Source organism: Chiloscyllium plagiosum, unplaced genomic scaffold, assembly GCF_037043375.1.
Source record: "Chiloscyllium plagiosum isolate Xiang-an unplaced genomic scaffold, Cpla_swu_hap1 HiC_scaffold_2, whole genome shotgun sequence".
Classification (NCBI taxonomy): Eukaryota; Metazoa; Chordata; class Chondrichthyes; order Orectolobiformes; family Hemiscylliidae; genus Chiloscyllium; species Chiloscyllium plagiosum.
The window spans coordinates 1693265-1837443 of NW_028270140.1; the positions used below are offsets into that span (position 1 = coordinate 1693265).

The window sequence follows — 144179 nt, forward strand, 5'->3', positions numbered from 1 at the left end:
GTTGTGGCCCTTTTGAATAGTGTCCTGATGCAGCTTCGTTTGTGTGTGTTGGGGTGGTTGCTTTCATAGTTTAGGACTTGGTCTGTGTGTGTGGCTTTCCTGTATACCTTTGTGGTGAATTCTCCGTTAGGTGTTCTCTGTACCATCACGAACATGAGTTCGACTGGGACAACACTACTATCATAGGGCAAGCCAGACAGAGAACAGCCAGGGAATTCCTAGAGGCATGGCATTCATCCACAAACTCCATCAACAAACACATCGACCTGGACCCAATATACCAACCACTACAGCGGACAGCTGAAACTGACAACCGGAAGCGACAGGGACAGACCACGATAAACACCGGAGGAAACATCAAAGAAGCGCTTCGCAGGAGGCTCCCAAGCACTGATGATGTCGCCTAGCCAGGGGATGAAATGTTTGCAACAAAAACTTCCAGCTCGGCGAACAGAACCACAACAATGAAGAAGGCATTTGGTACACTTTCCTTTACTGGTCAGAGCATTGAGTATAGAGTTGGGAAATCATATTGCATCTGTACAGGACATTGGTTAGGCCACTGTTGGAATACTGCATGCAATTCTGGTCTCCTTCCTATCGGAAGGATGTGAAACCTTAAAAGGGTTCAGAAAAGATTTACAAGGATGTTGCCAGGGTTGGAGAATTTGAGCTACAGGGAGAGGCTGAACAGGCTGGGACTGTGTTTTCCTGGGATGTCAGAGGCTGAGAGGTGACCCTATAGTGGTTTATAAAATCAGGAGGGGCATGGATAGGGTAAATAGACAAGGTATTTTCCCTGGGGTGGGGGGAGTCCAGAACAAGAGGGCACAGGTTTAGCGTGAGAGAGGAAAGATTTGAAAGTCACCTAAAGGGCAACTATTTCCACAAAGAGGGTGGTGAGTGTATGGAATGAGCTGCCAGAGGAATTGGTGTAGACTGGTACAATTATAATATTTAAAAGGCATCTGGATGGGTACACGAATAGGAAGGATTTAGAGAGATGTAGGCCAAGTGCTAGCAAATGAGACTGGATTACGTTAGGATAACTGGCTGACATGGACGAGTTGGACCGAAGGGTCTGTTTCTGTGCTGTATATCGCTGTTTCTATATGGATAGATTAGGTGAATGTTTTTATGTGGATAATTGTGAAGATATCCATTTTGGTTGGTGGATTAGAAGTCCTTATAATCTAAATGTAAAGAAATGTCAAGAGTGCATTGGTGCAGAGATATCTGGATGCTCTCATACAGAATCACAGTATCCAGGTGTAACAGGTAATAAGACAGACAAATAGAATTTTGGTGTTTATTGCTAAAGGAATAGAGTATAATGTAGGAAAAACTAGGTAAAACCCCAGGGCACACCAGTTTCGTCATTTCCCCTTCCCCCACCTCACCCCAGTTCCAAACTTCCAGCTCAGCACCGTCCCCATGACTTGTCCTACCTGCCTACCTTCCTTTCCACCTATCCACTCCACCCACCCTCCCCCGACCTATCACCTTCATCCCCTCTCCCACTCACCTATTGTACCCTATGCTACTTTCTCCCCACACCCACCCTCCTCTCACTTATCTCTCCACCCTTCAGGCACTCTGCCTGTATTCCTGATGAAGGGCTTTCACCCGAAACGTCGATTTTCCTGCTCCTCGGATGCTGCCTGAACTGCTGTGCTTTTCCAGTACCACTCTGATCTATAAAGTCAGAAAGTGTTGCTGCAACTGTACAAAACGTGTAAAAGTTGATCTTAGAGACTGAGCAGTTGAAGCCATAACTCTGGAGTTTAGGAGAATGAGATTCCATTGAGGTTTACAAGATGCTGAAGGGGATTGACGAAAGTAAATGTGAGAGGATGTTTCCTCTTGTGGGAGGATCCAGATCACTTTTAGAACAGGCAACAGATCGAAAACAGACGGGAGGAGAAATTATTTCTCTCAAAGGGATGTAAATCTGTGGAATTCAGTATCCCAGTGTGGTTGATGCAGGGACACAAAGTTTAGGAAGGGACCATAGATTTTAAATTAGTAATTGTTTTAAAGGCTGTGGAAAACAGGCAGGAAAGTGAAGTTGAGGCTGAGGTGAGGTCAGCCATGTTCATATTAGATTTCAGAGCAGGCTCAAGGGACTGAATGACTTCCTCCTGCTCAGAGTTCTTAAGTTCAAGACTCACCTGTTCCAGAGGCATCTTGTAACATCTCAACACAATGATAAAAATCTACCAGAAGCTTGCGACATGATGGGAGAGCCCCTAACTCTGAACTCAGAGTCCCAGTTTCAGGTCCTGCATGCTCCAGCAGTGTGTTATAACACTTCTGAACAGGTTCATTAGAAAATATTTCTTAACGAGGAGAGCAAAACTCCTGCAGAGTGGGGCTTGTGTGTTGGTTATCTAATGACCTTTTGAGCACAGGCAAACCGCTGCACGAGTGAGTAACCAAAGGCCTTCCAATATCCTACTCACTGCAGAATGAGCCGAGTGGAGGTATGGTCAGGCAGAAGCTGCAGACATGAGATAGTTGTGTCTTAAAAACTTAGCAAGGCTAGTCATAAGGGACCACAAAAAATCTGCAACAAGAGGTTGAGTCATTGGATTAGTTATACCATAACTTAAATAACATATAAAGGGTGCTACAAAACACCACTTGCTCTTTTGCAATAGCATATTGCAGCCAGTTGAAGGATTACCATGGCATGAAGGATAGAGATGCCCTTATTATAGGGCATTGCATGAAACCCATTAAGACTACATGGCATAATGTTTGGTTGGATTATCTTGAATATGCAACTGTAATGATAGGTGGGGCTTTTTGGCTGAAAATGGGCAGCTGCAGATCTAGAGTTAAATGAAGCCTAAAGTTTCCTACACCTGAAGAACTCCAGAAGATAAGGGATTTCTGACAGAGTTTTGCTCAATTGGAAATTTGCACAAAAGGATGGCAGCTAAAAGCACACCAAGTGACTCCAGCGGTTCAGTTCAGGGATATCCAGATAGTATAAGCTGAGCACAGATGGAGATGGTGCAGTAATCAGAGGACTGAGTGAAGCGTTGATAATGCCAGTGAGAGAGGGAAAAGGGTGGGATGTTGAGTGAGAAGATAGTTGGAGGAAGTTTAAAAAAAAATTCTGGGCTAAAAAGCAGCCCATACCAGAAACCAACAGCAGTTGAACATTAGTGATTGAAAACTATTCTGAACGATTTGCATTGTTTCTCATCACTACACTTTGATTTAACTGTAATGGCAGAGCAAAGTCAAGGAGTGAGTGACCTACTGCTGTTTCTTATTCACATTTTATGACAAGGTTGGGTTGAAACATAGAAATACTCAGGTCTGTTTGAAGGACTGCAATTATGAACAGTCCCAGTTTGGGCATTACTTATATCGATATGCTCCACAATGTGAGGAGAGACAGGATGGAACACAAGATCAAGACGAAAAGAGAAATTGCCAGCATTGGGGAATACAAGTTTGGAATTGGATAGGCTTTCAATAATAATCTTAATTTATTTTTTTCCAATTTGCTTTACTAACTGAATTCAATAGTAATTTATACTAGAGTCCTAGACTTTAGACCAATATTCACTGCAAATGTAACTTCCCTCAAATCATATCAAAAAATGTAACTTGTCGTATAAAATGTAGACAGATTATACATTTCAAAGCAGTTTAATTCAATGCAATGATTTATAAAAGTGATTTCATAGAACATGTATTTGCATTTACAAAGTGCACAAGTAGTCAAAACCAAGAGAATTTACTCCCAGGATTCAATTATTTTTTTACTCAAATAAATAGGCAGCTGATAACACTTCCAGAAATGCTGCTCCATAGTATCTGTAGCAATTAAAACCTGCAACCATGACAGACAGCAAAATGCAACACAGGAAGATCACACTGGTACCCAAACTATTTTAAGCACTTAAGCCGGATGGTGCTTATGGGATGCCAAATCTGAATGTGCTTCCGATTCTTTGGAATGACTCCTTTGCCAGACAATATAACTGCACAACTGTGTTGCTCCTGTTTGCTTAGACTTTGGACAGGAGCCCAGATTCTGGTGCACTTGCTTTGATGAGGTTTTGAATTTCCTTGAAATGAGGATGATCCTTGTCAGCAACCAGTTGGAGGAGAATGGCTTCACTGGTGGTAATTATAATCCCGGTCCGGGCTAGACGCTATGAAAATAAAAAAATTCTAATACAGTTCAGGGCTGACAAATAAGAAAGAAACAAATTTCACTATTCCTCTCCCCATCCTAACTGTTTTTCACTCCTTTTCTGAAGATGTTAACTTTTGTTGGGGTAGTTTTACAGATCTCAGCTACACTCCACCAAATCATATGTGACGTTTTGATTTATTTCTGAACATAGACTATGCACCCTGAGAGCCTTAAAACCACATCTCAATTATGCCAACGCACCAGTGGCACCGAACAAAAACTATTGTTTTCACCTTCTGTCCTGTTCAAGAGCTTCAAGACCAACTTGAACAGTCAAGACACTGCTCACGCTGCAAACAGATGGCCCAGCACAGATTGTGGGCCAGATTTGGAATTTTCCAGGCCTGGCTGACCATATAACATTCTTTCAATAAAGCACCAGTTTTCAATCTTCCAGGAATTAAATTTCCACCTGTTTGCCAATAGCAACTTAATGTTATCGAATGTCTATAACACCAATGATGTTAAGAGTACTTGAGGTTACTTTGGTTTCTAATGAGTCTAAATTTATAATCAATATTACTTTTCATTTTTGAAGTTTAAAAAGAATGTGGTACAGAAGATTTTCTTATTAAATCATTAATTAATCTAGCCCTGTTGTTAACTCCCATGTTATGACAAAATAGCTTTCATCTCTTTAAAAGAATTTGCATATCAGGGCAACATTAGAGTACTTTGTATTTGGGCAATTATATAGCAAATACATTTTAACATGGATAAAATGTGCAATACATTTACTGAGGGCAATAGAAATATTACCTACAAAAAAAAACCCCACTGAAAACAGTACAGCATCAAGAGACAGAGGAGTAAAATTATTAGAGGCACCATTACAGGTCAGAAAAATCAGTCTAAATGCCAACTAGATATTCAGATTTATTTCTAGTGCTACAGAATTCAAAATAGTCCAATATGTCAAATGCTTTGAGGAAGATCCTGGACAGTTCTCATTTGTAGGTACTACAGTGTGTTCTGGTCTCAACACTTTCATTTTCATACTACAATGAAGAAAACCCCAAAACGGGGCTGCACGGTGGCACAGTGGTTAGCACTGCTGCCTCACAGCGCCGGAGACCCGGGTTCAATTCCCGCCTCAGGCGACTGACTGTGTGGAGTTTGCACATTCTCCCCGTGTCTGCGTGGGTTTCCTCCGGGTGCTCCGGTTTCCTCCCACAGTCCAAAGATGTGCAGGTCAGGTGAATTGGCCATGCTAAATTGCCCGTAGTGTTAGGTTAAAGGGGTAAATGTAGGGGCATGGGTGGGTTGCGCTTCGGTGGGTCGGTGTGGACTTGTTGGGCCGAAGGGCCTGTTTCCACGCTGTAATGTAATCTAATCTAAAAAAAATCTAAAAAAAAAGTTAAAGACAGCTTCAGAAAAGAGGTTAGGGATAAATGCTGAACACGTTCGACACTTACTTTAGAAAGGCTTAACCTTAATCTTAAATCCATGAGTCCAACAGGACTGAAGTCAAGGAAATATTACAACTTGAGGAAGAATCGAAAACTGGAGATCATGGGTATAAGTTAGTTACAATAAAGTTAAATGGGGAAGCAAAGAGAAACTTCTTTACTCAGACAGACGTCAAAATGTGGAACTTACTATGTCAGATAGATGAGGGAAACAGATGCATTCAAAAACAAACTGCACAAGTATAAAGTTGGTAGGAATTACTGAACGGTTGTGATGAAGAAATGCAATGTGAAGAGAATTGTGTAGCATATAAATGTCAAATTCTCTTGAGCCAAAATGTTCCATTTTTGAATTCTTTTTGTTTTCTCATGAGATGTAGCTATCACTGGCTGGGCCAACATTTATTACCTATCCCTAGTTGCCCTTGTGGTAGTGGTGGTGAGCTGCCTTCTGGAACCACTGCAGAGCAGTACAGGACAAGAACTGGCCCTTCAGCCCACCATGTCTGTGCTGACCATCATGCTATTCTAATCTCATCAGCCCACATATGGTCCATATCGCTCTATTCCCTGCCTGTTCATGTGTTTATCCAAATGCCTCTTAAACTTTGCTATTGTATCTACTTCTATTATCACCCTTGGCAGCAAATTTCAGACACTTACCATCCCATGTGTAAAAAAAAACTTACCTTGTACATCTCCTTTAAACGTTCCCCCACCCCATCCACCCATTCACCTTAAACCTATGCACCCCTTAGTATTTGACATTTCCACCCAGGAAAAAGACTTTTGACTATCCATCCTATCCATGCCTCTCAATTTTGTGTTTTTCTACCAGGTTGCCCTCCAGCCTCCGACACTCCAGCAAAAACAGTAGCAGTTTGTCCACCCTCTCCTTATAGCTAACTCACTCCAATCCAGGCAACATCTGGTAAATATTTGTTATACACTCTTCAAAGCCTCTACATCCTTCCTATAGTGTTGTGAGCAGAACTGCACAATACACCAAATGTGGCCTAACTAAAATTTTACACAGCTGCACCATGGCTTGCCAACTTTCCTACCCAATCCCCTGACCGATGAAGGCAGGCCTGCCATTGGCCTTTATCACCACCTTATCCACTTGCGTTGCCACTTTTAGGAGCTAAAGACTTGGACGCCAAGATCCCTGTGTATATCAATGCTCCAAAGGATCCCATTATTTACTGTATACTTTCCTCTTGCATTTCACCTCTCAAAATGCATCACTTTACATAATTCCTTATCTTCACCCAAACAGATTGTTCACCATGATCTCCTGAACCAAAGTCATTCCTAACTATTACAGCAAATCGAACCATGATTAGGAGAACCACATTCTGCTTTATCTAGCTCCCTATTAGTCTTGATGGTCATATATCCCTCACTACTTGGTGCTCAATCATTGTCAATCTGCAGCCACTTCTCAATAATGATTATCAGATAACTTCCATTCACTTCAATGTGTGCCACTAATAATTTACTTTAAATGCTGTGCACAATTAGACAGTCTTTAGTTTGCTCTGTACAATCATATCTTTGTATCAACACCTTTCTTGATGTTGGTATTTTTAGGTGTTTTTGTTACATTTTTCTAAGCCTGACAACCGTCCCCCCGCACCCGTGCGCGTAATTATTTAATTCAAAGCTGGCTTTACTTCCCTAATTATACAACCCATGAGGACAGCAGGCCCTGCACAGTTCTGATGTATACCATCCCAATGGTACAGAATTCTATGGTCTAGCTTTCTAGAGTAGAATAATATTTGTGCACAAGAGGTCGTTAGAGACACAGATAATCTATTTTGGGACTTTCAACAACAACAGAAAGTATTAGAGGGATACAGCAAAATGAAAGTAATTCAAACCTACAGTTTTGCATTTTCAGGATAATTTGCTAAAAATGCCTAAGTTGGTTCCCCTCATTCTGTGAGATGTGTGCGCGCTGACTGGTCGGGAAATAGATGCTGATCGCTATATGTATTTTCACAGGGAATGTGCCAGTTCATCAAGAATGCCAGTTAACAAGTTAATTAAAAGCAAACAAACATTCTTCCAAATTTGTGATTTGGTGTTGGACTGTGGTGTACAAAGTTAAAAATCACACAACACCAGGTTATAGCCCAACAGCTTTTCTCAGCAGAGAGCGGTGCGAGCTGGGCGGAAGTGAGGTTGGAGCGCAGAGCTGGTCGGGAAGGTAAGTGATTGATATTTGAGTGGGTGTGTTCACAGGTAAGCTACTCAGTGTTCTTGCTTGAGACGAAGTGTAGAGTAATGGCAAGCCAGGCAGTGGAATGTTCCTCCTGCAGGATGTTTGAGGTAGGGGTGACCACCGATACTCCTGCCGACTTCATCTGCAGGAAATGCAGTCAGATTCTGCTCCTCACAGAACGAGTTAGGGAACTGGAACTGGAGTTGGATGAACTGAGGATTATTCGAGAGGCTGAGAAGGTGGTAGATAGAAGCTACAGGAACATAGTTACGCCGGAGAACAGAGGTAGCTGGGTAACAGTTAGAGGTGGGAAGGGGAGGAAGCAGGCAGTGCAGGGATCCCCTGTAGTCATTCCCCTAAACAATAGGTATACCGCTTTGGATACTGGTGGGGGGGGACAGCCTAGCAGGGGTAAGCTGCAGTGACCGGGTCTGTGGCATGAGGTCTGGCTCTGAGACTCAGAAGGGAAAGGGGGAGAGAAGAAGAGCGCTAGTTATAGGAGACTCTCTAGTTAGAGGGACGGACAGGCGGTTCTGTGGACATGGGCGAGACTCTCGGATGGTTTGTTGCCAGGGTCCGAGACATCTCGGACCGTGTCTTCAGAATCCTTAAGGGGGAGGATGTGCAGCCAGAAGTCGTGGTGCACGTTGGCACCAACGACATAGGCAGGAAGAGAGGTGGGGAGGTCATTCAAGAGCTCAGAGGGTTAGGCTGGAAGCTGAAAGCTAGGACAGACAGAGTCGTCATCTCTGGGTTGTTGCCGGTGCCATGTGACAGTGAGGCAAGGAATAGGGAGAGAGTGCAGTTGAACACGTGGCTGCAAGGATGGTGTAGGAGGGAGGGCTTCAGGTATTTGGACAATTGGACTGCATTCTGGGGAAGGTGGGACCTGTACAAGCAGGACGGGTTGCACCTGAACCAGAAGGGCACCAATATCCTGGGGGGTAGGTTTGCTAGCACTCTTCGGGGGGGGTTTAAACTAATTTGGCAGGGGGATGGGATCCGGACTTGTAGTCCAGCAAGTACGCTAGCTGTTTTTCAGGATGTCCAAGTGTGTGGGGAGGCTGTGAAGAAGGTAGCACTGACAGGGAATACTTGCGGACACAGAGATGGGTTCAAGTGCGTATACTTCAACGCAAAGAGTATCAGAAATAAGGTCGGTGAACTTAAGGCGTGGATAGGTACCTGGGACTACGATGTTGTGGCCATCACGGAAACGTGGATAGAAGAGGGACAGGAATGGTTGTTGGAGGTTCCTGGCTACAGATGTTTCAGTAAGATTAGGGAGGGTGGTAAAAAAGGAGGGGGGGGGGTGGCGTTGCTAATTAGAAATGGTATAACGGCTGCAGAAAGGCAGTTCGAGGGGGATCTGCCTTTGGAGGTAGTATGGGCTGAAGTCAGGAATAGGAAAGGAGCAGTCACCTTGTTGGGTTTTTACTATAGACCCCCCAATAGCAACAGAGATGTGGAGAAACAGATTGGGAAACAGGTTTTGGAAAGGTGCAGAAGCCACAGGGTAGTAGTCATGGGCGATTTCAACTTCCCAAATATTGATTGGAAGCTCTTTAGATCAAGTAGATTGGACGGGGCGGTGTTTGTGCAGTGTGTCCAGGAAGCTTTTCTAACACAGTATGTAGATTGTCCAACCAGAGGGGAGGCCATTTTGGATTTGGTACTCGGTAACGAACCGGAACAAGTGATGGGCTTGTTAGTGGGTGAACATTTTGGTGATGGTGACCACAATTCTGTGACTTTCACCTTGGTTATGGAGAGAGATAGGTGCGTGCAACAGGGTAGGTTTTACAATTGGGGGGGGAAGGGTAATTACGATGCTGTAAGACAGGATCTGAGGAGCATAAGTTGGGAGCATCGGATGTCAGGGAAGGATGTCATGGAAATGTGGAACTTTTTCAAGGAACAGATACGACGTGTCCTTGATATGTATGTACCGGTCAGGCAGGAAAGAAATGGTCGTGTGAGGGAACCTTGGTTGACGAGGGAGGTTGAATGTATTGTAAAGAGGAAGAAGGAGGCTTACATAAGGTTGAGGAAACAGGGTTCAGACAGAGCAGTGGAGGGATACAGGATAGCCAGAAGGAACCTGAAGAAAGGGATTAGGAGAGCCAAGAGAGGGCATGAAAAATCTCTGGCGGATAGGATCAAGGATAACCCAAAGGCATTTTATGCGTATGTGAGAAACATGAGAATGACGAGAACGAAGATAGGTCCAATCAAGGACAGTAGTGGGAGACTGTGTATTGAGTCGGAAGAGATAGGAGAGGTCTTGAATGAGTACTTTTCTTCAGTATTTACGAATGAGAGGAACCGTATTGTTGAAGAGGAGTGTGAGAAACGGACTGGTAAGCTAGAGGAGATACATGTTAGGAAGGAAGATGTGTTGGACATTTTGAACAACTTGAGGATAGACAAGTCCCCCTGGCCTGATGGGATATATCCTAGGATTATGTGGGAAGCAAGAGAGGAAATTGCAGTACTGTTGGCAATGATCTTTTCATCTTCACTGTCAACGGGGGTAGTATCAGGGGACTGGAGAGTGGCGAATGTTGTGCCCCTGTTCAAAAAAGGGAATAAGGATAACCCTGGGAATTACAGGCCAGTTAGTCTTACTTCGGTGGTAGGTAAAGTAATGGAAAGGGTACTGAGGGATAGGATTTATGAGTATCTGGAAAGGCACTGCTTGATTAGGGACAGCCAGCATGGATTTGTGAAGGGTAGGTCTTGCCTTACAAGTCTGATTAAATTCTTTGAGGAGGTGACCAAGCATGTGGATGAGGGTAGAGCAGTGGATGTAGTATACATGGATTTTAGTAAGGCATTTGATAAGGTTCCCCATGGTCGGCTTATGCGGAAAGTCAGGAGGCATGGGATAGAGGGAAATTTGGCCAATTGGATAGAAAACTGGCTAACCGGTCGAAGTCAGAGAGTGGTGGTAGATGGTAAATATTCAGCCTGGAGCCCAGTTACAAGTGGAGTTCCGCAGGGATCAGTTCTGGGTCCTCTGCTGTTCGTAATTTTTATTAATGACTTGGATGAGGGAGTCGAAGGGTGGGTCAGTAAATTTGCAGATGATACGAAGATTTGGTGGAGTTGTGGATAGTGAGGAGGGCTCTTGTCGGCTGCAAAGGGACTTGGATATGATGCAGAGCTGGGCTGAGGAGTGGCAGATGGAGTTCAACCCTGCCAAGTGTGAGGTTGTCCATTTTGGAAAGACAAATAAGAATGCGGAATACAGGGTTAACGGTGGGGTTCTTAGTGAGGTGGAGGAACAGAGGGATCTTGGGGTCTATGTTCATAGGTCTTTGAAAGTTGCCACTCAGGTGGATAGAGCTTGTAAGAAGGCCTATGGTGTATTAGTGTTCATTAGCTGAGGGATTGAATTCAAGAGTCGTGAAGTGATGTTGCAACTGTACAGGACTTTGGTTAGGCCACATTTGGAGTACTGTGTGCAGTTCTGGTCGTCTCACTTTAGGAAAGATGTGGAAGCTTTGGAGAGGGTACAGAGAAGATTTACCAGGATGTTGCCTGGAATGGAGAATAGGTCGTACGGGGATAGGTTGAGAGTGCTAGGCCTTTTCTCATTGGAACGGCGAAGGATGAGGGGTGACTTGATAGAGGTTTAGAAGATGATCAGAGGAATAGATAGAGTAGACAGTCAGAAACTTTTTCCCCGGGTACAACAGAGTGTTACAAGGGGACATAAATTTAAGGTGAAGGGTGGAAGGTATAGGGGAGATGTCAGGGGTGAGTTCTTTACCCAGAGAGTGGTGGGGGCATGGAATGCGCTGCCTGTGGGAGTGGTAGAGTCAGAATCATTGGTGACCTTTAAGCGGCAATTGGATAGGTACATGGATGGGTAATTAAGCTAGGACAAATGTTCGGTACAACATCGTGGGCGGAAGGGCCTGTTCTGTGCTGTTTTGTTCTATGTTCTAACAGGTTTATTTGGAAGCACTAGCTTTCGGAGCGCTGCCTTAGAGCACAACCACCTGATGAAGGAACATCGCTCCAAAAGCTAGTGCTTCCAAATAAACCTGTTGGACTATAACCTGGTGTTGTGTGATTTTTAGCTCCATACTTTTGGTATTTCTTGTGAATTGTCGAGTGTAAGTATGAAAAACTTCAAGAAAATGTATCTTTTAACGTTCAAAATCTGTTAAGAACATCTTCTTAAAACGACATGTTTTAAATATTCTTTTAAAAATCCTACCTCTAAAGCAAACATCCTGTCCATCATACTCCTTGAAGAAGTTGCATCAGCGACAATATGGACTTCAAGGCCTCTTCCAATCAGATCCAGTGCAGTCTGCTGTATGCAAACATGAGTCTATTTGGGGTTCAGGGAGTTTAAAGAAAGGAAATTAGCAATAATTTTAAACCTCTGTTAATGTAAATTATAGAAAAAACTACGGATTAGATGGCCATTGGTAGGAACAGTTAACCATCACATATATATTTCTTTTTGTATTTAAAGTCAAACAAATCTGGCATGATTTTCAGCATTTAATGTTTTTAATTTATTTTTGATTGCAAAAACCAACTTCTGAAACAGTCTTCATCTTTGGGTGCTGTAGTCATTATCTGAAGTAAATACAGGGCAGAACAGAGTGGAAGCACTATTCAAATCTAACTGAGTCGGCAGTTTCCTAGATATTCTCCTGCAGGCTCTAATAGTAACAGGAACACACCAAGAGGCTTAGCAGGTTTATCTGCACAATGATGGAAGGTTTGTGAAGGCTGCAAAATCCTCTACCATTGAATTCTCCAATGCTGGCCTGTTTGGCGGACTCTTATCATTATAGCTTGGAGATGGAGGGGTTAGGTTCACATGCAGACTGTGGGAGGCAGTATTTGACGAGATGAAGTTAACAAAGGTGGTAGACAAGAGACTAGCAAGGAAAGCACTGAAATAATGAGTAAATAGTTGAATATATTTTTTCCCTTCAAATACAAGGATAACTGAGCTGGATGAAGGGCAGTTGTTGGAAGAGGACAGGTTGGCTAAATGTATCAGATTTCATGGATGAGAGGGAAAATTGATCGAATCACAGAATAATGTAATTTGCAACTTTGACTAGGTCTGTTAGAAATCTTGCAACATGACAAAACAATTAGATAATAGGTGAACAAGGTATTGGTCTAGTGGCATCATTGCTTAGCTATTAATCCAGAAACTCAGAAGCCCTTCCTGAAGAAGGGCTTATGCCCGAAACATCAATTCTCCTGTTCCTTGGATGCTGCCTGACCTGCTGCGCTTTTCCAGCAACACATTTTCAGTTCTGATGCATTGGGTACCCAAGTTCTAAAACGAGTTAATCATTTGTCTTGGTACAAAGAAAATACATTGAAAATAAAGGAGTAAATTGAACGTACACAAAATAGACATCCACATACCTCAACTCCAAACAACACAACACTTTGAACTCCTGGCATTTCATTCAGAGCATCTTCCACGACTGGTACAACCATTGAAAATTTTGTTTTCGGTACAACCATCTTGGCTGTTGTCACATCAATTTCTGTGACGGTACTCCCGAGTCCTTTTGGATATTGCTCAGTGACAATAACAGGAATTCCCAAAACGTGAGCACCCTGAACCTAGAGGTATGTTCAAAATAATATTTTAAAAATGAAGTCGGGAACACAATGTTTCTCTGAACAGTTTAGTAATAAAGTTATATATCACATATTGACAAATTTGACACAGCTTTTCACGAGATGATGGGGGTGGGACACAGGCAGATGAGGGTAGTGCCGAGCAAGTTGGAGATTAGAACTTTCAGAAAACATTTGATACGGTGCCATAGGGCAGGCTGGGTGGCAAGTTAGAAACGTTTGAGATCAAAGCGTCCTTGCCACATGGATTGGAAGTTGGCTAAAAGATAGGAAGCAAAGAGTAGGAATAGACCGACATTTCTCAGAGTGGAGACAAGTTGAAAGTGGTGTTCCCCAGGGATCAGTAGTGAGACCCTTGCTTTTTCTGATTTATATAAATGAGTTGGAAATAGGGGTTAAGGGCAAAATCTAAATCGGCAGATGGTACTAAGCTAGAGAGAAGCATGAACTGTGAAGATGATGCTAAGCGATTTCAGGAGGACATTGGCCAAATGCGCAGATACCTGGCAAATGAAATGCAATGCAGAAAAATGTGAAGTAATGCATTTTGCTAGAAGATTCACAAAGAGACAATACAAGCTCAACGGTACAACTTCGATGGGAGTACAGGAGCACAGGGACCTTGAGGTTCTCTGAAGGTGGCTGGGCAAGTTGAAACAGTTGTTAAGGCAGCTTACAGGATCCTTGGGCTCATAAGTAGAAGAGTATAAAAGCTACACCTCGACAAATCATTGGTCAGACCACATTTGGAGTATTTTATTCAGTTCTGGGCATCTTTTTAAGGACAAGTCCTGGAGAGAGAGCTCAAAGATGATTTACTAGAATGATCCCAGGAATGAGGGATTTTCGATACAAGGAAAGATTAGAGAAATTAGGCTTATTCTCCTTGGAGCAGAGAAGATTCAGAGGTAACCTTGAGGTGTTCAAAATTATAAACAATTTTGACAGGGTAAAGCAGGAAATTCTGCTTGCACTGGTTAGTGTGTCAGTAATTAGGGGGTCACAATTTCAAGATTGCCAGCGAGAGAGTTAAGAGTGAGATGAGGAGAAACTTCTTTAGTCAGAGAGGTGTTAGGATTTGGAATGTGCTGCCTGGGAGTGTTGTGGAGGCAGATTCCAGGTAGGTTTCAAAACAGAGCTAGATACATATTTGAAAGTGATAAACCTAGAGGGTTACAGAGGTAGGGTTAGAGAATAGGATTAGCTGGGTAGCTCTTTCGGGAGCTGGTACAGATATGATGGCCTCCTTTTGTACTGTAAATTTATTACCGAAGACACCTAAATCCTCAAAATATATACCAGTCAGCTTCATGGCAAATACAGACTCCGTATAGACGTCTATAGAACATAGAACATAGAAGAATACAGCGCAGTAGAGGCCCTTCGACCCTCGATGTTGCGCCAATCCAAGTCCACCTAACCTACACTATAGATGAAGCAGAAAGCAAAGGAACAATTAAGCACTGATTTTAAACTTATATTCATATATGCCAAGACCACAGCATTGAAGATTGTACTATTTGTAAGTTATAAATGACAAAATATGCCACAATTTATTATATTAGCCAGGTTTCGGGATAGCAATGTCACTGAAACTGTCAGTATCTAAATATTGCCCCTCTAAAGCAAACAGAACAATTGAGAATAACTGAAAGGAGTTTCTATGTTCCTCCATAATATGCACTACATTCCAGATTGCAAACAGCTAAAATTCACTTAAGTGATGAGGGTTTAATTTGTCTAGCAAAACAACTAGAGTGAAAAGACTTTGTTACATGACGTTTAACTGTTTCAGATTGCACACTAATTTTGTTGGTGGTCATGTGTCAAAGTAGCATCCCACCTTTGACCCAGCAGCTTTGATTTGAGGTCAGGACTTCTTGCCAAGGAAGGTGTACGTGTAATATGGCCTAGCGAGTTAAGCTAGATTAGAGTGGTGTCTGTCTGGCAGCATCCAAGGAGCAGGAAAATCAACACTTCGGGCAAAAACCCTTCATCAGGACTGAAGGCAGGATGCCTGCAGGGTGGAGAGATAAATGAGAGGAGGGTGGGGCTGCGGAGAAGGTAGCAAAGAGTACATTAGGTGGATGGGGGTGGGGATGGAGGTGATGGGCCAGAGAGGAGGGTGGGGGAGGGTAGCAAAGAGTACAATGGGTGGATGGGGGTGGAGATGAAGGCGATAGGTCAGAGGGGAGGGTGGAGTGGATAGGTGGAAAGGGAGGTTGGCAGGTAGGACAGGTCATGAGGATGATGCTGAGCTGGAAGGTTGGAACTGGGGTAAGGTGGGGGAGGGGAAATGAGGAAACTGGTGAAGTCCACATTGATGCCCTGGGGTTGAAGCCTTCCGAGATAGAAGATGAGGCGTTATTCCTCCAGGTGTCAGGTGGTGAGGGACCTGCATGTCCTTGACAGAGTGGGAGGGGGAGTTGCAATGTTGGGCCACAGGGCGGTGGGGTTGATTGGTGCGGGTGTCCCAGAGATGTTCCCTAAAGCGCTCTGCTAGGAGGCGCCCAGTCTCCCCAATGTAGAGGAGACCACATCGGGAGCAACGGATACAATAAATGATATGGGTGGATGTGCAGGTAAAACTTTGATGGATGTGGAAGGATCCTTTACGGCCTTGGATGGAGGTGAGGGAGGAGGTGTGGGCGCAGGTTTTGCAATTTCTGCGGTGGCAGGGGAAGGTGCCAGGATGGGAAGGTGGGTAGTTGGGGGGCATGGGCCTGACCAGGTAGTCACAGAGGGAACGGTCTTTGTGGAAAGCGGAAAGGGATGGGGAGGGAAATATATCCCTGCTGGTGGGGTCCGTTTGGAGGTGACGGATACGTCAGCAGATGATGTGGTTTATGCGAAAGTTGGTGGGGTGGAAGGTGAGGACCCGAGGGGTTCTGTCCTTGTTACGGTTGGAGGAGTGGGATGTAGACGAGATTTGTTGGAGGGCATCTTCAACCACATGGGAAGGGAAATTACGGTCTCTAAAGAAGGAGGCCATCTGGTGTGTTCTGTGGTGGAACTGGGCCTCCTGGGAGCAGATACGGCAGAGGCGAAAGAATGGGGAATACGTGAAAGCATTTTTGCAGAAGGTAGGGTGAGAAGAGGTGTAAACCAGGTAGCTAGTTAAGTGTCAGCCTGAAGACCATTTTCAATAGGTGGCAGAAACAGTACTCGTCTGATCAGCTACCAATAGAAGGCAATATCAAACCACTCCAGTAATTTACCCATAATCATAGAATAATCCAATGGAAGTCCATGACCCATTCCTCAAAATGGAGGATATAAAGACAGACTAATTTTATAATTACTGTCAAGAAATATTTTTTGGAATACTCATGATTTATAAGTTTTGTAATACTTTCTTGCTTTAGAGCTCTATGATGTTAGTTATGAAGCCAATAACCCTGTATGCTTATTAAATATCCTTCATATCAAAGCTAATAGAGAACTGTGAAATGGCAGTGTAACAATAGTTAACAGAGCAGCCCTTTGAAGACACAAGTGGAGTTAAGGAAAATGGAGAGAAATGGGTGGTTTTATAGTACAATGGATAGAAACCTTGCTTCTGAACAAGAAGCTCAAGGTTCCTGAGCCACTTCAGGACCTGACATCATGGAAGGTGCATTAATGATGCCGCAAAACCGGTTGATTGCCAACCTACAAATCTCTCCAACATTAACATGGCAGTAAGAGCAGGATGGAAATTCCTGATCCGACATAACTGACACAGTGTAGTATCCCTTAAGCAATAACTGGCTTCAGGCTAGTGGCCCGTTTCAGGAAAAACAAAGCTACAGAAGACAGACACAAGGGCTTACTTTGTCTGTCTAATTTCTAGTCACAGGAAGTCTACATCTACAGAAGCAGCCTAAAAATAAACTATAAATGTTCATACTGGGCTAGAAACATCTCTGGATTTGCATGTTGTATGAGCAAGATCACAAATCAGTAAAATGTTGGTATAACAGTCAAGATCAGGTGTGATACAATAACACAAGTGGGACATTTTATTCTGATGTACGTGCTAATCTGCAACTTCCTGAGACACTTCAATTTCTTCGAAAGATCATACCAGAACCTCAACAGAGTAAGAGGGCAGAGGAGAGAGTAGTGGCCATCACTAAGGAGGTGGTGCTAGGAAGTCAAAAGGTCTGAAGGTGCATAAATCACATTAACCTGATGGACGACACCACAGGAATAAGAAGGAGATCGTTTAAGAGATTGTGGAGGCATTGGAGATCATCTTTCAGGACACTAGAGTAAGGAGGGTCCCAGAGGACTGAAAAATGGCTAATGTAACACCCAATTTAAGAAGGAAGGGAGGCAGAAGACAGGAAACCCTGCTCGGTTAGCCTAACCTCTTCCATTGGTAAGACTTTAGGGTCCATTCTTAAGGATGAAGTTTGTGGAGTACTTGGAAGTTCATGGTAAAATAGGACTGAGTTAGCACGCTTTGTTAAGTGGTCGTCATAATTGAGATATCTGTTTGAATTCTTTGAGGAGGTAACAAGCAAGTTAGACAAAGAAAAGCCAGCAGATGTGATCTTTTTGGATTCTAGAAGGCCTTTGACAAGGTGCTTCATAGGAGGCTGCTAAATAAGAGTTCATGGTGTTAGGGGCAAGATATTACCATGGATCGAGAATTGGCTGACTGGCAGAAGGTGAAGTGGGGGAATAAAGGAGTCAGTGTCGAGAGCATAACTACCACATTACGCGTTAATGATCTGGACAAAGGAACTGAGGGCATTGCTGCTAAGTGTGCAATGGCACAAAGATAGTTGAATGCACAGGTATTGTTGAGGAAACCTGGAGACTGCAGAAGGACTTGGACAGGCTAGGAGAGTAGGCAAAGAAGTGGCAGATTGAACACAATGTGGGAAAATGTGAAGTTATGCACTTTGGTCAGATAAAGAGAGACTATTTTCTAAATAAAGAAAGGCTTTGGAAATCTGAAACACAAAAGTTCTCAGAAGTCCTAGTTCAGGATTCTCTTAAGATTAATATGCCGGTTCAGTTGGCAGTTTGGAAGTTAAATGCAATGTTCACTTTCATTTCAAAAGGGCCAGAACACAAGAGCAGAGATGTACTGTTGAGGCTGTATAAAGTTCTGGTCAGACTGCACTTAGAATACTGTGAGCAGTTTTGGGCTCCATATCTAAGGAAGGGTGTGCTGGTGTTAAAAGGGGTCCAGAAGACATTTAACAAAAATTATTTTGGGGATGAAGGGCTTGTCACACGAGGAGCAGTTGCGGATTCTTGGTCTGAACGTGATGGAGTTTCGAAGGTTGAGGAGGGAATACGGAGAGGTCTGGATGTAGTGGGCAGAAGATTTTTCAGTAGTAGGAGACAAAAAAAAAGATCACAGCATCAGCATGAAGGACAACCCCTTAGAACTGAGAAGAATAGGACTCACATGGTGGTGAATCTGTGAAACTCATTACTACCGAAAGCTGTAAGGGCCAAGCCCAGAGTGTCTTTAGGTAAGATAGGTTCTTGATCATTAACAGCATCAAGGGCTACAGAACAAAGGCACAAGAATGGGATTGAGAAAAATATCAATTAGGATTGAATGATGGAGCAGACTCAATGGGCTGAATGACCTAATTCTGCACCTTTATCTTATTATGCTAAACCAGCAGTGATTCAGCCTTCACAGATCTCTATCTGATAATCCTGCTGGGAAAATCTAGCTTAGTACAGCAGAACTGCACCAGCCGTAACCTTAAACATTTTAGGCCAACTCAATTTAAAAAAAAAGCCTTTTCCATTCCTGCTCTCAGTAAAAGTACAGACATAGCAACACCTACGTTTAAATTAATATGTTCACCAAATAAACTCCATCATAAGATTTCTTTAATATATTAATCAAAGGAAAGAAATAAATGGTGAAAGGCTGTCCAAAACTGTGTGTTTGTCATAAAGGACATAAAAATCCTTGGCACATTTGCAAATTTATAAAATAAACTTCAAAAGATATAATTCTGATAAAATTTAAGTAGTTTTTTTTCCATACAGTGCTAAAAAGATTCATTAAGACAATATTAAAGACATCAGAATAACAGGAAATAACGAACCTGCGCTGATATAGCACCATTTATGGCCTCAGGGCTTGCAAACTAGGTACCTTGATCATTAAAAGATCTATAACCAGTACAGGAAATAGATCATCAAAAGTTAAAAAAAAAATGCTGGTCTTTAAAATTTTAACGGCTGGAAAATAAGGAGTTAGAATTTATACTTGAGTTATACAAAGCCATTGATAGATCACACATGGCATATTGATGAGTAGTTCTAGGCAACACTCCTTAACAAGGACATATCATTCCTGGAGGACGACGGTGTACATTTAAACAGTCTGATGGCTGGACTCCAAGAGTTAAAAGTTTCAAGAAAAGATTACACAAGCTTGAGTTGTGAATTTAGGGAATTTAGAAGCTGAAGGGATGACTTGACTGAAGTATAAAATATTAAAGGGAAATATGTTGAGTAAAAAATATTAAAAATGGGAACAGCTTGGCGTAACAAGGATAAATTGCAAGAGACTCATTGTAGAGTTTACATCAGGGACAGACTCCAAAAGATTAGTGAAAACATTTCAACACATTAAATATTAGAAGCCTAGAACTCACTTTCGGTGCTCGACTAACAGCACAAATTAACAAAGGGTAATTAACGGTTGTACATAAAACTTCCAAAAAAGTCATTTAATAAAGTGCATCATAACAGTGAAATTGAAAAACACAGAATAAAAGGGACAGTGGTATCATGTTTACATAGTTCTTTGAATGACAGGAAACTCAGCAGTGAGAAGTTGTTCTCGGAATGAAGGAGGTACGTTGTGGGCTTCATGGGGTTTGACCATTGATTCCTTGGACTATATTAATGACCAAGACTTGGAATTGGTGTCATTTACACAAATATTTTAGATGATATATTCCTTAGAAGTATTGTGAAATAGAAGTTGGATTGCAATATGCTTCAAGGACACAAGACAGGCAATAGAATGGGCAACAAATATCAAAAGAAATTTAATGAATGTGACATGATATATTTTGGAGGAAGCATGAGGATAGTCATTATGTGCACAAATTGGAAGAGGTAATCAGACAAGTTGAGAAAGCAATTGAGGTACATGGGATTCTGGGCTTTACAAATAATGATTTAAGTGTACAAAAGAAAATAATTTGAAGTAATCTATATAGAACAGGGTTGACCTGAATTGGAATATAGAGTCCAACTACACTTCAGGAAGGATGAGAAGCTATTGCAAAAGCTACAGGAAAGATTTACAAGGGTAGATCCAGGGATGAGAGACTTCACAGACCACAAAAGAATAGAAGGCTGGGGCTGCTCTCCATGGAGGAAGGTTGACAGGAGATTTGATAGAGATGTTCAAAATCACAAAAGATTAATACAGAGTTAGACAGGAAGAAATTGTATGTGATAGCATAAATTGTGATTGTTATAGAACTAAATATGGGGAGAAGGGAACAGCTTTTTATAGAAAGTTGTTACATATTGAAATGCAATAGCTGAGAATGGTGTACACAAATTCACTTGTGGCTTTCAAACAGAGGACTGTATAATTATTGGAAGACAAAAGCAACTACAAAGCCCCAGGGAAAAGGCAGGGGAGTGGATCTAACTGAGCTGTACTTGCAGAGAGCCAGCTTGGGCATGGTCAGGTGGCTCTCTTCCCTTGTTGGAGCAATCTACGAACTTTAAACATCTAAGACTGATAGGGTCTTTGGTTATCAAACTCTCATTAATATTACAAATCAAGCAATCTCTGTGAATAATGCAATAGGTTTGAAGAACTAAACAGTCCACCCCTACTCCAATGTTCCCACCCCTTCCACAGTTGATAAAACTTCTTTTGAATTGTGATTGCTGTTGTAGGATGGACGCTAGCCAATTAGCCCACAGATAAGTAATCAGGAAAACCTTGAACAAAAATCTGCTCTCAATCACCAAAAATTAAGAAAATAAAAATAATTTAAACCTATTTAAACAAGGTTTAACTTTTAAAGAGGACAGGATATTACATTGATGGAGAGATCATGAATAAGATTCTGAACAAAAGATACATAAATTTTATGTAACAATGTAGCAATGCTGGGTCACATTTCAGAATGAGTAAAAACTTGAGAAAACTCACCAGCCTTTGGCCTACACTTATGATATCTCCAAAATACTTGATTGCAGGCCTGAACCTTTCCTGCATATCACAACAGAAAAAGACAGTACTGGAAGCCACTAGGTTTCCAAGCGAAGTCATCTGGTTAAAATAAAGACAAAAACGTATCATGTCACAATTGGTCATTTCACTACTTCTTGCCTTCAAAGTAACAGATATTAGACATACAATAGGTTGGGTGATGGAAATACCATTTATAATAGTCATTATCAGCCAACACTATACATAATCATTCAACTATTAGCTCAGGATAGTGAACATGCGCCATGTCGCAGATATCTCATGCCCCATATATTTAAAGGGTTACTGCTCATCATCAGAAGCATTTTGCTTGCAACTTACAGAACCAACATATGGCTTTTCCAGATCAGCATTTACAGCTTTACCCCTCAGATATACAATCTAACAGTAATGGGATCAGTTAATTGCAAAAAGCACTCCTGTTCCATGATATCATTAATTAGTTTCTTAAACTTTCTTTGATATAGCCACAAAATCTGAAAACAATAAAAGCAAAATACTGCAGATGATGGAAATTTGAAACAAACAGAATGCTGTAGAAACCCAGCAGGTCTGGCACTACCTGAGGAGAAAGGGAGTAAGGGAGAGAGGGAGGGGGACAGGAAGGGGGAGAATAAGCTCGAGAGCGAGACAGAGTTGACATTTTGAATCAGGTTTGACTCTTCTACAGAACTGGCTCCCAGTTAAATTGGTTTTTCTTTCCATAGATGAGGCATGAAATCAACTTTTCCTACATTTTTAAGAAAAATATGCAGCTTGCTTTAGTGATGGAGTTCAATACAAAAAGACTTTCAGTATTTTCTCTGGTCTATTTCTCAGGGTATTATCAAAAAACAATCAGTGACAATCACATTGTAAAAAGTAGTATTCCTATTGATCACTAATATGAAAATTTTCTATTTTGATTTTGTAAAATTGAAATGATGAATTTTTAGAATGCTGTTTGGTGAAGTACACAAAACAAACAACAGACCTTACGTCTGGATGACTAGGCTGGAAAGCACTGTGGTAAAGAATTATATTGATTTACATACCAACAGGTCAAATATTTTGATCCATTGCTTCTTCACTTAACACTGGGTACAAATTCAACAGTAAGTTTAAACATTAGGGAACTAGTTCTGACTACTCATGATTATTATTCTATAAACAAGTAAAGCTAATGATGCTCCAACAGAAAAGTGACTAAATAATAGGCATGTTCGATAACAGATTTCGTCTGCATTGGTGCAACATTGTGTTCCAGCACGCGATGTTTTACTTTTAACTAATGTATGACAGCAAATACTGGCTACAGGAAGGCATGGACAACTACTGAACTGCAGTGGTTCAAAAAAGCACTCACCACCACATTCTCAACAACTCAGGACGGCAATAAATACTGGTCCAGCCAGCAACACTCACATACCACAAGTGAATAAAAAAAAGGACAAAAAAAAATGAAAGGTGAGGAAGCAACAATAGTTATTCAAAGCATGTGATGCGATGCAACATAGATGTTTTAACTCATTAGCAATATAGAAAGATTACACATTTTACCCACAAGAAGCAAACAATTCTTGTAAACATGAAAAATTACAAGATTATTAATTTGCTGAGGGAGAAAACCAGTACAGTCTCAGTATTACATATCTTTTTGCAAGATTCGAGTTTCAAAGATTAAGAGCACCATAATAATTAACAAAATGTTTAATTATAAATAATGTCCTTATGACATACTGCTTATGTTTGTAATCAGGATTTCCTTAAGCCAAATTATGTAAGGTTTTCATGCACCTGCATGCAGTGTAATATAAATGCTGCAGTTGCTGAAAGAGTCCAAAGTTAATTATCAGTCATTAATTCAAGTCCCCACAGACGACCACCCAATGTCTTATTCTCTGGAGCTAGAAGAGATCACCAAAGACAATAAAGCATGCTTGCAGATCTCGTGCTGCATTCTCTAAACACTGACAGTCTTTACATCTGTGACAGGACTTTCCATTGAAGCCAGACTGAAATATGCCATGCAACTACACCAAATATGACAAAGCAAGAAGACTAACTAGAATAGACCTGCCAGTCATTCACTGCATCATCACCTGAGAACAAGACAAGGACAGCAGGGAGATGCAACATATTATTTTAATGACACTGTGCTACATGATATCACCCAGAACAGTGGAACAACATGCTTAAACACAATTGAAGGAGAACTATTTTTATACTCCTTACTGGGATACACACATCCCTACCAAGGGCACTATCTTGTTACCGATTTCCATTTTTTTCAGAAAGATTTGCTGAGCCACCTTTTCGAAACACTGCAATTAATCGGAAGCAGGCACTCCACAAAGTGATGTCGAGGAGTTCCTGCTTTATAATGCAGAGATGGTGAAGGGACAATGATAATAGTTTCAGGTGAGGATGGTGTATGACTAGGAAGGCAATTTACAGCAGTTAGTGATCCCATGCATCTGCTGGCCTTGCACTTCAAGGTGGCAGAGATCATAGAATTGGAAGAAGGTGTTGCTGAAGGAGGCTTGGCCAGTTGTTGAAATGCATCTTGTAAATGGTACACTGCTGAAACTGTGTGCCAATGGTTGAGGGACAGAATGTGATACTAATCAAGTGGTGTGCTTTGTCCTGGACGCTGCCAACATTCTTGAGCGTTTTCGAAGCTATATTCATTTAGGTAAGTGGAGAGTATCCTATTACTCGCCAACTTCTGCTCTGTCGATAGTGGGCAGGCTTTGGGCAGTCAGAAAGTGAGTTATTGCTGTGGAATTCCTAGCCTCTGACATGCTCCTGTAGTTACAGTATTTATTTTGCTGGTCCAATTACATTTCTGGTCAATGGTAGCCCAAAAAAGACATTTAATGATAGGGCTTTCAGTATTGGTAATTTCTTTGAATGTCAATAGGAGATGGTTAGATAATAAATTGTCTTGCACTTGTGTGGTGTGAATGTTACTTGCCACTTATCAGTCCAAGTCTGAATGCTGTCCAGGTCTTGTTGCATTAATGATGGCTCAGTTGCTAGCTTTCTGATCACACTGGTTACAACTCAGCAACTCTCTTCCTTGCAGCTTCAAATATGCTGCAGCGTTCCCTTGACTATCCCAAAGTCAGCTTACAAGGATTCTGTAGTGTGCAATTGGGTCATTGTTGGTTAATGTTCAACATCAGTCGATGATCCTCTGAAATGATGAGATTTCCTAAAGCCCTTGAGCTAATGAATTGCAAATTCTGTAAATGAAAAACAGTAGAACAAAGATATTTAAGAAGGTTAAATAGACATGAATAAGTCGTATCTTTATTGTAGAACATAGAACAATACAACGCAGAACAGGCCTTTCAGCCCTCAATGTTGCACTGATCTGTGAACTATTCTCAGCTCGTCCCCCTACACTATCCCAAAATCATCCACGTGCTTATCTAAGGATTGTTTAAATCTCCCTAATGTGGTTGAGTTGACTACATTAGCAGGTAAGGCATTCCACGCCCTTACCACTCTCTGCGTAAAGAACCTGCCTCTGACATCTGTCTTAAATCTATCACCCCTCAATTTGCAGTGTGCCCCCTCGTACATGCTGACGTCATCATCTTAGAAAAAAAGACTTTCACTGTCTACCCTACCTAACCCTATGTATGTGACCATACATATTTGATATTTTTACTTCACAAAATAAGGTACTAATATATAGTTTTGAATCACAACAGATGGTTATTTACCCATGAAATTTTATACTGCGGTTTGACTGAACAATTATATTTTAGAAATCACTTCTTTGAAAAGTGTCTTCCTTGTTTCTTCATCAACTTCTCTATTCATCCTTCACATATTGGTTGAAAATCTGCAGTACATCCTTTCTTCACCTTCTGTGATGCAATGACTGCACATTATAGAATCTGCCATATGTGACTGCAACTTTATCCTTATTCCGGTCATCTCTTAATACATCGACATGGGAGGAAACTGTTCTAATTACTGAACAAGATGTATGATGATGTTGTCACTTTGATACATATCTTGACAACAAAGCCCAGTTCACATTTGCAAGGCTTAGTGTAGATATAAAGGCTAGACCAATAAAAAAGGTACAAAATTGTTTCTAAACACGAGTAAATCTAGATGCTGAAATCAGACAATGGCCTCAAATTTCTATATCCAAGTTATATTTAAAAATTAAGTTTAATGAAGCAGGATGCCAAATGTAAAATTTTAAACAAGCAAATATATCAACACTCTTTGTTAGGTTCTTTTTCCGAGGTTTCACACATGAGATGCAATTTGCACAAACCAACTTCTGCAAACAGTTAAAGTTTATTAAAGCTTGTACAAGCTAGGTGACCCCTTTTGACCCTCTTTGCAGCATGTGAAGTCGAGTCAAAGAGGCCCTGAACAAAGAAAACACATTCCCTTCATACAGGTCAGTGTTAATGCTCACAGATACTCCAGCCACTCCTCCATAACCATGTTATCCTATATACAACGCTAGGATGAGGTCATCCTTGGAGATAAAGTAAGTGTAAATGCCCTAAACCTGGGGAACTGTTATACAGACAATTTCCTGACTCTGTGATTCTCCAAGACAGTGTAGATGTGACATGCCCTAACTTCAGGGCAGCACTGCAAATGAGTTCTGGCTCCGATACTTCCTCAGACAATGTAGGTGTGACAGGCTTCAGCATCAGGGGATGATCGCGCAAACAAACCTGACTGGCTGGGGGATGGCTATGAAAGTGTTTCTGAATGGAAGGGACTGAATGAGAATTAAATTTGACAATAGTAGGAGATTAATAGTAAATGACTGTCTAAACGGCATGCGAGTCGTCCGCAGTCCTGCATGAATGTTGTCCCCACCCACTTGCAGAATGTTCAGCTTCTGGAGTAAGACAGTACAGTTTAACCCTTTAATATTACATTAATGTCTAAAGAGATGGTGCAATTTAATCTTTTAATATTACTTCTTTAGCAGTGGAAACCTGTGAGTTAATTTTGCAACTGGAGTGGGAATTTCTTAAAGCACTATGCTCAACCGATGAAATAGAACTTGGTTGGAAGGCACGAGCTACAGTCTGCCCAGACTATAGACAAAAGCCCCAGGAGAATGAACACTATCTGGAATAAAATCTATTGTAGATTTTATCTGGTGTATTGTTCACAATAAGACTATACTATTAATAAAACCAAAGTCAACAGATGAAAACAACTTATTTAACAATGCAATCATAAAATAGATATTTTTAGCAAATTTTGAACAATGGTTTAGCAATCAAATGAATTAATGCCAGTAATCTTAAAATAAATATTTCATTCGTTTGAACACAGCAAATCTTGTATTTGCACCACTATATGGCAGTTCTCCTATAACTTTGTAGTTGTGTTCCAGCAAAACCTCACTAACAGAAATAATGGGGCCGATGGGACAAGTGGGATTTGAGGCGGACCAGCAAAAAATATTAATCACGATCGCTCAAAAATCATCAAAAGCCTAAATGAAGGTTTAAATCATAGTTATAAAACAAAAAGTAAATTTAACACATTACACTGAAAAAAATATTGTTAATGGAGGGACAGAAGGTCATCATCACCACCACTTTCAGGTGCAGTTGTGGTTTCAGAAGTGGATGGCTGTGGCTGATTGTCTTCTGACTGTTTCTTGGGGGTTGGTTTAGATTGTGATATGCAGGTACAAGAACAAATTAGGAAGGCATGTGTAAGAATAATGCAGTCCTGCAGGAATTATATATCTCTTGTCTCAGAGGGAGAGCAATGAACATTCATTAGCTTGTTTAGATTAGATTGCCTACAGTGTGGAAACAAGCCCTTCACCCCAACAAGTCCACACCGACCCTCCGAAGAGTAACCCACCAGACCCATTTCTCTCTGACTAATGCACCTAACACTATGGGGAACTTAGCATGGCCAATTCACCTAGCCTGCACATCTTTGGACTGTGGGAGGGAGCCAGGGCACCCGGAGGAAACCCACGCAGACACGGGGAGAATGTGCAAACTCCACACAGACACTGTGAGGCAGCAGTGCTAACCACTGAGCCACCGTGCTGCCCCATTTTTGAGATGAAGCTGCTCGGTGTATGGTACTGGACCTCTCGCTCTCACCTCAGCGGATATCGGCACAAACATGCAAAACAATCACCGCTGGAATTGCACTATTGAGAACAGAGGTAAGCGTTCTCTGAGTCTACACCAATGTTACTGCCAAAACACACTTTATACAAGTACCACTTGTACAGAAGTAGCATTAAGTTTGAAACCAAGTAAATTTAAACTGATCAGTTAGAACTAGCTGTGCAAATGATTGGAGACCTTGTTCTTTTTCGACCTCAAAAACAATTGAGTGATAATTAGCAGATCTATTAGATAGTGAAGATGCTTTGGAATAAATAAGTCTTTGAATCTAACACAAAAAAGTCAAAATATTTTAACGACATTAGTTCTCCCAATCTGTAAGTATTTTTTACTTGGCAATACCTTCAGCAGTCAGGTTAGAGTTCTACAGAGACACGGGAAAATATAACCCTCCCTGGGGTCTGAGAGACATCTGTCACCGTTTTGGAAGAGGAATAGGTGTGGGGCCGGCGTTCAGGGGTCGGGGGTGAGGGGTCGGGGGTGAGGGGCCGAGGCTCGGGGCCTGGGGTCGGGGGCGTTGGGGTTGAGGGTCCGGGGGGGTCGGGGCCTGGGACCTGGGGTCGGGGCCTGGGGCCTGGGGCCGGGGGTCCGGGTCCGCCTCCGGCTCCCACACTCACCGGGACCTGCAGAGACACGAGCCGCAGTTTGCACCGCTCGGTGACCACGAAGCCCTTGGGCAGGTCGATGTACTCCCCCCATTCGGGTGACTCCAGTTGGATGACGAACTTGCGGTGCACTCCGATCAGGCCGCCGTAAAGACTCAGGAATTTCTGGATAAGTACCTCATGGCCCGAGCCGGCCGGCACCGAGCTCGCTCGGGAGAAACTCGAGAAACAGAACAACACGGGAACCGCGCACTCCGCCATCTTACCGCCGCGTCACTGACCCTGGCCCCGCCCCCTGGCCCCACACTGTCCCCGCCCCCTGGCCCCACACTGTCCCCGCCCCCTGGCCCACACTGGACCCACACTGGCCCCGCCCCCTGACACACACTGGCCCCGCCCCATGGCACCACACTGGCCCCGCCCCCTGACACACACTGGCCCCGCCCCATGACACCACACTAGACCCACACTGTCCCCGCCCCCTGACCCACACTGTCCCCGCCCCCTGACCCTCACTGTCCCCGCCTCCGGCCCCACACTGTCCCCGCCCCCTCCACACTGTCCCCGCCCCCTGACCCACACTGTCCCCGCCCCCTGACCCTCACTGTCCCCGCCTCCGGCCCCACACTGTCCCCGCCCCCTCCACACTGTCCCCGCCCCCTGACCCACACTGTCCCCGCCCCCTCCATACTGTCCCCGCCCCCTCCACACTGTCCCCGCCCCTGGCCCTACACTGTCCCCGCCCCTTGACCCCACTGTCCCCGCCCCCACACTGTCCCCGCCCCTTCCATACAAACCCCGCCCCCTGACCCCACTCTGACCCGCGGTCCCCGCCCCCTCCACACAAACCCCACCCCCCGGCCTCACTCTGACCCGCGGTCCCCGCCCCCTCCACACAAACCCCACCCCCGGCCTCACTCTGACCCGTGGTCCCCGCCCCCTCCACACAAACCCCACCCCCGGCCTCACTCTGACCCGTGGTCCCAGACCTCACCCCTGACCCGCCCTCCAGCCAGACCCCGCCCCCTCACTGATCCCGCCCCCCGAGGCTCCCTGCTTCAGCAGTCACCCCACCCCCGTGCACCACCCCTCCTGCCCACTCCCCTGTCCCCCATCCCAACCCCATCTCCCCCACCCCCATCCCCCCATCCCCCCACCCCATCTCCCCCATCCCAACCCCATCTCCCCTAACCCCCATCCCAACCCCATCTCCCCTAACCCCCATCCTCCCATCCCCCCACCCCATCTCCCCCACCCCCATCCCAACCCCATCTCCCCTAACCCCCATCCTCCCATCCCCCCACCCCATCTCCCCTAACCCCCATCCTCCCATCCCCCCACCCCATCTCCCCCACCCCCATCCCAACCCCATCTCCCCTAACCCCCATCCCAACCCCATCTCCCCTAACCCCCATCTCCCCCACCCCCATCCCCCCATCCCCCCACCCCATCTCCCCCATCCCAACCCCATCTCCCCTAACCCCACCCCATCTCCCCTAACCCCCATCCTCCCATCCCCCCACCCCATCTCCCCCACCCCATCTCCCCCACCCCCATCCCAACCCCATCTCCCCTAACCCCCATCCTCCCATCCCCCCACCCCATCTCCCCTAACCCCCATCCTCCCATCCCCCCACCCCATCTCCCCCACCCCCATCCCAACCCCATCTCCCCTAACCCCCATCCTCCCATCCCCCCACCCCATCTCCCCCACCCCATCTCCCCCACCCCCATCTCCCCTAACCCCCATCCTCCCATCCCCCCACCCCATCTCCCCTAACCCCCATCCTCCCATCCCCCCACCCCATCTCCCCCACCCCCATCCCAACCCCATCTCCCCTAACCCCCATCCTCCCATCCCCCCACCCCATCTCCCCCATCCCCATCTCCATCTCCCCCACCCCCATCTCCCCCACCCCCATCGCAACCCCATCTCCCCTAACCCCCATCCTCCCACCCCCATCTCCCCATCCTCCCATCCCCCCACCCCCATCTCCCCCAACCCCCATCTCCCCCAACCCCCATCCTCCCATCCCCCCACCCCCATCCCCCCACCCCATCTCCCCCACCTCCATCTACCCAACCCCCATCCTCCCATCCCCCCACCCCATCTCCCCCAACCCCCATCCTCCCATCCCCCCACCCCATCTCCCCCAACCCCCATCCTCCCATCCCCCCACCCCATCTCCCCCACCCCCATCTCCCCCACCCCCATCTCCCCTAACCCCACCCCATCTCCCCTAACCCCCATCCCCCCACCCCATCTCCCCCACCCCCATCTCCCCTAACCCCCATCCTCCCATCCCCCCACCCCATCTCCCCCATCCCCATCTCCCCCAACCCCCATCCTCCCATCCCTAGCCCTCTCCCCATCTCCCCCATCCCCAACTCCCCCAACCCCCATCCTCCCATCCCTAGCCCTCTCCCCATTGTCCATGCCCAATCCCCAGCCAACTGAAACCCATCCTCTGAGTTATTACGGCAACATTACCTTTTGTGTGCTTCCTGTAATCAGGAGCATTGAATACTGATTGAGATTTTTGAAGAAGTAACAAAGAGGATTGATGAGGGCAGAGCAGTAGATGTGATCTATGTGGACTTCAGTAAGGCGTTCGACAAGATTCCCTATGGGAGACTGATTAGCAAGGTTAGATCTCATGGAATACAGGGAGAACTAGCCATTTGGATACAGAACTGGCTCAAAGGTAGAAGACAGAGGGTGGTGGTGGAGGGTTGTTTTTCAGACTGGAGGCCTGTGACCAGTGGAGTGCCACAAGGATCGGTGCTGGGTCCTCTACTTTTCGTCATTTATTTAAGTGATTTGGATGCGAGCATAAGAGGTACAGTTAGTAAGTTTGCAGATGACACCAAAATTGGAGGGGTATTGGACAGCAAAGAGGGTTACCTCAGATTACAACAGGATCTTGACCAGATGGGCCAATGGGCTGAGAAGTGGCAGATGGAGTTTAATTCAGATAAATGCGAGGTGCTGCATTTTGGGAAAGCACACTATGGGCAATTTAGCAGATTAAATGACAGGCTTTGGTATCACTCTACAGTTTTTCAGTTTATACTTCTACCTGTTTCTGCCAACCATAAATATAGGTACAAATACCAAATATCATTATAGTCAATATTTCTAATACATGATGCTATTGACATGGAATATTACTTGCCATGCCAATTGATAGTAAATATTATGACCAGTACCTATTATAACATTTCACTGAGGAGCACAAACCATAGATCAGGGCATTTTTCAGAATCTGAGCCCTTCAGTTTTTGAGTCTATTTGACACCTTCAAAATACACTTTATGTGTTGGAAGTAGAGGGAGCATTGTAAAAAAATGCATAATAATCAGTCAGAATGTAAAGGCACCTTGTTGAACCATCAGACATCAATGACTATTTAATGGTAGTCAGCTTGACATTGATGAATTGCCTGCTGTCCTAATAGACAGGACACTGCCCTGGGACGCCACACTCCTGGTGAGTGTGAGTGTGTGTGTGTGAGAGAGAGAGAGGGCAGGGATAGGGGTCAAGGAAGTTTAACTGCTGAAGCCACCACCCTGCCACTGCCTCCCAATCCCTGACCCACTTTCTTCACAATCTCAAACCTGAAAGGCCTCCTACTCATCATTGGATCTCCTGATGTTTTGGCCTGCAGTGGTGATCTCTAGATTCTGGAAGCTGCTAGCCTCCTGTCAAACAGCAGGTTCTGGCACTCCAAGACTTCAAAATGGCAGACTATGATTCAGCAATAAGCTGATTAGAGCTTGATCCAGTGAGCTTTCTTGTTGGGAAAGGAGAGACAGTGAGAGAGGGAGAGAGAGGGTCCATTCCACACTCTCAAAATTTGGTGACAAAATAGAAATCATGGCCAGTTATAAAATAAGTGTAAAAGATTAGAACTGAGGAAAAGCAAAACATATTTATATAGTATTTTAAAACCAGTGACGTATTTTTTAGAACTGTGATTGGCACAGTAATGTAGAGAATGTCATAACCAATATGTACTCAGTGAACACCCACAAACAGCAAGGTGATAATCACCACATAATCTGTTTAGTGGCATTGATAGAGTGATTAATATTGACCAGAATACCAACATTAAAAGCCTGCACATCTTCAAACTAATACCATTGGATTTTTGTTTACACCTACCCAATGGGCAGATGGGATCTTTGTTGGACACCTCCGTGAGTGCAGCATTCTGTCAATTGGAGAGTGAAGTGTCAGCTCAGATATTCATTCTTAAGTCCTGGAGAGAACCTCATGGCTCAGAGGTGAGAGCGCTACCAAGTGAGCAAGGCTGAAACCTTGAGCAGATGAAACTTTTGTAAATAGCGTTGTGATGTTGTGGAGATGGTGGCCAAAATTAGTGTTTGGACCAAGTGATATATTAATAGCTAACAGTAATAATTAATCATTAATATATTATTATCTAACAGTGGGTTGACAGGTTTGAGGGACTGAATAGTCTATATGTTTTTTGAGATAGATAGAGGGTGTATAGAAAGAGAATAGGCACATGAAATTAGGATAACTGCTTATGTTGAGATGAATACCATGTTTCCATGTTGCAATTCCATTTAATTCTCTTGATAGCAATTGCTCAAACTCACATCCTGCACTCGAAGACAAAAGAGATCAGTGCAACAAAAGAATTCCACTGTAAGTATGCAATAGTTGGCCAAACTAAAACTTAAAATGGAAACATATCGTTCAGAAATAATACGACATGAAATTAGAGGGAGCTCTGTTTCTGAAATTGACTTCCAAATAGACACTGCTATTGTAAACGGAATGCATTCCATATAGTTTGTAAAACATGATGTAGTTGATAAAATACTGATTGCAAATACTTTAGATTCATATTTGTTCAGTTTGAAAACCTCCATAAGCTTGCTATTCAGACATTAAACTACTTTTTAAGAAAGTGTCATATTACTATCATAACTATTCAGAGGTTTATTAGTAAAAGAGCAGATATTAATTGCATCCTAATGTGCCATCAATTATGCAATTCTCACAATAACTAATTGGTTTCTGCAGCACTTGGGAGTTTTTAATTGTTCACATTGACAAATGATCTCTGCTCCACCCCCAGTGTCTATTTCCAGCACGACTGATCGGGCTGGTCGGGTCCGAAATGACATACCTCTGAGACTGGGTCTGCAGCAGCTGCTGAGGAAACCAACAAGAGGGAATAACAAACCTGACCTGACCTCATCCTCATGCGGGACAGCATGCCAGGAGCAACACCAGGTATGCATGAAAACAAGATGTCACTTGGTGCCACTGGGCATCAGTTGGCTCAATTGGCTGGACATTTTGTTTGTGATGCAGACTGATGCCAACAGTGTGGGTTTGATTCCTGAACTGGCTGAGGTCACCATGAATGTCCCTACCTCTCAAACTCTCCCCATCGCCTGAGGATTGGGACCCTCTGGTTAAACCATCACCAGCCATGTCTCTCTGTGATAATACAATTGTTCTCTGGGACTATAGCAGGAATATTTATGTGCTAAACAGCACAAGCAGCAAGTAATAAACAGAGCTAAGAGAGCCCACAACCAATGGATCAGATTGAAACTCTGCTATCCTGTTACATCCAATCGGGAATGGTGGTGGACAATTAAACAACTCACTGGAGGAAAAGGCATGTTAACAGTTTAGAAAATAAAGTTACATATAAATTGTGTTTTTATATATAATGTTTTGTTACAGAGATACAAATTAAAATTATTTACAAGGCAAGTTAAAGAATATTCTCTGTAGATAATATATCTTCAGATAAAATGTTAAAAATCACACAACACCAGGTTATAGTCCAACAGCTTTAATTGGAAGTACACTAGCTTTCGGAGCGACGCTCCTTCATCAGGTGATAGTGAAGCCCTCCACTACCACCTGATGAAGGAGCTGTGCTCCGAAAGCTAGTGTACTTCCAATTAAACCTGTTGGACTATAACCTGGTGTTGTGTGATTTTTAACATTGTACACCCCAGTCCAACACCGGCATCTCCAAATTCAGATAGAATATGTTAATAAAACATAACTGCTGTTAATGCCATAAAACTACTTGCTGAGGAAGTGGTCATGAAGAATTCCCATGGATATACAATAAGATTCTGAAATAAAAGCAAAATAACACAGATGACTGGAAAACTGAAATAAAAACAGAAAATGCTGGAAATACTCAGGAACATCGATGAAGAGAGGGTCTCATTTCAATTTTTCTTTCACTCCAGAGGGCAGTGAGCAAATTTCAGAAAGACAAGGTTTGGCACAACAGTAAACATGAAAGGAACTAGAAACAGAGATGTTTAAGGTCACAGTGACTTTGGTGGCTCAGGCGAAGGCAAGTTTGGCATAAAACCTGTGGCGACAAGGTCACCATCTGATTTGAGAATTGCAGTGTCCTGGGGTCCTGGGTCTGGAATCTCTCTGGGTAGCTCTCTGTCTTTGGCAGTAGATTCTATGCTAACAGCCTGCCCTCTACAACTTTCCCATCTCTCAAACCTTTTTCATACCTTTCTCCTGTCAGGAGTTTTATCTATCTTGTGGAGAGTGTTGCACCTCAGCACCCAGTATCTGACAGTCTTGACCCTGTTGTTAGCTGTAGCCTTCCTTCTGGGCCGATGGATGCCCAATTGTTTTTGATGGCCTCATACCCTGCTCTTTGCCCCGATGATGCCGAGGGTTACCATGTTGTTATGAAGATTAAGTTGTTCTAGCTTAGAGTTCTCTACAAAATGAATATGACCATATAAAGGGCACAAATGATTAGTTACAGGCTTGCATTAAAATTACAACTGTTCTTCTAAAAAAGATCATTGTGCATCCTGCTGTAGGAAATTAAAAATCAAATGTGCCTAATGAAAAGGGTAGAGACAAAACAAACATAGCAAGCCAGGTAACATCAGGAGGTGGAGAAGTCAACCTTTCCAGTGTAACCCTTCTTCAGGTCCTGAAGGGTTACACCCAAAATACTGACTTCTCCACCTGCTGGTGCTGCCTGGCTGGCTGTGTTCTTCCAGCCTCCTGCCTGTCTATAATGTAAAGGGTAGGCATTCCAAGTTTTGAAATTTAAATTTCTATAAAAGACAAGAAATTAGAGTGCAACCATTTTTATAATGCTATGTTGTTCAGTAAAAAATACAATTACAGGCTTTTTAACAGTTTAGGAAATCAAGTTACTTATAAAATGTGTTTGTATATATCAATAATGTTTTGTTACAGAGATACAAATTAAAATTATTTACAAGGCAAGTTAAAATATATTCTCTGCAGATAATACATCTTCAGATAAAATGTATTAATAAAACACAGCTGCTGTTAACAGTTATACTATAAAACTATTTGCTGAGAAAGTGGTCATACAGAATTCCCATGGATATATAATAAATGCCCAAATTACAAAACATGGCTCATAATTTTATCTTGAATGACAAAATCTGGTCATAGATTTGCTCTGTCATTAAAATGTAAGATTTCTCAAAAGTATCCAGGAAATACAGTGGCTCAGTTATGATCATGGGATTAAATGCTTCTTCTACCAATTTCATTTTTTTTCTCTTGAAGGTTCCAGTCATCTCCATGAATTCCTAAGTTATAATAAGACAAATAGAAAATTGATTTTAGTTTAAGTATTTTTGGAGGAAAGTTTCAACATTTACTTTCCATTAGAAAATGTTTTGAACTGTTAATGCATAAATCTTGCAGTCTTCTTTATCATAGCCATCAAAATTGTGGCCTGTGATTCCATATGTACCTGGGACATGCTGCAATAATAGGAATGAGATCATGTGACATCTCAGTTTAAAAATATAATTGCAAACATTCAACATTGTTCATGCCAGAACATCTTTAATTTGCGCGTCTAATTTTCCTCATTCCTAACAAATATCTACAAAAACTTACCATACAAATCATTATTGATGCAATTCATTAACTGCTTCTTTACACACTTTACAAATTCATGTTTATTTCTTTTTGCATATTTTCACAATCCTCATTTCTAAAGCAAAGTGGAAGGAGTTTATGGATCCTTTGGTCTCAGAGCTTGAAATATTTTAATTAACTGTGTCTATCCTCTATCCCTGGGTTTCTGCACTTCTTTCCTTTACTCTCGCCTCAGGTCACACATCTTTATCTGTGTCTGCCCACCTTGATCCTACTGCATCAGACACCATGGTCAACCAGTCCATAACCTCCATGAGTTAGATTTAGCTTCCTGCCACTCCTATTGAATGTAGTCACATAGTGGTCACGGTGCTGCATTAGTCCCTGTAGATGTTGATTTGAGCAATTTATATTATGGCTAGTTATGAAACTAGATTAAACTTAACTGCTACTTTGTATGCCAGTACGATGAATTGGCCCTGAAATTTTGTTCCAAATGATTCTAATAGTTTTCCAGGAAGGACCTTCTGCACTCTCCAGCTCAGTCCTACCCCATATGAAGTCTCCGTTTATGTGGTGGTCTTTTAATGCCTTCTGAAGAGAGATGGCATTAGAATCAGTTAACAAAGAGAAATGTCTCAAATCAGGGGAAACATCTCAAGAAAAATAATTTAATAACATTAGGTTTCCCAGCAGTGGGTCAAGCTTCCATCCTTGGTCCTAACTATTCCTTGTGTGGACCGTGCTCCTCATTATATTGTGCATAACCATGGCATTTACTTTCACAAACATGCAATTAATACTCAGTTCTCCGTCCTTACCAGCACCTTCCAATCCATGGTAGGGTTAAATTGCTAGTCCAACTTCAACTCAAAGGTGAGCCTAAGCTTTCTCCAACTGAACAACAGCAAGACAAAAGCTACTCTGCCTGTCTGTCTTACTGTTTAATGTCTATTATGCATTGGAGTTGGCCATTCTCTGATTTGGTCCATTATTATCAGATGTTAGTGGAATTGAATCTAACACCAATGTTGAAGTAGATGCACACTCAGTAACATCTATGTAAGTAATAGAGTGATTTGGGGTGTAATCTTAGAATGGAGAAAGTGAGGACTGCAGATGCTGGAGATCAGAGCTGAAAATGTGTTGCTGGAAAAGCGCAGCAGGTCAGGCAGCATCCAAGGAACAGGAGAATCGACGTTTCGGGCATAAGCCCGAAGATTCCTGAAGAAGGGCTTATGCCCGAAACGTCGATTCTCCTGCTCCTTGGATGCTGCCTGACCTGCTGCGCTTTTCCAGCAACACATTTTCAGCTGTAATCTTAGAATGCCTTGAATCTAAAGAGAATTGGCATGTGTTTCTCAAACCCCTTCTTGATCCTTCTGAAGATGAACATAGTGAGAATGAAGCTAGCCTTGAATTGTGAAATTGCTTTATTTCAAAGTTATTGAGTTAACAATCATGGTTGGGCATACTTAATTAAATAATTATAACTTTACATTGTATAATAATGACAAGCATGTAAATGATCATGTACCATGTGTGTGGTGGTCTTGCTTATTTCCTAAATATCTTCCTGCATTCTCTTTTCTGCATCTGCACAGTGCACTGTAAATTTTGTGTTTTAAAAACGCAACTAATTATGTTGGTTCTTGCTTTTGTTGCTATTCTTCACAAATACTTAATACTTTGATCCTCCCTAAACTGTCTTTGCTATGCATCTTTATTGGAAAAACATATTTTTGAATTGAAGATAATAGATAACCTGTGCTATTTAACTTTGACAAAGTATATAATATTCATGTTTACTAAATCTAGCTATCTATTTAATGAGAATCCCATATGAAGTGTTAAACTGATTCAGGAATTTTTACGTACTGACCTGGATTCTCAGGAAGCGTGGGTAAGCATAACTTGGCAGATGTTTCACAACGTGATTGTATATTTTTTTCCCTTTGAACTCTTGACCTGGTTTCAGGATAATAGCTGCCATCCCTATCCTGCCTTCATACCCTGCAGTGGATATATGAAAATGAATAATTAAACTTTCTCCAAATTTAGACATTTTTGAAAAATATACTTCAGCGTTTTTCACATGTATACAGTAGGTATAGGACACAAAGCAAGCTGATTTGATCAAATGTAATTTACAATAAATTTAAATTTATTATCTACAAGATAATTCTCATTCATAAAAAAGAAAACAATCATATTCTTCAAAACCCTTGGGTAACATCCACCAGAATTCCATAAACATGTTAACTAACAAGAACCAGAAACAGGATAAATGGTCAATTTCAGGTTGACAAGGATTAACGCTGGGGCTTTACCTATCTGCAAACTATACTCATGACCTGGGTGAGGGACTGTAGCCAGATTTACCTGTTGGTAATGTTAGGGGAGATAGTGGAGTCAAAGCCGCAATCAGGTCATGAATGTTCTTATCTATTAGCAGAAATTGCTGGAGAAACTCAGCAGATCTGAAGGATGGTCACTGGACTCAATACTTCAACTCTGTTTCTCTCTTCATGGATGATGCCAGACCTGCTGAGTTAATCTAACAATTTCTGTTTCAATTTCAATGTTTTGTTTCAGATTTCCAGCATCCACAGTTTGTTGTTTTATATTATCAAATGCAGAGCAGACTAAAGGGTGTCTACTCCTGTTCCTATTTCTTATGCTATGTACTTGCCTGAAGTATTGATTTCCTGAATTGACCTACCTACTCATACATGTTCAGAAGTTCCATTGGGTCACCTAAACAGTATTAGAAGCCTCTTAATAGTTTCAGCTCAGTGCAGTCTTTACTCTACAAGCCTGGAGGATTTCACAAATCTATTAAGATTACTTTTGTCCCTTGATGATGTCTGTGGCATTATGGTCAAACATTTGAAGATATTGATGAGCTAATTTCAGCATCACAACTATAAGCAGACAAAGAACAAAAAATAATACAGCACAGAAAGAGGCCCTTCGGCCCATCAAGACTGCGCTAACACATGACCCCTTTCTAAACTAAAAACCTTTTGTCTCTACACTGACTGTATCTCTCTATTTCCTGCCTACTCATGTATCTGTCAAGATGCTTCTTAAATGTTGTTATTGTATTCACCTCTACCACCTCCTCTGGCAAAGTATTTCAGGCACTTACCACCATCTATGTAAAAAGGTTGCCTTTCATATCTCCCTTAAACTTTCTCCCTTTTACCTTACACCTATGTTGTCTAACTATAGACAATACTGCTCTGGGAAGACAGGACTCTAACTGTCCTTTCTATCAATACCGCTCGCAATGTTTTAGACTTCTATTGGGTCTCCCTAATCCTTCAACGCTCAAGTGAAAACCAACAAAGTTCAACCAATCTCTCCTCATAACTAATACCCTCCAAACCAGGCAACATCCTGTACCCTCTCCAAGGCCTCCGCGTCCTTCTGGCAGTGTGGCGACCAGAACTGTATACCATATTCCAAACATGGCCTAGCTAAACTTCCATACTGCTGCAACATGACTTGCTAGTTTTTATACTCGATATCCTGACTGATGAATGCATGTGCCTTCTTGATTACCTCACCCACTTGTGTTTCCACTTTCCACAGGAACCGTGGACCTGTACACTCAATCCCTCTGTATGTTGATGAATTTAAGGGTTCGGCCATATACTTCCTTCCTGCATTAGGCCTTCCAAAATGCATCACCTCACATTTTTCTAGATTGAACTCTATCTGCCGTTTCTCAGTCCAAGTCTCCAGCCTATCTATGTTCTGCTGTATCCTCTGGCAAACCTCCTCACTATTTGCAGCTTCTCCAGTCATTGTGTCATCTACCAATTTACTAATCAGGCCACCTAAGTTATCCTCATATGATTTATATATATTACAAATAACAGGCATCCCAGCACTGATCCTACAGAACATCACTGGCCACAGATCTCCAGTCAGAAAAGCACCCTTACTTTGCTACTTTCTGTCTTCTATGGCCGAGCCAGTTCTGTATCCATCTTACCAACTCACCATGGATCCTGTGTGACTTCACTTTTTGTATCAGCCTGACGTGAGGGACCTTGTCAAAGACCTTGCTAAAATCCATGTAGACAATGTCAACCGTCCTACCCTCATCAATCAGTTTTGTCACTTTCTCTGAAAGCTCATTTAAGTTTGTGAAACATGACCTTCCCTATACAAAGCTATGATGTCTATCATTAGTAAGTCTATATTTTTTTCAAATATGAGTAATTCCTCTTCCTAAGAATCTTCACCAATAATTCTCTATCCCTGACGTAAGGCTCACCAGCCTTTAATTTCCCAGATTATTCCAGTTATCCTTCTTAAACAAAGGAAAAAAACAACATTGGCTATTCACCAGTCCTCTAGGACCTTTCCTATGGCTAAAGAGGATTTAAAGATTTTATACAGGACGTCAGCAATTTCCCACCTGCATCCCTTAGCATTCTGGGATAGATCCCATTAGATCCTGGAGGTTTGTCTACCTTAATGCTTTTTAAAACATCCAACACCACCTCCCCTTTTTTATATTGACATGTTCTCAAATATCAACATGTCTCTCTCAAGACTCACAATCCACCATGTCTTGCTCCTTTGTGAATACCAATGCAAAGTATTTGTTAAAAACCTCACCTACTTCCTCTGGCTCCATGTATAAATTTCCTCGTTTGTCCTTGAGTGGACCTACCCTTTCTCTAGCTAACCTCTTGCTCCTTATATATATATATGTATATAGAACACCTTGAGATATTCTGTAATCCGGTTTGCCAAAGACATTTCATGACCCCTTTTAGCCGCTCTTATTCCCTGTTGGAATTCTTTGAGGCCTGGTGAAAATGGAGAGGAAGAGAAGCAGAGAAACAAAAACAATACACACAGATGGACCAAAGGTTACTGCAACCCAATATCACAGTTTTAGGAAAGATTGAACTCCAAAAACAAAGTCAAATATTAAAAATAATTTAATGGTAAAGGCAATAGTAGGGGGAAAAACAGAACAATACAATATTGAGAATTATGAGAGAAAATCAGAAAAGTAGTTTGAAATAATAAGCTGCAGGTCAAAGTTTCTCCAATTTCCAGTTTCTCCAGTTCTGAGGAGGGGTCACTTGACCCGAAACCTTAACTCTGATTTTTTTCCACATATGCTACCAAACATGCTGAGCTTTTCCAGCAACTTCTGTTTTTGTCTCCAATTCCCCTCTCATCTACTTCTCAACTCGACCTGCTGTTTTCTCAGGGCCTCTGTGCTTGTAGTGTCAAACTTAATGTGGGCAGCTGAAGGAAGTCCCCAAATGAAATTTAATCCTTTGTAAAGTTCCTGGAAACTTCACTGGGGTTCTGTGCTTTCAGAACCCAGAAAAAAACTTTTCTTCTGCTGTGTAACATTGAATTCCCCCTTTCAGATTCTGTTTTTCATCCTCTCATGTTTCTTTCATCCAGTGTATACTTGAGAAATACAACACAATTAGCTGATGTATAAATGAGACCGGAATGCCATTACTAATGTAGCTGAAAATGTGTTGCTGGAAAAGCGCAGCAGGTCAGGCAGCATCCAGGGAACAGGAGAATCGACGTTTCGGGCATAAGCCCTTCTTCAGGAATGAGGAAAGTTTCCTCATTCCTGAAGAAGGGCTTATGCCCGAAATGTCGATTCTCCTGTTCCCTGGATGCTGCCTGACCTGCTGCGCTTTTCCAGCAACACATTTTCAGCTCTGATCTCCAGCATCTGATCTCCAGCATCTCCAGCATCTGATCTCCAGACCTCACTTTCTCCCCATTACTAATGTAAGACTAACATTTTACTTAAAAGTCTGAAATGAATGCAAGACTTTTGACATAACCAGTCTTCACCTTGGACAGCTACTCCATACACATTGGCTTCTTCGACAACGTCCAACATTCCGATAATTTCAGCCACCTCTGTGGTTGCAACATTTTCCCCTTTCCATCTAGAAACAACAGCATTCGGATCAATGGTTATATCACCAATGGGAAAGACTGAGTACACTAAAACAGAAATATCATGGCTGATTTTCTTTTCTGTTTGAAGCACTGAGCATTTATTTAATGTAGCTATATTTCCCTGAATGGTAACACATTATTATTCTTTAAATACACAAATCTTTGATGAAGTAAAATGATTTGTGAAGAAAGTGTTTAAGCTTGTTTCTGCTTTATGTAATGAAAATAGTTCGAACCTATTTTCTAATCTGTTCATAGGTGAATTTGAATCTGACATTGCATGCTGCTAACCATTAAAAGATAATGCATGATTAGTTTTGATCTTCATAAAGTGTCAAATATCAATTCTATTTGAAGTGCAATTAATAAGCTTCATCTCAACAAGGTCCAAACCCGATAAGAACAGAAACTAAAGTAAAATCACAAATTCAATCTAAATCAACAACCTGAAGATTTCAAAAGAAAATTAGAAACTTCTGCTTGGCTACAAATGTTGAACTTAGGTGAATCACATTTTTCATCCTCAGTGGAGTAAAAGATCGAAAACAGATAAATATTTGATTTGTTTACCTAAAGGTATCTCCAATCCGATCGCGGAAGTAAATGTAGCCATCCTTGCTCTCAGACATGAGGTCCCCCGTGTTGAAATACAGATCCCCCTTTTTAAATACATCTTCCAACAGCTTCTGTTGTGAAAACTTCTTGTTTCCAGCATAACCACTGAATGGGTTCCATTTAGTCACTGGAGAAATGAGGAGTCCAGTCTCACCTAACGTAGCAGGAAAATAGATTGATCACATTAGTTTGCAATAATATGGCCAAAATATGACTAAAGTGAGAAATGTAGTGCCAGCAGCGCATTCAATCTAAACTCTTCCTGTCTTTAGTAGCCACGCACTAAATAAGAAAGGAAGAACTTGCATTTGTATAGAACCTTTATCAATGTCAAGATGCTCCAAGTCCTTTGCATCCAATAAAATCTTTTTTGTTGTAATTGCTGTTGTAATATAAAAAATACACAGCAGTCAATCGCTACACAGCAATGGTCCACAAAAGGAAATAGAAAAGACAGCCCATTCATATGAAATTTAAAAATAAACTCACAAGCCTCTGAGTTTAACTTTTCCATTACCAAGCATAATAATGGGAATTTACAATCTGCAAGGATTCCACCTCTACCTTTAAGATTATATGAGATCCTGTAGCCATAAGGATAATGACTTTGCATTTGATAAAACAACATATAAGGTAAATAATTCTCATGAACAAACCTGCGTTGTGGAATAGTATAGTATAGAAACTGAGCACAGACTTAGTGAAGTTATTCCATGTTGTTTACAAAGTGCAGGTTACCTCTACGGGTAAATAATTCAGAGTCTGGCCAGTGATCTGCAAGTGGGAGTTTAAATTCCAGTGAACAAGACAGTGGGGGAGTTTAAATTCAATTATTTAAATAAATCTGGAACAAAAAAAGCTGGTATCAATTATGATTTCAATAAACTTCAATATCAGATTGTCTCGAGATTGTCTGGTTTGGTCAGGTCCTTCAGGTCAAGGGAAGGAATTGTGGGCTTGCCTTAGCCATTCTACCCTATTCAGATCCATCAGAGATAGCAGCACAGTCTGAAGGACTTTGGGAATTTTTAACATTCTCCACCCTGGATCCCATAAAGTGTCATGGAATCCAGTGGAACATGGGCAAAGAAACCTTGCAAGATGACTGTCAGTACACTCCCTCATGAATTATACTCCTCCACATCGAACATAAGCTGCCCAAGACAGAGAATGTACTGTGGGTAGGGACTTACACGTCCATCACTAAGAATGGCTGAGTGGCATCATTATAGATTGAGCTGGCTGAGTCTGGACAAAGCTCAATGCTTAGCACTGATGAGCAAACTAGCGAAAGGGAAATAAAACCAGAAGGAACTGCAGATGCTGCAAATAAAAGACCAAAATAGAAATTGCTGAAAAAGCTCAGCAGGTCTGGCAGCATCTGTGGAGAGAAATCAGAGTTATCGTTTTGGATTGAGTGATCCTTCCTCCTGAACTGAGGTTCTGAGGAAGGGTCACTGGACCTGAAACATTAACTCTGATTTCTGTACACAGCTGCTGCCAGACCTGCTGAGCTTTTTCAGCAATTTCTAATTTTGCCTAGCGAGAGGGAAAAACCTACTTGTCCTTATGTCAATTAATGTAGCTGTAAGAAATGTGTCTGTTCAGAACAGTGTTGGTAGGGGTGACCACTGTACAGTCCTCGACAGGTTAAAGGCCCATTTTGGACTGAGAACACTCCTCATTCTGTCCTATTGTTCTATCACTGAGTTAAAAGGGACAGATTCTGAACCAATCTAATTGCTTGAAACTGGATATCCGCAACGTGCTGCAGGTCATCAACTATTGCTGAAATGCTTCCACCACTTCCTCCAGATAGACCCAAATCCTGCCACGTTAATTAATGAGTGGTGGTGGACAATTAACAAGCAGATGAGTAAGTAAAACAAAATATAGCAAATGCTGGTGGGTGGCACAGTGGCACAGTGGTTAGCACTGCTGCCTCACAGCGCCAGAGACCCGGGTTCAGTTCCCGCCTCAGGCGGCTGACTGTGCGGAGTTCGCACATTCTCCCTGTGTCTGTGTGGGTTTCCTCCGGGTGCTCCGGTTTCCTCCCACAATCCAAAAAATATGCAGGTTAGGTGAATTGGCCATGCTAAGTTGCCCGTAGTGTTAGGTGAAGGGGTAAATGTAGGGGAATGGGTTGCGCTTCGGCGGGTCGGTGCAGCCTTGTTAGGCCGAAGGGCCTGTTTCCACACTATAAGTAATCTAATCTAATCTGAAATTAGAACAGAAAGTGCGAGAGAAACTGAGCAGATCTGGCAACAACTGAGGAGAGAGAAACAGAATTCATGTTTTGGATCCAATGATGCATCTTTGGAACTGGAGCAGAGAAATTCTGGCAGCTGATATCTCAACAAGTGCTCAATGAAAGCAACAGGAGCAGACTCTGTGAACACCCCCATCCTCAACAATGGCAAAGCTTAACAGAAACATGAAAGACAAGGCTGATGCAACCAGCCAGAAATCTAAGTAGGTGATTAGTTTCAACCTCATGAAGTCCGCAACACCGCAGTATCGAGTGTACCAATTCGCTTCACTCCACCTGGGTAACACTGACTACACCAGACACAGCGAAAGGCCCTGCCAATGTTCACTACAAAGTTTGCCAAGAACTCATACTTCAGGCTAGCCAAGTTTCTGGTCAAATATAGCTACAATAATGGCATTTACCTAGACTGCAGCTGAACATAATTCTTCTGCTGTTGCTGATGGCCCACAGTGTCTCGTGTATGTCCGGTTTTGAAATGAGATTTGTTCAAAGTCTAGTTCATGTAGCACACTGATTCTGCACACAACACAATGCAGGGTATCCTTAAAGTGAAGACAGAACATTGTCTGCATAAGGAATGTGATCTCCTAACAATGCTCATTCCTACCAATACAGGCTTGGACAGCTTCATCTATGACAGGGTTCCACATCAAGTAGATGATTCTCTCTTGTTGGTTCCCTTACCATTTGCTGCAGAGCCAGTCTAGTAGCTGCTCTTTGTGACTTTTATGAATGACTTGGATGAGGAAGTGGAAGGGTGGGTTAGTAAGTTTGCCAATGACATGAAAGTTGATGGAGTTGTGGATAGTGTGGAGTTCTGTTGTAGTATGCTACAGGACATTTACAGGAAGCCAAGCTGGCCTGAAAAATGGCAGCTGAAGTTCAACCTGGAAAAGTGTGAAGTGATTCATTTTGGAAGGTTGAATTTGAATGCAGATTACAGGGTTAAAGGCAGGATTCTTGGCAGTGTGAAGGAACAGAGGGATCCATAGAGACATCAAAGTTGCCACCCAAGTTGATAAGGTTGTTCAGAAGGCGTACGGTGTGTTGGCTTTTATTAGCAAGGGTATTGAGTTTAAGAGCTGCAAGGTTATGCTGCAGCTCTATAGAGCCCTGGTTAGACCACATTTGGAATATTGTGTTCAGTTCTGGTTGCCTCATTATAGGAAGGATGTGGAAGCTTTAGAGAGGGTGCAGAGGAGATTTACCAGGATGCTGCGTGTATTGGAAGGCATGTCTTATGAAGAAAGGTTGAGGGAGCTGCGGCTTTTCTCACTGGAGAGAAGAAGGATGAGAGGTGACTTGATCAAGGTGTACAAGATAATGAGAAGCACAGTTGGAGTGGATAGCTAGACTCCTTTTCCCAGGGTGGAAATGGCTATCACATTGGGGCATGGCAGATGCAGTTTAATGTGGATAAAGGTGTGATTATCCACTTAGGTGGCAAGAACAGAAAGGCAGATTACTATCTAAATGGAGTCAAGTTAGGTAAAGGGGAAGTACAATGAGATCTAGGTGCTCTTGTACATCAATGAAAGCAAGCATGCAGTGAAGAAAGCTAATGGCATGCTGGCCTTCATAACAAGAGAAATTGAGTATAGGAGCAAAGAGGTCCTTCTGCATCTGTACAGGGCCCTGGTGATTAGATTCCCTACAGTGTGGAAACAGGCCCTTCGGCCCAACAAGTCCACACCGACCATCCAAAGAGCAACCCCAGACCCATTCCCCTACATTTACCCCTGACTAATGCACCTAACACTACGGGCATTTTAGGATGGCCAATTCACCTCACCTGCACATCTTTGGGCTGTGGGAGGAAACCGGAGCACCTAGAGGAAACCCACACAGACACGGGGAGAATGGGCAAACTCCACACAGACAGCTGCCCAAGGTGGGAATTGAACCGGGGTCCCTGTGCAGTGAGGCAGCAGTGCTAACCACTGAGCCATCGTACTGCCCTGAGTATTGTGTGCAGTTTTGGTCTCTAAATTTGAGGAAGGACATTCTGGCTATTGAGGGAGTGCAGTGTAGGTTCATGAGGTCAATTCCCGGAATGACGGGACTATCATTTGGTGAAAGATTGGAGCGACTGGGATTGTATACCCTTGAGTTTAGAATGATGAGAACGGATCTGACTGAGATGTATAAGATTATTAAAGGATTGAACACTCTGGAGGCAGGAAACATGTTTCCGCTGATGGGTGAATCCAGAACCAGAGGACACAGTTTAAAAATAAAGGGTTAGGCCATTTAGAATAGAGTTGAGGAGAAACTTCTTCACCCAGAGAGTGGTGGATATATAGAATGCTCTGCCCCAGAAGGCTGTGGAGGCCAAGTCTCTGGATACTTTCAAGAAGGAGATGGATAGAGCTCTTAAAGATAGTGGAATCAAGGTTATGGGGATAAGGCAGGAACAGGATACTGATTGAGGATGATCAGCCATGATCATAATGAATGGTGGTGCTGGCTCGAAGGGCCAAACTGTCTATTGTCTTTAATTTTAAGGTGATTGGAAGAAAGTTTGGGGGATGTCAGAGGTAGGTTCTTTACACAGAGAGTGGTGGTGCATGAAATGCACTGCCAGCAGTGATAGTAGAGTCAAATACATTAGGGACATTTAAGCGATTCTTAGAAAGGCACATGGATAATAGTAAAATGAAGGATATGTGGGTTAGTTTGATTTTAGAGTAGGATATAAGGTCGGCACAAATTGAGGGCCGAAGGGCCTGTACTGTGCTGCACTGTTCTATGTTCTATGTTCTATTTCCTGGATGTACCACCATCCCTGGTGACCAATAACCTCGTGCAATGGAGACCCACATGACTGCTGGGAGGTTCAGCACACTTAACATACCAATACATTGGCTGTAGTGCACCGTCCTTGGAGTTTTGCACAGTGCATATCATTTTTAAAGGGAATGTTGCCAGTGGCTCTGTCCTTCTGATGGGAGAGGACCATATTCAGGGATAGTGGTGGTGATGGTGGTGTCTGGAACATTGTCTGTAAGCTATCGCTCTGTGAGAATGACTATTTTGGCCTATCCGTGGCACAACTTCTCTTAATTTTGACACAAATTCCCAGATGTTAGGAAGGAGGAGTTTGCAATGTCTGCAGGACTAGGCTGCCACTGTGTCTTTGTTGATGCCAGGACTCTGTCTACTGCATTCCTTTCGGCTTTGCGGTATTAGAATGGAGTGGCTAGCCAGGCCATCCCGGGGCTGTCAAAAGTAACCATATTTGTCAATCTGGAGTTACACAAAGACCAGACAAGGATAGCAGAGCCCCTCCCCCAAACAAGCTTAAAGAATTGTGTGTTTTTATGACAATTAATAATAGTTACACAGTCATCATGAGGTTAGCTTTTTAATTCCATTTTTGCAGTGATCAAATTTGATCAAATCCATCCTGCCCTCAGAACGTTATGAGGCTAGTGACAGTACAGCAGCACCTCCATCCCTCCCATATTACAGATTCCGGGACTTAGATGTTTCAGTAAGAACAGAGAAGATGGTAAAAGAGGTGGGATAGGGGGTAGTGCATTGTTAATCAAGGGTAATATTAGAGCAGCTGAGAGAATGTTTGACGACTCATCCACTGAGGTGGTTTGGGCTGAGGTTAGAAACAGGAAAGAAGAGGTCACCATGTTGGGAGTTTTCTATAGGCCTCTGAATTGTTCCAGGGATGTAGAAGAAAGGAAAGCAAAGATGATTTTTGATAGGAGTGAGATTAACAGGGTAGTTGTTATGGGGGACTTTAACTTCCCCAATATTGAGTGGAAATACTATAATTTAAGTAGTTTAGATGGGTCAGTTTTTGTTCAATGTGCAGGAGGGTTTTCTGATACAGTATGTAGACAGGCCAACAAGGGGCGATGCCATATTGGATTTGGTACTGGGTAATGAACCCGGCCAGGTGTTGGATTTGGAGGTAGATGAGCACTTTGGCGATGGTGACCATAATTCAGTTATGTTTACAATAGCAATGGGCAGGAATAGGTATATACCGCAGGGAAAGATGTATAACTGGGGGAAAGGCAATTATGATGCGATTAGGCAAGATTTAGAATGCATAGGATGGATTTGGACACTGCAGGGGATGGACACACTTGAAATGTGGAGCTTATTCAAGGAACAATTACTACAAGTCCTCGATAAGTATATACCTATCAGGCAGGGAGGTAGTTGTCGAGAGAGGGAGCCATGGTTTACTAAAGAAGTTGAAGCTCTTGTCAAGAGGAAGAGGAAGGCTTATGTGAGGATGAGGCATGAAGGCTGTTAGGGGGCTTGAGAGGTATACATTAAACAGAAATAATCTAAAGAGAGCGCTAAGAAGAGCCAGGAGGGGACATAAGAAGTTGTTGGTAGATCGGATCAAGGAAAACCCTAAGACCTTCTATAGGTATATCAGGAATAAAAGAATGACTAGAGTAAGATTAGGGCCAATCAAAGACAGTAGTGTGTGTGGAATCTGAGGACATAGGGGAAGTGCTTAATGAATACTTTTCGTCAGTACTCACATTGGAAAAGGGCAATGTTAGTGAGAACATGGAGATAGAGACTACAAGATTAGATGGGATTGCGGTTGACAAAGAGGAGGTTTGAACAATTTTGGAACATCTGAAAATAGATAAAACCCTGGGGCTGGATGGGATTTATCCTCGGATTCTAGGAAGCCAGGGAGGAAATTGTAGAGGCTTTGGCTTTGATCTTTATATCATCAGTGGGGCCAGAAGACTGGAGGATAGCAAACATTGTTCCCTTGTTTAAGGAGGGGAGTCGGCACAACCCTGGTAATTATAGACCAGGGAGCCTTACTTCGGTTGTGGGTAAGGTGTTGGAAAAGTTTGCAAGAGATAGGAATTATAATCATCTGGAAAGGAATAATTTGATTAGAGATGGTCAACACGGTTTTGTGAGGGGTAGGTCGTGCCTCACTAACCTTATTGCGTTCTTTGAGAAGGTGACCAAACAGGTGGATGAAGGTAAGGCGGTTGATGTGGTGTATATGGACTACAGTAAGGCATTTGATAAGGTTCTACACTGTAGGCTATTGCACAAAATACGGAGTTTCGGTATTGAAGGTGATTTAATGATTTGGATCAGAAGTTGGCTAGCTGAAAGAAGACAGAGGGTGGCGGTTGATGGGAAATGTTCATCCTGGAGCTCAGTTACCAGTGGTGTGCCGCAAGGATCTGTTTTGGGTCCACTGCTGTTTGTCATTTTTATAAATGATCTGGATGTGGGCTGAGAAGGATGGATTAGTAAATTTGCAGATGACACAAAGATAGGCAGTGTTGTGGATAGTGCTGAAGGATGTTGTGGGTTACAGAGGGACATAGATAAGATGCAGAGTTGGGCTGAGAAGTGGCAATTGGAGTTTAATGTGGAAAAGGATGAAGTAGAAGTAACAGGAATGCAGAATACTGGGCTAATGGTAAAATTCTTGGCAGTGCAGATGAACAGAGAGATCTCAGTGTCCAGGTGCATAAATCCCTGAAAGTTTCCACCTAGGTTGATAGGGTTGTTAAGAAGGCATATGGTGTGTTGGCGTTTATTGGGAGAGGGATTGAGTTTCAGAGCCACGAGGTCATGCTTCAGCTGTACAAAACTCTGGTAAGGCCGCACCTGGAGTATTGCGTACAGTTCTGGTCACCGCATTATAGGAAGGATGTGGAAGCTTTGGAAAGGGTTCAAAGGAGATTTAATAGGATGTTACCTGATATGGAAGGGAGGTCTTAAAGGAAAGGCTGAGGGAACTAAGGCTGTTTTCGTTGGAGAGAAGAAGGTTGAGAGGTGATAATCAGAGGGTTAGATAAGGTGGACAGTGAGAGCCTTTTTCCTCGGACGGTGAAGGCTAACATGAGGGGACATCGCTTTAAATTGAGGTGTGATAGATATAGGATAGATATTAGGGGTAGTTTCTTTACTCAGAGAGTAGTAGGGGTGTAGAACGGCCTGCCTGCAACAGAAGTAGACTCACTGATATTAAGGGCATTTAAATGGACATTGGACATACATATGGATAATAATGGAATGGTGTAGGTTAGATGGCCATCAGATTAATTTCACTTGTTGGCGCATCGTTGAGAGCTGAAGGGCCTGTATTGCACTGTAATGTCCATGTTCTATAGCTGTAAGCAAAGTGACGGAACCTTGAATTCACTTTGCTGTTGGGCTCTCTTAAAGGCTTCACTTGTTTTCCTTGAGCAAGTACTGCAGATACTGCTTGCATATCTTGTCATTCTATCAGCTGTTTGAGTGTGTGATAAGGGAATCCTGAGGAAGGACTGATTAGAGATACTCAGCATGGGAAATCATGTCTCACAAACTTGATTGAGTTTTTTGAGGAAGTAACAAAGAGGATTCATGAGGGCAGAGTAGCAGATGTGATCTATATGGACCTCAGTAAGGCATTCAACAAGGTTCCTCATGGGAGACTGATTAGCAAGGTTAGATCTCATGGAATACAGGGAGAACGAGCCATTTGGATACGAACTGGCTCAAAGGTAGACGACAGAGGGTGGTGGTGGAGGGTTGTTTTTCAGACTGGAGGCCTGTGACCAGTGGAGTGCCTCAAGGATCAGTGTTGGGCCCTCTACTTTTTGTCATTTACATATATGATTTGGATGTGAACATAGGAGGTATAGTTAATATAAAAGTGGAGGTCTAGTGCACAGTGAAGAAGGTTACCTCAGAGTACAATAGTATCTTGATCAGATGGGCCAATGGGCTGAGAAGTGGCAGATGGAATTTAATTTAGATAAATGCAAGGTGCTGCATTTTGGGAAAGCAAATCAGAGCAGGACTTATACACTTAATGGTAAGATCCTACAGAATGTTGCTGAGCATAGAGACCTTGGAGTGCAGATTCATAGCTCCTTGAAAGTGGAGTCACAGATAGATAGGTTAGTGACGAAGGCATTTGGTATGCTTTCCTTTATTGGTCAGAGTATTGAGTACAGGAGTTGGGAGGTCATGTTGTGGCTGTACAGGACATTGGAATATTGCATGCAATTCTGGTCTCCTTCCTATCGGAAAGATGTTGTGAAACTTGAAAGGGTTTGGAAAAGATTTACAAGGATGTTGCCAGGGTTGGAGGGTTTGAGCTACAGGGAGAGGCTGAACAGGGTGGGGCTGTTTTCCCTGGAGCATCGGAGGCTGAGGGGTGACCTTATAGAGGTTTACAAAATTATGAGGGGCATGGATAGGATAAATAGGCAAAGTCTTTTCCCTGGGGCAGGGGAGTCCAGAATTAGAGGGCATAGGTTTAGGGTGAGAGGGGAAAGATATAAAAGGGACCTAAGGGGCAACTTTTTCACGCAGAGGATGGTGCGTGTATGGGCTCAGAATGAGCGGCCAGAGAAAGTGGTGAAGGCTGGTACAATTGCAACATTTAAAAGGCATTTGAATGGGTATATGAATAGTGTCAAGACTGTGTTGCTGGAAAAGCACAGTAGGTCAGGCAGCATCCGAAGAGCAGAAGAAGCGACATTTCAGGTATAAGCCCTTCATCAGGAAAGGCTTATGCCCGAAATGTCAATTCTCAGGTTCTTCGGATGCTGCCTGACCTGCTGTGCTTTTCCAGCAACACAGTCTTGACTCTGATCTCCAGTAGCTGCAGTCCTCACTTTCTCCGGGTATATGAACAGGAAGGGTTTAAAGGGAAATGGGCCAAATGCTGGCAAATGGGGGTAGGTTAGGTTCGGATATCTGGTCAGCATGAATGAGTTGGACTGAAGGGTCTGTTTCCGTGCTATATATCTGTATGCTTGAATCAGATGTATCCTGCGGAAAATGGAGTGATGTTGGGGGTACAGTACACCGCACAAAGAAATCTTTTACTTTTGACCTCCCTGTATAACTGCACTGTTCGTGTATGTGCACCACATGGACTGAAGTGGTTCAAAGTGATTTATATTTAAGGATGGGCACTACATGCTGGCAGTGCCCATATCCTATGTATGAAGAAAAAAGCTCCTGGCAAAGTGCAGTTAGAAAGCCTTTCCAGTTTTAAATGCATTTGCACTTCACATTTTGTTAGGTTACATCTCTGCAGAGAACTTGGGACATTCTTCTCTTTAATAGTACTGAATAATTTCACAGAAACACAGACTTTATGTGATGCAGATGGATGCTATTCAGCACCGTGTGCCTGCACTGACAGGTAGTTGTTCTCATTTTCTTCCTAAAAAGGGAGAATTCTCTTTAAACATACCTTTGCCAACCTTTTCACATCGCCCTTGTTCATTTCTTATGGGTGTTTCCTTCTGAGCATCATATTTCACCAGTTTATACGACAGAAATGCCTGAACAATAAAACAATGTGGAAAGAGTTATTTTCAATTTAATTATGAATGCATGTTAAGGCAGAGGCACCCTGGAAATGTCATTGAATGTCGCTAGGAATCCAAGATCTGGGCCCATTTTCAAATCCCATCACGATAGCTATTGGAATTAAAATGTAATTAATCATTCTAGATTTGAAAACTCAGTAATAGTGACCATGAAACTATTAAGCTTCTGCAACAGGATGAGAGTGAGGGGGGAGGCAGCAACTTCAGAAACACAGCAAGAGTGAATGGAGGGAGGTGCAAAAGCAAATGGGTCATTAAAAAAGACTGGCAGCTGACATAAATGGAGATCCTAAAGTCTTCCAAAAACACATTGATCATAAAAGGGTGAGTAAAGGAGAAGGGCTGATTAGGGACCAAAAAGGGATTTACACTTGGAGGCAAAAAGGCAGAACTATGGTGTTAAACGTATACATTACAATGTCATAACCTAGAAGGCAGATGGTGCCCAGGTCACGGTAACAGAGGAATAAAGAAACATTTGAAATTGATAATGATACGATGAAAGGTCAATATTTGGAGTTGTTAAAATACTGAGACAAGATGAGATGCATCCAAGGGTACTGAAAGAAGTTACAGAAGAAATTTTAGCAACCAGCATCACAATAATCTTTCAATCTTCCCTGGGTTCAGGAGGGGTACCAAGGAACTGGAGAATTGCCAACATTATGCCTTTGTTCAAAAGAGTTGAAAAGTTAAGCCCAGCAATTATAATCCATGCCAACCAGATATCCCAACCCAATCTAGTCCCACTTGCCAGCACCAGGCCCATATCCCTCCAAACCCATCCTATTCATATACACATCCAAATGCCTTTTAAATGTTGCAATTGTACCAGCCTCCACCCCATCCTTGGGTGAAAATCTAGTCTATTATCCCATCAAAGCTTTCCAACAGGGCAGACGAGAAGTGAATAAAGGAGACGGATACCAAATATTTTCAGCTCCATAACTGGTGCTGCCACGCTGAGTTGGCTCAGTAATGAGGTCACAATAATATTATCTGGGTGAGCTGTTGGAGTTCCCTGTGCTTCTGAAGGAAGAAGCTAGGTTAATATATGATTATGAAATACAAACAAATCTGTGAAAAATAGTCAGCAGGCAATGCAGCAATTTTAGAGAGAAAAGAAGTTCGAGTTCATACTGTGGGATGTGGGCATTGCTGGCTGGCCCAGCATTTATTGCCCATCCCTAGTTTCCCCTTGAGAAGGTGGTGATGAATGAAACAGCATCTGCAGTTCCAGTGCCAGACCCAAGACTCTGCCAATCGAGAGAGAGAGTTCACTACATGGGATGAGGTTTGATTAGAGAATCATGGAAATGGCACTGCATCAGTAAAAGGCATGGTCGACACAAGGTCAGGACCAGTGACCTATAAAGATCAGGTTGGGGCAAAGGTCCTGAATAAACAAGCCGCCCATATCAAACTCTCCAAACGTCTGGGAGTAAAACATTCCCTGTCCCTCGAAACAGTCAGAGAAGCTGCTGGAACCCATGGGTTCACCCTCTCCATGAAATGTTGCCGAGTCATAGAGTCATAGAGATGTACAGCATGGAAACAGACCCTTCGGTCCAACCCGTCCATGCCAACCAGATATCCCAACCCAATCTAATCCCACCTGCCAGCACCATGCCCATATCCCTCCAAACCCTTCCTATTCATATACCCATCCAAATACCTCTTAAATGTTGCAATTGTACCAGCCTCCACCACATCCTCTGGCAGCTCATTCCATACACGTACCACCCTTCTGCGTGAAAAAGTTGCCCCTTAGGTTTCTTTTATATCTTACCCCTCTCACGCGAAACCTATGCCCTCTAGTTCTGGACTCCCCAACCCCAGGGAAAAGACTTTGCCTATTTATCCTATCTATGCCCCCCATAATTTTGTAAACCTCTATGAGGTCACCCCTTAGCCTCCGACGCTCCAGGGAAAACAGCCCCAGCCTGTTCAGCCTCTCCCTGTGGTTCAGATCCTCCAACCCTGGCAACATCCTTGTAAATCTTTTCTGAACCCTTTCAAGTTTCACAACATCTTTCTGATAGGAAGGAGACCAGAATTGCACACAATATTCCATCAGTGGCCTAACCAATGTCCTGTACAGCCGCAACATGACCTCCCAACTCCTGTACTCAATACTTTGACCAATAAAGGAAAGCATATCAAACGCCACTTCACTATCCTATCTACCTGCGACTCCACTTTCAAGGAGCTATGAACCTGCACTCCAAGGTCTCTTTGTTCAGCAACACTCCCTAGGACCTTACCATTAAGTGTATAAGTCCTGCTAAGATTTGCTTTCCCAAAATGCAGTACCTCGCATTTATCTGAATTAAACTCCATCTGCCACTTCTTAGCCCATTGGCCCATCTGGTCCAGATCCTGTTGTAATCTGAGGTAACCCTCTTCGCTGTCCACTACACCTCCAATTTTGGTGTCATCTGCAAACTTACTAACTGTACCTCTTATGCTCGCATCCAAATCATTTATATAAATGACAAAAAGTAGTGGACCCAGCACTGATCCTTGTGGCACTCCACTGGTCACAGGACTCCAGTCTGAAAAACAACCCTCCACCACCACCCTCTGTCTTCTACCTTTGTGCCAGTTCTGTATCCAAATGGCTAATTCTCCCTGTATTCCATGAGATTTAACCTTGCTATTCAGTCTCCCATGGGGAACCTTGTCGAACACCTTACTGAAGTCCATATAGATCACATCTACTCCTTGGAATCAGAGAAGGACAGGACAGAAGTAGTCACCTTGACACTTTGACTCCAGAAGAAGAAAGCAAAGTTCTACCGAGGCGCAAGAGGCAAATTCCCATGGGTTACACACCGCCCATACTTGGAGGGACCTGGCCCAGTGTTAAAACACACCAGGAGGTTCTCCATAACAAAGGTCCAGCTGATGCCCTCGGACTCAGAGGGGCATGTCGACCTCATTATGATGAAGTCAGCCAGATGGAGCACATGCAATATGAGTTTCCTGATTGGGGCTCTTAATCAAGGAAATTGGTGACTGGGGTAGACCTTACAAAATGGTCTTCATCGTCCAGTGAAAAAATTGAACAGATTGATGATACCCCAAATGGTAGTCTTGTGTATTGGTACAAACCCTTATGTGAATCAATTGTGGCATATTTCTGTGAATTCTGCTCTAATCGTAATTGCAAGTATGCATAGTTCATGTCCAGCTTTGTGAATGACAGCCCCTCAGCCAGCTATATGTGTGAGTCCTCTATGTGAGGGATTGGGTATTTATCCAACTGCTGCATTTGTTTAAAACCCCCACAAAAGTGAACTGACCCATCAGGTTTCGTAATCAGTATGGCCAGTGCTGGCCATTCCGCACACTGGTTGGTTTGATGATCCCGTCACTTTGAGGAGAAAGTGAGGACTGCAGATGCTGGAGATCAGAGCTGAAAATGTGTTGCTGGAAAAGCACAGCAGGTCAGGCAGCATCCAAGGAGCAGGAGAATCGACGTTTCGGGCATGAGCCCTTCTTCAGGGCTTCCTGAAGAAGGGCTCATGCCCGAAACGTCGATTTTCCAGCAACATATTTTCAGCTCTGATCCCGTCACTTTCCAGCCTCCTGATTTCTGCCTCTACTTTTGCCTGTAAGGTAAATGGCACTGGGGGGCGGGCCTTGCAGAATCATGGAATTGCTTCCTGGTCAATGTGCAAGGTGGCCCTGGTTCCTCTGATAGTCCCTAGACCTTCCTGAACACCTACCGGGTACTTAGTTAGGACTTCACTCAAGCAGCAAGTTTCTAATTGAAAAATGTTGAGCCAATCAAGGTCAATCTTTCTGAACCAATGTCGCTCAAGCTCGGGCCTTAGCCTTTTACTACAATCAGTGGGAATTGAACCAACTGCCTCTCATAGGAGACCAGAACCAAAGTTGTACCCTCAATCTGCAAAGGTTCTCTGGTATAGGTCCTTATTCTCGCCGAGGTCTTACACAATATTAAGGGCGAGATAGAGTAGATTTTATTCAAAATGGGTTCTGTGATCACTGATATGGCTACATTGGTTTGACCTCCATTAGAATTGCATGATCATTTAACCAGACATTTATTTTGATTGGTTCTGATTTGGGTGTTGCTAAGCAATGTAACTGTTCCAAACCAGCTGTAGGTGGCCTGTCCAGCATGTGCACTCTCCTGGGCACCAGCCTCAGTTGAGAATCTAGTGGGACTCTTTTAATGCACACACCAGCAACCAATGCAATGGTTCGTCGGCCTGAATCTTAAAGGAAATTTTAACCATTTGGCTCAGGCTTGGCTTTGTTTTAGGGTTTTGCTGTGGGCTGACCTAGAGTCCATCTGTTCAGGGTTTGTCTTGAGTGAAGCTAAGTAATTGCACTTGTGCAGAATTGTACTCTACCACGATCTGTAACCTCATGGCCTGTTATATCCCTCACTCAACCATTCCTGTCAAGGCAGGGGATCAACCCTGGTTCAATGGAGAGTGCAGGAGGGCATACTGGGAGCAGCAGCCGGCATACCTGAAGATAATGTGTCAACCTGGTGAAGCCACCAAACAAGACTATTTGCATATCAAACAGCATACACAGCAAGTGATAGACAGAGCTAAGCGATTCCACAACCAATGGATCAGATCTAAGCTAGGCAGTCCTGCCACATCCAGTCGTGAATGGATTTGGACAATTAAACAACTCACTGAAGGAGGAGGCTCCACAAATATCCCCATCCTCAATGATTTAAGAGCCCTGCACATCAGGGCAAAAGAGAAGGCTGAAGCTTTTGCAACAATCTTCAGCTAGAAGTGTCGAGTGGGCGATCGACCTTGGCCTCCTCCAGTGGTCCCCAGCATCACAGAGACCAGTCTTCAGCCAATTCAATTCACTCCACGTGATATCAAGAAATGGTTGGAGACACTAGACACTGCCAAGGCAATGGGCACTGATAACACTCCAGCAATTGTACTGAAGATGTGTGCTCCAGTACTGGCCACGCCCCTAGCCAAGCTCTTCCAATACAGTTACAACACTGGCATCTACCCAACAATGTGGAAAATTGCCCAGGTATGTCCTGTATAAAAAGCAGGACAAATCCAACCCACCCAAATACCATCCAATCAGTCTACTCTCAATCATCAGTAATGTGATGGAAGGTGTCATTAACAGTGCTACCAAGCAGCACTGCTCAGCAATAACCTGCTCAGTGACGCCCAGTTTGGGTTCCCCCAGGGTCACTTAGCTCCTGACCTAATTACAGTCTTGGTTCAAACATGGACAGAAGCGCTGAATGCCAGAGGGGAGGGGAGAGTGACAGCCTTTGACACCAAGGCTGTATTTGACTGAGTGTGGCATCAAAGAGCCCTAGCTAAACTGGAATCAATGGGTATCAGGGGGACAACTCTCCACTGGTTAGAGTCATACCTGACACAAAGGAAGATTTTGTGGTTGTTGGAGGTCAGTCATCTCAGCTCTAGGACATCTCTACAGGAGTTCCTCAGGGTAGTGTCCTAGGCTCAACCAGCTTCAGCTGCTTCATCAATGACACTCCCTCCAGCATAAGGTCAGAAGTGGGGATGTTCGCTGATGATTGCAGAATGTTCCACACTATTCACAACTCCTCAGATACTGAAACAGCCCAATGCAATATCCAGGCTTGGGCTGACAAGTGGCAAGTAACGTTCACGTCACACTAATGCCAGGCTATGACCATCACCAATAAGAGACAATCTAACCACTGCCTCTTGGCATTCAATGGTGTTATCATCACTGAATCCCCTACTATCAACATCCTCGGAGTTATCATTGAGGAGAAACTCAACTGATCTCACCACATAAATTTAGTGGCTACAAGAGCAGGTCAGAGGCTAGGAACACCATAGCAAATAACTCACCTCCCAACTCCCCAAAGCCTGTCCACCATCCACAAGGCTCAAGTCAGGATTGTGATGGAACACTCCCCGTTTGCCTGGATGGGTGCAGCTCCAACAACATTCAACAAGCTTGACACCATCCAGGACGAAGCAGCCCACACTTGATTGGTACTACATCCAGAAGCATTCATTCCCTCCACCACCAATGCTCAGTAGCAACAGTGTGTACTATCGAAAAGATGCACTGCAGAAATTTATCAAAGATCTTCAGACAGCACTTTCCAACCCATGACGACTTCCATCTAGAAGGGCAGCAGATACATGGAACACCACCAACTTCAAGTTCCCCTCCAAGCCACTCACCATCCTGACTTGGAAATATATCACTGTTCCTTCACTGTCACTGGGTCAAAATCCTGAAATTCCCTCCCTAAGATCATTGTGGGTCAACCTATTGCAGGTGGACTGCAGCAGTTCAAAAAGACAGCTCAACAGCACCTTCTCAAAGGACAACTAGGGACGGGCAATAAATGTTGGCCCAGCCAGCAATGCCCATGTCCTACAAATGAGAACATAGAACATGACAGCGCAGTTCATGCCCTTCGACCCTCGTGCTGTGCCGACATGTGAAACCAGTCTGAAGCCCATCTAACCTATGCTATTCCATTCTCATCCATATGCCTATCCAATGACTTTTTAAATGCCCTGAAAGTTGGTGAGTCCACCACCAGTGCATTCCATGCCACTACTACACTCTGAGTAAGGAAACTACCTCTGACATCTGTCCTCCATCAATCACCCCTTAATTTAAAGCTATGTCCCCTCGCCCCTCGTGCTAACCATTGTCATCTGAGGAAAAAGACTCTCCCTGTCCACCCAATCTAACTCTCTGATTATCTTATACGTCTCAATTAAGTCACCCTCAACCTTTTTGTCACCAATGAAAACAGCCTCAAGTCCCTCAGCCTTTCCTGGTAAGACTTTCCCTCCATACCAGGCAACATCCTAGTAAATCTCCTCTGAACCCTTTCCAAAGCTTCCACATCCTTCTTATAATGCGGTGACCAGTACACAATACTCCAAGTGCGGCCGCACCAGAGTTTTGTATAGCTGCAGCATGACCTCATGGCTCCGAAATCCAAGCCCTCTACTAATAAAAGTTAACACACCGTCTGCCTTCTTAACAACCCTAACAACCCGGGTGGTAACTTTCAAGGATCTATGTGCCTGGACACGGAGAGTCTCAGATACAGTCACATAGATGGGTTAACTCCAGGAAGGGTAAGAGAGGTAGGCACCTAGGGCAGGAATCTTTTGTGGAAATACACATTTCAAACAGGTATGCTGTTTTGGAAAATATAGGGGGTGATGGATTCTCAGGGGAACATAGCATGAACAGCCAAGTTTCTGGTATTGAGACTGGCTCTAATGCAACAAGGGGTACGTCAGCTTCCAAGAGATCAATTGTGTTAGGGGATTCTGTAGTCAGAGGTACAGACAGACGTTTCTGTGGCCAGCAGAGAAAAAGCAGAATAGTGTGTTGCTTCCCTGGTACCAGGCTCAAGGATATCTCTGAGAGGGTGCAGAATGTTCTCACGGAGGAGAGAGGCCAGCAGGAGGTCATTGTCCACATTGGAACCAATGATATAGGAAGGGAAAATGTTGAGATTCTGAAGGGAGATTACAGAGAGTTAGGCAGAAATTTAAAAAGGAGGTCCTCAAGAGTAGTAATATCTGGATTACTCCCGGTGCTACAAGTTAGCGAGGGCAGGAATAGGAAGATAAAGCAGATGAATGCATGGCTGAGGAGCTGGTGTATGGGAGAAGGATTCACATTTTTGGATCATTGGAATCTCTTTTGGGGTAGAAGTCACCTGTACAAGAAGGACAGATTGCACCTAAATTAGAAGGGGACTAACATACTGGCAGGGAAATTTGCTAGAACTGCTCAGGAGGATTTAAACTAGTAAGGTGGGGGGTAGTACCCGGGGGGGGTGGGACCCAGGGTGATAGTGAGGAAAGAGATCAATCTGAGACTGGTACAGTTGAGAAAAGAAGTGAGTCAAACAGTCAGGGCAGGCAGGGACAAGGTAGGACTAATAAATTAAACTGCACTTATTTCAATGCAAAGGGCCTAACAGGGAAGGCGGATGAACTCAGGGCATGGTTAGGAACATGGGACTGGGATATCATAGCAATTACAGAAACATGGCTCAGGGATGGGCAGGACTGGCAGCTTAATGTTCCAGGAAGGATAGAAAGGGAGGCAAGAGAGGAGGGGGAGTGGCATTTTTGATAAGGGATAGGATTACAGCTGTGCTGAGGGAGGGTATTCCCGGAAATACATCCAGGGAAGTTATTTGGGTGGAACTGAGAAATTAGAAAGGGATGATCATCTTATTGGGATTGTATTATAGACCCACTAATAGTCAGAGGGAAATTGAGAAACAAACTTGTAAGGAGATCTCAGCTATCTGTAAGAATAATAGGGTGGTTATGGTAGGGGATTTTAACTTTCCAAACACAGACTGGGACTGCCATAGTGTGAAAGGTTTAGATGGAGAGGAATTTCTTAAGTGTGTACAACACAATTTTCTGATTCAGTATGTGGATGTACCTACTAGAGAAGGTGCAAAACTTGACCTACTCTTGGGAAATAAGGCAGGGCAGGTGACAGAGGTGTCAGTGGGGGAGCACTTTGGGGCCAGCGACCATAATTCTATTCGTTTTAAAATAGCGTTGGAAAAGGATAGACCAGATCTAAAAGTTGAAGTTCTAAATTAGAGAAAGGCCAATTTTGACAGTATTAGGCAAGAAATTTCGAAGGCTGATTGAAGGCAGATGTTCGCAGGTAAAGGGATGGCTGGAAAATGGGAAGCCTTCAGAAATGAGATAACCAGAATCCAGAGACAGTACATTCCTGTCAGGGTGAAAGGAAAGGCTGGTAGGTATAGGGAATGCTGGATGACTAAAGAAATTGAGGGTTTGGTTAAGAAAAAGAAGGAAGCATATGTCAGGTACAGACAGGACAGATCGAGTGAATCCTTAGAAGAGTATAAAGGAAGTAGAAGTTTACTTCAGAGGGAAATCAGGAGGGCAAAACGGGGACATGAGATAGCTTTGGCAAACAGAATTAAGGAGAATCCAAAGGGTTTTTACAAATACATTACGGACAAAAGAGTAACTAGGGAGAGAATAGGGCCCCTCAAAGATCAGCAAGGTGGCCTTTGTGTGGAGCCACAGAAAATGGGGGAGATACTAAATGAATATTTTGCGTCAGTATTTACTGTGGACAAGGATATGGAAGATATAGACTGTAGGGAAATAGATGGTGACATCTTGCAAAATGTCCAGATTACAGAGAAAGAAGTGCTGAATGTCTTGAAACGGTTAAGGGTGGATAAATCCCCAGGACCTGATCAGGTGTACCCGAGATCTCTGTGGGAAGCTAAAGAAGTGATTGCTGGGCCTCTTGCTGAGATATTTGTATCATCAATAGTCACAGGTGAGGTGCCGGAAGACTGGAGGTTGCAAATGTGGTGCCACTGTTTAAGAAGGGTGGTAAAGACAAACCAGGGAACTATAGACTAGTGAGCCTGACCTCGGTGGTGGGCAAGTTGTTGGAGGAAATCCTGAGGGACAGGATGTACATGTATTTGGAAAGGCAAGGATTGAATAGGGATAGTCAACATGGCTTTGTGAGTGGGAAATCATGTCTCACAAACTTGATTGACTTTTTTGAAGAAATAACAAAGAGGATTGATGAGGGCAGAGCAGGAGATGTGATCTATATGGACTTCAGTAAGGCGTTCGACAAGATTCCCCATGGGAGACTGATTAGCAAGGTTAGATCCCTCTACTTTTTGTCATTTAGATAAATGATTTGGATGCGAGTGTAAGAAGTACAGTTAGTAAGTTTGCAGATGACACCAAAATTGGAGGTGTAGTGGACAGCGAAGAGAGTTACCTCAGATTACAACAGGATCTGGACCAGATGGGCCAATTGGCTGAGAAGTGGCAGATGGAGTTTAATTCAGATAAATGTGAGGAAAGCAAATCTTGGGAAAGCAAATCTTAGCAGGACTTCTACACTTAATGGTAAGGTCCTAGGGAGTGTTGCTGAACAAAGAGACCTTGGAGTGCAGGTTCATAGCTCCTTGAAAGTGGAGTCGCAGGTAGATAGGATAGTGAAGAAGGCGTTTGATATGCTTTCCTTTACAATTCTGGTCTCCTTCCTATCGGAAAGATATTGTGAAACTTGAAAGGGTTCAGAAAAGATTTACAAGGATGGTGCCAGGGTTGGAAGATTTGAGCTATAGGAAGAGGCTGAACAGGCTGGGGCTGTTTTCCCTGGAGCATTGGAGGCTGAGGAGTGACTTTATAGAGGTTTACAAAATCATGAGGGGCATGGATAGGGTAAATGAACAAAGTCTTTTCCCTGGGGTCAGGGAGTCCAGAACTAGAGGGCAAAGGTTTCGGGTGAGAGGAGAAAGATATAAAAGAGACCTAAGGGGCAACGTTTTCACGCAGAAGGTGGTAGGTGAATGGAATGAGCTGCCATAGGAAGTGGTGGAGACTGGTACAATTGCAACATTTAAGAGGCATTTGGATGGGTATATGAATAGGAAGGGTTTGGAGCGATATGGGCCGGGTGCTGGCAGGTGGGACAAGACTAGGTTGGGATATCTGGTCGGCATGGACGGGTTGGACCGAAGGGTCTGTTTCCATGCTGTACATCTCTATGACTCTATGACTCTATCTCTCTGATTATCTATGCTACGAAGAATCTTATCATTGGCCCAGTACTCTGCATTTCTGTTACTCCTTCCAAAGTGAATCATCTCACATTTTTCCACATTAAACTCCATTTGCCACCTCTCAGCCCAGCTCTGCCGCTTATCTATGTCTCTCTGTAATCTACAACATCCTTCGTCACTGTCCACAACTCCACCGAACTTACTGTCATCCACAAATTTACTAATCCATCCTTCTATACCCTCATTCAGGTCATTTATAAAAGCTGACAAACATCAGTGGACCAAAAACAGATCCGTGCAGTACACCACTCGTAACTGAACTCCAGGATGAATATTTCCCATCTACCAACTCCCTCTGTCTTCTTACAGCTAGCCAATTTCTAATCCAAACCGCTAAATCACCCTCAATCCCATGACTCTATATTTTGTGCAATAGCCTACCATGGGGAACCTTATCAAACACCTTACTGAAATCCATACACGCCACATCAACCACTTTACCCTCATCCACCTGTTTGGTCACCTTCTCAAAGAACTCAATAACATTTGTGAGGCATGACCTACCCTTCACAAAACCATGTTGAACTATCCCTAATCAATTTATTCCTTCCTGGATGATTATGCATCCTATCTCTTAAAACCCTTTCCAACACTTTACCCACAACCAAAGTAAGGCTGACACGTGCATAAAACAAAAAGCGGTGTTCCCCAAATTGCTGTGTTTTCCAATGATAAAGTCAGTTGTAGCGCCTGTAGAAGTCCAGCTCAGCCTCAGGTAGCAAGCGTTTTTTCATTGTTACATAATTAATCCCATATACCAGATGGTCTCAGCATCTCAGTCAGGGTTAAAACAAATTTAAAAGCTTCTGCCAGTTGTCTTAACCTCGTTAAAAACCCTGATACAGATTTCCCTGGTTTTTGAATTGCCAAGCAAAACTGATAGCTTTCCATCCCATCGCAACTGAAATAACTGCACTGAGATTGGAATCCCATCACCAAGTATGTCTTTATTTTCACACGTAGACAGGCAGGAGGCTGGAAGAACACAGCAAGCCAGGCAACAGCAGGAGGTGAAGAAATCAACGTTTCAGGTGTAACCCTTCTTCAGGAACAATGATTGACTACAGCACTGCCTCATACAGAGTCAGACATCAGTGTGTCAGTAACCCTGACACTCACCCTTTTTATATGTCAGCCAGGGCTCCTTGATTGGACCAGATTAACAGCCCCAATCAGGGAACTCATATTCTATGAAGTCCACCTAGATGATCTCATTACAATCACTAGTGAGTTGTCTTCTCGGACCATTAATGTACTGGATGAGATTTCTGTCCTCAGGACCCAGGCCAGCTCTGCATTCACTCCCATTTCTTTTGGTCAAAGACAATAATGGAAAACGTAACTGAGGCAGTGGCCTGTTTCTCCGTTTGAACTCCCCCTGGGTCCTCCCAGCCCCAGTCACAGCCTGCCCTCACTGAAAATTCAACTGAATGCTTGTAAAATCTTCTCCAAAAAGAACATTTGTCTCAGTTTCAGTCTTGAGCCAACATCAGGGAGCAGAGCACAAGGTGAAGCAAACAGCTGTGAACAATAACTGCTTTATAATTCCCTGCCATAAAACACAATACTCAACTCATTCCTGCTACAATTGGAAGAATGAAATACACATTATTCGCTTGCCATTAGGTGATTCAGCTGTGACGGGTTCACATTATTTTCATGCCACAGCATTAGTTGTAAGTTAAGTTTGAAGAAACAATAACAGCAGCAGAGCTAACAAGTCCACAGTGAATGGACACCAATTTACTTAAAGCTACAGGCAGTCAACAAAGAAACTAACAATGCAAACATTTAAAAATGTGAAACATAAATCCTAAAATATCCCCAGGCTGTCCAACTTTCCTGACACCTTCATATGACCAGTTGACCATGGTAATGCAAAAAAAAAGCAAAATTGAAAATTTCACATCACCCCATAGGCCACCACACCTATGCAACCCAACCCCACTAACATCCAGGCCATAGATTCTGGTGAACTACACTGCGTTCTTGTGGGATTCCACATTTATTCATGGCTGAATGAGCAGCACAGTGGCTCAGTGGTTAGCACCAGAGACTCAGTTTCGATTCCACCCTCAGGCGTCTGTTTGTGTGAAGTTTGCACATTCTCCCCGTGTCTGTGGGGTTTTCCTCTGGGTGCTCTGGTTTCCTCCCATTGTTCAAAGACATGCAGGTTTGATGAATTGGCCATGCTCAGTTGCCCATCGTGTCCAGGGATATGCAGGCTAAGTGAAAAAGTCATGGGGAATTGCAGAGTTACAGGGATATGTTAGGGGATCGGGTCTGGGTGGGATGCTGTTCACACTGTCAGTGTGGACTTGATGGGCTAAATGGCCTGCTTCCACACTGTAACATTCTGTCTCTGATTCTCAATGTTACTTGGTGATGCCAATAATGATAAACAACAGTGTTGTACCTCACATCTTTGATGCACACAGTCAGAGATGTTCTCAGATCGGACACCTCAGGGCAAACTGTAACAATCCCCAGCTCTCAGATACTAACATGAAAACAGTGAGAATGTTAAAAGGGTGAAATAAAGTCAAATCAGGTTTAATACACAAAATAAACAGGTAGGATTAACTAAGAGAGCAAAACAGGAAGCAAGCCTAAGAAAAATAACTAAAATATTACAAACAATTTGCAGGAGTGTGATTTCACAATTTCAATTGTTTGCTTTCTCGGCTGAAGTAGGTAAGTGACTTTGCAGAACTAAATAGCTATTATCCAAACCTAATTCTGTGCAGTGACTTCCATTCTGAACCATAACATATATATTGTTCAGTAATTTCTTGAAACACTTGGATAGTTGTCAACGAGCTGCTATTTTCTGCTGCAAATTATCCATCAGTAACTCATGTTTGTTCTTCCTTGTTATGATTTGTTGCACGACCATCTTGGGATCATGCCCGGACAGCTGTCCTGAGCCTGCGGGGAAAGCTCACACATTTCCTGTCCTGCCACCGAGTATCTCCACGCTGTTGGGAGATTCTGGTTCAGAGGCAGGAATGCAAGCCTGTCCCTCACAAGGCCTCCTCATTCTCATCAGTAACTCTCACTCATTCTTGCATTTGTCTCCAGTGCCTTTACATTTCTTCTGAATATCACAGTTAATTCATGTCCCTACCATAATTAAATGTTCCTGGAAGTCTATGTCTCCTAACTGTAATCAGCAATTTCAATCCCGCCTTACTTTGCATCGTGATCCAACTTCCTCCAAGGTGGTTACAACTGAATAAAATATAGCACTCAGTACAAGTTAAGGCAGTCTTGTGTAACGGTTTTGCTGACATGTCTAAGTAGAGTAGTCTGTTAACTATCTAATCTATTATCTCCTGAGGAAAATTCGCAAGCGTGAGAGAAACAACACTGATTTCTACTTTTGTAATTAGCCACAATTGTTTGCTTTCTTCTCTGCGAGATTAAATTGGACCTTCAAATCTCCTGGGCGATCTTTCATGACATGATGTCAGCAGCTGTTCTTACCCTGTTGAGCTTTGTGTTGTGTATACAACAGTAGTCATTGAATTTCAGTAAGTAACCATTGGATAGAAAGTATGTTGGGATATGATTGGGTACTTTACAAATATAGCTTCTTTAGTTCTCTTGCATAGATAGAAGCGGGTCACAAGTAGCCTCAAAAAGCTGAAACAAAATGAACAGCAGCCAAACTAAGACATACTTTTTTTTAACATTTGGATAAATCATAATTGAAATGTAATTCCTTGCTTCTAGTTTTTCATTTTTGTTCAGCACTATTTGCAGTTGATAGCCATTTTCTATTTAAACACTGAAGTGCTTGAACATTAACAGCAGTAAACAGAAGGTGTAACTCCTTAAAAGGTGGCACAATTTAATGGAATTCTAGTTATCTTGCAAATAACAGATTCTCCTCATTACCAAACTTGCCACAAGGGGTTGGTGGGTAAGCAGAGCAGAGGACTTTACATCAAATAGTTGGAAAATGGAAATCACTCACTATGATGAGCATTTGCCACCATCAGATTTGCAGCCAGGCCTTCTGTCATGCATTCTTGTACAACTCCGCATTATAGAAAAATCGTGCTTTAGAAACAGTGCTTAAAGTGTTGGCGATGTAATCGCATTACAGCCAATACATGTTTTAAATACATGCTTGTGAGAAAGGAACTCAGAAATGGACTGAGGAGAGCCAGGAAGGGGCACGAAAAAGGCTTGGCAGGAAGGATTAGGGAGAATCCAAAGGCATTTTACTCATACGTGAGGAATAAGAGAATGATCAGGGAGGAGGTAGGGCCGATCACGGATAGTGGAGGGAACTTGTGCGTGGAGTCTGAGCAGATAGGGGAAGTCCTAAATGAGTTTTTTGCTTCGGTTTTCACCAAGGAAAGGGACCTTGTTGTGAATGAAAACTTTGAGGAGCTGGGATACAGGCTTGAACAGATGAGGATTGATGAAGTTGTTGTGTTGGAAATTTTGGCAAACATTAAAATTGATAAGTCCCCAGGGCCAGACCAGGTTTATCCCAGGCTGCTCCGGGAAGCGGGACAGGAGGTTGCTAAGCTGTTGGCGAAGATCTTTGCTTCCTCACATTCCACGGGAGTCGGACCGGAGGATTGGAAGGAGGCGAATGTTGTTTCTCTTTTCAAGAAGGGTAATAGGGAAATCCCTGGCAATTACAGACCAGTCAGTCTTATGTTTGTGGTCAGCAAAGTTTTGGAAAGAATTCTGAGGGACAGGATTTATGACTATTTAGAAAAGCATAGCGGGATTAAAGGCAGTCAGCATGGCTTTGTGAGAGGCAGGTCATGCCTAACTAATCATTTGAGTTCTTTGAGGAGGTGACAAAACAGGTTGACGAAGGTCGAGCAGTGGATGTGGTGTATATTAGATTACTTTACATTGTGGAAACAGGCCCTTCGGCCCAACAAGTCCACACCGACCCGCCGAAGTGCAAACCACCCATACCCCTACATTTACCCCTTACCTAACACTACGGACAATTTAGCATGGCCAATTCACCTGACCTGCACATCTTTGGACTGTGGGAGGAAACCGGAGCACCCGGAGGAAACCCACACAGACACGGGGAGAATGTGCAAACCCCACACAGACAGTCGCCTGAGGCGGGAATTGAACCCAGGTCTCTGGCGCTGTGAGGCAGCAGTGCTAACCACTGTGCCACCATGCTTTCTTTTTTATTTTTTTGTATGAACTTCAACAATGCACTTGATAAGGTTCCCCCATGGTAGGTTCATTCATAAAGTCAGGAAGTATGGGATACAGGGAGATTTGGCTATCTGGATTCAGAATTAGCTGGCTGACAGAAGGCTGACGGTGGTTGTAGTTGGAAAGTATTCTGCCTGGAGGTCAGTGTTGAGTGGGGTCCCACAGGGGTCTGTTCTTGGGCCTCTGCTCTTTGTAGTTTTTATAAATGACTTGGATGAGGAGGTTGGGGGTGGATTAGTAAATTTGCCAATGACACTAATGTTGGAGGTGCTGTTGATAGTATTGAGGGCTACTGCAGACTGCAGCGTGACATAGGATACTGAGCTGGGCTGAGAAATGGCAGATGGAGTTCAACCTGGATAAATGCGAAGTGATGCATTTTGGAAGGTTGAACTTGAATGCTGAATATAGGATTAAAGACAGGATTCTTGGCAGTGTGGAAGAACAAAAGGATCTTGGCGTTCAAGTGCATAGATCCCTCAAAGTTGCCCAAGTGGATAAGGTGGTTAAGAAAGCATATGGTGTTTTGGCTTTCATTAACAGGGGGATTGAGTTTAAGAGCTGCGAGGTTTTGCTGCAGCTCTACAAGTCCCTGGTGAGACCACACTTGGAATATTGTGTCCTGTTCTGGTCGCCCTACTATAGGGAAGAACAGAGGCTTTGGAGAGGGTGCAAAGAAGGTTTACCAGGATGCTGCCTGGACTGGAGGGCTTGTCTTATGAAGATAGTTTGACTCAGCTCAGACTTTTCTCGCTGGAGAGAAGGAGGAAGAGAGGTGACCTGATCGAGGCATACAAGGTAATGAGGGGCATGGGTAGAGTCAATAGCCAGAGACTCTTCCCCAGGGCAGGATTGACTGGTATGAGGGGTCATCATTTTAAGATATTAGGAGAAAGGTATAGAGGAGACGTCAGAGGTAGGTTCTTTACACAGAGAGTTGTGAATGCATGGAATGCGTTGCCAGCTGTGATGGTGGAAACAGAGTCATTGGGGACATTTAAGCGACTGCTGGACATGCACATGGACAGCAGTGAATTGAGAGGTGCATAGGTTAGGTTATTTTATTTTAGATTAGGCATAATCCTCGGCACAACACCGTGGGCCAAAGGGCCTGTTCTGTGCTGTACTTTCTATGTTCTATGTTCACGATTTAGAAACAGCATCCCCAATTCGTCAATCACATGACAGCAAATTGACAAAATGCGCATTATAACAGAACGACCCATGCTCTCAAAATAATTAGCATCCTTAGGAGGAGAGAATTGATCAGGTCACCCAGAGAAATTCCAGCTTTCATATCTGTGACTACATTTTTACTCACTTTATATATGGAGTTTATGCGTCCCACAGCTCCCAACTTCCCTGTGTAATTCATAAAGAAAATATTTCCTTCTGTTGCACCATAAAACTCGCACATCTTAATGTCACCAAATCGCTCGAGAAATTCTTTCCAGACCTCGGGCCTGATCCCATTTCCTACAGCCATTCGGACTTGGTGATTCTTCTCTCCTTCAATCTGAAAACAAACAAAAAGTTAAGAATGAATAGGCTGTAACAAAATAACTGCAAATAAGATACCACAACTAACACTTTGTTTTTGTTTCATTTTACTATTTGGTCTAAAGAGTGAATACGTTGCTTCAGGAGAATTTAAAAGTAATGGCATGCCCATTTTTCTTGAACTAATTTACCTTCTTGTCATTCTTAAAAAAGGGTGATTTAATAAGTTTACGATATCATGTTATCCTTTAGGATGATCCAACAGACTGAACCATAAACAAACAGAATTGATTCCTTTTACAAAAACTGCATGATGTGGAGATTTGTTAATCTGTCAGGAACATACAAATTGGATGACTATACTGCTCTTCAATTTACAGTTAATCCAAGACGCTTTTAAAGTTCAATGAAGAAATCAAGTTTAAATTTAATGTTATCTTAATCTTATATTTAGCTAGATTTAGAATTTACTGCCATTATGCTGAAAACTTCTCAAATCTTCATAACTACAGAACAATTTAAATACGAAAGCATTAAATAATGGGAACCTGTTTAATAATTGCAATAAAAGAACGTATATAACGCTTTGAACTCCAAATAGGAATATAGTAAAATCCACAGAGAGGAACACCTTCTGTCACAGTTCCTTTAAGAAACTGTTACCATGAAACAGGTTTGTGGAACAGAGAAACACACCAGTTAAACTGAATTACAAGACAGAGTGTAACCAAATCAAAATGATAATGCAGTAGTGCAAACGTCTGAAAAGTTCCAAAGTGATTTTTTCTTTCATGGTTTCTTCAGCTTCAATACAGCTGAATGATGCCATGAGGAATTTCACATTAACAGCAAGGCAGAAAAAGTAACACACTTGACACCATTCTGTTTTTGTCTGTGCCACCTTCAGTATCACACTCTTCACTGTTTTAAAGCAACATCTCCACAATGAGTTTTTTCTGGTTCATGTATTTTGCACTGTAGCTATTCAGCTCTTCCAGTTACTCACATGCACAACTCAAAAATATCTTCTTCCATGTTATCAGCTTCATATCACCACACTTTTCCTTAGAGTTCCCTATGTCACTCGGCATACATTCCTCAATTACCTGTACCCTCAATTCTTTTATCTTCCCATGGGACAAATTGGGGCCTAAAGCCTGTCACAGCAAGGTCACTGGGATGAGCTTCCCTCATCTTAATATCTTTTTTATGAGGCAGCCATGGGAAATGGTTAGCATCGGTTTGGTAATTGAGCACATGTATGATTTCCCTAGCATTAAAACATCAAACTGCTCAACCTTATAGCTCCTTACTCCATCAATGTAATCTTAATCCGAAAGAGATAAGGTTTGTTCATCTTAGTGTATACTTTCCTTTTCTAAAGATCTGCTATAGGAGCAGTAAGAGGATAATGAAGTTGAGAGAATGATGAAGGTAAAACCATCGCCGTATGATATTACATCATGATGTGGAAGTGCTGGTGTTAGACTGGGGTAGACAAGGTGAAATGTTGATTTTCCTGCTCCTCGGATGCTGCCTGACTTGCTGTGCTTTTCCAGCACCACTCTAATCTAGACAAGGTCAAAAGTCACTCGACACCAGATTACAGTCCAACAGGTCTATTTGAAATCACAAGCTTTTGAAGCGCTGTCCCCTCATCAGTTCACTTCACCTGATGAAGGAGCAGCATTCCAAAAGCTTGAACTTCCAAATAAACCTGTTGGACAACAATCTGGTGTTGTGTGACTTTTAATTTTATTAAGTAGAGGCATGCCATTGTTGTCAGAATTCTTTGCTGCTGTTCACTTAGTTATTGACATCATTAGACATGGAAGCAGGAGATAGCCTTTGTCACCTTGAAGCCATCTATTGAGCTGATACACCTCCAACAAGAGATCCTTGAGGGGTGGGTTTCGAAGATTGCAAACATTGTGGTCGCTTCCTGCTCAGCTGTTGATGAGCAGGATCCTTTGATAATTGTTACATTCAATCTGAACCTTCAGAGCTGTCCCACTGACATTATTCAGTAAGTGTGATATTAACACTCTCATGGAATGTCGGTGCCAGCAACTTCCTAAGCAATAGGAAGTCCTCAGCCATACATGACTAGTGAGCTATATCTTACTGTTTCCTTCATGTAATTTTGCATCAGAAGACAATGGAATTGAATTAACAAATTCTGTGCTATTACAGAAGTACAGCACACCTTGGGAGATCCTGACAATGGCTATCATAGAATTGTATCATCAGACATTCCTTCCTGAAAATGATTGAGAAGATGAAGAGCTGTATCTCCCACAGCATCTTTAACAATCATCCAATGGGATCCTGAAGACACCTGCATTGTCCTATACAGCTAACCCTGAAACGTTAAACTTAAAGGGTAATAAAATATCAATTCAGCAGAATGTCTTTGGTAGTCAACATTTGTTTAGCAGGTAATCCATTGTACAATTAGTGCCAACTGTTCTTAAATTACAAGAACTGACATTGACATTACTATTAGTGACAGCATTCATGTTAAACTGCATCTTTCAAACTTCAAAATTCCACTGAAGATCAGAGATTGGTCATCAATACTTGTTCAATACACAAAGCAAAATGCAAATAATTCATTTAAATCTTTAGTTTTTCAACACGGTACAATAATTTTAGCTGAAATTGCCTCGATGTTGGAAATTTCACTGAATTACAAATGGATTCCTGCCATCAAGTCCCATCATTCTTCATTTCCATTCAGATCACAGAACGAAAATTACAATTCCTTAATTTGGTCATGATGAATGAGAAATGGTAACATAAGGAAGAAAAACATTGTCTCTCTGTTTTAAAGCAGTCTTGTTCTGTTTTACTAAATATGGTAACTTTTAAATTAATGAAGATATTAATCTGCATGATAGCATTCTTATGATCATAACAATAAGTCTTGTCAAATTGGCAAAATAATGATTAGAAGGTGCATTATCCATCTTAGAATCAGCTGTTGTTGGAGTCATTGTAAAGTAAGATGGTTTGGGTTGACAGAGGTCAATCATCTTAGTCCCCGGACTTTGCCACAGCGTCGTGTCCAAGACCTGACCATATTCAGCTGCTTCACCGCTGACCCAGAAGAAAAGATATGCTACAATTAAAAAAGAATCTCACATTGGAAAGAACTACCCAAATTCTGGTGAAAGCTGAAATCCAGAACAGCACAACAGAATTATGGAACTAAAAGCCATACACAAAGCAGCAAACATCTTTGGACAAAAGGCCAGGCTTCTAGGGACTTACTTGGAATGGACTGCCAGAGGAAATGGTAAATGCAGGTACAACTAGAACATTTAAAAGACATTGGACAGGTACATGAATAGGCAAGGTTCACCAGGCAAGTGAGACAGGTATAGATTGGGGAACTTGGACAACATGGACGAGTTAGACTGAAGGGTCTGTTTCCCCACTGTATGACTCAATGACTCTACGACCTTCTTTTTATTCTAAGATCAGAAGTGGGAATCCTCACTGATGTGTGCACAATGTTCATTTGCATCTCCATGGATTGTGAAGCAGGCCATGCCGATGTGAAGGAAAATCTGGATAACATTCAGGCTTGTGGTGAAAAGTGGAAAATAACATTCATGACATACCAGTAAAAAGCAATGGCCTTCTTCAACTATAGAGAACATAACCATCTTACCTTGGCTTTCAATGGCATTACCATTTCCAAATCTTCCTCTTTCCACATCCTGTGGGAGTTACCATTGATCAGAAACTGAACTAGCCCAGCTTCATAGATACTGTTACTACAAGAGTAAGTCAAAGGCTGGGAATTTGGCAGTGAGTAATTCACTTCTGGACTACCTTATATCTGACCACTATCTGCAATGCACAAGTCAGGAGTGTGATTGAATAACCTCTGCTTGTCAGGATAAGTGCAGCTTCAACAACACTCAAGAAGGTATACCTTCCAGAACAAAACAGTATGTCATTCATCACCTTAAACATTTACTGTCTCCATCATTGATGCACAGTGGCAACAGTGTGTACCATCTACAAGATGCACTTACGAAGACTCCTTGGAGAGCACCCACGAAGCCATCATGAAGGGCAAGGGAAGCAGGATGATTGGAACATTATCATGTGGAAGTTTCCCTCCAAGTCACACACCATTCTGACTTAGAGCTACATTGCTGCTCCTTCACTGGTGATGCATTAAGAACCTGGAACTCTCTTCCTAAAAGCATTGGATTTCTGCAGTTCAGGACAACACCTCTCCACCACCTTGTCATGGCAATTAGTTTGGGCATGAGATGCTGGCCTGATTGATGATGTCCACATTCCATGAAAGAATAAAAGAAAACTCTACTCAGCCTAATCCCACATTTAATCTTATATTGGACAATATTGCACCCATGTGACTGTACATCAAATTTATTTTGAATCTTTCCATTGTAAGACCTTCCTGCATTTTCCCTGAACATAAAATTGCAAAACTGTTGTATAACCTTAAACTTCTCTCAAAACACTTAATCAATCAATGCCACTCTTCAATCCTTTTAGTCTGGGGTATCTTATTCTTCCACATTGTACTATTTTTCAAAATAACCAAGTCCAATAATGCTTTAAAAACCCGAGTAGCATTCAAAACCCAGGTTTGTCAGTTCGACATATTTACAACAGACATTTTAAATGAATATAAAACACTCTTAATATCAAGCATAAGTAGAAAATAGTCACCAAGTAAAAGATAAGCACCTGTTTGCTGCTAGGAATATGGACATTAGAAAAAAATCAGAGTTAAATTAACATTATTCTTAGTGAGAAGTCAAAGAGACGTTCTGATTTCTTTTGGCAAAGGAATGACAAAGATGCTTCAATTTCCTCCCTCACCAATGAAACAACACAATTGAAACAGTGTTGGGAAAACTTGCTAATATTACAGCTCGAAACGAGCACTGTCATATAACATTACCTTTGGCTGATTGCACAGGTAGCGACAGAGTTCTCCTATATACTGAAATACTGTAACATTGTACTTTCGACAGTCATTCCAGAACTGGCTAGCTGAGAATTTCTTCTTTAGCACCAATGTTGCACCTAGATGGATGCAAAAAATGTACTTCTCAATCATTTGAACAGTATCAGCAAACGTGCTCCCCCATTCACAGGCTGTCACTGATCTTGAGCTTCTGTGACAATTACAATTACAAAACAAGGATTTTGCATCAGCAGCAGAACACACACTATGCACATGGACAGGGTGATACAGCGACATAGCCATAGAATTCCACTGTGTAATTTTCAAGCTAATACTTGGGCTCATCTAATATTGCTGGGAAATTACAGCAATCAAGAAGTACTAGATTAGATTAGACATTAGATTACATTACAGTGTGGAAACAGGCCCGTTGGCCCTACAAGTTCACACCGACCCGCCGAAGCGCAACCCACCCATACCCCTACATTTACCCCTTTACCTAACACTACGGGCAATTTAGCATGGCCAATTCACCTGACCTGCACATCTTTGGACTGTGAGAGGAAACCGGAGCACCCAGAGGAAACCCACACAGACACGGGGAGAATGTGCAAACTCCACACAGTCAGTCGCCTGAGTCAGGAATTGAACCCGAGTTTCTGGCGCTGTGAGGCAACAGTGCTAACCACTGTGCCACCGTGCCGCCCTGATGCACAACAAACTGAAAGCAGAAGTACATTAAAAGACCAATGAGCAGTTCAACTTGAAACTTATTGTTAAAAAAAATTGCAGATGCTGGAAATCAAAAACAAAAACAGAAATTGCTGGGAAAACTCAGCAACTCTGTTCTGATGAAGGGCCAGTGGACCCGAAATGTTAACTCTGTTTCTCTCCACAGATGTTGCCAGATCTGCTGAATTTCCCAGCAATTTCTGTATTTGTTTGAGATTCATTCCTATTTGCCTGCATTGATGAGGTGTCCAATCCAAAATGTTAACCACTCCTTTGTCTTTTCAGGTTTGGAGGTTTTACTTTGAACTCATGGCATCATTTTAGATCATAACTTTCTCCCCTTTCTTCTTCTGAAAATGCTCAATCCTTGTTCAATGGGCACACATTCACTTTATCCAGTTTTAATGATTACTCAACTGCTTGTTAAGTGTACTGACACATGGATCGAATTTTTAATCTCTGACCTGTTTGATTAACCGACCTCAGTAAGAGGAGTACTGAAAGTTCTACATTGGGTACAAGACCAAAAATCTTCAGAGAGAAAACAAAGTCAACTCACACTTTAATTTCATATTGTTATCCACTCCATCCTTTTGAGAACATGCCATTACTGGGTAAAATGTCAAGCTCCCAACCTGGAGCATGTCAGGTGTCAGTGAGGCTGGAGACCATTATGTGGATTGCTGATGATCAATGAGTTGCCCTTAGATGTACAACGATCCTTGAAACATTAGGACCTAAGATCTCTCAGTTAAAATCAATATTTGCAGGGGGTCCACAAACAACAATTTTTTTTAAAAAACTGACCTATTCTTATATAACTTATTTACTTTTGATCCAAGCTACAATAATGTTATGGGTTTTTAATATTCATCTCAATCATTAGAATAGATAGGGGCCTTCTGAAAAGTATTGTATTATTTGCAATTTATTCATGCTTGGGAGCATCAATAAAACTTATAAGGAAAAATAGTTAGGACTAGATCCCAAATTCTTATGACCCGATTCTTAGGTTATCAACAGCACCAGATAAACCTGTGTGAAATGACCTAGTCAAAAGACTAATAGTGACTGACTTGTTACGAGTGGCAGCATTTTCGTCGGGCAGTAATTAGAAGTTCAGAAGCAAACTTACCAAGCTCAATACAGCCACAGATGCCTAAGAGAGAAGCGGCACCATGATATAAAGGAAGTGCAACATAGATGATGTCATCCTTGGTGACTCCAAACACTGAAAATCCAGCACTAGCCCTTAAGGATTGGAGCTGGGTGATTACAGCAGCCTTTGGTAACCCTGAAAAGGTCCAAAATTACATTATGTTGAAAAAATATTCAATTTTACATGAAAGAAATGGTAAATAATTAACCAATTGAAGTATGGTAATATTAATTAACATGAGGGAAAACTGATTTTCACATTTCTAACTTGAAGACAAGGTCTATAGATATAACGCATTGCACATCTTTAACACAAACATGTCCAAATTTTAACAGAAATGACTTTAATTTCCATGCGTTTTCAACTTCCATTTGTTCAGATTTGGTTATGGTTATACAAATATTTTTAAAAGAAACTGTATTCACTGTCCTCACTGTCCACTGGAGTAGCACCATAGGATTGGAGGTGGCAAATGTTATTCCTTTGCTCAGGAAATGGAATAGGGATAGCCCTGTGAATTGCAGACCAGTCCATCTTACGTCACTGGTGGTCAAATTATAGGACAGGATTCTGAAAGACAGGATTTATGATTATTTGGAAAAGCATAACTTGATTAGGGATAGTCAGCAAGACTTTGTGAGGGGCAGGTCATGCCTCACAAACCTTATTGAATTCTTTGAGGATGTGTCAAAACATATTGATGAAGGTAAAGCAGTGATTGTGATGTATATGGATTTCAGCAAGGCATTTGGTAAGGTTTCCCATGATAGGCTTATTCAGAAAGTAAGGAGGCATGGATACAGGGAAAGTTGGATGTCTGGATACAGAATTGGCTGGCCCATAGAAGTCAGAGGGTAGTAGTAGATAGAAAATATTCAGCCTGGAGCTTAGTGACCAATGGTGTTCTGCAGGGATCGGTTTTAGGACCTCTGCTCTTTGTGAAGTTTATAAATGACTTGGATGAGGAAGTGGAAGGGTGGGTTAGTAAGTTTGCCGATGATACAAAGGTTGGTGGAGTTTTGGATAATGTGGAGGTCTGTTGTAGGTTGCAACGGGACATTGATGCAGAGCTGGGCTGAGAAGTGGCAGACGGAGTTCAACCTGGAAAAATGTGAAGTGATTATCGGGTTAAAGGCAGGATTCTTGACAGTGTGAAGGAACAGAGGGATCTTGGGGTCCACATCCATAGAGACCTCAAAGTTGCCACCCAAGTTTATCGGGTTGTTAAGAAGGCGTATGGTGTGTTGGCTTTCATTACCAGGGGGATTGAGTTTAAGAGCTGAGAGGTTATGCTGCAGCTCTATAAAGCCCTGGTTAGACCGCACATGGTATATTGTGTGTAGTTCTGGTTGCCTCATTGTAGGATGGATGTGGAAATTTTAGAGAGGGTGCAGAGGAGATTTACCAGAGTGCTTCCTGGACTGGAGGGCATGTCTTATGTAGAAAGTTTGAAGGAGCTAGGGCTTTTCTCATTGGAGTGAAGAAGGATGGGAAGTCATTTGATTGAGGTGTATAAGATGATGAGAGGCTTAGATGGATTGGCTAGCCAGAGATTTTTCCCCTGGGCAGAAATGGCTATTACGAGCGGACATAACTTTAAGGTGATTGGAGGAAGGTTTAGGGGGGATGTCAGAGGTAGGTTCTTTATAGAGAGAGTGGTAGTAGAGTCAGGTACATTAAGAACATTTAAGCAACTCTTGGATAGGCACATGGAAGATAGTACAATAAAGGGTATTTTTACGAAGTTGAAGGTGTGTACTGTACCTTTAAGAGAGAGTGAATGCTGTTCTGAACTGAGAGCTTGCAAGCACCTGTGTGATATGACGAGATGGCAGTCTCACAGTGTACTGGAAAATTGAAAATATGTAGCATTTGGCTGTGAAATGGATACCTGAGTTGGTTGTTGTTTTGACAACAATTCAAATTTGACCAATCAGTTTAAATTGTGCCTCAGGATACTAAAACCCAATCAAGTTTTAATTTATTGTTTTGCCAACATCAAACCAATGAGACGATCCACTGTTGGGGAGTATAAAAATGCAGGCATTTTGAAAATTGGAGACAGAGCAACCGCCACTGAGAGAGACCTAAGAAATTAGATTATATTCCCCACAGTGTGGAAACAGGCCTTTTAGCCCAACAAGTCTACACCGACCCTCTGAAGAGGAACACACCTCCCTCTGACTAATGCACCTAACACTACGGGCAATTTAGCATGGCCAATTCACCTGACCTGCACATCTTTGGACTGTGGGAGGAAACCGGAGCACCCGGAGAAAACTCACACAGACACAGGGAGAATGTGCAAACTCCACACAGACAGTCACCCGAGGCTGGAATCAAACCTGGGCCCCTGGCGCTGTGAGGCAGCAGTGCTAACCACTGAGCCATCGTGTCGCCCAAATTAGGAAACATTCTCTAGCAAAGGTACCTTCTCATATGGAACATGCTTGCAATAAAATGAATGAAGACGACCCAAGGAGATCTTCAGCCTGAAGAAGAAAGACACTGAAGATAACAGCCATTGTGTGGTTTTGAAATTAAGTTGATGTAATTTTAATAAGTGTCTTATTGGAACAGTATATTGTTATGTAGTTGGATGCAGGTAATAAGCAGTTAAGAGAAAGGGAAGGCTGAGAGCTGTGAATAGTTGTTTCAGAGTCAAAGAATAACTTGATGTTATTATCTTTAAATAGTGTTTTGGGTGTTCTCGGTCACTCATATTTTAACAGATTACGAGGTAAGGTGAGCTTTTCTGGGGGTTCGGTTTAATTAACAGAGGGGTTCACCACTGTGTCATAACAGAATGTAGGTTAGTTTTATCTTAGTTTTGGATAAAAGGTCAACATAACACCGAGGGCTCCAGGGCCTGTACTATGCTGTACTGTTCTATGTTCTATTCACTGGCAAGTCTTGATGCTCTGTAAGTCTTAAGTTAGGAAGGTGTTCATAAGTTGCTGCAGTGCATCTTATAGATAGTACACAGTGAAGTTATGTTGTACAGAGGTGAGGAGAGTGAATGAGTGGATAGGGTACTAATTCAGCAGAATACTTTGTCCTGATAAGTGTCAGCCTTCCTAAGTACTGGTGGTGCTGTATCCATCCAGGGTGAATATCCCAGCAGGCTGGGGTGGGAATGTTTGTGAGTGGGTGGCAGGTTCTAACAGCTAGTATTGCTGGGGCTTCAGGAAGTTAGCAGGGATGTGCCACCTTCTGCTTTTACCCTGACTGTCATCTAGTATGCATGAAAATTTCAGTCATACATGTGTCTGCTCTCCAATGAGGTAAAGTGCTAATTATCCACTTCTTTAACAGTGAATGTAACAGTGTGTACCTGAGTTTCTAAAAACTCACCAGGGAAAACAAGGTGAAGTGGCAGTGGGATTGGATGGGGCTGAGTAACTGACAAGCCAGAAACATTTTCAATGCTGAGATCAGACAGCTATTTCCTAGCTTGGCGGAGCAGTGTTTATTGCCAGGGGATGTTCTGATAGTGTGCTTTCACTGCTTTAGAGAGGATTCTTCAATATTTTGGAGGTCACTTCTTGGAGATTTTTCTCTTTTCTCGCTTTTTCCTACATTTCAAGGTTTGGATTAGTATGGAACCTCCTCCCTCACTTGACCACAGAGCTGAGGGGAGAAAAAGGTGAACAGCAATATCATTTAAGAAGGCAAATGGAATTGTGTTCTTCATTCCTCAAGGGGTTGAGTTTAAAAGCAGGGAGGTTATGTTGCAGCTGTACAGTGTGCTGGTGGGGCCACACCTGGAGTGCTGTGTGCAGTTTTGGTTTCCTTACTTCAGGAAGGATGTACCGACACTGGAGGGGGTACAGAGGAGGTTCACCAGGTTAATTCTGGAGTGAGGGGGTTGGTTTATGAGGAGAGTCTGAGTAGACAGGGATTATATTCATTGGAATTTAGAATAATGAGGGAGGATCTTATAGAAACATATAAAATTATGAAGAGAATGGATAAGATAGAAGTAGAGAGGATGTTTACACTGGCGGGTGAAACTAGGACAAGAGGACATAGCCTCAAAATTAGGGGAAGCAGATTTAGGTCTGAATTGAGGAGGACTTTTTCACCCAGAGAATTGTGAATCTATGGAATTCCCTGCCCAGGGAAGGAGTTGAGAATTCCTCATTTAATGTTTTTAAAGCTAAGATAATCTCTTTATTGTTCAAAAAATTAAGGGTTATGGCGAGAGGGCGGGTAAGTGGAATTGAGTCCATGAAAAGATCAGCCACGATCTTACTGAATGGGGGAGCAGGCTCAAAGGGCTGGACAGCCTACTCCTGCTCCTAGTTCTTATATTCTCATGAACACAAACTGTACCAGGATTAGCAGCAGCTTTCTGCTCACCAACCTGTCTGTCCAAAGGAGAGACGGTCTAGTTTGTAGGAAGTAATATCACCAGGGGACAGGGGTTTTAAGCAGAGGGGAAGCAGCCTATAAATGATTTAACAGACAGTTGAGAGTTTTCTGTAAAGTGGCATTCACTGTCTCCTGCCAAGTGGAACAGGTAGGCACCCACTGCTAGCAGCAAACCACCTCCAACCTTGCTTTCCTCACCTCTGGCTTCTTCCAGGGATTTCAGAGTGAAATATGTAGAACTTTACCTGTTACCCTTCAAAGGTGACCAGTGACAGTGTTTATCAGGTCCAGGACCACGGCTTCCTTTTTGTGCGCAGTGAGTTTTTCAGTGCATAGTACTTTTAATTATTTGTGCAGGCCCTCGTGGTATTTATCACATGGTAAAGCCTGCATTGTACCTCCAGGCTGTGAAGCCACACTGTCTCTGTTCACTAAAGCAAGAACGATGAAAACCATTCCAGTTGGTGGAAGGATTGAGACCCAGGGGACGGAAATGGAACAATGAGAGGATGAGGGAAAATGTAATTACACAGTGAGCACACACTCCCATTCAGTGGTCTCCAACAACAAAAAGATCTTCATTCAGGATTGTACGAGATTCCCTCCCTGACAGTGCGGTGGAGACAGGGTTAATGAGAGCATTCAAAAGGCTATTTGGTCATTACTGAGCTGAAAATGTGTTGCTGGAAAAGCGCAGCAGGTCAGGCAGCATCCAGGGAACAGGAGAATCGACGTTTCGGACATAAGCCCTTCTTCAGGAACCTATTTGGTCATTACCTGAATAAGAAAAATGTGCAGGGCTATGGGAAACAGCAGGGCAGTGACAAATGGCCTAATTTCGATTCCTATGTTTTATGGTCTTATTGGGGAGAAAGTGGGAGAATGGGTTTAAGAAACTTATCAGCCATGATTGAATGGCAGAGCAGACTCAATGGGCTGAATGGCCTAATTTCTGCTCTTATGTCTTATGGATGAATTGCTTTTACAGAGAGCTAGCATAGATGCACAGTGCTGAACGTTCTCCCTCTGTAAGCATTCTGATTCAAAACACTCGCAGAATGCTTCAAGTCAGTGTTCCTTTGAGGAGCTGAGCTGAAGCAGACTGATGTGGATCCTGTCCATCTCAGTTGACCAAGGAAGTGGGAAGTCAGATGCTAATTCAATGATGAGGTTTAAAACAGCCAATCAGCACACTTTTAAAAACCTCTGGTTTTCACACGCTTTTCTGGACACTCCTGCTGCCAGTAGGTCAGAAAGTTAAAAGTTGAAACTTTATTGCTGGAACAGCACAGCAGGTCAGGCAGCATCCAGGGAACAGGAGATTCGACGTTTCGGGCACAGGCCCTTCTTCTCCTGTTCCCTGCCTAACCTGCTGTGCTGTTCCAGCAATAAAGTTTCAACTTTGATCTCCAGCATCTGCAGACCTCACTTTCTCCAGAAAGTTAAAAGCCCAGCCCATTGTCTTTCCTCATTCTTCCTCTCTATGGCAGTAATAGATCAGCGTACAAATCTGCTGCTGTGACACATACGTAATCTGAGCAGTAGACAGAAACCAGCTAAACACGCCTTTGTTTCAGCTGGGTGCTTACACTGTGGTGCCTGCCTACACTTGGATTTCAGCATTACAGGATCCCACCTTAAACAGCGATATAAAGTCGCCACTCAAAGAATTGAAATATCCATCATATCTGGCAATTTTATTTTCCTTATCACCTCAACAGTGCCTTGCAGGAATCACCTAATAAACTCATAAAGGGCACATTCCATTTCCAACTCCCATCTCCCCCAGAAAATATCTGAGACTTCAAATTCCTAATGAGAACAAAACGTTTCATTCATAAGTGTGTATTCAGCTGCAATACATTCCGGTGACCTTGCATTAATTTGTGCTCTAGTCCTCACTCATAACTACTCATAGTTAGAATATTCATGCTTGCAGAATGCCTAATAGCATAAACTGCACAAGGGCATTGGAATGTTCCTAATCCAAGATACTGTTACTCACCAGTGCCTGGGCTCATTGACCAAGTAACTTGTTAATCAGGAAGGTCAGTCATTAAGGCAATCAATCACACACACCATCTCAATTATTCTGAACAACAGTGATCACTGGCCACATATGACACACCAGAATCCTCTAACCCTTCTTACATCCTTGCCACATGTTAGTACTCACGTGAGGATTGTTCTGCGACAGCATTTTGTACTTCAGACCTTGCTCAAAGCTGAGAGTGCAAGGTCAGGCAAAGTCCTTAGTTTTTTGCCTCTCCAGCAGATGGCGTTTCCCAACTTCTCCCTCTCAATGCTGTGAGTGGGCCTATGCTGGGCCTTGCCAGACCCTCTTCCTCAGTGGTGTCTGGTCCTTCTCAATCTGACCTCACCAAATCTACCTTCCTCCCTCTTGACACAAGCAGCTCTGCCAAACGCCTTCTCAAGTGAAATTAATGAACTGATAGAATCTATTTTTCTACCACAAGAGCAATGATGTCTTTGAAAGCTTTTCATGATCAGCTATTGTCAAGATGTAGAGATTAAAAACATAAAGTCTGCTTGGAAGCAAATGCAAATATGCGACAAATCTGCCTGGTGATTCGGATAAGAAAAGACTTGACTGGAGCACTGAGGCATCACTACCCACCTGAATGTTCACATTACAGTACTATTACAGCAGGCTTCACATTGGTAAAGGACCACTAGGCCCAGAGGGAGAGCGCGAGTGTAAGTGAGTGAGTATGAGAGTACATGCAAGAACAGTTGTGTGTGATAATGAGAGACAGTGAGAGAGAGAGAGAATGTGTGTATGTGTGAGAGGGACAGACATGGGACAGAGAGAGGACAGAGATAGGAAGAGGGAGGGGAGAGAGAGACAGAGAGAAAGGGACACGCAAGGAGAGGGAACCCTGAGACTGGGACTGAGCCAGATATAGGCAATCCATCCTCCATCCTCACAAAACAGACCTTATCCACACATTGGGCTGGAGAAGAGAGTCCAGTCTGGAAGGAAGTCTGCTTCCAATACCGTCTGGATGAATTGCATCAATGTCTGTACCACCAGAGACAAAAGCAGAGTCAGTGTTTGTGAGGCCCACTGCTTTACCTCAGTGCTTATACCACCCCTGACAGCCAGAATTTGGAACCGAGATTGTCTCTCTCTCTCTCGAACGACTTTGAAGTGAAAAGGATAAAAAAGTGTACACTAAATTGGATCTGCGATTTAGTTCTTTTAATAATCGTTTTTGTTAATTAATCTTCCTTTAATTAACACTTTTTGCATAAATATTGATTTTTGCATGTTACTTTCTTCATGGCTTTTTAAAGAAAAAAACATGTTTAATATTGAGCCAAATGAGATCAAAAACAGCAGCTGCTGGGTCACTTGCTGAATGGAAATAAAAGCCTCACAAGGAGAAGGACTGTTCCAAGAAACAATGGTATGTGTTGAAAATGTTCAGCATGTCTGGCAGAGACAACCAGAAGTCAGTGACCCTTTGTGAGAACTAGCACAGATCATGAACCTGTAAGACCATAAGAAATAGGAACAGGAGGAAGCCATTGACCCTGTGGAGCCTGCTCCAGTATTCAAAACGATCACAGCTGATCCAACACTCTTCATGTCCACTTTCCTGCATCTTTCCCATAAACTTTGATTCTCTGACTGATTAAGAATCCATCTCAGTCTTAGATATCCACAAGGACTCTGCCCCCACAGCTCTCTGTGTAAAGGAATTCCAAAGACTCAAAACCCACAGAAGAAATTCCTCCTCATCTCAGTCTTAAATTGGTGCCCCTTTATTCTGAGACTGTGCCCTCTGGCCCTAGACTCTGCCCTGAGGGGAAACAGCCTCTCAGTATTTAACCTATCAAGAGAGTCTAGATTAGAGTGGTGCTGGAAAAGCACATCAGGTCAGGCAGCATCCGAGGAGCAGAAAAATCGACATTTCGGGCAAAAGCCCTTCATCAGAAATTCATCACTTTTGCCTATTTAACCTATCAAGCCTCTTAAGAATCGAATACGTTTTAATGAGATTAATTCATCAAAATTGCAATGAGAATAGTCCCAATATGTTTAGCCTTTGCTCATAAAACAATCCCTCCATCCCAAGGATCATCCAAGTGAACCTTCTCTGAACTGCCTCCAGTCCAACATCATTGAATCTGTTCCTCAGCCTCTAGAGATATTGCCCAAACTGTTGAGAACTTCCTTCATTTTCTGTCTATGTATCAGATTTCTAACTGCTCTTTGCTCTCCTATTATATATGTTATGTTGGGCATTTGTAAGTGTGGTTCGTTTATTTATCACTCAATGCAAAGTTTAATTCTTCAGTTAACACAATTTGTATACATTGACATAACATATTATTGAGGTGAATTGGTTGGTGCTAACTGGTCGGGAAGATCTGCAGTTTTAAAACTTAAATGGAACCAGGAGTCCTATACCAATAGAATATGTTCATTCTCATTTGGACATTGGATTGTTGTTTATGTACATTTGAGTTTCAAATCTTTTGGATTTTGCTGTCTTACTGAATAAGGCCAGGTTCAAAGAAGTGGCACAATGGCTCAGATGTTAGCACTACTGCCTCACAGCGCCAGGGACTTGGGTTCAATTTAACTCCCAGGTGACTGTGTGGAGTTTGCTTGTTAGAGTTATAGAGTCCTACAGCAAGGAGACAGACCCTATGGCCCAAACTGGTCCATGCTGACCAAAATATCCATCCACACTGACCCCATTTCCCTGCACTTGGCCCATATCCTTTTACTCCTTTCCTATCCATGTGTTTTTCCTAAAGCCTTTTAAATGTTATTAATGCACTCGCCTCAACCACTTCCGCTGGCAGCTCATTCCATATGTGTACCACCCTCTGTGTAAAAAAACTTGCCCCTCAGGTTCTCTTTTATTTTTCCCCTCAAACCTTAAACTGATGTCCTCTAGTCCTTAATTCCCCAACCCTGGGAAAAAAAGACTGAGTGCACTCACCCTATCCATGCCTCTCATGATCATATAAGACCCGCCCCCAGTCTCCTACCCTCTAAAGAAAAAAGTCCTAGCTTGTCCAACCTCTCCCTATAACTCAGACCATTGAGTCCAAACAACATCCTTGTAAATTTCTTCTGTACTCTTTCCGGTTTAATAACATCCTTCCTACAGCAAGGTGACCAAAACTGAACACAATACTTTTCCCCAGGGCAGGGTTGACTGGTACGAGAAGTCATAGTTTGAAGATACTCGGAGTAAGGTATAAAGGAGATGTCAAAGGTAGGTTCTTTACGCAGAGAGTTGTGAATGTATGGAATACGTTGCCAGCTGTGGTGGTGGAAGCAAAGTCATTGGGGACATTTAAGTGACTGCTGGACGTGCACATGGATAGCAGTGAGTTGAGGGGTGCATAGATTAAGTTACTATATTTTACATTAGGATTAAATCTCGGCACAACATCGTGGGCCAAAGGGCCTGTTCTGTGCTGTACTTTTCTATGTTCCAAGTTCTGTACTCCAAGTGTGGCCTCACCAACGTCCTGTACAAATGCAACATAACTTTCCAACTACTATAATTAATGCACTGACTAATGAAGGCTAGTGTACCAAAATCCGCCTTCACTGCCCTGTCTACCTGTGACTCCACTTTCAGAGAACCGTGCACCTGAACTCCAAGGTCCCTCTGTTCCACTACACTCGTTAAGGCCCTCCCATTCACCATGAAACTCCGACCTTGATTTGAACTTCCAAAATGCAAGACCATACACTTATCTATAATAAACTCCATTTGCCATTTCTCAGCCCACTTCCCCAGTGGATCAAGGTCCTGCTGCAATTTCTGATAACCTCCCTCACTGTCCACAATACCGCCTACATTGGTGTGATCTGTAAACTTAGTAATCATGCCTTGGACAGTCTCATACAAGTCATCGACATGGATAACAAACAGTAATGTACCCGGTACTGACCCATGAGGCACTTCACTAGTCACAGGCCTCCAGTCCAACAAGCATCCTTCCACTATTACCCTCTGCTTCCTACCATCAAGCCAATTGTGCATCCAATTTGCCAGCTCCCCCTGGATTCCATTCGATCTAACCTTCCAGAGCAGCCTACCATGTGCAACCTTATCAAAGGCCTTACTAAAATCCATACAGACTACGTCTCCCATCCTGTGCTCGTCAACCTTTCAAGAGATTTCATCAAAGAACCTTTAACATTTATGAGGCATGATCTCCCACGCACAAAACCATGCTGACTACTCCTGATCAAACCCTGTCTTTCCAAATGCATGTATATCTTATCTCTCAGAATCTTCTCAAGTAACCAACCCAGCACAGATGTTAGGCTTATAGAAAATAGAATAGAACGTTACTGTGCGGTACAGGCCTTTCAACCCCTCGATGTTGCACCAACCTGTGAAATTAATCTGATGCTCATCTAACCTACACTGTTCATTTATTATCCATATGTATGTCCAATGCCCATTTAAATGCCCTTAACATCGGCGAGTCTACTACTGTTTCAGGCAGGCCGTTCTGCACCCCTAATACTCTCTGAGTGAAGAAACTACCCCTGATATCTGTCCTAAATCTATCATTCCTCAATTTAAAGCTCTGTCCCTCATGTTAGCCATCACCATCCGAGGAAAAAGGCTCTCCCTGTCCACCCTATCTAACCCTCTGATTATCTTATACGTCTTGATTAAGTCACCTTTCAAACTTCTTCTCTCTAATGAAAACAGCCTCAAGTTCCTCAGCCTTTCCTCGTAAGACCTTCCCTCCATACCAGGCAACATCCTGGTAAATATCCTCTGCACCCTTTCCAAAGCTCCACATCCTCTCGATAATGCAGCAACAAGAACTGTACACGATACTCCAAGCGCAGCCTTACCAGTGTCTTGTACAGCTGAAGCATGACCTCATGGCTCCGAAACTCAAATCCACTACCAATAGATGCCAACACACCGTATGCCTTCTTAACAACCTTATCAACATGGGTAGCAACTTTCAGGGATGTATGCACCTAGACACCAAGATCTCTCTGTTCATCTACACTGCCAAGAATTTTACCATTAGCCCAGTATTCTGCATTCCTGTTACTTCTTCCAAAGTGAACTACCTCACACTTTTCTGCATTTAACTCGATTCGCCACTTCTCTGCCCATCTCTGCATCTTATCTATGTCCCCCTGTAACCCACAAAATCCTTCGGCCCTATCCACTTACTGCTCTATAGTTCCCAATCTTTTCTTTGCAGCCCTTCTTGAATAATGGTACAACATTCGCTACCCTCCTGTCTTCTGGGACCTCACCTTCAGCTGCATGGATTTCTCCGGATGCTCCAGTTTCCTTCCACAGTCCAAAGATGTGCAGGTTAGGCGGATTGGCCATGCTAAGTTGCCCATAGTGTTCAGGATGTTTAGATTCGGTGGATTAGCCATGGTAAATGCATGGTTGCAGGGATAGGGTAGGTGTATGGGTCTGGGTCAGGAAGAACAGTGTGGATTTGTGCCAAGTGGCCTGTTTCCACACTGTATGTAAATGTCAGACAAAGCCATGGTTGAGATGAGCATCAGATGGGCTTTATAAACATTAGCGGAGTATAAAAGTCAAGTTGTTCTGTTCAACCTACATTAAACCATTTAACCCTGTTGCAGGTAAGTTTACCAATTCTGTTCACCTGAATCATGTGAGCAGGAGGGTTAAACAGGATGTGTCACTCGGGCTATGATGTAGATAAGGTCAACTACATGACACTGACAATAATAATTGTAATTCTAGAATGTTATGTTGTATTTTACATAATATTCTTAGCTGAAATGTGTTTAGAGAAAGAATATCAGAACAAACTAAATTAAAAGAAACAATAATAAATAATAATTTTTCATGGTGTGGTCAAGTATCCTTTTAAAGAGACTTGTTATGATAAAAGTAAATGCAAATGCAAAGTGCTTCTGTTGTAGCAATCTCCCTCAAAGAACACACACAACCTACAGGCAGTCACATTTTGTTTGGATAACATGACTGGGATATTTATTCAAGCCATCTACTGTTGCCTCACAATATTCCCAGATGCTTACAAATGAAACTTAATGTCTTTGTTATCATTTTGAAAATCCTCCACAGCCCTGTCCCCCCAATGATGCAAACTCCTTCCAGCCTTATTGTTTGATATCTTTAGTACACTTCTCCATCAACCTTCCCCACAATGACAATGACAGATTGTTCCACCACTATCTGGAAATGCCTCCCTTCACCTCCCCAACTTTCTTTTTCCTTACCCAGGATTAAGTAACTTCCTTTTTTGACCAAATCATTTGTCACCTAATTTCTCAATCACAGCTTACTGTCTATTGCCTTGACTGTGCCCACAAATTGTTTTCTTCTCTTTAAAGTACCTTGGTGTGTTATTTTTAAAGGAGAAAGTGAGGACTGCAGATGCTGGAGATCAGAGCATTCCTGAAGAAGGGCTTATGCCCGAAACGTCGATTCTCCTGTTCCTTGGATGCTGCCTGACCTGCTGCGCTTTTCCAGCAACACATTTTCAGTGTTATTTTTAAAGCCCAATCAACTACATCAATGCAAGTTATTGCTCTGTAATGTCGCAAGAAAATTCATAGATTTTTCTATCTTCAAATAAAACAAACTTCAAAAAATGATCCAAGCCAGAATGCTATATACCTGTTGTCCCCGAAGTGAATATATACAGAAAGGTGGACTTCAGATTGATGGTAGATTTCCATGTTCCTGACACAGGGCTGTCTGGTACTTCTTCCACTTTATCTGCGAGGGTATTCACTCCATGGAGAGTACATGTTTTCCCCATAACCCAGACAGATATGTTATTGTCCTGGATGTTGGTCAGAATGTCCTTCACAACATCAACTAGATCTGCAAGTTCAAATAAATCAGAATTTTATAAATACAAAAATTGCATATCGTAAGCACTTTCTAAACAATATTATTCACTACAAAATAATAATTGTGTATTGGCATAAAATTTAGATTCAGATCTATAAATGAATTTTATCCTTAACATACATGCCAGCTCTTCGACAGAGAAATGGAAATAGCATACAGTGATACTCCTGTTTCCACAGTTAGTATACTACTCCTCTGAAGGTGCTTTCTTATTCTGTAGAATATGAGCACTACGAAGGTCAACCTTATTATGATCTCGTAAGAAGGTGGTGGTGAATTGCCATCATGAATCACTGCAGGGCACATGGTGTAGATACAAGAATAGAGAGTTCCAGAATTTGTACAGGATAATAATGATGTATCAAGTTATAACCGTATGTGACTTAGAGAAGAGTGGTGTTCCCAAAGTGGTCTGTTCCCTTTTCTACTAGATGATCAGGGTTGTTTGTTTGAAACATATTGTTGTTGGAATTTTGTTGAGTTCCTCCAGTATACACTGAAGAAATATACACACTTCTGCCTTTGAGCACAACGGCAGAGGGAATGGATATTTCAGCTGATGGATGACAATCACTTACTACTTTGTGCTCACGGTGCTAAGTTTTTTGAGTGCTGTCAGGTGGCACTTATATCACAAGCCTCTGTTATGCCTTGTAGATGATGCACAGGCTCTGGACAATGAGCAGTCCTGCTCCTCAGATGCTGCCTGACCTTCTGTGCTTTTAATCTAGACCAAAAGAGAAAATGCTGGAAAATCTCAGCAGGTCTAGCAGCATCTGTAAGGAGAGAAAAGAGCTGACATTTCCAGTCTAATTGACCCTAATCTAGTCCCGTTTGGCCCATATCCCTCTAAATCTTTCTTATTCATGCACCTAACCAAATATCTTTTAAATGTTGTAACTGTTACTGCATCCACCATGTGCTCTGCAGTTCATTCCATACATGAACCACCCTCTGTGTAAAAAGGTTGCCCCTCAAATCCCTTTTAACCTTTCTCCTCTCACCTTAAAAATATGCCCCCTAGTTTTGGACTCCCCCATGCTAGGAAAAAGACCCTTGCTATTCATTTTATCCATGCCCCTCATGATTTTATAAACCTCTCAACCTCCTACATTCCAGTGAAAAATGTCCCAACCTATCCAGCCTCCCCTTGTAACTTAAATCCTCCAAACCCAGAAACATCCTGGTAAACCATTTAGGAACCCTTTCCAATTTAATAATATCCTTCCTACAGCAGGGTGACCAGAACTGTATGCAGAAAAAAGTGGCCTCACAAATGTCCTGTACAACCTCAACATGACGTTCTCAACTCCTGGTCTGGCCAATGAAAGTTGAGGATAAATACTCAAATAAAAGGAAAAAAACTGCAGACGCTATAAATTAGAATTAAACAGACTAAGTGCTGAAGAAACTCAGCAAGTCTGGCAGCATCTGTGGAAACAGAAACAGTTAACATTTTGAGTCCGTCAATGTTGTTCTTCAGAACATGATGAGTCACAGAGGAAGAGTCAAGAAGAATTTGAATTAGCTAAGTACTATGACAGTGGGAGCTTCAGGGAGATGCTGAGATGTTAGATTCACTTGATATCTCTGGGCAAAGATGATGGTAAATGCTTCAGCATGTGCTTTTCACTAAAGATCAGCCTCAGCCATCATTGAGGATAGGAATGATTTTGAGATCAGCTTTTCTGGCTTATTGTTTAACTGTCCACCACTGGAATGCAGAGCTTTAACATCACCCACAGGTTGTGGGATCGCTCCTTGTCTACTACTCAATGGTGCTTCCGGTATTTATGCCTGGAAACTCTCCTTTGATGTAGCTTCACCAGGTTAACATCTCCTTTTAAGATTTGACTTGTGCTACACCTGGCACGCTCTCCTACACTTCCCACCAAACTTAAGAGCTGGTTCTCGGCCCTGATGGTGATGATAGAGTGGCGAATGTACCAGACCATGAGGTCACATGTTGTGATTGAATATAATTCTTTTCAATTTATTTCTTCATGAGATGTAGGTGTCACTGGCCAGGCCAGGAATTATTGTCCATCCCTAATGGCCCAGATTTCCTTCCCTCAAGGACTTTAGCAAGCCAGATGAGTTTTCATGACAGTCAACAATGGCTTCACATTCCCAATTTTTGTTTCTTGAAGATTTTATTAAAGTCAAATTTTATGATCTATGATGGTGGGATTCCAGATGGAAGTCAGAGGATTGGCCAAGGGTTCAGGATTACTAATCCAGTGACATTACCACTACACATTTAGCACAGTGCTGGTGCCATGTATGCTTCATTATTCTTCCCACGATTTGGTGTCATGTAGGTCACACCTGTTGTGTTATAGCTACTGTACTGTCATCTTAATTCCAACCAAAACCCTCTGCCTTTCACCCCTCAACCACAACAGCCTTTCCACCTACTTAATCCTTTTTCTGATCAATACTACCAGACCCCTTTTGTTTCCCTCCTTTTGTTATTGTACCTGAATACATTGTAGCCAGAATATTAAGTTCCCATCCCTCCTCTTTTTATTGTAATTCTCAATCTGCTGAGACTGGCATAATTTATTTTTAATCATGAAACCAAGAATTCCCATAGCGCCCAGTCTGTGTCTAGAACAGTACAGCAACATTTGTTCCAGTCAATATCTGCAATGGGGAAATTAAGGAGATAGGCAAAGCAATTTCCCGAGATCTAATTTAATGTCCTGTTGTGATCCCATCAATTTTCGAACAGAAATGTTAAGAAGAGTATATATTTGTTTGGATGACAGCTACCTGTTGCTGATGTACCCCTGAAAGCATCTGCCACCCACAAACTTTGAGGTGACTGCAGTGAACAGTGTCAAGGTTAAGGAAATAGACCTGTTCTGTTTTCTTTCACCTGATTATAGTATTAGATATGGGACAGAATAAAGCTATTCCTTAACCTACTCAGTAATGTACCTCATTTCCCATTTAGAAAAGCACATTTTACTGCACTAATATGATACTTGTCTCTTCCAGCATCACTTATTTTTATGATTCCATTTAGTAGCTTTGGATTCTTTGATTGTGTCGGTGGTTCCAATTTGAGTCTTGAACAACCCTGAAGGAAAACTGACTAATTCAATAAAACCAAAGTTATGAAGACGTGGTTCAAAAAAAGGTCTCACGCAGTTAAAACAGAGTTGTGTTTCGGTTTGTTTACAGCATTTAGCGAATTCAGCAGCTTTACTTTCAGGCTGATTCTGGCTCGGTAAGACTTATCCATCGGGACTGACACTGGATAATACCTAACTAATAACACTATCATCTCATAGCACTATATTATCATAGCACTTCAATTGAGATAATAATTTTATTGTGTGTTTACCAAATTAATTGAACTTCAAAACCTACAGATCCTTAGAACAGTATAGGTTCATTGCTTCAAACAAAGCTTCATTCAGTTCCAGATAAAGGTGAAGGAACTACAAAATAAAATCTCATGACTCACTGAAAAAAGAAATCAGCACAAGAAACCAGCCACTATTCAGACATCAGGCACCATGCAAAAACTAGAACAATCTGTGGTGCTCTGTTTTATTCTGAATGTAAGAGAAAGGATCAGAAACAGGCCTTTTAGTCCCTCAAACCTCTTGTTTCTCATGAAATGCAAGTTCCTTTCTTTTGTGATTCAGTAGTTTATTGTGGTTTCAAGTATTATTAGCTTAAAATAAAAAGAAAACTGTGCACTTCCACAAAACCATTCCCAAAGGCAAATTAAAGCCCTTGAGCCATTGGAGATTTGAAATATAATTTGAAGGTGGTGGAAAATACAGAACTTACTCATCAAAATCTAAAATGAAAACCAGGAATACTCCAATGGCAGATTTGTCATCAGAGCTATGAAGGTTTCTTCATGTCTGAAATATCCTCATTTTTTTGTCTTTTTTCGTTGAGACATTTGTGGTTTGGTTCTTCTCTTGAGCAAAGGATTTGCATCAGAAATAACTCTTTTCTCTTATATATATTTATGCTGTATTCTGACATTAACTTCATTTGTATACCAAATACTTATTACATTGACTTGAAGAGAAGATGGTTATTAGATATTAAGCTAAGGGAAGACACAGTGACTCATAAAGGTTTATTGAAACCCCAAACTAGATTTAGATACAAAGCAACCTCTTGTTTTCAAGATTTGGAGATGCCGGTGTTTGGACTGGGATGTACAAAGTTAAAAATCACACAACACCAGGTTATAGTCCAACAGGTTTAATTGGAAACACACTAGCTTTCAGAACGACGCTCCTTCATCAGGTGATAATCTGATGATAATCTGATAATCACCTGATGAAGGAGCGTCGCTCCGAAAGCTTGGGTGCTTCCAATTAAACCTGTTGGACCATAACCTGGTGCCGTGTGATTTTTATCTTTTTTTCAAACCCACAAGATTTTGTGGGATAAGATTTTGTTCCATTTATTGCCTCGTCCTTCCTCTACAGCAGGGCTTTGGGAAATGTGAATTCCCTGATGGGATGGTGGGACATCCAACAGCACTGAAGCAGCAATGCTGACAATGCAGTGGACATTCTGATTTGACAGTGCTATTGCAAGGCTCTTTTAACTGAGTGTGATTTTACTTTTGCTGGTTGGTGTGACCTACTGAAAAGACCACGAGCTTCTGTAAAATAGGACACATCCAGCTTTGGTGTTTGAAATAACCCATCACTAAGTCAACCTTTACTTATACGTGCATCGTACATGACACTGACCTCACAAGCTCAGAGCCGGTTCCTAGAGAGAGCAGAACCCCTCACTCTCCTGTTTATGATTTTTATTATCCTATAATTCCTAATTAACATGTTCAGAGAAGTTATTAAATACCTCTGGAGCAGGTGGGACTGAACCCAGGCCTCTCAATTCTGGATTAGGGATACCACCTCAGAACCACAAGAGGGCCTCCCACACTCCTGTTTATATCTGTCAGCCAGGGCTCTCTAATTGGACCAACTTAACAGTACACTTAGGGAGGGAATTCCACGATTTTGACCCAGGTACAGTAAAGGAACAGTGATATATTTCCAAGTCAGGGACGGTGAGTGGCTTGGAAGGGTCCTTGAAGGTGGTGGTGTTCCCATGTATCTCCTGTCCTTGTTTCTCTAGATGGAAATTTTGTTGGTTTTGAAGGTCCCGTGCAAAGAGAACTTCTGTAATGCAGCTTCTAGATGCTGCAGCTGCTGTTACTGAGTGTCAGAGCAGAGGGAGTGGGTGCTCTCAAATGTAGTGCCAATCAAGTGGGCTGCCTTGTCCTGGCTGGTGTCAAGCTCCTTGAGTGCACCATCCAGGCAAGTGGGGATCATTCCATCACACTCCTGACTTGTGCCTAGTAGATGGTGGACAGGCTTTGGGGAGTCAGGAGCTCACTGCAGGATTCCTAGCCTCTGACCTGCTCTTGAAGCCATTGTATTTATATGGCCAGTCCAGTTCAGTGCCTGGTCAATGATAATCCCCAGAATGTTGACAGTTGGATAGATTTTTGTGTTGCAGTTGTTCTGGAACACCTTGGCTAGGGACAGTTAGTTTTGCAACACAACAGTTTAATTCTATATTGTCAGAGCCCATAGCCTTTGCATATTCAGTGACTTTGGTCATTTCTTGATATCATGCACAGCATAGCACAGCACAACCACCTGATGAAGGAGCGTCGCTCCGAAAGCTAGTGTTTCCAATTAAACCTGTTGGACTATAACCTGGTGTTGTGTGGTTTTTAACTTTGGTTGAGGATCAGCATCTATGGTGCTTAAGACCTCAGGGGAAAGCCAAGATTAATCATCCACTTTGCACTTTAGGCTGAGCATAATTGCCCTGTGTTTACACAGAGCTGCTTGGCTTCCACTTCATTGAGGTTGGTGATGTTTGTGGACCCCACCGCTGATTAATTGCTTCATTGTCCACCTTCACTGACAAACAGGTGTGGTAGGTCTGCAGAGTTTAGATCTAATCCATTGATTGCAGGATTTCTCATGTTCATCTACAACATGTTGCTTCTGCTGTTTGTAACTTATTTTCTGTGTTGTAGCTTCGTCAGTTTGATACTTTGCTTTAGGCCTTGGAACACTGATAGTCACCATGGATCTTCTCATACTCCAGACATGTCTATCTCACAAAAAAACTCATTAAAAAAAAACTTAAATTCCATATCAACCAATCCCTTAAAACACTTCCATTTACAGCAGCTGATAAGATACAAGTCACTTGTTGCCTATATGTTGGTAAGAATGTATAAAATATTACAAAGTTAAAAATCACACAACACCAGCTTATAGTCCAACAGGTTTAATTGGAAGCACACTAGCTTTCGGAGCGACGCTCCTTCATCAGGTGGTTGTCCACAATCACCTGATGAAGAAGCAATGCTCCGAAAGCTAGTGCTTCCAATTAAACCTGTTGGACCATAACCTGGTGTTGTGTGATTTTTAACTTTATACACCGCAGTCCAACACCAGCATCTCCAAATCATAAAATATTACAGACATTTCTTTGGGTTTTCATAAAATTACTGCAACAATTATAAACCAAGGGTCATACAAAAACAAAATCAGTAAAGACTTTGCATATTTGTTAGTTACTCTGACAACCCTTTGTCCTATATTTGGCAGCACAGCAGTGCGGCATTAACTGAAGAACAAATCTGTTGGAAACACAACAACACTATTGTTTTTAGTTTACAGTCTGGAATGAGTAGAACTGAGGCTAAGCAAAAGCTTCCAATGACAATTGGCACAGACATTTTATCAGGTTTGTACCAGTTGTCAAGAGAATTACAGAAGTTGATGAAAAATGTACTCATTGCATGACAATAAATGCTATAATCTATGTGTGTCGATTACAATCACCTATGTACCATTTGAAAGTGGAGCTGACATGTGGTGATAATATCATAGTTTTCTCAAAACAATGGCAGTTACGCCACAATGAACAAGTGATATACACATTTCAAAGAAACTTCTGGCTTAGAAAATCTATTGAAATGTGAATTGCTTTCTAACCTACACAGTAACATTACATTTTTCAAATGACAAAAGCAGAACTAATATTTATATTAGAGGGAGCCATAGTCATAGACCCCTCCACCCAAGCTGACCAAACTGGAGCTGAGGAGAAAATAACTAACTAGCTATTATCTGAAAACAAAATAGTTGACCTGTGACTATTATATTTCAATGTAACCAATTATCTTGAAGCATTTTGTTATGTATTTGTTATATTATAAATAAATCAACAAATATTGTGCAGTGCCTTACAGCACAGGAAGCTTTTGACAAACTGTAGCAGCACTTAATTTTCTTTATCGTTGTCCAATCGCAGATGTGAATTCTAATTAGAAATCCCGACAGTCAACGTGAAATAAAGAGAGGAAGTGGGAGAACTGACTAACCTCTACCCTTGGTGAATTCACAATGAAATTAGATGGGAATTAGGACTCATCAGCACTGCAAAAGATTATTAAAGTGAAAGCACCAACAAAACCTGTGAGCATTTTGTATTCAAATAGTATTAAAGGGCCAAAGCGAATTGGGAGACAGCTAGATAAGGTTTATGTATGAATTACACATACATGTGAAAACCGTGAAAATATAGCACTTCCCATCAACTTTTCCCAAGGCTCTTCCGTTCATTGTATAATTCGCTCTAGAATTAGACTTGCCTAAATGCATCACCTCACATTTGTCTGGATTGAAAGCCATCTACCACTTTTCCGCCCAACTCTTCAGTCTATCTGTATCCTCCTGTATTCTCTGACAGTCCATAATGCTTTCTGCCATTCCACCAATCTTTGTGTCATCTGCAAACTTGCTGATCATACCAACAGTGCCCTCTTCTTGATCATTTATGTATATTACAAACAACAGTGGCCCCAATACTGACCCCTGAGGAACACCATTGGTCACCTTTCTCCATTTCGAGAAACTCCCATCAACTACTACTCTCTGTCTCCTGTTGCTCAACCAGTTCTTTATCCACCTCGCTAGAACACCTTGCACACCATGTGACTGCACTTTCTCCATTAGTCTACAATGGGGAACCTTATCAAACGCCGTACTAAAGTCCATGTATATGACATCAACAGCCCTGCCTTCATCTAACAACTTGGTCACTTCCTCGAAGAACTCTAAAAAGTTGGTAAGGCATGATCTCCCCCACACAAAACCATGCTGCCTGTCACTGATAAGCTCATTCTTTTCTAAATATAAATAGATCCTATCTCTCTGTACCCTCTCCACAACTTCCCCACCACCGACGTCAGGCTCACTGGTCTGTAGTTACCCGGAATGTCCCTACTACCCTTCTTGTCCAGGGGGACAACATGAGCAACCCTCCAGTCCTCCGGCACCTCACCTGTATTTAAGGATGCCACAAAGATATCTGTCAGGGCCCCAGCTATTTCCTCTCTCCCCTCCCTCAGCAACCTGGGATAGATCCCATCTGGTCCCGGGGATTTGTCCACCTTAATAACCTCTAGCCTACCCAACACATCTTCCCTACTTATGTAATTGATGTTATAACCTGGAATGCATTAACTTAAAGACTTTTGGAGAAACAGATTCAATAATAACTTTCAAATGAATTGAATATATACTTGAAAAATAAATATTTAAAATAATGGAGAAGGAGCACTGGAGTGGAACTAATTTGTAGCTTACAATTTAAGTAGCCTTCCTTTGTGCTGCAAAATTCAATGGTTTCTATATTATTACTGTATCTAGAAAGTTACAAGTTGGAACATATTTATGATCTGTGAGATGCCAATCAATGGGGATCAACGCTTGTTCAACACCTTGTGGAGAGCACAGGTCTTCTCATCAATATACAGCTTTTGACCTTACTGAACTCACCAAGCAAGCTAGATATCGAGAAACCCTGACATGGAACCAGAGCAGGTACCATTCCCCACTTGGTGTGAATGGCCTCTATTTTGAAAACAGGACATCAGGCCCATGGACAGAGGGCCCTGCCACTCCACATGCAGGGTCACTGGAATCTGACATGTACCAGTCTCTAAGAACTCTCACGGCACATCTCCCAACCACTTTCACAAGGCTTCTGCTCTTCAACACTGCTCCATGGGCTACCCCAGTAACGCTCATTGTAACACTGCAGCAAGGAGACTGGGTGCCCAGGGACACACTCCCAGCTCAGGGACTGTCCCAGGTCCCTCACTCACTGTTATCATGCTCACTCACTCAAAGCCTATCTGGATGCTCACAGCATCCCTACCTAGCAGTTTTGTGATTAGTCCCTCAGCCAGAGATATCAGGCTTAAATTTGAGCCATGTGCAGCCACAAAGGAAACTGCTCACAGTGATCAGCTGGCCTCAGCCAAGAACAATGAGGAAAGCTGTACTCAGGGGTTCCCAATACATTATGTCAAGGGCAGCCTCTGATAGGAATCCAGGCCGCACTCAGGGAATCAGAATCAGGATGCTCTCCTCATAAGAGGGGAGAAGCCAAATGTTGGGAATCCCACCATCCTGGAGTCTTTCTGCCCCATTGTGGGTGACTTTGCTGCAGGAGTTTGCGAGAGGAGGGGCTATTATGGGAGATGGAAGTAGTGGTACAGCTCTTACTGTTGATGCAGATGGAAACATGGCGTGTGAATGAAAAGGCAGTGCAGAGGCCTAACAGGATTAATTTGGTTGGAGCTTGGGGTAACTGAGCACAAATGGGTAAGATGATTCAGCAATAGTGAGAGAGATAGAGGAGCTTGGTAGGAGCTGGGTGACAATGGCAGAGATAGAGTGAGTGTGAGAAGAAGATAGTGGAAGTTAACCTGAACTGAGTGAAGGACATTGACATTTTCCCCATTGTGCTGGGGAATTTGCGCACGTCGACTCCTTTCTGCCATGTCCAAGGTAATTGTGAGAGACTGTGCAGGGCAGCTCCAGACTGACAGTGATGGCCCAGGTGCACAACAGGCTTTTAAAGATGGCACAAGTGTACGGGATGCTGGTGAATTCAGGGATATCTGCTGAGTGATGGGTTAGGATTAGTTGTTTTGGAATCGTGTGTGGTATATTGGGGTGAAAATCCAATTTGGGAGATGCCACAAGGGTATGGTATGTAATTGATGACGCAAGTTTGGTAAAATGCAGTAAGACAACCCACTAGTGGTGACAAACTTTCCAAAAAACTTGAGCAACTCACACAAAGCCAAAAAAAAGCATGAAACTTGGCCCTTTATTTCTTTCACATGCACATATAGGGCGGTATTGTCAAAGTTCTCAGCTAAGCCACATAACAGCCATAATTTAGCACAGTGAATCTTTAATCACAAGCTAGCACACTGGGACACTGGCTCTCTAGTATCTAAACACGTACCAACAGCAGGGTCACAACTAGTTTTTTAACCCCCTTGCTTCTGTATTACTGGAGGAGTAAAGCTCAAACATGTCTTTCTTACAAAACTGCCTTTCTTTTCATTCATATCATGTCTCCAGCTTGGGTCATCACCAATAGGAGATCATAGTTCAGTTTTTTGAATGGCATCTTGCCCTTTGAAATGTTTCTTTCTGATGATCCTTTGACATTCTTCAGCTGTGACATTCAATGATTCCCCTCAGGTCTCAGTGTATTAAACACAGAGTCTTTAGACAGCTACTGAATTTATATTCTCAGCCAGCATTTGCTTTGTCTATCTTTCCTTTAAATAAAAACATCTAGGAGAAAGTGAGGACTGCAGATGCTGGAGATCAGAGCTGAAAATGTGTTGCTGGAAAAGTGCAGCAGATCAGGCAGCATCCAGGGAACAGGAGAATCGACGTTTCGGGCATAAGCCCTTCTTCAGGAATCCTTCATTCCTGAAGAAGGGCTCATGACTGAAACGTCGATTCTCCTGCTCCTTGGATGCTGCCTGACCTGCTGCGCTTTTCCAGCAACACATTTTCAGCTTTAAATAAAAACACACTGCATTTAAATTTCAAAATCTCTGCAGGTAATTTGGGGTTATGATTCATCTTCATGACATGCTAGAAATTGTATTAGGTCAGTACCGAATATAAAATAGTTACTAATGATTGGAAGAGGGATATCAAAGAAAAAATCTTTCCACATAGAGATTGGCTAGAATGTGACACCCACTACCACAAGGAAGGGTTGAAGTGAGTTGCATTTAAAGGCAAGTTAGAAAAATACATGAATACAAAAGAAGCAAAGTGATACAATGATGGGGTCAGATGAAGATGAGTGAGAGAATATTTATATGGAGAATAAATGCCAGTTTGGAGTTTTTGGTTAACTAGCCTGTTTTTGTGCTGTAACTAAACTAAATCATTATTATTATTCTTGCTTCTTTATCTGTTTCTTGTTGATAAAACCTTCAATACTTGAATGACCTTCTTCCCATCATAAAGTGGGGATGTTCACTAATGATTGCACAACATTTTGCACTATTCACAATTCCTCCGATCCCAAAGCAGTCCACGTTCAAATGCGGCAAGACTGAGACAATACACAGACTTGAGCTGACAAGTGGCAAGTAACAGTCACACTACACAAAGGCCAGGCAACAACCATTACCAGTGAGAGACAATCTAACCACCACCTTGACATTTAATGACATTAACATCACTGAATTCTCCACTATCAATATTCTGGGGGTTACCATTGACCAGAAACTCAACTGGATTCTCCATATAAACGCAGTGGCTACAAATGCAAGGTCAGAGGCTAGGAATACTGTGGAAAGTAACTCACTTTCTGACTCCCCAAAACCTGTTCACCATCCACAAGGTACAGCTTGTGGAGCACTGAACAGTCAAGGGGGCGTATAGCACTGGGTCGGTTGGTTAGTGTGGTCTCCCCATCCCTAAATGAGTAATCTTGCTCTTCTCTGGACCATTCAAGAAAATCCTCCTCATACAGAGTTTGGAACCTGATGTCTGTCACTGGGTAAAATTGCAATATCTGACGTGGTGTGTGATTGGCTTTAAATCTGGCCCAGTGGTGTGAACATCAGAAGGTTTTAGCAGCAGCAAGTCCTTCCACCTCCAGCACTATACCATCTCCTGAGAAGGATCTCCAACAGCCTGGTTACACAAACACTGAGGCAAAGAGCAGAAGGCTGTTTGGGAGAAGTCTCTCTGAGCCATGGTAGACTGAGTGCCACAAATCTAACAAAACTCAACAAAACACTAACTGAAAATGGAAAATTAGGAAGTTAAGGTTTTAGTATATTAGGACAAACTGACATAACATTGCACAGAGAGCACATGAGCAGGCCCTTCGGCCCACCAGGTCTGTGCTAACCATTATGCCATTCTAAACTAATCTTTTTGTACACATGGTCCATATCCCTCTATTCTCATATCTCTGTCTAAATGCCTATGAAACATTGCTGCCATATCTGCTTCTACCACCTGCGTTGGAAGTACGTTCTAGGCACCTACCACCTTCTGCATTAAAAAACAAAATCCCGCACATATCTTCTTTAAACATTTCTCCTCTCACCTTAAACCCATGCTTCTCAATATCTGACATTTCCACACTGGGATCAAGATTCTCACTATCCACAGTTTGATTGTTCTGATAATACCTTGGTACAAAAATACTAAGAAGGGCTTAGCACATTATCATGTTGAAAGACATCAGGTCAATGTTATTTACCAAACACAATATATCCGACAAATGAATGATTTGAATATGTATCAGTGGAATTCTCCCTTTCAGAGGATTGGGAGGATATGAAAGGAAATGGACAATCAAGAAAGAATTTTGGGAATACTTGGAAAATAAAAAAAATTCCAATCCAAAACTTTTTCTTGGACTGTAATTGCTGAGCAATTGGCCCCAGTATTACACTAAATTTCTGTTGAAAATTCAGTTTTATTCACTTGCTTTAAATTAATACACAAGGATTTGCTCAATGGGTCTGATATAAAGTTTTGCTTTTTTTAAGTTAAATATTATTTCAAGTTAAAAAGGAATTTACAATTAATTACAACAAAACTTACGTTGTGATTCCATCATTAGCTACAATGTTCTGATTATAAGTTTACACAAATTTGCTCTGACAACATCTAATATTGCAGTGTAATCAATATACTATATTGAAATACCCTACATCTACCTCTTATTGAAAAAAAGGCAAACAGAATCTCTATAAACTTGGCAAAGAAGGGAAGAAATATACACTTCCCAGTAAACATGGAAGCTAGGCGAAGCCATTCTGCCCCTCAAACCTGTTATGCATTTTAATTAGATCAAGATTGATCTGAATCTTAACTCCATTGTTAGTTTTTTGGAGTGACTCTTGTGGTGTGATCCAGTATTTATTGCGTGTCCCTAATTGCCCTTGAGAAAGTTTTGCAATCTCAATACACCTAATTAACAAAATTCTATCAATCTTGTTTTGAAATTTTCAATTGATTATACCTCAACAGCTTTCTGGAGAAGAGAATTTCAGATTTCCACTGTGCATCACCCCTGATTAATTTTAAAATGATGTGCCCATGACCTGGAGCTTTTCCTGAAACAATTAGTTGTTTTCCCTATCAAGCTTATCAAATACTTTTATCACATTAAGTGCCTTTTTATCTTCAATACTTAAAAGAACACAATTTCACTCTATTCGTAAACTAAAACGAGGAAATGTTTGGATAATGGAAATCTAAAGCAAAAACAGAAAGTACTGGAGAAACTCAGCAGGTCTGACCGCATCTGTGGAGAAAAAGCAGAGTTAACGTTTTGGGTCCAGTGACCTTCCCAGTGTTGTACTGCCAGTGATCCTGCCTTACCTCAGTTATATATCTACTTGAAGGATGATATGCAAAACAATTTTAATCACTTTATAGCAGCTTGTCTTCATCTGGCATGATTTTCACATTTAAAAAGACAGTGGTATTCTTACATCTAGGCTACAGGTAATATTTATATTACACTTAGCTTCACTATTCCATACTTCAAACTTTGAAAAGATTCTCTCTATCTGGAACAATCTATATCAGTTCCAGCAGCATCTCTCAGAAACACCTCAACCCAATAAGCTTTTGCTGAAATCAAGAATAAAAAAAAACCTACAGACCAAGTATGAAGGGCCAATGATCTAATAAATCTGTTTTATGTCTATGAATCATTTTCACCTCAGTTGTTTGACATACCCAATGCAGATTAAATGTTAAGACAAGATCCCTGACACCAAAATTCTTAAATCAAAAGCTGGCCTGTAGGAGTGGATGTTTTGACTAAAGAACCAATAACAAACAGCAACACTCATCACAAAATGTGGTGTACAAATTTGAAATAATCCTGAGAAAACCTTTGATGGAAGATTAACAACAGGGAAGCAACCTCCTGGAGATAATGGAAACAACTTAAAAATGACTTTGAAACAATACCAACTTGGTAAAGCATAGTGAGAAGTTCCCAACAGATCATCTCATGCTTTCAAGGTCCAAATGCAGCTGATAACGTTTCACCTGAAAAAAGCAAGCTTGGTAAATCTCTGCTGGATGTGCATTCTAAGATATAAATGCACTCATCAGTGAAGAAACTGACTGCAGGAAATGGAGTGGTGATATTTTGGCTGTCTTTCTGAATGTTGAAGGACAAATGAAGGAGTAGCATGGGTCATGGTTTCAGGCCATACTCAAGGGAATTGTGCACAGATTCTAACCTCATACTTCATAGGGATAGCTGAGCTACAGTTTCATATAATCATAGAATCCCTACTGTGTGGAAACAGGCCCTTCAGCTCAACAAGTCCACACAGACCCTCTGAAAAGTAACCCACCCAGACCCATTCCCCTATTACTCTACATTTCCCCCTGACTAATGCGCCTAACCCACACATCCCTGAACACTATGGGCAATTTAGCATGACCAATTTACCTGACCTGCACGTCATTGAATTGTGGGAGGAAACCCATGCACAGAGGAGAATGTGCAAACTCCACACAGACAGTAACCGGAGGTGGGAATACCCGGGTCCCTGGCATTAAAAGACAACCATGCCAACCACTGAGCCACCATGCCTTCCTTGAGGGCAGGTCATTAGCTGGGGCACAGACCCAGGTCCTATGTTCCAGATCCATATTTGAAGTATGCATTAGTGAACATAAGTGCAATATAAATCTTGCCAGTGGCCTAGATGGAAGAGTAACACTATCGTTTTTAAATCTGAAAGGCATGCCAGATGAAAACAAGCCACTGAAAAATGTTTAAAATTGTTTTACATATTATTCTTAAAGCAGATGTATGAGTGAGCTAAGGCAGATCCAACTGGTAGTACGACATTATCTCTGCATTCTCTCCACACTTGCTGCCAGACCTGCAGAGTTTCTCCAGCATTTTCTGTTTTGGTTTCGGATTTCTCAGGTAAATGTAAAAAGGCCAAATGCAATGGACAGTAGAGGATGAGAGATCTCCCAGTGCCCTGGCAAACATACCCACCCCATCCCAGTGCACCAGCTAACATTCCCACCCCATCCCAGTATCCCAACTAACATCCACACCCCATCAGGGTCCGAGCTAACATCCACACTCCATCCCAGTGCCCCAGCTGACATCCACACCCCATCCCAGGGTTCTAGCTAACAACCACACCCCATCCCAGTGCCCCAGCTAACATCCGCACCCCATCCCAATATCCCAGCTAACATCCACACCCCATCCCAGTGCCCCGGCTAACATCCACACCCCATCCCAGTGTCCCAGCTAACATCCACACCCCATCCCAGTGTCCCAGATAACAACCACACCCCATCCCAGTATTCCAGCTAACATCCACACCCCATCCCAGTGCCCCAGCTAACATCCGCACCCCATCCCAATATCCCAGCTAACATCCACACCCTATCCCAGTGCCCCGGCTAACATCCACACCCCATCCCAGTTCCAGCTAACATCTGCACCCCATCCCAATATCCCAGCTAACATCCACACCCCATCCCAGTGCCCCGGCTAACATCCACACCCCATCCCAGTGTCCCAGCTAACATCCACACCCCATCCCAGTGTCCCAGCTAACATCCACACCCCATCCCAGGGTCCTAGCTAACATCCACACCCCATCCCAGTGTCCCAGCTAACAACCACACCCCATCCCAGTATTCCAGCTAACATCCACACCCCATCCCAGTATTCCAGCTAACATCCACACCCCATCCCAGGGTCCCCACTAACATCCCATTCCCCATCACGGTATCCCAGCTAATATCCGCACCCCATCCCAGTATCCCAGCTAACATCCGCACCCCATCCCAGGGTCCTAGCTAACATCAACACCTATCCCAGTATCCCAGCTAACATCCACACACCATCCCAGTGCCCCAGCTAACATCCACACCCCAGCCCAGGGTCCTAGCTAACATCCACACTCTATCCTAGTATCCCAGCTAATATCCATACCCCATCCCAGGGTCCTAGCTAACATCCATACCCCATCCCTGTATCCTCACTAAAATCCACACCCCATCCCAGGGTCCTAGCTAACATCCGCACCCCATCCCAGTATCCCAGCTAACATCTGCAACCTATCCCAGTGTCCCAGCAAACATCCACACCCCATCCCAGTATCCCAGCTAACATCCATACCCTATCCCAGTGCCCCAGCTAACATCCACACCCTATCCCAGTATCCCAGCTAACATCCACACCCCATCCCAGTATCCCAGCTAACATCCACACCCTATCCCAGTGCCCCAGCTAACATCCATACCCTATCCCAGTGCCCCAGCTAACATCCACACCCTATCCCAGTGCCCCAGCTAACATCCACACACTATCCCAGTATCCCAGCTAACATCCACACCCCATCCCAGTATCCCAGCTAACATCCATACCCTATCCCAGTGCCCCAGCTAACATCCACACCCTATCCCAGTATCCCAGCTAACATCCACACCCCATCCCAGTATCCCAGCTAACATCCATACCCTATCCCAGTGCCCCAGCTAACATCCACACCCTATCCCAGTGCCCCAGCTAACATCCACACCCTATCCCAGTATCCCAGCTAACATCCACACCCTATCCCAGTGCCCCAGCTAACATCCACACCCTAACCCAGTATCCCAGCTAACATCCACACCCCATCCCAGTATCCCAGCTAACATCCACACCCTATCCCAGTGCCCCAGCTAACGTCCACACCCTATCCCAGTAACCCAGCTAACATCCACACCCTATCCCAGTGCCCCAGCTAACATCCACACCCCATCCCAGTGCCCCAGCTAACGTCCACACCCTATCCCAGTAACCCAGCTAACATCCACACCCTATCCCAGTGCCCCAGCTAACATCCACACCCTATCCCAGTGCCCCAGCTAACATCCACACCCTATCCCAGTATCCCAGCTAACATCCACACCCTATCCCAGTGCCCCAGCTAACGTCCACACCCTATCCCAGTATCCCAGCTAACATCCACACCCTATCCCAGTGCCCCAGCTAATATCCACACCCTATCCCAGTGCCCCAGCTAACATCCACACCCTATCCCAGTGCCCCAGCTAACGTCCACACCCTATCCCAGTGCCCCAGCTAACATCCACACCCTATCCCAGTGCCCCAGCTAACGTCCACACCCTATCCCAGTGCCCCAGCTAACGTCCACACCCTATCCCAGTGCCCCAGCTAACATCCACACCCTATCCCAGTGCCCCAGCTAACATCCACACCCTATCCCAGTGCCCCAGCTAACGTCCATACCCTATCCCAGTGCCCCAGCTAACGTCCATACCCTATCCCAGTGCCCCAGCTAACGTCCACACCCTATCCCAGTGCCCCAGCTAACATCCACACCCTATCCCAGTGCCCCAGCTAACGTCCATACCCTATCCCAGTGCCCCAGCTAACGTCCGTACCCTATCCCAGTGCCCCAGCTAACGTCCACACCCTATCCCAGTATCCCAGCTAACGTCCATACCCTATCCCAGTGCCCCAGCTAACGTCCACACCCTATCCCAGTATCCCAGCTAACGTCCACACCCTATCCCAGTATCCCAGCTAACATCCACACCCTATCCCAGAGCCCCAGCTAACGTCCACACCCTATCCCAGTATCCCAGCTAACATCCACACCCTATCCCAGTGCCCCAGCTAACATCCACACCCTATCCCAGTGCCCCAGCTAACATCCACACCCTATCCCAGTGCCCCAGCTAACGTCCACACCCCATCCCAGTATCCCAGCTAACATCCACACCCTATCCCAGTGCCCCAGCTAACGTCCACACCCTATCCCAGTAACCCAGCTAACATCCACACCCTATCCCAGTGCCCCAGCTAACATCCACACCCCATCCCAGTGCCCCAGCTAACGTCCACACCCTATCCCAGTAACCCAGCTAACATCCACACCCTATCCCAGTGCCCCAGCTAACGTCCACACCCTATCCCAGTGCCCCAGCTAACATCCACACCCCATCCCAGTGCCCCAGCTAACATCCACACCCCATCCCAGTGCCCCAGCTAACATCCACACCCCATCCCAGTGCCCCAGCTAACATCCACACCCTATCCCAGTGCCCCAGCTAACGTCCACACCCTATCCCAGTGCCCCAGATAACATCCACACCCTATCCCAGTATCCCAGCTAACATCCACACCCTATCCCAGTGCCCCAGCTAACATCCACACCCCATCCCAGTGCCCCAGCTAACATCCACACCCCATCCCAGTGCCCCAGCTAACATCCACACCCCATCCCAGTGCCCCAGCTAACGTCCACACCCTATCCCAGTGCCCCAGCTAACGTCCACACCCTATCCCAGTATCCCAGCTAACATCCACACCCCAGCCCAGTGCCCCAGCTAACATCCACACCCTATCCCAGTATCCCAGCTAACATCCACACCCCAGCCCAGTGCCCCAGCTAACATCCACACCCTATCCCAGTATCCCAGCTAACATCCACACCCCAGCCCAGTGCCCCAGCTAACGTCCACACCCTATCCCAGTGCCCCAGCTAACGTCCACACCCTATGCAGTACCAGCCAGTCCCTGGGCTCTCTCCCTGACCCATTGGTCTACATGAATGCAGTGACCAGGCTGTGATTGAGCAGCGGGACCGCTCTTACCTTCTCCCACAACCAGGCTGTTCGCTCCGGAGCTGTCCAGGCAGTGTAACAGGGAGCGGCTGCGGAGGTTACTGTTCAGGAAAGCCACGGCACATCCCAGCTTGGCCAAGCCGAACCACACACACACAAAGTCGGGCTCGTTACTCATCAGCAGAGCCACCGTGTTTCCCGCTAGCAGAGCCGGCTGCTCCCTGAGAAAGAGCCGGGCGAGCCGGTTACTGCGGCTGTCTACCTGGCGGTAGGTGAACGCCTGGCCCTGGTACAGCAGGAAGGGTTTGTGTGGGTTAGTCTGTACCTGCTGGCTGAAGCGCTCCAATACAGTGGGCACCCTCCTGCTCAGGTAAACCATCAGCAGCTTCAGGCCGAACCTACTGGCTCGGAGCAGAAAGCACAGATCCTCAGCTAGGCACTGCACACTGAGGCTCAGCACAAAGCCTACAGCCAGGATTCCTGTTAGTGCTGCTACAACCAGAGCTAACATCGTCCCCAGAGCACAGGCACACACCGACAGCAGCTACTGCTCACAACAATACTCTCCCTGCAGCACACTCACTCTCTCCCTGCAGCTCCCAGTCTCTCCCTGCAGCTCCCACACACTCTCTCCCTGCAGCTCCCAGTCTCTCCCTGCAGCTCCCACACACTCTCTCCCTGCAGCTCCCACTCACTCTCTCCCTGCAGCTCCCAGTCTCTCCCTGCAGCTCCCACACACTCTCTCCCTGCAGCTCCCACTCACTCTCTCCCTGCAGCCCCCACACCAACCCTCCTGACCACCCCTCACAAGGAGTGACTTTCTCGGCTGCAGATAAACAGCAACTTCAGCGAGCATACAGTCTTAGCAAGAACTGTCTTTCAGCATTGACTAAGGCGGGACATCCTGTACAGCTGAGCCTTGGGTAAGAGATTGTCCAGCTCCTGAGTTTGGCTGCTTCTCTGCCACCACTAACAGCGTGGTGTTCATATCAGCTCTCAGTCACATTCCAGGAGGTGGTACATTGGCAGCAAATGAGGCAGGTGCTGTAATCGATGTTGGTGGTTATTCAATGTGGGGCTGCCTGTATATTCTCATGAACTGGCTGACAGATCCAGGGTTTGTGTCCCTGTCTCACTGAAATTTAGTCAGTGAGCTGACACTGTCATAAAAGCAGAAGTCGCACAACACCAGGTTATAGTTCAACAGGTTTATTCAAATAAACTGTTGCACTGTAACCTGGCGTCATGTGACTTCTGACTTTGTCCACCCCAGTCCAACACTGGCACCTCCAAATCAACTCTAATGCAGAAAGACTTGCATTTAGATAGTGGCAATCATGATCTCATGATATCTTGCAACACTCAATGACAGTGAAGTTTTGGCTTGAAGCCAAGCCTGTGTGGTCAGGTGGGACCTGTGAGAGCTAATGTGTACAAATCAAGCTCCTACAGAGCAGTGTGATACTGACCAGGCCAGCCCCCTGCATCTCTGTCAGACACCCAGACACATTGCCCCGCAGCAGGGAAGGGCTGGCGAAGCAGGAACAAGTCCAAAGGTTGTTCCCAGGAACACGGTTATCGGGAATGGGCAGGAAAATGGAATTGAAGCCAAGCTGAGATCGACCACATTTGTATCAAATAGTGGAGCAGGCTGAAGGGGCTGAATTATCTACTCCTGCTCCTAGTTCTTATGTTCTGATGAATTCATTGGAATGCCGGAAAAAAATACAATCTCACCAAGACTGCCGATCTAAGACTTCTCATGAAATCTCTAACTCTCTGTTCAGCTTTGCATGAAGGTCTATCAGAAATTCCATCACATCCATTCAACCGTTCCTCCAATCAGAATTACACCTCTTTCTGCTGATACCTGCACTCTCAAACCTCATCACTACGTTCCCTTGCTGGCATCATTGTGCTTCTCCCCGTTATTATCCAAACAGTACAATGTTCAACAGCTGTATCCACTTTGAAAACCGTGAAGCAGCTTTCAGCCTAAACTCCTGGCTTCTTGTGGGAGGAGCTGCCAGTCAATGGAAGGAAGCATGCGAGTGTGTGAGGAAGTTCCGCCTTTATATTGTCTTTTAAAAAAAAACTAATGAACATAAAGTAACTGAACAAATGATTAACCAACAATGAAACAGAACATAAAAAGAAGCTGCTGAGAGAACTGATCTTGGAGAGAATGACAAAATCATCTGGGGTTTGCCTGATTGTGCTGAACATCATGACTTCTGTAAAGATGTCTAAAAGGGTGTATATGGATGATGTTGTTGAGAGGGTAATCCAGTTCACCAAGTTCTACCCACAAAACACTCTGAACCCACAGTATCACCCCGTTTTCAGAATCAATCTGCATGGATCAGGTCAGTGGCCATCTTTAATGTCGCCACTTAAGTAACAATTAGCAGCACTATAAACTCTCAGCAGCTGCCTCAATGAATATATTACACTGGCAAGTTCAGCTTCCTTTCTCTAGTATGGATTTACAAATTTCTCAAAGTAAATCCACACTCAGAATTTGTGCCAAGTTGCAGTATGTGGTGAGAATTGGCTCTGGTTCCAAGCTGAAGCAAACCAGAAATTCATAGAACACAGAACATTCCAGCGCAGTACAGGCCCTTCAGCCCTCGATGTTGCTCCGACCCGTGAAACCAATCTGAAGCCCATCCAACCTATACTATTCCATTCTTGTCCATATGTTTATCCAATGACCATTTAAATGCCCTTAAAGTTGGTGAGTCTACTACTGTTGCAGGCAGGGCGTTCCACGCCCCTACCATTCTCTGAGTAAAGAAACTACCTCTGACATCTGTCCTATATCCACAACCCCTCAATTTAAAACTATGTCCCCTCGTGCTAACCATCACCATCTGAGGAAAAAGGCTCTCACTGTCCAAATTATCTAAGCCTCTGATTATCTTATATGTCTCAATTAAATCACCTCTCAACCTTCTTCTCTCTAACAAAAACAGCCTCAAGTGCCTCAGCCTTTCCTTGTAAGACCTACCCTCCATACCAAGCAATACCCTAGTAAATCTCCTCTGAGCCCTTTCCAATGTTTCCACATCCTTCCGATAATGCGGTGACCAGAGCTGTACGCAATACTCCGTGCGGCCATACCAGAGTTTGTACCTCTGTAGCATAACCTCATGGTTCCAGAACTCGATCCCTTTTCCAATAAAAGCTAACATACCGTATGCCTTTTTAACAACCCTATCAACTTGGGTGGCAACTTTCAGGGATCTATGTACATAGACACCAAGATCTCTCTGCTCATCTACATTACCAGGAATTATACCATTAGCCCAGTACTCTGCATTCTTGTTTCTCCTTCCAAAGTGAATCACCTCACACTTTTTCACATTAAACTCCACTTGCCGCCTCTCAGCCCAGCTCTGCAGCTTATCTATGTCTTTCTGTAACCTCCAACATCCTTAGTCACTATCCACAACTCCACCGACCTCAGTATCACCCTCAAATTTACAAAGCCATCCTTCTCTGCCCTCATCCAGGTCATTTATAAAAATGACAAACAACAGTGGACCCAAAGCAAACCCTTGCGGTACCCGACTAGTAACTGAAGTCAAGGATGAATATTTCCCATCAGCCACCACCTTCTGTCTTCTTTCAGCTACCCAATTTCTGATCCAAAGCGCTAAATCATGGTCAATCCTATGCCTCTGTAATTTGTGCAATAGCCTACCATGGGGAACCTTATCAAACGCCTTAATCAAATCCATATACACCACATCAATCGCTTTATCCTCGTCCACATGTTTGGTCACCTTCTCAAAGAACTCAAAAAAAATTGTGAAGCACAACCCATCCTTCACAAAACTGTGTTGACTATCCCTAACCAACCTATTCCTCTCCAGATGATTGTAAATCCTATCTCTTATAACCTTTTCCAACACTTTACCCACTACTGAAGTAAGGCTCACTGGTCTATAATTTTCAGGATTGTGTGTACTCCCCTTCTTGAAAAAGGAAACAACATTTATTATCCTCCAGTTGTCTCAAAGCTGGTATTTTTTTTTCTAAAAGCTGTTTCTTGACTCAAGGAGACTCTGTCCTTGGCTTTTTTTCAGCGGGCTAATAAACCAGGCCGGCCTCCGATCAGTCTGGTTTGGTACAGAGATGAAAAGGATTTTGAGAGGCCTTTTGTTTATGTGTAAACAGACGAGACTTCAGGCCAAAGTGGTCATGTTTTAGAAGTGACTTGTACAATGAAAGGGGAGTGGTCAGCTCTCTAGCTGAGCAGATTAGTTCAGACCAGAACTGGTTGGGAATTCACCAGTGAGCTGTGTGGAAACTCTCTCTTCTCTCCCTTCTAACTTGAACCTGTAAGCATCTAATCCTTCTTTGGACTGTGTGTTAAAGGGGGTTTGCTTATTGGGACTGTTATGTACATTCAGAACAATATAATTAAGTCTAGTTTGGATAGACTGAGTTCTGTAGCGGTTCTTTATTCTGTTCTTTGTGTTTCATTGTGTAATTTTGTGAAAATTCTTTTGTCTGTTTTAAAATCTAGTAGTCAACTTCACTACCTCACTCTGGACAATTTTTACTGTATACTAACCGAAACAAATTGCAAAGTTATGGTCTGGGCTGTGTGCTTAAGAATGTTTTGAGTGGTCTGGCCTAATCCATAACAGACTGGGTGCGCTTTGCAGGAATTTAGACAGCGAGTGGGAGGTGCTAGTGTCTCTATTTCGGGTGTTGGTTTGGTTGAGTAGACAAATCTTGGGATAGTAATGGCTCTTTCAGTCACCAAAAGTTTTCTCAAAGTGGATGCGGTGACTTTGGAAGTTTTTGCAAAACGTTAACAAGACCAAGCTGCAGAAATGAGCAGAGAAGCTGAAATTAGAGCTGCCTGCTTCTGTGAGGAAAGGAGAGATAATTACAGCAGTAGCTCAGTATTTTCATTTGCTGGAGAAACCATCAGAATCTATAGAGATGGCAAGAATTCAATTGCAAATGAAGCAGCTTGAGTTAGAGGTGAGAGATAAGGAAAGGGCAGCAGAAATGAAACAGTTTGAGTTACAATAAAAAGCAGAAGAGAGGGAGAATAAAAAGAGCAGCAGAAGAGAGGGAAAAAGCAGAGAAAGAAAAAGAGAGATCTTTTGAACTTCAAAAACTGACACACAAAAGGGAAAGTCAGCTTAAAGGGACAGCCCCAAACCCCTCAGCCCTTCCTCAAAAGACCTTCCCTCCAGACCCGGCAATATCCTGGTAAATCTCCTCTGCACCTTTTCCAATGCTTCCACATCCTTCCTGTAATGGGGCGACCAGAACTGTGCACAATAGTCCAAATGTTTCAGGAAACCTGAAGAAGGGCTTATGCCCGAAATGTCAATTCTCCTGTTCCCTGGATGCTGCCTGACCTGCTGCGCGTTTCCAGCAACACATTTTCAGCTTGACGAAACCATGTTGACTATCTGAAATCAAATTGTTGCTTGCAAGATGATTATAAATCCTATTTCTTATTATCCTTTCCAAGATTTTTCCTACAACAGGCGTAAGGCTCACTGGTCTATGGTTACCTGGGTCATCTCTGCTGCCCTTCTTGAACAAGGGCAAAACACTTACATTTCTCCGGTCCTCAGGTACTAAACCTGGAGACAATGACGACTCAAAGATCAAGGCCAATGGCATCTACTCAAAGATGTTGTTGAATTTTGCCAGACGTGTCATACACATCAGCTATTCAGAAAACCACAGGCAGTAATAAAACCTGCACCTTTAATACCGATTCCAGCATTTGAAGAAGTTTTCATAAAAGTCTTGATTGATTGTGTAGGTCCCCTCCCTCAAACAATAAGTGGGAGTAAGTATTTATTAGCAACCATAGATGTATCGACTAGATTTCCAGGGGCAATCCCATTGCACAACATCACCGCTAAAAGGGTTGTAGAAGAATTACTTAAATTGTTTTATGAGATACAAACTGCCAATAGAGATCCAATTGGATCAAGGATCAAACTTCACATCCAAACTATTCAAGGAGGTTATGGATAACTGGGGAATAAAGCAATTCAAATCTACAGCGTATCATCTGGAATCACAGGGAGCGCTAGGGAGATGGCATCAAACACTAACGACCACGTTGAGGGCTTATGGTCAGGACTATCAGATGATTGGGATGAGGGAGTTCTGTTTGTACTTTGCGCGATCAGAGATGCACCAAATGAATTGACCAAATTCAGTCCATTTGAATTAATTTTGGGGCATGAAGTAAGAGGACCATTAAAATTGATTAAGAAGAAATTACTTAAGTCAGAATTCAGAGACCATCCATTTGGACTATGTGTCAGGTTTTAAAGAATGTTTAAATAGAGCTGGAGAGTTGTCTAGACAGCATTTAAAAGTCATTATCGCATACAATGAAACAAGAAGCGGATAAGAAATCACAAATGCGCAATTTTGCAATTGGGGATAAGGTATTTGGTAACAGGCGAGCCTTTAAAGGCAAGGTTTAGTGGATCTTATCAAATTGAGAAGAAATTGAGTGAGGTGAACTACTTGATAAGGACTCCAGACAGGAAGAAATCTCACAGAGTGTGTCATGTGAATATGCTGTAGAGGTATTTTGATCGGGAAGGAAAGCAAGAGGAGAAGGTGTTAATGATTACAGCACAGAAGGAAGGACCACGTTCAGAGGATTCTGAATTGGACATTCCTCAGATCAAATTGGACAATGAGGAAGTTGTCAAAAATTGGGATAAATTATTGAGTTGCCTTCCACAAGAGAATCGAAATGACCTGAATGACTATTACAATCGAATGGGGAGATATGCAGAAATAAACTGGGAAGCGCTAACCTAATTGTGCATGACACAGATAGAGGAGATGCTGTTCCAATTAAGCAACATCCTTATAGGCATAACCTCTAAAGGTGGCACAGGTTCAGAAGGAGATAGAGCGCATGCTCCTAGATGACATAATCGAAGTGAGTTACAGTGACTGGAGCTCACCCACAGTCATGGTGCCAAAGCCAGATGGTACCAACAGTTATGAGTGGACTATCGCAAAGTCAACGCCATTACAAAGACCGATGCATATCCAATTCCATGGTTGGAGGTCTGTGTCGAAAATGTGGGACACACAACTTACATTTCTAAGTTGGACTTGCTCAAAGGCTACTGGCAAGTACCTCTGTCAGAGAGAGCAAAGGCAATTTCGGCTTTCGTAATGCCAAGTGGACAATATCAGGTCAAAGTCATGCCATTTGGTATGAAAAACGCTCCTGCCACATTTCAGAGACTGACTAATAAGGTCATTGCTGGGTTACCCAACTGTGTGATGTGTATCGATGACTTGGTGATTTTTTAGTCACTCATGGAAGGAACATTTACAGCATTTAGAGAGTCATAGAGATGTACAGCATGGAAACAGACCCTTCGGTCCAACCCGTCCATGCCGTCCAGATATCCCAACCCACTCTAGTCGCACCCGGCCCATATCCCTCCAAACCCTTCCTATTCATATACTCATCCAAATTCCTCTTAAATGTTGCAATTGTACCAGCCTCCACCACATCCTCTGGCAGCGCATTCCATACACGTACTACCCTCTGCGTAGAAAAAGTCGTCCCTTAGGTCTCTTTTATATCTTACCCCTCTCATCCTAAACCTATGCCCTCTAGTTCTGGACTCCCTGACCCCAGGGAAAAGACTTTGTCCATTTATCCTATCCATGCCCCTCATAATTTTGAAAACCTCTATAAGGTCACCCCTCAGCCTCCGACACTCCTGGGAAAACAGCCTCAGTCTGTTCAGCCTCTCCCTGTAGCTCAGATCCCCCAACCCTGGCAACAACCTTGTAAATCTTTTCTGAGCCCTTTCAAGTTTCACAACATCTTTCTGATAGGAAGGAGACCAGAATTGCATGCAATATTCCAACAGTGGCCTAACCAATGTCCTGTACAGCCGCAACATGACCTCCCAACTCCTGTACTCTGACCAATAAAGGAAAGCATACCAAACGCCTTCTTCACTATCCTATCTACCTGTGACTCCACTTTCAAGGAGCTATGAACCTGCACTCCAAGGTCTCTTTGTTCAGCAATACTCCCTAGGACCTTACCATTAAGTGTATAAGTCCTGCTAAGATTTGCTTTCCCAAAATGCAGCACCTCACATTTATCTGAATTAAACTCCATCTGCCACTTCTCAGCCCATTGGCCCATCTGATCAAGATCTTGTTGTAATCTGAGGTAACCTTTTTCACTGTCCACTACACCTCCAATTTTGGTGTCATCTGCAAACTTACTAACTGTACCTCTTATGCTCGTATCCAAATCATTTATGTAAATGACAAAAAGTAGAGGGCCCAGCACCGATCCTTGTGGCACTCCACTGGTCACAGGACTCCAGTCTAAAAAACAACCCTCCACCACCACCCTCTGTCTTCTACCTTTGAGCCAGTTCTGTATCCAAATGGCTAGTTCTCCCTGTATTCTATGAGATCTAACCTTGCTAATCAGCGTCCCATGGGGAACCTTGTCGAACGCCTTACTGAAGTCCATATAGATCACATCTACTGCTCTGCCCATTTATCAGACTTGTTCGATCAACTTCAAAGGCAAGGTTGGTAGTAAACCTAGCTAAAAGTGAATTTGCCAAATCCCAAGTCACCCTCCTGTGCCATGTTATTGGAAATGGACAAATGACCCCATGAGACGCAAAAACAAAAGTAATTGAGGAATTTACCACACCATCGACAAAAAAAGCAGTATTATGGTTCCTGGGATTGAGTGGATTTTACCGAAAGTTTGTGCCGAACTTTAGCAGTGAGGCTGCACCTCTCACCGAATTGTTAAAAAGAGGCAAGAAGCTTCAGTGGAACGTCAATGCATTTGACAGCCTACAAACTATGTTAAGGACTACCCCAGTATTAGCCACGCTAGATTACACAAAGCCTTTCAAGGTGGCTATCGATGCCAGTGATGTGGGTGTCAGTGTGGTGCTCCTGCAGGAGGATGATGAAAGGTTAGAAAGATGCATTGGGTATTTTTCCAGGAAGTTTAAACGTTCATCAACAGAAATATTCAACGGTGGAGAAAGAGACTTTAAGCTTGATGTTGGCATTGCAATATTTCAGTGTTTGTATTACCAGCAATGCATCTGAGACAATCGTATACACTGATCATAACCCGTAGACATTTTTGGAAAAATTTAAGGATAAAAATGCCAGCCTGTTTAGATGGAGCTTGTCACTGCAGCCATTCCATTTGACAATTGTGCAGGTGGCAGGTCATGAAAAAGTGATTGATAATGTGTTATTGAGACTCAAGTAAGATACGGAAGCGTTCGGTGGTGGGTGTGTCACGGCCTGAATTTGCATGTGGTTGTACATGTTTGCATGTTTATAGTTAGTATAGTGTATAGATGTGTTTAGACTACTAACCGGGTTTTTGAAGGGTTAAAAATGAAGCCATCTTTTGATATTGATGGTTCTTTTTTTTTTAAAGAGAGGAGGTGTCACAAAGCCAGTCCTTTTTTGTGCTAAAAGCTGTCCGTTGACTCAAGGAGATTCTGTCCTTGATTATTTTTCAAAGGGCTAATAAACCAGGCTGGGCTCCGATTAGTCTGGTTTGGTACAGAGATGAAAAGGATTTTGAGAGGCCTTTTGTTTATGTGTAAACAGACGAGACTTCAGGCCAAAGTGGTCATGTTTTAGAAGTGACTTGTACAATGAAAGGGGAGTGGTCAGCTCTCTAGCTGAGCAGTTTAGTTCAGTCCAGAACTGGTTGGGAGTTCAACAATGAGCTGTGTGGAAACTCTCTCTTCTCTCCCTTTTAACTTGAACCTGTAAGCATTTGATCCTTCTTTGGACTGTGTGTTAAAGGGGGTTTGCTTATTGGGACTGTTGTGTACAATCGGAACAATATAATTAAGTCTAGTTTGGATAGACTGAGTTCTGTAGGGGTTCTTTATTCTGTTCTCTATATTTCATTGTGTAATTGTGTGAATAAATTATTGTCTGTTTTAAAATCCAATAGTCAAGTTAGCTACCTCACTCCGGACAATTTTCACTGTACATTAACTGAAACAAATTGCAAAGTTATGGTCTGGGCTTCCTGCTTAAGAACGTTTTGAGTGATCTGGCCTAATCCATAATACAGTCTTCTAGCATTATTCCTGCAGACAAGGACCACAAAAGATCAAAGCTAAAAGCTCTGCAATCTCCTCCCTGACTTCCCAGAGAATTCTTGGATAAATCCCATCCAGCCCAGAGAGGTTGTCTATTTTTACATTTTTATTTATTCCGATTTATTCTGTTCTCCTTAAACTATGAAAGTGAAACTAACCCTGAGGTTCATGAACAAATGGCAGAGCAACTTTGACATGTCGAATGGCCTTCTCCTGCTTTTTTTAATGTTCTTATCAACATTTTTAACACTGTAAGAAGAAAAATATACATTTTTAGAGCACTTTTCACAACTTGAGTACCCCCAAAATGTTTTAAAGACTGTTAAGTACTTTTAAAGTGTTTTTGTTCATTGTTGTAATGTGGAAAGATGGCATTTCCAACAGTACAGTGCTCCTACCTTACTGAATGTCAGCCTACATTATAGGATCTGATTTCTCCATTGGACCTTGAACAAGCGATCTTTTGATTTGATGGTACACGTACTAACACTGCTTCAATATGTCATTGTGACTTGTTCATGACCTTTGATTTCTTGTTGTGTCAATGTGGAAAAATCTTGATCAAGGTTCAGTTTGCAAAATTGCTGACAATGAGGAAGTGGGTATGGAACACAGCAACTGAATACAATATTGGTCAGATTAATGAGAAGTTATAGGAAGGATATTATTCAGATTGAGATGGTTTAAAAGAGATTTACTCAGATGTTGTCGGGAATAATGTTATAAGGAGAGGCCGGATAGGGCAGGACTTGTTTCACTGGAGCATTGGGAGTTAAGGAGTGACCTTATAGAGGTTTATAAAATCAAAAGGGGTATCAATTTGGTTTGATTTGATTTATTGTCACATGTACGTAAGTGCATTGAAAAGCTTTGTTGGCGAGCAGTACAGGCAGATCATAACAAATAAGGACACACAGATCATAGGGTGAAATAAAACACCTTGGGTAAGGCTTACAGGTTACACCACACAGGACATACGTGAGGTAAGATCACCTGAACAAGATCAACATCATTTGAAGTTTGAGAGTCGATTCATCAATCTAATATCAGCCAGGGAAGAAGCTTTTCCTGAACCTGCTGTAGAGTGTTCAAGCTTCTGTATCTCCTGCCTGATGGAAGAGGTTATAGGAGATCATTACCGGGGTGGGAGGGGTCTTTGATGATGTTGGCAGCCTTTCCATTGCAACGCACCGTGTAAATGGAGTCCATGGATGGAAGATTGGCTTCTGTGATGGTCTGGGCTGTGCACACAGCCTTCGATAATCTCTTACGGTCCTGGGTAGAGCAGTTGCCATATCAGGCCATTATACACCTGGACAGTATGCTTTCTATGGTGCATCTGTGGAAGTTGGTGAGGGTCCTTATGGGCATGCCAAATTTCCTGAGCTGATTGAGAAAAAAGAAGCGTTATTGTGCCTTCTTGACCATCACACCGACCTGGGAAGTCCAGGACAGGGTGTCACTCTCAGGAACTTGTTCTCTCCACCCTCTCAACCTCCACTCCATTGATGGACATGTTGTCCTCCTATTTTTCTGAAGTCAATGATCAATTCTTTAGGTTTGCTGACATTGAGAGAGAGGTTGTTCTCATTGCACCACGTCACCAAGCCCCCTATCTCCTTCCTGTATTCTGACAATTTGTTGTTTGATATCCACCCTACACAATGGTTTCACCAGCAAACTGGTAGAAGGTGTTCATTCTGAATTTAGCTATGTAGTCGTGAGTATAAAGTAGGGGGCTAAGGATGCATCCCTGGGGGTCTCTAATGTTGCGTGCTATTGTGGAGGCGGTGCTGTTGTCGATCTTCAGTGATTGCACTCTATGGGTCAGGAAGCTGAGGATCCAGTTGCAGAGGGCAGAGCCAAGGCCTAGGTTTTGGAAGTTTGAGATCAGTGTGGAGGGGGTAGTATTGAAGGCAGAGCTGTAGTCAATGGGCAGGAGTCTGATGTAGGTGTCCTTGTTGTCCAGATGTTCCAGGAAGAAGGTGAATGACAGGTGTCTTTTCCCTATGTTGGGGAATTTCAAGCCTAGGGGGTGTATTTTTAAGGTAAGAGGAGAAAGATTTTAAAAAGATCTGAGGGGCAATCCTTTTTACACAGAGAGTGGTTTGTATGTGGAATGAACTTTCAGAGGAAGTGATGGTTGCGGGTGCTGTTACAATGTTTAAAAGAGATTCAGGAAAGTACGTGAATAAGAAAGACTTGGAGGGATATGGGCCAAGTGCAGTTGGGTAGGATTAGTTTCATGTGGGATTATGGTTGAGCTGAAGGGTCTGTTTCCGAGCTGCATGACCATATGACTCTAAAGGGAAATAATTCTTTACAACTGGCCAAAGGGATTTGATGATCTCCTTGAAGGGGCACCATAACAAAAACACAACTTGTGCTGAAATGCGTGGCTACTTATCTGCCAATCCTTGCCCTTCTTTGTTCACCTGTTATTGTCTCCCTTTTCTCAGCTCTCCTTAGTCCAACACATGGTCTGCAGCGATGGAGAAGGCAGGTCACTCAGACCTTCTAGAGGACTGCACGTTTGGGCAATAAATGCTGGCCGAGCCAATGACATCTGTGTCTCACCAGCAGAGGAAACAAATTTCACTATGAAGTCACATGGTCTGAGTTGGAACCGGTCAAAAATGGACTGTTGTTTTTTTTTCCTGACCCTTTCAATCATCGGTACAATATCAGGACCCCAAATGATATAGTTACTGTGTTAGGTGGGGAGGGATGGAAGGGGTCTGATCAATGTGACTCATTGAATGCGGTGGAAGAAAAGCCCAGGAAATAGCCCACCTTAGGGCATCCTCACATCCTGAACTGTCAGCGATTTTGGAAACGTGTTACAGTTGAAAATGATTAAAGATTTTTTCCTTTTCCAGGAAATAGAGTCTTGCTTCTCTGCTTAATGCAAGCATGAACTGCAGCCAAGCTAATGTTACTGATATCCCATGTGGCTGGCTGAAATGAGTTGTTTGCAAAAAAGTTCAGGGGAGCAATGAGTTCACAGCAACAGCCAATATTGTACTCAATGTGATTGCAGCAGATGATAAAACTTTATTTTCGGTATTTGGAGACATGCAGCTTATCAGTGAAAAGTTATGTTATCGTATAAGTTCTGTCAGGATACTCTTTTTTTATTTGGTTTTCTGACAGCTCCGGTTCTGATTTGCTCCTCTCTCCTGCAGCTGTTGCTGCTCAGGTCTTTGCCAAATTGGATTCGTGAAGAAAAGATTGCATTGCCAGAAAATCCCAAAGACTTAAAATATATCACCACATTTGAAATCATTTTAAGTGACAAAGAACATTTTTAATTCAAGCAATATGTGTCCCAAAAAGTCTGTTTTTGTTAAGAGCAGGGAAGGACTCCTTTATAAAAGGCTACAAAATCATCACCCATTGCTCATCATTTGTAGTGCAGAAAAAAAGTGATTGGAACTCTGATAATTGTAATGAGAACATCCAGGCAGGCCTCATAAAATGTGAGTTCTCTGATTGGGGCTGTTCATCTGGTCCGATCAGGGAGCCCTGGCTGACAGAGTATCAGATAAACAGGAGTGGGAGACATCCTGTTCACTCTGAGAGCTGGCTCTGTGGGAGCTGGGTCAGTGTCAAGGCCTCTCCACCTGTAAATAAAGGGGGACTTGTGACGAGATACCAATCTCTGTGGAGTTATTTCAGTAACAACATGAGAAGAAGCAAAAGTGGTCAAGTTGGTCTCATGCCAACAGACTCTGACTCACCTACATCCATTCAGATGCTTCCAATCTTCTAGTGTGTGTTCTGGTCATCGAAGTTCAAGATCTGTGTATTTTAGCAGGTGCAAATGAAAGATATTAAGATGAAAATGACTCCTCGCTCTTGAGTATCTTTCTAAGTTGCTCTCTGCTAATTACCAAGCAAGGCAGAATCTTTTTTTCAGTGAGGTATTCTTCCTGACAATGAAACTGGGCATTCAGCAATTTCTACTCCCTTACCTTCACCTGTGATAACAATTCAAATTAAAGTGCTGGAGTCATGCACAGGGGATAAGTGCGAGATAGCTTTTGGTGGTGAAACACACGCTGTTGGCAATGCTGCAGTTACAAACTGCTCTCAAAGAACTTCATGGTCAAATAGGAGCAAACAAATCTTGGTTGTAAAAAGGGAAAGGTAATGGCCTAGTGGTGGTATCACTCGATTGTTAATCTAGAGACTTGGGTAATGTTCTGGGTCTTGGTTTGAATCCTGCCACGGCAGATTCTGGAATTTGAATTCAATAAAAATGTGGAATTAAGAATCTAACGATGACCACGAACCATTATCGATTGTTGGGAAGACCCATCTGGGTCGCTAAAGTCCTTTAGGAAAGGAAACTGCCCTTCTTACCTGGTCGGGCCTCCACATGACCCCAGACCCACAGCAATGTAGTTGACTCTTAACTGCTGTCTGGGCAATTAGCGATCGGTAACAAATGCTAGCCTAGCCAGTGATGCCCTCACCCTGTGAATGAATTTTAAAAAAACTTTACAACCAACTCCATTACCATTAACATACATCGTATTGAGAGCACGAAGTTGGGAAGGGAGTTTTTTTTTAGTCACATTTAAATTTAATTTGTTAATAATTCACATATCATGGATTTAATTTTATTCAGCTGTGCATGACCACTACTTCTTGAGATTAGCTTTATTGAAAAGCTAAATATGCTGGCATGCCTCAATGTTGGCAATGTATTGCAGAATTGTAGACATTTAATTCAGAGAGATTTTGTTTTTGTTCACTGTATATTGATGTTTATCTCAGAGTCCAAGTTGTATCTGTCACCATTGCTGAATTTGCAAGTTAAACTGCCCCTCCTTTCTAAACATTGTAAAGGATGTTATTGGAGACCATTATCAGTGCGAGTAATTGATATGTTGGTCAGTGAACTCTGGAATCTCTCAGGACTCTACCAGTTAATAACCTGCAGCCGATTCACTTTTTAGTGCATGACACTGGCCTTTGTCTTGTTTTGTTGACTTGACTGATAATCTTCGTAACAGCCTGGATGTTACACCCTTGCCAATTTACTCCTCCATGTCTCCCACCTATTCTCTGTCCTCCACTGGGTACCATTTTCACTCCAGTATGCCCCTGATCCCTGAGTGCACACACTCACACCACCACATACTCACATATACCAGCCGCAAGCCTCCACATAAACCACCATTCCCCAGCTCCCTGCTTTATGCTGCAGAGAAACAGGGAAACAGCTGACCCCCAGGCAGCACTGTAGAAGCTGACTGCTGCACACAACCATTAAACAAACATGATGCAGGTACAACAGGGACTGATGTGCCAAAGACGTTAATATGAAGTTAGAACATCAGTAAAAGAAATAGTTTTGCTTTTATCCACGACATGCAAATATATTTTAAGTACAAGCCCAGTGCTGGCTAGCAGGCGGCACAACATGCCTCAAACATGTCACTGACCTTAGTCTGCATCTCATCCCGTGGTCAAGAAATTAAAACTTCACATTCTGGACAAATCAGCCAACTCTGTAATGTCATGTTTCTCAGTCTTGTAGCATCACAATAACATCCCAGCTCTACAGTGGACGACATAACCACATTCGGAAAAAGTTCGGATTGCGGATGCTGGTGAGTCAAGAGTCGAAAAGTGTGGCATTGGAGAAGCACAGCTGGTCAGGCAGCATCCGAGGAGCAGGAGAGTCGATGTTTTGGGCATAAACCCTTCATCAGGAATATTGGGGGGCAAGTTGGCTGAGAGATAAATAAGAAGATTGGGGTGGAGGGAAGTTAGCTGGAAATGCAATAGGTAGATGTAGGTGGAAGGGGTGATAATGATAGGTCAGAGGGGAGGGTGGGAAGGAAGATGGACAGGTAGGATGGTCAAGAGGGCAGTGCCGAGTTGGAGGGTTGGATCTGGGACGAGACAGGGGGAGGGGAGATGAGGAAACAAATAAAGTCAACATTGATGCCGTGTGGTTGGAGGCTCCCAAGGTGGAAGATGATGTGTTCTTCCTCCTAGTGTCAAGTGGCTGGAATTTGGTGGTGGAGGAGGCCCAGGACTTGTATGTCCTTGGCGGAATGGGAGGGGGAGTTAAAGTGTTTGGCCACAGGACGGTGGAGTTGTTTGGTGTGTGTGTCTTAGAGATGTTACCTGAAACATAGAACACAGAAACGTACAGTACAGAACTGGCCCTTTGGCCCACAATGTTGTGCCCAGGATTATTCCTAATATAAATAAACTAACCTAACCTACACACCCCTCAATTCACTGCTGTCCATGTGCATGACCAGCAGTCGCTTAAACATCCTGAATGACTCTGCCACCACCATCGCCACCGGCAACGCATTCCCTGATTTCACAACTCTCTGCATAAAGAACCTTCCTCTGACATCTCCTTTCTCACTTCCTCCTAATATCTTAAAACGATGACCCCCTGTGCCAATCAATCCTGCCCTGGGGAAACGTCTCTGGCTATTGACTCTATCCATGCCTCTCATTACCTTGTACACCTCGATCAGATCACCTCTCTTCCTCCTTCTCTCCAGAGAGAAAAGTCCAAGCTTAATCAATCTCTCTTCATGAGACAAGCCCTCCAGTCCAGGCAGCATCCTGGTAAACCTTCTTTGCACCCTCTCCAAAGCCTCTGTATCTTTCCTATAGTAGGGTGACCAGAACTGGACACAATATTCCAAGTGTGGTCTCACCAGGGACTTGTAGAGCTGTAGCAAAACCTCGTGGCTCTTAAACCCAATCCCCCTGTTAATGAAAGCCGAAACACCATATGCTTTCTTAACAACCTGATCCACTTGGGTGGCAACTTTGAGGGATCTATGCACTTGAACACCAAGATCCCTCTGTTTCTCCACACTGTCAAGAATCCTGTCTTTAATCCCATATTCAGCATTTGAGTTCCACCTTCCAAAATGCATCACTTCGCATTTATCCAGGTTGAACTCCATCTGCCATTTCTCAGCCCAGCTCTGCATCCTGTCTGTGTTGTGCTGCAGCCTGCAGGAGCCCTCGATACTATCAATGCCACCTTCAACCTTTGTGTCATCGACAAATTTGCTAACCCACCCATCAACCTCCTCATCCAAGTCATTTATAAAAACTACAAATAGCAGAGGCCCAAGAACAGAGCCCTGCGACACTACTCAACACTGTACTCCAGGCAGAATGCTTTCCATCTATAACCACTCTCTGCCTTCTGTCAGCCAAACAATTCTGAATCCAGTTATCCAAGTCTCCCTGTATACCATACTTCATGACTTTATGAATGAGCCTACTGTGGGGAACCTTATCAAATGCTTTGCTGAAGTCCATATACACCACATCCACTACTCGACCTTCGTCGACCTGCCTCATCATTTCCTCAAAGAACTCAATACGATTTGTGAGGCATGACCTGCCCCTCACAAAGCCATGCTGACTGCCTTTAATCATGCTATGTTTTTCCAAATAGTCATATATCCTATCCCTCAGAATTTTTTTACAAAACCTTACTGACCACAAACATAAGACTGACTGGTCTGTAATTGCCAGGGATTGCCATATTACTCTTCCTGAAAAGAGGAACAACATTCGCCTCTTTCCAATCCTCCGGTACGACTCCCGTGGAGAGTGAGAAGGCAAAGATCCTTGCCAGGGGCTTAGCAACCTCATTTCCCACTTCCGGGAGCAGCCTGGGATAAATCTGGTCTGGTCCTGGGGACTTATCAATCTTAATGTTTGCCAAAATTTCCAGCACATCAACTTCATCAATCCTAATCTGTTCAAGCCTGTAAGCCAGATCCTCAAAGTTCTCATTCACATCAGGGTCCCTTTCCTTAGTGAAAACTGAAGCAAACCACTCATTTGGGGCTTCCCCTATCTGCTCAGACTCCACGCACAAGTTCCCTAAGCTATCTCAGATCAGCCCTACCTTCACCCTGAGCATTCTTTTATTCCTCACGTCTGAGTAAAATGCCTTTGGGTTCTCTCTAATCCTTCCTTCAAGCCTATTTCATGACCCCTCCTGGCTCTCCTCAGACAATTTCTGAGCTCTTTTCTACCAAGCCTGTAATTCTCTAAAGCTGTGCTAGATCCTTGCTTCCTCCACCTTACGTAAGCTTCCTTCTTCCTTTTGAAAAGAAGCTCTGTTCTCGTCTTCCAAGGTTCCTTAATCTTACCCCTTCTTACCTGTCTCAGAGAAATAAATTTGTGCATCTCTCACCACAATTGCTCCTTAAACAGTCTCCACATGTCTGCTGTGCCCTTTCTGTGGAACAATTGCTCCCAGTCTGAACTTCCCAACTCCTGTCTGATAGCGTCATAATTTCCTTTTCCCCAGTTAAATATCTTCCCTCGGTAACTGCTCCTTTCACTCTCCAAGGCTATGGTAAATGTGAGGCAGTTGTGGTCACTGTCACCAAAGTGCTCTCCCACCGTGAGATCTGACACCTGTTCTGGCTCATTGCCGAGCACCAAATCCAAGATGGCCTCTCCCCCTCATCGGTCTGTCGACATACTGAGTAAGGAAACCCTCCTGAACACACCTGACAAAAACAGCTCCATCCAAACCATTTGTACGAAGGAGGTTCCAGTTGATATTGGGAAAGTTGAAATCACACATAACTACAACCCTGCTACATCTACACTTTACCAAAATCTGCTGGCCTATCAGTTCTTCAATCTCTCTACTGCTATTCAGGGGTCCGTAGAAAACCCCCAATGTGGTGGCTGTTCCCTTGCTGTCCCTAACTCCCACCCATACTCACTCAGTAGACAAACCTTCCTCAACAACCTTCGTTTCTGCAGCTGTGATGCACTCTCTGATTAGCGATGCTACACCCCCTCCTCTTTTTTCCACCTTCCCTGTTCTTTTTAAACGTTGTAAACCCTGGAACATCAAGCAACCATTCCTGCCTCTGTGAAACCCACGTCTCCGTTATGGCCACATCATCATAGCCCCAAGTACTGATCCATGCTCTAAGTTTATCACACTTATTTCGGACACTCCTTGCATTGAAGCAGACACACTTTAACCGATCCCTTTGTTTCATCGTGTGAGAAACCTTCCTGATAGATTCACTACATCCTGTCACTGCCCATCTGCAAATGTCCCCCTCTCAGATATGTGGTTTGATTCCACCCCCCCCCCCCCGCCAAACTAGTTTAAACCTTCACGAATCGCATGAGCATATCTCCCACCCTGGACATTTGTACCTCTCCAGTTCAGATGCAACTCGTCCTTCATGTACAGGTCCCACCTTCCCCAGAAAGTATCCCTATAGTCTAAGTATCTGAAGCCCTCCCTCCTGCACCAGCCTTGCAGCCACGTGTTGAGCTGCACTCGCTGCCTGTTCCTCATCTCACTATCCCGTGGCACTGGTAGCAAACCTGAGATCACTACTCTACTCGTCCTGCTCTTCAGCTTCCAGTCTAACTCTCTGTGGTCACTTTTCAGATCCTCAATCTCTTTCCTGGCTATATCATCGGTGAATATGTACCCTGATTTTTGGCTGCTCACCCTCCCATTCTGCGAGTTGGTGTCTTGTCTCCCCAATGTAGAGGAGACCACATGGAGAGCAACAGACACAGTAGATGAGGTGTTTGGACGTGCAGGACAGTCTCTGCTGGCTGTGGAAGGATCCTTTGGGGTTTTGGATGGAGGTGAGAGGGTAGGTTTAGGCGCAGGTTTTGCACCTCTTGTGGTGGCAAGGGAAGGTGAAGGGAGTGGAGGTTGGGTTGGTGGGGGGTATGGACTTAATGAGGGAGTCACAGAGGGACTGGTCTCTGCAGAATGCTGATAGTGGTGGGGTGGGATATATATCTGAGGTGGTGGGGTCTGATTTTAGGTGGTAGAATTGGTGGAGGATAATGCGCTGTATCCGGACATTAGTGTGTTGAAAGGTGAGGATTGGGGGGATCTGTCCTTCCTCCGTTAGAAGTATGGGGTTCATGGGAGGAGATGTGGGAAGTGGAGGAGGTGAGCTGGAGGTCATTGTTGATCACACAGGAGGGGAAATTACAGTCCTTGAGATAGGAAGCCATCTGGGATGTCCTGGAGTGGCGTTGCTCCTCTTGGGAGCAGATATGGTAGTGGCGGAGGAATTGGGAGTAAGGGATAACGTTTTACAGGAGAGGAGGCTAGAGGAAATGTAGCCCAGGTATCTGTGGGAGTCGGTGTTGAAATCGACGTCTGTTGTTTCGGTCATCCGAGATTTACTCCCAATTCCACCGCCTCTGCCGTATCTGCTTCCATGAGTAGTGATTCCACTCCAAGACATCCCTCCCACATGATCATCAACACCCTCCAGCGCATCTCCTCCATTTGCCACACCTCCGCCCTTGAACCCCACCCCTCCAACCAAAACATGGATAGAACCCTCCCAGTCCTCACCCTCCACTCCATTAATCTACAGATACAATACATCATCCTCCACCATTTCCGCCACCTACAAGCAGACCCCACCGACAAAGACATATTTTCCGCAGAGACCATTGGGGAGACAGAATGCCAACTTGCAGAACGTTTCAGGGAACACCTCTGGGACACACACACTAAACAACCCACTGCTCTGTGACTGAACACTTCAACTCCCCCCTCCTACTTCGCCAAGGTCATGCAAGTCCTGGGCCTCCACCACCACCAAAACCAAGCCTCCTGATGCCTGGAGGAATAACACTTCATCTTCCACCTTGGGATCCTCCAACCACACAGCATCTACATCAACGTCACTAGTTTCCTAGTCTCCCCTCCGCCCACCTCATCCCAGATCCAACCTTCCAATTCAGCACTGCCCTCTTGAACTGTGGCACCTGACCATCTTCCTTCACACCTATCCACTCCACTCTCCTCTTCGATCTCACAATCATTCCTCACGTGCATCTACCTACTGCCTTCTTATCTACCTACCCACAATGCCACCCCCACCCCCACTCTCCTATTTATCTCTCCGCCCCTTTATCCCCCCATATTCCGGATGAAGGACTTCTACCCGAAATATCGACTCTCCTCCTCCTCTGATGCTGCCTGACCTGCTGTGCTTTCCCAGCGCCACACCTCTTGACTGCATAACCTCACTCCTTACTGGTGCCTCATCCACCATTCTCCGATATCTGCCACTGGGTGAAGGTGGTCTGGGCTGGCACGGTTTCCTGCCTAACTCAAATGCTCCTTGGATTATCAGCTAACTCACCTACCACAAGCGTTTTGCAGTTTACTCCCTCACTGAAATCGATCACTGCCTTCGCTTCTTCCTGGCAAACCTATGTCCAAAATCATCTACATCATCAGATGCTCCTTTGTTGTTAATTTAACACAGATAGTCAGAACATAAACAGAAATGTCATCTCTTCCCATCCAGATATCATCATCCCTTTCTGTTGATCAAGCATCTATGCAGTCTCCTGCCTTTACACCATCTAAATCCAGCTCCCATGTGACAAGATTTGCAGTCAGGAACCAACCTCTATCTGTAAACAATAATGTCTAGCGTTATCTCCTCCGTTGACCCACCATAAATTCCATGTCATCAGATTGTCCTTCAAAGTCAAATGATCCAAAAATTCTTCCAATTGAGTTGTGAGTAGGCCACAGCAATTGTCTCTCAGGCCCAACATTAATCATTCTCTCTCTCATTGACTTCATTGCCTTTCTCACTCAGTTTGAGCCAGAGCACATGATATTTTACCATTAGTTTGACCCATTATTCAGCTACAAATGCCAAGTCTTTGTATACTAAGATCTCATGTTCCATTGCTGGAACATTGTCCATCAGCTTCTTTCTATCTACGCTGTCCAGCCTGCTCAAGATTTTGAAAACCTCTGTCAAGTCTCCTTTCAGCTTCCTTTTCCACAAAGTGTGCAGTCTCAACCTCTTCGATCCATATTCATTACTGAAGTTTCTCTTTCCTGGAACCATTCTTGTAAAACACTTCCACACTCTCCAATGCATTCACATCTTTCAGGCCTTTGACAAGGTGCCAAACAGGAGGCTACTGAGTAAGATAAAGATCCATGGTGTCAGAGGCATGGATAGAAGCCTGGCTGCCTGGCAGAAAGCAGAGAGTGGGGATAAAATGGTCCTTCTCATGATGGCAGCCAGTGACAAGTGGTGTTCCACAAGGCTCAGTGTTGGGATTACAACTTTTCACTTTATATGTTAATGATCTAGATGAAGGAACTGAGGGCATTCTGGCTAAGTTTGCAGATGATACAAAGATAGGTAGAGGGGCAGGTAGCATTGAGGAGGCAGGGAGGCTGCAGAAGGATTTGGACAGGTTAGGAGAGTGGTCAAAGAAGTGGCAGATGGAGTACAATGTAGGAAAGTGTGAGGTCATGCACTTTGGTAGGAAGAATACAGGCATGGACTAGTTTAGAAATGGGAGAAAATTCAGAAGTCTGAAATGCACAGAGACTTGGGAGTTCTAGTAAACTTGTAGTAAACAAAGTTAACTTGAAGGTTAAGTCGGAGTTCGGAAGGCAAATGTAATGTTCATAAAATAGAATAGAATCTCTAAGTATGGAAACAGGCCATTTGACTCAACAGGTCCACACTAATCCTCCAAAGAATAACCCACTCAGACCCATTCCCCTATCCTATTACTCTACATTTACCCCTGACTAATGCACCTAACCTGCCATCACTGAACACTGTGGGCAATTTCACAAGGCCAATCCACCCTAACCTGCACATCTTTGGACTGTGGGAGGAAACCAGAGCATCTGGAGAAAACTCCACGCAAACAGTCACCCGAGGGTGGAATTGAACCTTGGTCCCTGGCGCTGTGAGGCTGTAGTGCTAGCCAATGAGCCACCATGATGGCATTTATTTAGAGAGGACTAGAATATAAAAGCAGGGATGTTCTTCTGAGGCTCTATACGACTCTGGTCAGACCACATTTGGAGTATTGTGTGCAGCTTTGGGTCCCATATCTCAGGAAGGATGTACTGGCCCTGGAGTGTGTTCAGAGGAGGTTCATGAGAATGGTCCCGGGAATGAAAAGGTTCACTTATGAGGAACATCTATACTTGATGGAATTTGGAAGGATGAGGAGGGGAATGTAACTGAAACCTAAAGAATACTCAAAGGCCTGGACAGAGTGGATGTTGGAAAGATGTTTCCATTGTTAGGAGAGACTAGGACCTGAGGGCACAGTCTTAGAGTAAAAGGAAGACTCTTTAGAACAGAGATAAGGAGAAACTTCTTCAACCAGTGAGTGGTGAATCTATATTGCTGGAACAACACAGCAGGTCAGGCAGCATCCAGGGAACAGGAGATTCGACGTTTCGGGCACAGGCCCTTCTTCAGGAATGTCATTCCTGAAGAAGGGCCTGTGCCCGAAACGTCGAATCTCCTGTTCCCTGGATGCTGCCTGACCTGCTGTGCTGTTCCAGCAATAAAGTTTCAACTTTGATCTCCAGCATCTGCAGACCTCACTTTCTCCCAGTGGTGAATCTATGGAATTTGTTGCCATAGAAGGATGTGGGGGCCAGGTCATTGAATATGTTTAAGATGTAGATAGATTGGTTCTTGAGTATCAAGGGGATCAAGAGGAGAAGGCAGGACAATGCGGTTGAGAAACTTATCATCCATGTTGAATGATGGAGTAGATTTGATGGGCTGAATGGCCTAATTTCTGCTCCAACGTCTTAAAGTTTTATGGCATTTCCTGTACTCCAACACCAACAATTGTACACAATGTTCCAGGGGAGCTCGAACAAGGGATGAATAATTCAATGCACAGTCACTTGGTTTGCAGGTGACACAAAAGAATAGATAGGAATGTAACTGGTGAGAATGATCCAAAGAATAAAAAGACATTTGTACAGGTTAAGTGTGTGGATATAAACGAGAGATGGAATATAATGTGGGAAATGTGAGTTATGCATTTTAGCAGGAATGAACTATTATTTAAATGAGGGAAAACTGCAGAAAGCTGCCCCACAAAGGGATCTGGGCTAGTATCTAAGTTCAACAGGTAATTGGGAAGCAAAGGGAACATCTGGTCTTTAAAATCATTAATTTTGTTTCTATCTCAACAGCTGCTGCCAGATATTGTCCAGTTCCCCTCAGCCTAGGATTGCATGAATTGGGGTTAGGTTTGAAACTTACACTTTCAACATTTGACCCAACCCCAAACAATCCATTTTTGAGAGTTAAGATTCAGCATTTTGATTTAGTTCATCTTGATCATTTTTTCATGTTAATTTAGCCAATACAATTTTAGCATTTTAACTTCCCCTTTTAATGTCAGACTTCAACTAAGATTTCTCACTAACTCTTTTACAAGCCTTTCTTCTTTCCTGATTTGTTTTCTGATATTCAGGGCAGTCCGTGATTATTTCAGTCAAATAATGGAATTGCCTGTTACAGAATGCAGTTTGAAATAACACCAGAAGTTTCATTAGATGAAAGGAATTTCACTATCGGAGCCTTGCTCTCAGCCCCTCTCCAAGTTTAGGGCTTCTCATGGACAGATCTTTAACTGTGAGTCATAGCTGTGCAATCTCAGACATTGCAGTTGAGCTGCAGTAATAGTGTAAAAGGAAGGCCCTTCTTCATTTCCTGAAGAAGGGCCTGTGCCTGAAACGTCGAATCTCCTGTTCCCTGGATGCTGCCTGACCTGCTGTGCTGTTCCAGCAATAAAGTTACAACTTTGATCTCCAGCATCTGCAGACCTCACTTTCTCCTAAAAGGAAGGCAAGCCTTGGTTATTGAATACTCATACATCAAGCACTGTCGCCACACTTCATGAAGTAAAAGGTAAGAATCTAAACACTTAGTTCTCAACTTGACCTCCAACAACAGGAGAAAATGTCTTCAATTTCCCTTAGCAAAGAGCAACAAGGAATCCTTTGTTGCGCACCAATCTGCCATCTTAGCTTATTGCAAAGCTTCCCTTCTCCAAGCTCTCTCCAGCAAACTCCATCTATTTCCATTTATCATTAGTTCCAGTAATGTTCCCTGCTTCACACTGTCATTTCTCCAATGCAAGCCCCTCCACAGTAATCGTAAGTTCAATCCCACCTACACCCACTCAGTTTGCTCATCCCACTCAAACACTTAAAGTGCCTTCCTCCAAAAAGTGTTACTTCCAGAATCTAAACCTGATGCCACTGAGTCCAGAAGCCTGTCCACATCCAAAACTTCTCCACCGGACACTGGGTGAATTAAGAGGGCCCAGTGGAAGGACTTGGGAGGCATGGACAGAAGAGCACCAAGTGGAAAGGAGTTAAAATGATAACACTTAGCAAGGATCTTCATCCTTGAGGCGTGCAGGCTTGGATAAAGGTACATGCTGGTGAAATAAATCAGTAGGAGGGAGGTGAGGAAGGGGATGTGGAATAGAGGAACAGTAAAAACAGAGTGACAAAACATTAGGAAGAAGGGGAGAGTGGTGGGAGGGAGGTAACAGTAAAAATTACCCTATTCTCAACTTGTTCCCCAATGAACCCCATCCATTAAACATTTGAATGCCTTCCTCTTTTTCTTTCAACCCATTCTCCTCCTTTCTTTCTTCTTTCCCCTGCTTTTGTTTTTGGCTCTTCTCCTCTTTGCATTTATCTCCATTTCAGGTCTCCACACCTGTCACTAACTCCCTCTCCTCTCTTTTCATCCTTCTCACTTTTCCTCATGTGCCCATATGCAATGCTACTCTCCTTTCAGACAATGCTGCCTCATTTAGTTCAGGCTAGCCTGCTTGTTTTTCCATCTCTTTGTTGGAATGCACTTCACAGTTACTCATTCTGTATTATATTTATAGAATCATAGAAGTCAGATGGCATGGAAACAGACCCTTCGGCCCAACCAGTCCATGCCAACCATAATCCCAAGCTAAACCAGTCCCATCTGCCTGCACTTGGCCCATATCCTTCCAAACCATTCCTCCTCATGTACTTATCTAAATATCTTTTAAACATTGTAACTGTACACGCATCGACCACTTCCTCAGGACGTTCATTTCACAAGCGAAACACTCTCTGTGGAAAGAAATTGCCCCTCATGTCTTTTTTAAATCTTCCTCTTCTCACCTTAAAAATGTGCTCCCTAGTGTTCAAATTCCCCAGCCGAGGGAAAAGACATCTGCCATTCACCTGAACTGTACCTTTCATGGTTTTGTAAACTTCCATAAGGTCACCTCTCAACCTCCTATGTTCCAATGAAAACAGTCCCAGCCTATCCAGCCTCTCTTTATAACTCAAATCCTCCAGACCCGGCAACATCCAGGATTTTATAAGAAAATGGTTGACAAAAACTAAAAGTGTACAAAACTTAGAGTTGGCTTTGAGTTTTGGCTTGTTGTTGCAATTAGGAAAAATTAGCTAAATCAGTGCAAAATATCGAGTAATTTAAATGAGAATAATGAAAAAGGTCCTGTTCATAAAAATGGCCATACCCCACATCAAAATTTAGATTCCACCTTTTGTCCTACTTACATTCATTATCTTAGGCACATCAAAAAACATTTAATTTACTAAGCAAGTGACTAGTGTGCATCAATGACATGATTACCTGATCTGTGTCCACTCTTATAACATTATCTTCAGTTAGTTTAAATCAGAGGTTACCAGCTGGTGGAGGAAAGAACACACTTATTAAATTATTTTTTGGTGATAAACCTGTTTTCTGCAGTACTAGTAAAACTGCACCAGATGAGGACTCTCAAGTTAATCAAGTTAATAATTAAATATGATATTTTAATGGAAAAATTGCACTGAGTTATGCATTGAACTCATTTAAATTGCATATTTTTGATTACTTAAATTATTCTTATGAAAAACTTGAAACCCTGCATTACCAGTGAAACTTAAAGCACATTTTGTCCACAATTTCCTGACTGCACCCAAATTGGAATCTCTACTTAATAATGTTTAGCAATCTCGAACAACAAAAGGCTGAATTCATGATTCACCCACTTAGAGAATATTTGGAATAATATCCATTATAAAATTCAAGGTTACTGCTGTCTGATTACAAAAACTATATGAATATTTAAACTGAATCTTTAGAGATTCATGTAAAGCATCATTTACATGCTGTTAGCCACCTTCCCCCACATTCCAGATTGTACATACAATTGTTTATCATTTGTTTGTGACCACATAAAAGCTCCTCTTTTGTTATTGTTCCAAAGCTGATGTAAACTGCCAGATAGGGAAAAAAATTTCTCAATATTCAGGAGATAGTTACATTTTTCAAAAATAAATTCAATGCAAAAATATTCCAAGTCAATACTATAATCAAACATTTTACAAATATATGGAATGCATTGCAAAGGACAGTAGGGGCAATTTTAAAATTGACTTATAGTGCAAAATGAGCAATTAATTCATTCATCACATTAGAGAAAAAGCTGAAGGGCATGCTCAGTAAATTGCTGGAGGCAATAATTGACAAATCTGACAAAGCTTGGAATTAATCCTTTCCAATGATGCCTTAGTCCATTTGCTCACGATTGAACTGACCATAATGCAGCACCTGATGTTTGATATCTAATCTTTGAATGCAGTGTAAGGAGAAGCCACCCAAACATCTGGGTGCTGCAACGGAAGCTAAGAGCGACATTAAGCAGCTTCGCTTGCCAACGAGCAAGTTCAAATTGTTGCCATCAGAGTTATAGATACCTGTGTGTAAATACACTTCCAGAGCCTCACATTAACCTTCAATGCATAAGGTCACTGATTGCTGAGGATTACCTGGGAATGGCATCATGGAGCATATACCTCCATTTGCTCCCTTACCGTGGTCTATCAGACAGACAGCCCATTCAGACTGTCTCCATTCATATGTGGGCCGAACAAACTGATACTGTGCTTTCCTGGATCTGAGCCTGCGCTGGTAAACCTGCAGTGTCCTCTACAGAAATTCACTACCCTTCCTCAAACTATAGTACAGCCACTGAGATAGCTGGACAGAGTTGTTAAGAAAGCATATGGTTTTTTGGCTTTCATTAACAGTGGAATTGAGTTTATGAGCCGTGAGATCTTGTTGCAGCTCTATAAAACTTTGGTTAGACCGCACTTGGAATACTGTGTCCAGTTCTGGTCACCCTATTATAGTAAAGATGTGTATGCTTTGGAGAGGGTTCAGAGGAGGTTTACCAGGATGCTGCCTGAAATGGAGGGCTTATCTTACGAAGAGAGGTTGACCGAGCTCAGACTTTTTTCTTTGGAAAAAAGAAGGAAGAGAGGGGACCTAATTGAGGTATACAAGATAATGAGAGGCATAGCTAGAGTTGATAGTCAGAGATTTTTTCCCAGGGCAGAATTATTAACATGAGGGGTCATAGTTTTAAGCTGGTTGGAGGAAAGTATAGAGGGGATGTCAGAGGCGGGTTCTTTACACAGAGAGTTGTGAGAACATGGAATGCGTTGCCAGCAGCAGTTGTGGAAGCAAGGTCATTGGGGATATTTAAGAGACTGCTGGACATGCATATGGTCACAGAAATTTGAGGATACGTACATTAGGTTTACCTCACATAAGGATCAATGGTTGGCACTACATTGTGGGCTGAAGGGCCTGTTCTGTGCTGTACTGTTGTATGAGACACAGGGACCACTGTTCTCTATAAAGCAGTGCACAGGACACTGTACCTGAAAACAAAGAATGTAAAAGGCAGGAACTAAGGATAATTACAAGACTGATTAACTGACTTTTGTATAGAAAATTACATGGTTTGGTTTAAAATCCAGTTTAAAATATTTGTTTCCTGATGATTTCTATGTCAGCACTTTGGCCAAGAGAGCAATGACGGTCAATTACAGAGAGAAGATGATTTGTTGGTGAACTGGGCGGTTACCTTCATTAGTACCCTATCCAAAGGAGCCAATCATGGACAGCCTAAAGAAAAAGAAGGTTCTGGTTACTTCCTCCCTTCTGATTCCTCCATTCTTCCTTCTCCTTCACTTCCTCAGTTATTTCCTGTATGCCTGCAGCAAGGGACTGTACCTCATGTGAGATACGTCTTCCAGTCGGCCAACATGAAGCATGTTGCACACTTCCCATTGAACACTGCAGGGCTTCTTTGGGGTGACTAGGCAGCTGCAGTGTTGCTTTCACACCACAGTGATCTGTTCAATGTGCCAGCATGATAATTGTTACCTGTCAGCTGCCTGTGAGTGCAGGGATTGAATGTTGGAATTATGATTCTGGATCAGTGGTGCTTGAAGAGCACAGCAATTCAGGCAGCATCCGACGAGCAGTAAAAGCCCTTCATCAGCTTTTGCCCGAAACGTCGATTTTACTACTCGTCGGTTGCTGCCTGAATTGCTGTGCTCTTCCAGCACCACTGATCCAGAATCTGGTTTCCAGCATCTGCAGTCATTGTTTTTACCTTGTTGGAATGATGAGTCAGGTGATCAGTAAATAGCCCTTATCATCCTGTTGCCACATTTCAGTAGCTCATACAGATGATCCATCAGACTGCACAATAATTTGGCTGCTCCCAGCAAACTGAGCATTGACCTACACTCTGTGCGGAGAATGGTCACCCACCATATGGATAATAAGGGAACAATTCATTTTCAGTTGCAATAGTGTGTGTGTGTGTGTCTATGTCTGTGTCTGTGTGTACGTATGTGTGTGTGTGCTGTGTGCAGCCAATCCCATCCCAGAAGATGTGAAAGCCAACAATCCTGACAATCTTCTCCTGCTTCTGTTTGGAAGATAATGGCATGATGGAACTGTCACTGGATTAGAGAGCCAGGTAATGGACTGATAGTGGAATTTTAATTTAATTTAAAAATTCTGAATTCAATGTCTAATGAAATGATGAAAGCATTATGTCATAAAATCCATCAGGTTGACAATGTTCTTTTGAGCGGAAATCTGTGCCATCTGCCCTCCAGACTGGAGGAAATTGCCCTCTGAAATGGCCAAACGAGCCTGATCAAGTATAGCCCAGGACATTGTGGGATGTTAGGGAAGAAACTGTGGGGCCCGAGCAGAAATATTTGCGTCATCTGTAACCCCTGTTGAGGTGCTGGAGGACTGAAGAATGGCTGATGTTGTGTCTTTATTTAAGAAAGGCAGTAAGGAGAAGCCTGGGAACTCCAGGCCTGTGAGTCTGACATCAGTTTGGGTAAGTTGTTGGAAGGGTTTCTGAGAAATAGGATGTACATGCATTTGGAAAAGCAAGGACTGATTAGGGATAGTCAGCATGGCTTTGTGCGTTGGAAATCATGTCTCACAAACTTGACTGAGATTTTTTAAGGAAGTAACCAAAGCATTGATGAGGGCAGAGCAGTAGATGTTGTTTATTATTGTTTTTCAAACTGGAGGGTTATTTTCCGGAGTGGAAGCCTATGACCAGCGATGTTCCACGGAGACCAGTTCTGGCTCCACCTTTGTTTGTCATTTATATAAACACTTTATTTGAGAATATAGGAGGCATGGTTAGTAAGTTTGCAGATAACACCAACATTGATGGTAAACTTGGACAGTGAAGAAGGATATCCAGAGTTACAAAGAAATCTTGATCAATTGGGTTACTGAGCTGAGGAGTGGGATTTAATTTGGGATACATGTGAGGTATTACATTTTGATAAAACAAACAAGGACAGGATTGATACAATTAATGGTAGGGCCCTGCAGAGCATTGTAGAACAGAGAAATCTAGGGGTTCAGGTACATAATCCTCTGAAATTTGTGTCACAGATTGACAGAGTGGTTAAGACAGCATTTAGCACACTTGCCTTCATCGCTCAGACTTTTGAGTATAGGACTGAAAATAAAAAATTGCATTTTTTTGTTTTCAGTACAGATTCCAGCATCTGTAATAATTTGCTCCTACTTTTAGTATAGGAGCTGAGTATAGTATGTTGAGGTTGTGCAGGATGTTGATGTGGCATCTTCTGGAATACTGTGTGCAGTTCTGGTCACCCAGGTACAGGAAGGATATTATTAAGATGGAGAGGGTTCAGAAAATATCTACCAAGATGTTGCCAGGAATGGAGTGTTTGAGTTATAAGGAGAGGCTGATATGATGGAACATTTTTCAGTGGAGCTGAAGGTGCTGGAGCTGAGGGTGTCCGTAAAGAGGTTTATAAAGTCATGAGGGACATAGATAAGATGAATAGCAAAGGTCTTTTTCTGGGGGATATTTTTAAGAGGGGAAAGTTTTACAAAGGTCATGAGGGGCAGCTTTTTTACATGGAGTGTGTAGGATTAAGTCACCTCTCAACCTTTTTCTGTCCAACGAAAACACCCTCAGGTCCCTCAGCCTTTCCTCATAAGACCTTCCTTCCATATCAGGGAACATCCTAATAAATCTCGTCTGAACCCTTTCCAAAGCTTCCACACCCTTCCTATAATGTGGTGACCAGAACTATACACAATACTCCAGGTGCGTCCTTACCAGTGCCTTGTACAGCTGAAGCATGATCTCATGGCTCTGAAACTCAATCCCCTACCAATAAATGCCAACACACCATATGCCTTCTTAACAACCCTATCAATCTAGGTGGCAATTTTTAACCCACAACATCCTTCGGCACTATCCACAACACTGCCTATCTTAGTGTCACCAGCAAATTTGCTAACCCATCCTTCTACGCCCACATCCAGATCATTTATAAAAATGACAAACAGCAGTGGCCCCAAAACAGATCCTTGCAGTACCCCACTGTTAACTGAGCTCCAAGATGGACATTTCCCATCAATCATCACCCTCTGTCTTCTTTCAGTGAGCCAATTTCTGATACAAACCACTAAATCAGCTTCAATCCCGAAACGCTGTATTTTGTGCAATAGCCTACCGTGTAGAACCCTACCAAATGCCTTACTGTAGTCCACACCACATCAACCGCCTTGCTTCATCCAGCTGTTTGGTCACCTTCTCAAAGAACTCAATAAGATTAGTGAGGCACGACCTACCCTTCCCAAAACTGTGTTGACACCTGGCAGGTGGGACTAGATTGGGTTGGGATATCTGGTCGGCATGGATGGGTTGGACCGAAGGGTCTGTTTCCATGCTGTACATCTCTATGACTCTATTCAAATGATTCATTTCCAGATGATTATAAATCCTACCTCTTATAACCTTTTCCAATACCTTACCCACAACCAAAGTAAGGCTCACTGGCCTATAATTATGAGAGTTGTCCCGAATCCCCTCCTTAAACAAGGGAACAACATTTGCTATCCTCCAGTCTTCTGGCACTATTCCTGCCAACAATGATGACATAAAGATCAAAGCCAAAGGCTTTCCAATCTCCTCCCTGGCTTTCCAGAGAATCTGAGGATAAATCCCAACTGGCCCAGGGGTCTTATCTATTTTCAGATCTTCCAAAATTGCTAAATCCTCCTCTTTGTCAACCTCAATCCCATCTAATCTTGTAGCCCGTGTCTCCATATTCTCACTAATGTTGCCCTTTTCCAATGTGAATACTGATGAAAAGAACACATTAAGTGCTTCCCCATGTCCTTAGATTCCAAACACAACTTTCCAGCACTAATTTTAATTAGCCCTAATCTTACTTTTGTCATTCTTTTATTCCTGATATACCTCTAGAAGGCCTTAGGGTTTTCCTTGATCCTATCCAGCAACAACTTCTCATGTCCACTCCTGACTCTAATTAGCTCTCTCTTTAGATCTTTTTTGGCTAACTTATGACTCTCAAGCCCTCTAACCCAGCCTTGACACCTCATCCTCACATAAGCCTTCCTCTTCCTCTTGACAACAGCTTCAATTTCTTTACTAAACCATGGCTCCCTCTCTCTACAACTACCTCCCTGCCCGATAGGTATATACTTATCAAGGATCCGCAGTAGGTGTTCCTTGAATAAGCTCCACATTTCAAGTTGTCCATCCCCTGCAGTTTTTTTCCCCATCCAATGCATCCTAAATCTTGCCTAATCACATCATAATTGCCTTTCCCCCAGTTATGCCTCTTTCCCTGTGGTATATACTTATCCCTGCCCATTGCTATTGTAAACATAACCAAATTATGGTCATTATTGCCTAAGTGCTCACCTACCTCCAAATCCAACACCTGGCCGGGTTCATTCCCCAGTACCAAATCCAATATGGCATCGCCCCTTGTTGGCCTGTCCACATACTGTATCAGAAAACCGTCCTACACACATTGAACAAAAACTGACCCATCTAAGCCACTTGAACTATAGTATTCCCAGCCAACATTGGGGAAGTTAAAGTCCCTCATAACAACTACCCTGTTACTCTCACTCCTATCGAGAATCATCGTTGCTATACTTTCCTTTACATCTCTGGGACTATTTGGAGGCCTATAGAAAACTCCCAACAGAGTGACCTCTCCTTTCCTGTTTCTAACCTCTGCCCAAACTACCTCAGTGGATGAGTCCTCAAACATTCTCCCAGCTGCTGTAATACTACTCTTAATTAACAATGCACCAGCCCCCTCCCCCTCCTTTTACCAACTTCTCTGTTCTTGCTGAAACATCTAAATCCCAGAACCTGCAACAACCATTCCTGTCCCTGCTCTAACCATGTCTCTGAAATGGCCACAACATGAAACCCCAGGTACCAACCCATGCTGCAAGTTCACCCACCTTATTCCAGATGCTCCTGGCATTGAAGTACACACATTTCAAACCAACATCCTAGTTTCCACTGCCCTCTTGTGATCTTGTAAACCTATCCCTGACCACACTACCCTCAACCTCCTGTATCCCAGAATTCCAATTCAGGTTCCCATCCCTCTGTCATATTAGTTTACACCCCCCCCCCCCCCCCCCGAAGAGCATTAGCAAACTTCCCCCACCCCAGGATATTGGTACCCCTCTGGTTCAGGTAAAGACCATCCTGTTTGTAGAGGTCCCACTTTCACCAGAAAGAGCTCCAATTACCCAAGAATTCAACACCTCCTTCCTGCACCATCCCTGCAGCCACATGTCCTGCTCCACTCTCTCCCAGTTCCTCACTTCACTCGCACGTGGCACGGCCAACAAACCAGAGATAACAACTCTGTTTGTTCTAGCTCTAAGCTTCC

The 144179-nt window shown here is 43.1% G+C and overlaps 2 protein-coding genes and 1 long non-coding RNA gene across 4 annotated transcripts; 1 reads left to right on the forward strand and 2 right to left on the reverse strand.

Annotated features, from left to right (window-relative positions):
• Positions 1–3647: 3647 nt before the first annotated feature.
• isoc1 (isochorismatase domain containing 1) lies at positions 3648–28707 on the reverse strand. Its single transcript, XM_043718050.2, has 5 exons — positions 28459–28707; positions 21645–21764; positions 13271–13474; positions 12087–12203; positions 3648–4175 (listed from the first exon to the last, which is right to left on the reverse strand). Exons 1-5 carry the CDS (start codon positions 28705–28707, stop codon positions 4029–4031), a joined length of 837 nt encoding a protein of 278 aa, XP_043573985.2. The 3' UTR covers positions 3648–4028.
• Positions 28708–32631: 3924 nt separating this feature from the next.
• On the forward strand, positions 32632–73286 carry LOC122563869 (uncharacterized). 2 transcript variants are annotated; one of them, XR_015759390.1, is made up of 3 exons: positions 32632–32733; positions 33056–33715; positions 73134–73286. It is a non-coding gene; the product is annotated as an uncharacterized LOC122563869 (long non-coding RNA). The 2 variants fall into 2 exon arrangements; XR_006315756.2 differs by lacking the exon at positions 73134–73286 and having other exon boundaries at positions 33056–33121; positions 33558–34303.
• Positions 34418–110992, reverse strand: slc27a6 (solute carrier family 27 member 6). Its single transcript, XM_043718061.2, has 10 exons — positions 110103–110992; positions 90823–91032; positions 77765–77923; positions 75892–76016; positions 70762–70956; positions 53425–53515; positions 42893–43091; positions 42212–42309; positions 38238–38368; positions 34418–36057 (listed from the first exon to the last, which is right to left on the reverse strand). The coding sequence occupies exons 1-10, from the start codon at positions 110581–110583 to the stop codon at positions 35881–35883; spliced, it is 1866 nt and encodes a 621-aa protein (XP_043573996.2). The 5' UTR covers positions 110584–110992; the 3' UTR covers positions 34418–35880.
• Between the last annotated feature and the right edge of the window lie 33187 nt (positions 110993–144179).

Excerpts from the sequence above, each read along its gene's own strand:
- isoc1 (XM_043718050.2), bottom strand. The coding sequence starts at position 28,707 with ATGGCGGAGTGCGCGGTTCCCGTGTTGTTCTGTTTCTCGAGTTTCTCC. Across the intron at positions 13,475-21,644 it reads TAAGTGTAGGCCAAAGGCTG|GTTCAGGGTGCTCACGTTTT; the intron begins GTGAGTTTTCTC and ends ACATACCTCTAG. Across the intron at positions 12,204-13,270 it reads TTGTGTTGTTTGGAGTTGAG|ACTCATGTTTGCATACAGCA; the intron begins GTATGTGGATGT and ends AACCCCAAATAG.
- slc27a6 (XM_043718061.2), bottom strand. The coding sequence starts at position 110,583 with ATGTTAGCTCTGGTTGTAGCAGCACTAACAGGAATCCTGGCTGTAGGC. Across the intron at positions 77,924-90,822 it reads ATTCACTTCGGGGACAACAG|GGTTACCAAAGGCTGCTGTA; the intron begins GTATATAGCATT and ends GGACCTTTTCAG. Across the intron at positions 42,310-42,892 it reads CGGATTGGAGATACCTTTAG|ATGGAAAGGGGAAAATGTTG; the intron begins GTAAACAAATCA and ends TGTTGTTTCTAG.